The sequence below is a fragment of the Coptis chinensis genome, chromosome 3 (genome assembly GCF_015680905.1).
Source record: "Coptis chinensis isolate HL-2020 chromosome 3, ASM1568090v1, whole genome shotgun sequence".
NCBI lineage: Eukaryota > Viridiplantae > Streptophyta > Magnoliopsida > Ranunculales > Ranunculaceae > Coptis > Coptis chinensis.
The window spans coordinates 1-107,811 of NC_141458.1; the positions used below are offsets into that span (position 1 = coordinate 1).

The 107,811-nt window shown below is 34.7% G+C and overlaps 5 protein-coding genes, 1 long non-coding RNA gene and 3 pseudogenes across 13 annotated transcripts; 4 read left to right on the forward strand and 5 right to left on the reverse strand.

Annotated features, from left to right (window-relative positions):
• Nucleotides 1-27,403: 27,403 nt before the first annotated feature.
• On the reverse strand, nucleotides 27,404-30,088 carry LOC147506937 (uncharacterized; annotated as a pseudogene). Its single transcript, XR_015217492.1, has 7 exons — nucleotides 29,925-30,088; nucleotides 29,568-29,715; nucleotides 29,259-29,409; nucleotides 28,857-28,976; nucleotides 28,565-28,648; nucleotides 28,010-28,481; nucleotides 27,404-27,838 (listed from the first exon to the last, which is right to left on the reverse strand). The product of XR_015217492.1 is annotated as an uncharacterized LOC147506937 (transcript).
• Nucleotides 30,089-40,629: 10,541 nt separating this feature from the next.
• Nucleotides 40,630-42,007, forward strand: LOC147506938 (trihelix transcription factor ASIL2 pseudogene; annotated as a pseudogene). Its single transcript, XR_015217493.1, has one exon. The product of XR_015217493.1 is annotated as a trihelix transcription factor ASIL2 pseudogene (transcript).
• A 63-nt stretch (nucleotides 42,008-42,070) lies between these two features.
• LOC147506939 (uncharacterized) lies at nucleotides 42,071-46,043 on the reverse strand. 2 transcript variants are annotated; one of them, XM_086599674.1, is made up of 8 exons: nucleotides 45,464-46,043; nucleotides 45,139-45,286; nucleotides 44,751-44,901; nucleotides 43,989-44,114; nucleotides 43,734-43,814; nucleotides 43,418-43,610; nucleotides 43,016-43,283; nucleotides 42,071-42,487 (listed from the first exon to the last, which is right to left on the reverse strand). In XM_086599674.1, the coding sequence occupies exons 1-8, from the start codon at nucleotides 45,695-45,697 to the stop codon at nucleotides 42,249-42,251; spliced, it is 1,440 nt and encodes a 479-aa protein (XP_086455800.1). In that variant the 5' UTR covers nucleotides 45,698-46,043; the 3' UTR covers nucleotides 42,071-42,248. The 2 variants fall into 2 exon arrangements, with proteins under 2 accessions (XP_086455800.1, XP_086455801.1); XM_086599675.1 differs by having other exon boundaries at nucleotides 42,071-42,478; nucleotides 45,464-45,983.
• Nucleotides 46,044-58,530: 12,487 nt separating this feature from the next.
• FMO1 (flavin-dependent monooxygenase 1) lies at nucleotides 58,531-63,011 on the forward strand. The gene is made up of 5 exons (XM_086599677.1): nucleotides 58,531-59,018; nucleotides 60,990-61,230; nucleotides 61,328-61,506; nucleotides 61,701-62,044; nucleotides 62,504-63,011. Exons 1-5 carry the CDS (start codon nucleotides 58,563-58,565, stop codon nucleotides 62,847-62,849), a joined length of 1,566 nt encoding a protein of 521 aa, XP_086455803.1. The 5' UTR covers nucleotides 58,531-58,562; the 3' UTR covers nucleotides 62,850-63,011.
• On the reverse strand, nucleotides 62,288-62,617 carry LOC147506941 (uncharacterized). Its single transcript, XR_015217495.1, has 2 exons — nucleotides 62,482-62,617; nucleotides 62,288-62,342 (listed from the first exon to the last, which is right to left on the reverse strand). It is a non-coding gene; the product is annotated as an uncharacterized LOC147506941 (long non-coding RNA).
• Nucleotides 63,012-63,281: 270 nt separating the features above from the next.
• LOC147506942 (tubulin-tyrosine ligase) lies at nucleotides 63,282-70,038 on the reverse strand. Its single transcript, XM_086599676.1, is given in 16 exon segments — nucleotides 63,282-63,528; nucleotides 64,514-64,671; nucleotides 64,784-64,853; nucleotides 65,097-65,171; nucleotides 65,281-65,604; nucleotides 66,232-66,323; nucleotides 66,326-66,388; nucleotides 66,733-66,904; nucleotides 66,999-67,140; nucleotides 67,237-67,344; nucleotides 67,790-68,046; nucleotides 68,149-68,274; nucleotides 68,580-68,796; nucleotides 69,173-69,297; nucleotides 69,371-69,592; nucleotides 69,682-70,038. Coding segments are annotated over 16 exon segments (2,586 nt in total). The 5' UTR covers nucleotides 69,967-70,038; the 3' UTR covers nucleotides 63,282-63,378.
• A 1,419-nt stretch (nucleotides 70,039-71,457) lies between these two features.
• Nucleotides 71,458-77,447, forward strand: FIP1 (FRIGIDA interacting protein 1). Of its 4 annotated transcripts, none has more exons than XM_086599679.1 (14): nucleotides 71,458-71,680; nucleotides 71,774-71,861; nucleotides 71,963-72,071; nucleotides 72,219-72,268; nucleotides 72,451-72,517; nucleotides 72,747-72,819; nucleotides 73,187-73,242; nucleotides 73,862-73,958; nucleotides 74,056-74,140; nucleotides 75,068-75,130; nucleotides 75,710-75,769; nucleotides 76,605-76,697; nucleotides 76,875-76,937; nucleotides 77,029-77,447. In XM_086599679.1, exons 1-14 carry the CDS (start codon nucleotides 71,640-71,642, stop codon nucleotides 77,149-77,151), a joined length of 1,068 nt encoding a protein of 355 aa, XP_086455805.1. In that variant the 5' UTR covers nucleotides 71,458-71,639; the 3' UTR covers nucleotides 77,152-77,447. The 4 variants fall into 4 exon arrangements, with proteins under 4 accessions (XP_086455805.1, XP_086455804.1, XP_086455807.1 ...); XM_086599678.1 differs by having other exon boundaries at nucleotides 71,527-71,680; nucleotides 71,774-71,865; nucleotides 71,967-72,071; XM_086599681.1 differs by having other exon boundaries at nucleotides 71,528-71,680; nucleotides 71,967-72,071.
• Nucleotides 77,448-82,352: 4,905 nt separating this feature from the next.
• XI-I (myosin) lies at nucleotides 82,353-107,380 on the reverse strand. 2 transcript variants are annotated; one of them, XM_086599683.1, is made up of 39 exons: nucleotides 107,358-107,380; nucleotides 106,974-107,102; nucleotides 106,755-106,898; nucleotides 106,379-106,524; nucleotides 106,131-106,287; nucleotides 105,912-105,970; nucleotides 104,114-104,270; nucleotides 102,725-102,874; nucleotides 102,486-102,622; nucleotides 102,024-102,170; nucleotides 101,826-101,927; nucleotides 100,930-100,987; nucleotides 100,747-100,848; nucleotides 100,279-100,316; nucleotides 100,054-100,180; nucleotides 99,780-99,953; nucleotides 99,217-99,348; nucleotides 98,407-98,516; nucleotides 94,427-94,487; nucleotides 94,046-94,223; nucleotides 93,365-93,570; nucleotides 90,885-91,004; nucleotides 90,527-90,625; nucleotides 89,489-89,710; nucleotides 88,761-88,900; nucleotides 88,382-88,493; nucleotides 88,145-88,192; nucleotides 87,973-88,062; nucleotides 86,411-86,581; nucleotides 86,127-86,279; nucleotides 85,807-85,974; nucleotides 85,576-85,713; nucleotides 84,227-84,297; nucleotides 84,039-84,138; nucleotides 83,895-83,951; nucleotides 83,754-83,810; nucleotides 83,482-83,562; nucleotides 83,303-83,385; nucleotides 82,353-83,005 (listed from the first exon to the last, which is right to left on the reverse strand). In XM_086599683.1, the coding sequence occupies exons 2-39, from the start codon at nucleotides 107,091-107,093 to the stop codon at nucleotides 82,885-82,887; spliced, it is 4,536 nt and encodes a 1,511-aa protein (XP_086455809.1). In that variant the 5' UTR covers nucleotides 107,094-107,102; nucleotides 107,358-107,380; the 3' UTR covers nucleotides 82,353-82,884. The 2 variants fall into 2 exon arrangements, with proteins under 2 accessions (XP_086455809.1, XP_086455808.1); XM_086599682.1 differs by lacking the exon at nucleotides 107,358-107,380 and adding an exon at nucleotides 107,238-107,337.
• On the forward strand, nucleotides 95,293-95,992 carry LOC147506945 (large ribosomal subunit protein eL6y pseudogene; annotated as a pseudogene).
• Nucleotides 107,381-107,811: the final 431 nt, after the last annotated feature.

Sequence of the window (107,811 nt, forward strand, 5' to 3'; positions counted from 1 at the left end):
TTTTTTAGTTTTTGTAGTATATACTCTTCGAATAAAAGAAAATGTTATTGTTGTTATTGTTATTGTTATTGTTATTTTTTTATTTTTTTATTTATAGTATATACTCATCAAATAAAAGAAAATGTTTTTTTTTGTTGTATATTCTCTTCGAATAAAAGAAAATGTTGGTTTTGTTGTTGTTTTTAAGTTGAAATTTTATTCATATTGATTACAAATTTTACAAATAATTAAGACAAGCGTGCAACAAGCTATGATGCAAGTCCTTTCTGAACTGCAAATCCTATCCTCCTGAATACAAACTCGTTAGAACCAACTGTCATTAGGTTGTAGTCCATAACTATATGCAATCACTTAAGAAGCTTAATAGATTGTTGTGCCAAGAAACCAAAAGTGTCGAAACTGAACGGAATGAAACAATGCTGGTTAGCTCTAGAAGCCTCTTCATGTTTCCCAGACTTCCCTACTGTTGCTCTATTAGTTGGTTCTCACACCTCAAAGACTCCATTCCCAAGCCCTACCAACGGAGAGGCTCAAGTTACTTCAACACACTCATGCCTCCCCTCAAACCAACTGTAGACCAATACATCTGCAGGCCGAAGTGTTGATCTTCCCTCATTCGGATCAATGAAAAAATTCACGGGAGCCTACTTCTTCACTTGTACTCCTGCCCTATAAAATGCATCACCTAAAATATCCCTAACATGATCAAGCCGGATTTAAAACCAGGAAAATGTATAAATTATGATGTCAATGATACTCCGTGCATGAATGTTCATGAAAAGATGTAAAAACTATTGCGTACATATTATATTAAGTTTCTAAGAACAAATCCTAATTCGAATACTAGTGTGAGAATTCTAGAAAATTTTCATCATAGAAAAGGAAACAAGACTTTGTCACTAAGTACACTTATTCATAAAGAAGCTCTATACAACTTAAAAACTATGTAAATTTTGCTTCAGGTTCTTACCACCGCCAAACAGAAGGATGCTTTCTCCTCAAAATGTCAAGAGATGAAGAAAGAAAATACCTGTGAAGCTTGAGAAAAAATTTAGCTAACATTGCAGCAAAAAGTGTGTCGAGCACAATATGTAACATGTCAAAAGAAAGATGAAAATATCACACCAATCAATGAAAACAAGCAAATATCACACAATAGGAAAGAGATAGCACATAAAATGAGACATGTGCTTTTGTCCGGACTCCAACACCTTACGTGGTATGTACATTGAAAAGTTAATTTTTTCTAGATGGGTTTTTTAACTTCAGATTTCCTAGATGAAGATCGTGGCTTTTTAATGAGGTGGAACATATGGAAGAATGTTTCACAAGGTAGTTAGACCAACACGTATATTCTGAATTAATGACGCAAACTTCAATAGTGGAAGCTGTTTGGAGCTTTTAGAGTAAGTAGACGCACAATTGTGATTGGAAAGGAGAATAAGTTCAGTTAGCTTTGCTTTTGTGAGTTTTTGATTTGTTTTATTTTTATAGGTTTTATTTTTTTTTGTAGTGGATAATCTACGAAAAAAATAAAATGATGATGTTTTTTTTTTTACAGTTTTTTTGTAGTATATACTCTTCGAATAAAAAAAAATGTTGTTTTTGTTATTGTTATTTTTTTATTTTTTAATTTATAGTATATACTCTTCAAATAAAAGTAAATGTTTTTTTTTGTTATATATTTTCTTTGAATAAAAGAAAATGTTGGTTTTATTGTTGTTTTTAAGTGGAAATTTTATTTATAATGATAACAAATTTTACAAATAATTAGGACAAGCGTGCAAAAAGCTGTGACGCAAGTCCTTTCTGAACTGCAAATCCTATCCTCCTGAATGCAAACTCGTTAGAACAAACTGTCATTAGGTTGTAGTCGATAACTTTCTGCAATCACTTAAGAAGCTTAACAGATTGTTGTGCCAAGAAACCAAAAATGTCGAAACTGAACGGAATAAAACAATGCTGGTTAACTCTACAAGCCTCCTCGTGTTATCTCACAATAAGAAAGAGAAAGCACATAAAATAAGACATGTGCTTTTGTCTGAACACTCTTACGTGGTATGTGCTTGACAACTTAATTTATTCCAGATGGGTTTTTTAACTTCAGATTTCCTAGATGATGATCGTGGCTTTGTAATGAGGTAGAACATATGTAAGAATGTTTCACAAGGTAGTTAGACCAACATGTATAATTTGAATTGATGGTGCAAACTTCAATAATGGAAGTTGTTTGGAGGTTTTAGAGTAGTGCACGCGACTGTATTTGAGCAGAATGAGTTCAGTTAGCTTTGCTTTTGTGAGTTTTTGATTTGTCTTATTTTTATAGGGTTTTATTACTATTATTTTTTTTTTGTTTTTGTAGTGGATAATCTACAAAAAAAAATAAAATGATGTTGTTGTTGTTTTTTTTTTTTTTTTTTTTTTGTAGTATATACTCTTCAAATAAAAGAAAATGTTGTTGTTGTTGTTGTTATTTTTTTATTTTTTTATTTATAGTATATACTCTTCAAATAAAAGAAAATGTTTTTTTTTGTAGTATATTCTCTTCGAATAAAAGAAAATGTTTGTTTTGTTGTTGTTTTTAAGTTGAAATTTTATTTATAATGATAACAAGTTTTAAAAATAATTAGGACAAGCATGCAACAAGCTGTGACGCAAGCCCTTTCTGAACTGCAAATCCTATCCTCCTGAATACAAACTCGTTAGAACCAGTTGTCATTAGGTTGTAGTCCATAACTTTCTGCAATCACTTAAAGAGCTTAACAGATTGTTGTCTTAAGAAACCAAAAGTGCTGAAACTGAATGGAATGAAACAATGCTGGTTAACTCTACAAGCCTCCTCGTGTTTCCCAATCTTCCCTGCTGCTGCTCTATTAGCTGGTTCTCCCACCTCAAAGACTCCATTCCCAAGACTTACCAACGGAGAGGCTCAAGTTACAACAACAGACGCATGCCTCCCCACAAACCAACTATAGAAAAATACATCTGCAGGCCGAAGTGTTGATCTTCCCTCATTCGTATCAATGAAAAAATTCACGGGAGCCGCCTTCTTCACTTGTACTCCAACCTTCCAAAATGCATTACATAAAATATCCCTGACATGATCAAGTCGTTATTTGAAACCTGGAAAATGTATAAATTATGCTGTCAATGATACTCCGTGCATGAATGTTCTTAAAAAGATGTAAAAACTATTGCATACATATTATATTAAGTTTCTAAGAATAAATCCTACTTCGAATACTAGTGTGAGATTTCTAGACTATTTTCATCATAGGAAAGGAAGCAAGACTTTGTCACTAAGTACACTTATTCATAAAGAAGCTCTATACAACCTAAAAACTACGTAAATTTTGCTTCAGGTTCTTACCACCCCCAAACAAAAGGATGCTTTCTCCTCAAAATGTCAAGAGATGAAGAAAGAAAATACATGTGAAGCTTGAGAAAAAATTTAGCTAACACTGCGGCAAAAAGTGTTTCGAGCACAATATGTAACATGTCAAAAGAAAGATGAAAATATCACAACAATCAATGAAAACAAGCAAATATCACACAATAGGAAAGAGATAGCACATAAAATGAGACATGTGCTTTTGTCTGAACACTCTTACGTGGTATATACGTGAAAAGTTAATTTTTTCTAGATGGGTTTTTTAACTTCAGATTTCCTAGATTAAAATCGTGGGTTTGTAATAAGGTAGAACATATGGAAGAATGTTTCACAAGGTAGTTAGACCAACACATATATTCTGAATTAATGGCGCAAAATTCAATAGTGAAAGCTGTTTACTTTTTAGAGTAGTGCACGGACCGTATTTAAGCGGTAATAAGTTGCTTAGCTTTGCTTTTGTGAGTTTTTGATTTGTTTTATTTTTTTGGGGTTTTTTTTTTGTTTTTGTAGTGGATAATCTACGAAAAAAATTAAATGATGATGATTTTTTTTTTTAAGTTTTTTTGTAGTATATACTCTTCGAATAAAAGAAAATGTTGTTGTTGTCATTGTTATTTTTTTATTTTTTTTATTTATAGTATATACTCATCAAATAAAAGAAAATGTTTTTTTTTTGTTGTATATTCTCTTCGAATAAAAGAAAATGTTGGTTTTGTTGTTGTTTTTAGGTGGAAATTTTATTTATATTGATTACAAATTTTACAAATAATTACGACAAGCGTGCAACAAGCTGTGACGTAAGTCCTTTCTGAACTGCAAATCCTATCCTCCTTAATACAAACTCGTTAGAACCAACTATCATTAGGTTGTAGTCCATAACTATCTGCAATCACTTAATGAGCTTAATAGATTATTGTGCCAAGAAACCAAAAGTGTCGAAACTGAACGGAATGAAACAATGCTGGTTAGCTCTAGAAGCCTCTTCGTGTTTCCCAGTCTTCCCTGCTGTTGTTCTATTAGCTGGTTCTCCCACCTCAAAGACTCCATTCCCAAGCCCTACCAATGGAGAGGCTCAAGTTACTTCAACACACTCATGCCTCCCCTCAAACCAACTGTAGACCAATACATCTGCAGGCCGAAGTGTTGATCTTCCCTCATTCGGATCAATGAAAAAATTCACGGGAGCCTACTTCTTCACTTGTACTCTAGCCCTCTAAAATGCATCACCTAAAATATCCTTGACATGATCAAGTCGGGATTTGAAACCTGGAAAATGTATAAATTATGATGTCAATGATACTCCGTGCATGAATGTTCATGAAAAGATGTAAAAACTATTGCGTACATATTATATTAAGTTTCTAAGAACAAATCATAATTCGAATACTAGTGTGAGAATTCTAGAAAATTTTCATCATAGAAAAGGAAATAAGACTTTGTCACTAAGTACACTTATTTATAAAGAAGCTCTATACAACTTAAAAACTACGTAAATTTTGCTTCAGGTTCTTACCACCCCCAAACAGAAGGATGCTTTCTCCTCAAAATGTCAAGAGATGAAGAAAGAAAATACCTGTGAAGCTTGAGAAAAAATTTAGCTAACACTGCAGCAAAAAGTGTGTTGAGCACAATATGTAACATGTCAAAAGAAAGATGAAAATATCACACCAATCAATGAAAACAAGCAAAGATCACACAATAGGAAAGAGATAGCATATAAAATGAGACATGTGCTTTTGTCTGAACACTCTTACGTGGTATGTACGTGAAAAGTTAATTTTTTCTAGATGGATTTTTTAACTTCAGATTTCCTAGATAAAGATCGTGGCTTTGTAATGAGGTAGAACATATGGAAGAATGTTTCACAAGGTAGTTAGACCAACATTATATTCCGAATTAATGGCTATAAACTTCAATAGTGGAAGTTTTGGAGCTTTTAGAGTAGTGCACGTGTTATTTCGGAAAATAATAAGTTAAGCTTAGCTTTGCTTTTGGGAGTTTTTGATTTGTCTTATTTTTATAGGGTTTTATTATTATTATTTTTTTTTTGTTTTTGTAGTGGATAATCTACGAAAACAATAAAATGATGATGTTGTTGTTGTTATTGTTTTTTTTTTTGAAGTGGAAATTTTATTAATAATGATAACGAGTTTTACAAATAATTAGGACAAGCATGCAACGAGCTGCGCCGCAAGTCCTTTCTGAATGGAAAAACCTATCCTCCTAAAAACAAACTCGTTAGAACCAACTGTCATTACGTTGCAGTCCATAACTTTCTACAATCTCTTAAGGAGCTCAACAGACTGTTGTGCCAAGAAACCAAAGGTGTCAAAACTGAAAGGAATGAAACAATGCCGGTTAGCTCTACAAGCCTCCTCGTGTTTCTCAATTTTCCTACCCATTTGCTTCTATTAGCTGGTTCTCCCACCTCAAAGACTCCATTCCTAAGCCCTACTAATGGAGAGGCTCCAGGTTACATCAACACACGAATTCCTCCCCTCGGACAACCGTAGATCAATACATCCGCAGGAGGGAAGTGTCGATCTCCCCTCATTCGGATCGGTGAGAAAATTCACATGAGCCTCCTCTTTCACATTGACTTCAAACCCTCCAAAATGCATCACATAAAATATCTCGGACATGATCATATCGGTATTTGAAGCACGGAAATATCTACAATGTCTTTGCATGGTCCCCAAAAGTATCTAGTCTACTCTTTTTGCACACGTGGCATAGACCACCATCGAGTACAAAGGAATCATGAGAGGGCACCGAGAATAGAACGATACTCTACCGGGCGACATATACGCTCATCCAAGTCCCCTATCGAATAGCAAGTAAGAAATCCTTTTGCATGTTCTCGACAGAAGCATCCAATGATCGCTTTCCGACGAAGCGAGATAACACAAACTCCTCTCAAGACCAAAGAACAATCTTACCATAACGCCTCGCCAAAACTTTTTGTGGTTTTGAGGGGACGGTAGCACTACGCATATAGAACCGAGGTCAAAATCGGGTAGATAGAGACTCAATGCACCGCTAGCAACATCAAGAATCTCATCCAAAGGTAATCGGGCCACAACTCCTAAGAATGTGGTTCAAGCTCGGAGCCCCGAGATCGGGGAGGCCACAAAGGCAAATGTAGATACATCGGTGGCAACAATAAATACCTAAACTACCTAGATGTAATGGGAGTGTCAAACGCCATCAGAAATCACCGGGCCGGGACCATCGTAAAACCACAATACCACGGAGAACACCGCGCGGAGATGCCCGATCAAAAGTCCGAGCCTGCCTCTCGAAAAAGGATGGTGGACAAGTCCTAATTTGAAGACCAACTTAGAGCTCCAACACAAGCTAAAGAAGAGCGCTAACTCGACGCTGTGGATCTTCTAATACAGCCAAACAAAGTCCATCATAGTCATAGCCTTGTCAATACGCTTTGCGAACAAGACCCATGACAAAAATACATCAGTGCTAATCGCACCTCAAGCAACGACCTCCTTCGGAGGATGGGACAAATCGAAGGAAAGAAACGGGGAGTAGAGCGACGTGGATCTAGTGATGGCCAAAATATCTCGGTTTTTTAGCCACATTAAGAACCAACCCATAAGAAGGTCCTTCTTCCCCGAATCATACCTAAAGCATGCCGCCACTGTTTTGTATCCCCCGAGCCGAGTCCCATCATCTAAGTACCACCAGAAGCAATAACCCATAACCGGACTGGATCCGGTAGAATAAGAAGATGCAACACCGGTGCAAATAGAAGGGACCTAGAGGGTGCCTTCTTTGGACCCCAAGGTGCACCATATGTTGCCATCCCCACGATAACCTCGCGGTGACAATACAAATTACTTTCGACCAAGGGCAATAGCTAGGCATCGGATACGAACCTCTTTCAACATGATGGTCCGATCAACCATGTTAAAAGCATTCTGAAAATCTACCAACAGCATAGACAGAGAGCTATTGTCGCTGTTAGCATATATCATACGGTTGACAGCGTGCAAAATCGCCTCTGCTCCACCAAAAACACCCACCCCATACTGGAAATCCTGTAAGTACCCAACCACATCTCTGGAAACTCCTCTCATTGCAATCTTAGAGACCAGACGATGTCAAACCATGCCCCAAACTTCAATAGTGGAAATTGTTTGGAGCTTTTAGAGTAGTGCACGCGACTGTATTTGAGCAGAATAAGTTCAGTTAGCTTTGCTTTTGTGAGTTCTTGATTTGTCTTATTTTTATAGGGTTTTTTTTTTATTATTTTATTTTTGTTTTTATAGTGGATAATCTACGAAAAAAATAAAATGATGATGATGTTTTTTTTTGTGGTTTTTTTTTTTTTTTTTTGTAGTGGATAAATCTACGAAAAAAATAAAATGATGATGATGTTTTTTTTTTTTTTTTAGTTTTTTTGTAGTATATACTCTTCGAATAAAATAAAATATTGTTGTTGTTATTGTTATTTTTTTATTTTTTTATTTATAGTATATACTCATCAAATAAAAGAAAATGTTTTTTTTTTTTGTATATTCTCTTCGAATAAAAGAAAATGTTGGTTTTGTTGTTGTTTTTAAGTGGAAATTTTATTTATATTGATTACAAATTTTACAAATAATTAGGACAAGCGTGCAACAAGCTGTGACGCAAGTCCTTTCTGAACTGCAAATCCTATCCTCCTGAATACAAACTCGTTAGAACTAACTGTCATTAGGTTGTAGTCCATAACTATCTGCAATCACTTAAGGAGCTTAATAGATTGTTGTGCCAAGAAACCAAAAGTGTCGAAACTGAACGGAATGAAACAATGCTGGTTAGCTCTAGAAGCCTCTTCGTGTTTCCCAGTCTTCCCTATTGTTACTCTATTAGCTGGTTCTCCCACCTCAAACACTCCATTCCCAAGCCCTACCAACGGAGAGGCTCAAGTTACTTCCACACACTCATGCCTCCCCTCAAGCCAACTATAGACCAATACATCTGCAAGCTGAAGTGTTGATCTTCCCTCGTACAGATCAATGAAAAAATTCACGGGAGCCTCCTTCTTCACTTGTACTCCAGCCTTCCAAAATGCATCACATAAAATATCCCTGATATGATTAAGTCGGCATTTGAAACCTAAAAAATGTATAAATTGTGTTGTCAATGATACTCCGTGCGTGAATGTTCTTTAAGAGATGTAAAAACTATTGCGTACATATTATATTAAGTTTCTAAGAACAAATCCTAATTCGAATACTAGTGTGAGAATTCTAGAAAATTTTCATCATAGAAAAGGAAACAAGACTTTATCACTAAGTACACTTATTCATAAAGAAGCTTTATACAACCTAAAAACTACGTAAATTTTGCTTTAGGTTCTTACCACCCCCCAAACAGAAGGATGCTTTCTCCACAAAATGTCAAGAGATGAAGAAAGAAAATACATGTGAAGCTTGAGAAAAAATTTAGCAAACACTGCGGCAAAAAGTGTGTCGAGTACAATATGTAACATGTCAACAGAAAGTTGAAAATATCACACCAATCAATGAAAACAAGCAAATATCACACAACAGGAAAGAGATAGCACATAAAATGAGACATGTGCTTTTGTCTGAACACTCTTACGTGGTATGTACGTGAAAAATTAATTTTTTCTAGATGGGTTTTTTAACTTTAGATTTCCTAGATGAACATCGTGGTTTTGTAATGACGTAGAACATATGGAAGAATATTTCACAAGAGAGTTAGACCAACATGTATATTTTGAATTGATGGCGCAAACTTCAATAATGGAAGTTGTTTGGAGCTTTTAGAGTAGTGCACACGATTGTATTTGAGCAGAATAAGTTCAGTTAGCTTTGCTTTTGTGAGTTTTTGATTTGTTTTATTTTTATTATTTTTTTGTTTTTGTAGTGGATAATCTACGAAAAAAAGAAAATGATGATGTTGTTGTTTTTTTTTTTTTTTGTTGTATATACTCTTCGAATAAAAGAAAATATTGTTGTTGTTGTTGTTGTTGTTGTTATTTTTTTTATTTTTTTAATTTATAGTATATACTCTTCAAATAAAAGAAAATGTTTTTTTTTGTAGTATATTATCTTCGAATAAAAGAAAATGTTGGTTTTGTTGTTGTTTTTAAGTTGAAATTTTATTTAAAATGATAACAAGTTTTACAAATAATTAGGACAAGCGTGCAACAAGCTGTGACGCAAGTACTTTCTGAACTGCAAATCCTATCTCCTAAATACAAACACATTAGAACCAGCTATCTTTAGGTTGTAGTCCATAAATATCTGAAATCACTTAAGGAGCTTAACATATTGTTGTGCCAAGAAACCAACAGTGTCGAAACTGAACGGAATGAAACAATGCTGGTTAACTCTACAAGCCTCCTCGTGTTATCACACAATAGGAAAGAGAAAGCACATAAAATGAGACATGTGCTTTTGTCTGAACACTCTTACGTGGTATGTGAGTGAAAACTTAAGTTTTTCAAGATGTGTTTTTTAACTTCAGATTTCCTAGATGAAGATCGTGGCTTTGTAATGAGGTTGAACATATGCAAGAATGTTTCACAAGGTAGTTAGACCAACACGTATATTTTGAATTGATGGCGCAAACTTAAATAGTGGAAGTTGTTTGGAGCTTTTAAAGTAGTGCACGCGACTGTATTTGAGCAGAATAAGTTCAATTAGCTTTGCTTTTGTGAATGTTTTATTTGTTTTATTTTTTTAGTGTTTTTTTTAGTATATACTCTTCGAATAAAAGAAGATGTTTTTTTTTTAATTTATTTATAGTATATACACTTCAAATAAAAGAAAATGTTTTTTTTTTTAGTTTTTTTGTAGTATATACTATTCGAATAAAACAAAATATTGTTGTTGTTGTTATTATTTTTTATTTGTTTATATATAGTATATATTCATCAAATAAAAGAAAATGTTTTTTATTTTTTTTATTTGTCGTATATTCTCTTCGAATAAAAGAAAATGTTGGTTTTGTTGTTGTTTTTAAGTGGAAATTTTATTTATAATGATAACAAGTTTTACAAATAATTAGGACAAGCGTGCAACAAACTGTGACGCAAGTCCTTTCTGAACTGCAAATCTTATCATCCTGAATACAAACTCGTTAGAACCAGCTGTCATTAGATAGTAGTCCATAACTTTCTGCAATCACTTAAGGAGCTTAATAGATTGTCGTGCCAAGAAACCAAAAGTGTCGAAACTGAACGGAATGAAACAATGTTGGTTAGCTCTAGAAGCATCATCGTGGTTCCTAATCTTCCCTGCTATTGCTCTATTAGCTGGATCTCCCACCTCAAAGACTCCATTCCCAAGCCCTACCATTGGAGAGGCTCAAGTTACTTCAACACACTCATGCCTCCACTCAAACCAACTATAGACCAATACAACTGCAGGCCGAAGTGTTGATCTTCCCTCATTCGGATCAATGAAAAAATTCACAAGAGCCTCCTTCTTCACTTGTACTCCTGCCCTCCGAAATGCATCACATAAAATATCCCTGATATGATCAAGTTGGTATTTGAAACCTGGAAAATGTATAAATTATGCTGTCAATGATACTCCGTGCATGAATGTTCTTGAAGAGATGTAAAAACTATTGCGTACATATTATATTAAGTTTCTAAGAACAAATCCTAATTCGAATACTAGTGTGAGAATTCTAGAAAATTTTCATCATAGAAAAGGAAACAAGACTTTATCACTAAGTACACTTATTCATAAAGAAGCTTTATACAACCTAAAAACTACGTAAATTTTGCTTCAGGTTCTTACCACCCCCAAACAGAAGGATACTTTCTCCTCAAAATGTCAAGAGATGAAGAAATAAAATACATGTGAAGCTTGAGAAAAAATTTAGCTAACACTGCGGCAAAAAGTGTGTCGAGCACAATATGTAACATGTCAAAAGAAAGATGAAAATATCACACCAATCAATGAAAACAAGCAAATATCACACAATAGAAAAGAGATAGCACATAAAATGAGACATGTGCTTTTGTCTGAACACTCTTACGTGGTATGTACGTGAAAAGTTAATTTTTTCTAGATGGTTTTTTTAACTTCAGATTTCCTAGATGAAGATCGTGGCTTTGTAAAGAGGTAGAACATATGGAAGAATGTTTCACAAGGTAGTTAGACCAACACGTATATTCTGAATTAATGGCGCAAACTTCAATAGTGGAAGCTGTTTGGAGCTTTTAGAGTAGTGCGCTTGAATCAGTATTTGGAGTGAGGGAATAAGTTTGGATTAGCTTTTGCTTTTGTGAGTTTTTTATTTTTTTTATTTTTTTGGGATTTCTTTTTTTTATTTTTTATTTTTTTGTTTTTGTAGTGGATAATCTACGAAAAAAATAAAATGATGATAATGTTTTTTTTTTTTTAGTTTTTTTGTAGTATATACTCTTTGAATAAAAGAAAATGTTCTTTTGTTATTGTTATTTTTTTATATTTTTATTTTTAGTATATACTCATCAAATAAAAGAAAATGTTTTTTTTTGTTATATATTCTCTTCGAATAAAAGAAAATGTTGGTTTTGTTGTTGCTTTTAAGTGTAAATATAATTTATAATTATTACAAATTTTACAAATAATTAGGACAAGCGTGCAACAAGCTGTGACGCAAGTCCTTTCTGAACTGCAAATTCTATCCTCCTGAATACAAACTCGTTAGAACCAACTGTCATTAGGTTGTAGTCCATAACTATCTGCAATCACTTAAGGAGCTTAACAGATTGTTGTGCCAAGAAACCAACAATGTCAAAACTGAACGAAATGAAACAATGCAGATTAACTCTATAAGCCTCCTCGTGTTACCACACAATAGGAAAGAGAAAGCACATAAAATGAGACATGTGCTTTTGTCTGAACACTCTTACGTGGTATGTCCATGAAAACTTAAGTTTTTCAAGATAGGTTTTTTAACTTAAGATTTCCTAGATGAAGATCGTGGCTTTGTAATGAGGCAGAACATAGGGAAGAATGTTTCATAAGGTAGTTAGACCAACATGTATATTTTGAATTGATGGCACAAACTTCAATAGTGGAAGCTGTTTGGAGCTTTTAGAGTAGTGTGCACGCAACACTGTATTTGAGCAGAATAAGTTCAGTTAGCTTTGCTTTTGTGAGTTTTTGATTTGTTTTTTTTTTTGGGGTTTTTTTTGTTTTGTTTTTTTTTTTAGTGGAAATTTTATTAATAATGATAACGAGTTTTACAAATAATTAGGACAAGCATGCAACAAGCTGCGCCGCAAGTCCTTTCTGAATGGCAAAACCTATCCTCCTAAAAACAAACTCGTTAGAACCAACTATCATTACGTTGCAGTCCATAACTTTCTGCAATCTCTTAAGGAGGTCAACAGACTGTTGTGCCATAAAACCAAAGGTGTCAAAACTGAAAGGAATGAAACAATGTTGGTTAGCTCTACAAGCCTCCTCGTGTTTCTCAATTTTCCCTACCGCTGCTCTATTAGTTGCTTCTCCCACCTCAAAGACTTCATTCCCAAGCCCTACTAATGGGGAGGCTCCAGTTACATCAACACACGCATGCCTCCCCTCAGACCAACTGTAAATCAATACATCCGAAGGCCGAAGTGTCGATCTCCCCTCATTCGGATCCGTGAGAAAATTCACTGGAGCCTCCTTCTTCACATTGTGTACCCCAGCCCCTCCAAAATGCATCACATAAAATATCTCGACATGATCATAGCCGGTATTTGAAGCCCGGGAAATATCTACAAATTTGCATGGTCCCCAAAAAGTATCTAGTCCGCTCTTTTTTTACTGGGGCATAAACCACCATTAGAGTACAAAGGAATCATGAGGCGGTACGGAGGAGAATAGAACGATACTCTACCGGGCGACATACCGGCCCAAGTCCCTCCATCGGAATAGCAAGTAAGAAATCCTTTGCATGTTCTCGACATCAGAAGCATCCAATGACTGCTTTTCGACGAAAGCGGATAACACAAACTCCCTCTCAAGACCAAGCAACAATCTTACCATAGAACGCCTTCCGCCAAAACTTTTTGTGGTTTTGAGGGGACGGTAGCACTCACGACCATAGAACCGAGGTCAAAATCGGGTAGATAAAGACTCAATGCAATCGCTAGCAACATCAAGAATCTCATCCAAAGGTATCGGGCCACAACTCCTAAGAATGTGGTTCAAGCTCGGAAGTCGACAACGGGGAGGCCACAAAAGCAAATGTAGATACATCGGTGGCACTATAAATACCTAAACCGCCTAGGCGTAATGGGGTGTTGATAAACGCCCAGCGTAAATCACCGGGCCGGGACCATCGAAACCACAATACCACGGAGAACAACTGCGGAGATGCCGATCAAAAGTCCGAAGCTGCCTCTCACGAAAAAGGATGGTGGACAAGTACGAATCGCGAAGACCAACTTAGAAAGCCCAACACAAGCTCAGAAGAGCTTAACTCTCGTGCCCGTGGATCTTCTAATACAGCCAAACAGGTTCATCGAGTCATAGCCTTGTCAATACGCCTTGCGAACAAGACCCATGACAAAAGATGCATCGATCTAACGCTGCACCTCAAAGCAACCGACCCCTGGCGAGGATGGGACAAATCACGAAGGAAAGAGACCAGGAGTAGAGCGACGTGGATCTAGTGATGGCCAAAATATCTCAGTTTTAGCCACATTAAGAACCAACCCATAAGAAGGTCCTTCTTTCTGAATCATACCCAAAGCTGTCGCCACCTGTTCTTTATCCCCGACCAGAGTCCCATCATCTAAGTACCACGCCTGTAGCAATAACTGACAAGTGGACTAGATCCGTAGAATAAGAGGATGCAACACAACTGACAACTGTTTTGTTTTTTTTTTTTTTTTTTTTTTTTGTAGTATATACTCTTCGAATAAAAGAAAATGTTGTTGTTGTTATTGTTATATTTTTATTTTTTTTATTTATAGTATATACTCATCAAATAAAAGAAATTTTTTTTTTGTTGTATATTCTCTTCGAATAAAAGAAAATGTTGGTTTTGTTGTTGTTTTTAAGTGGAAATTTTATTTGTAATGATTACAAATTTTACAAATAATTAGGACAAACGTGCAACAAGCTGTGACGTAAGTCCTTTCTGAACTGCAAATCCTATCCTCCTTAATACAAACTCGTTAGAACCAACTGTCATTAGGTTGTAGTTCATAACTATCTGCAATCACTTAAGGAGCTTAACAGATTGTTGTGCCAAGAAACCAACAGTGTCGAAACTGAACGGAATGAAACAATGCTGGTTAACTCTACAAGCCTCCTCGTGTTATCACACAATAGGAAAGAGAAAGCACATAAAATAAGACATGTGCTTTTGTCTGAACACTCTTACGTGGTATATGAGTGAAAACTTAATTTTTTCAAGATGGGTTTTTTAACTTCAGATTTCCTAGATGAAGATCGTGACTTTGTAATGAGGTAGAACATATGAAAGAATGTTTCACAAGGTTAGACCAACATGCATATTTTGAATTGATGGCGCAAACTTCAATAGTGGAAGTTGTTTGGAGCTTTTAGAGTAGTGTACGCGACTGTATTTGAGCAGAATAAGTTCAGTTAGCTTTGCTTTTGTGAGTTTTTGATTTGTCTTATTTTTATAGGGTTTTTTTTTTTTTTTTTTTTTTTTTGTAGTGGATAATCTACGAAAAAAAGAAAATGATGATGTTGTTGTTGTTGTTTTTTTTTTTTTTTTAGTCTTTTTGTAGTATATACTCTTCGAATAAAAGAAAATGTTGTTGTTGTTATTATTATTTTTTTATTTTTTTTATTTATAGTATATACTTTTCAAATAAAAGAAAATGTTTTTTTTTAGTATATTCTCTTCGAATAAAAGAAAATATTGGTTTTGTTGTTGTTTTTAAGTTGAAATTTTATTTATAATGATAACAAGTTTTACAAATAATTAGGACAAACGTGCAACAAGCTGTGACGCAAGTACTTTCTGAACTACAAATCCTATCCTCCTAAATACAAACATGTTAGAACCAGCTATCTTTAGGTTGTACTCCATAACTATCTACAATCACTTAAGGAGCTTAACAGATTGTTGTGCCAAGAAACCAACAGTGTCGAAACTGAACAGAATCACTACAACAAATATGACAGATGACATCGCTAATTTTACATCACTTTCAACGATGTGATGTCATAAGAAAATTATGATATCACTTTTCTTAGCATGTGATGTAATAATTATCACAATTTTTTTTAACATCACTTATTTCAGAAGCTGATGTAGTAGAGTTGTACAACATCATTTTAATTAGTGATGTCGAGATAGTGATGTAGTAACACTTTTTTATGTGACTCGTTGTGTCACTTATAAAGTGATGTAATATCTATGTATTCAACATCACTTTAAAGGTATTGTCACTCACCGTGTCACTTATAAAGTGATGTAATATCTATATATTCAACATCACTTTAAAAGTGAATTTGCTAAGTTTTCGAAATCACTTATAATGTGACTTCCATAAGTATTATTATTAATATACCTCTTAATTAAGTTAATTAGTTAGAAAAAGACCATCTAAAAAATTAGGTCAAATCAGATAAAATCGTGTGGTGTTACAAACCCTGAAAACCAATCAAATTTCGAAATTTGAAGAAAGAGGGAAACCAAAAAAAAATCGCGTTTGTATTATTTCGTGAAATAGAAAACATAATCTCCTTCTCTTTTTTCTCTCAGTGGCGCTTCTCCTCCTCTTCCCAACTAGGGTTTCATTCTATTCTCTCTCACTACCACTGCCACTACCACTGCCAAATACTGCACTCAATTAATTTCAGTGGATAACTCAAACCCTCTCTTCTTGAATCCAAATTGTGTCCCTCCTCCATGCTCGAAACCCCTTCCGCTTTCTCTCATCTTCTCGAAACCCCTTATTCTTTCTCTTCTCTTATCACTGGGAGGTCACTCTCAATCACTGAAGAATTTAATAAGCTTGGATTTCTAGGAGAAAGCGCTCAAAGGAAAGGAAGTAATAAAAAATCTTTGGCTAAATTGAAGTCACTCCAATTTATGTAAGTTTTTGTTGGAGAGGGGTTTTGATTTGTTGTGTGATTAGATTTTTATGTGCTTGTAAACTCACTGTTATTTTGTATTTTGACGGCAGGTTTATGTAAAGACAAATTAGTTAACATAAGCAATTATGATTCCATCACTCAAAATTCTCAACTCTGGATCCATGAGGACTCTAGTTTGCTTCGCCCCATTTTCAGGTACCACAGTGGGACCTAGTTTTGCACAATTTTTTAGTTTTCGAATGATGGGCATTTAGGAAAAATTAAAAATGTGTGTAGTAATGATTATTAATTTTGTGATTTATGCATAGTCTTAGAGATAGATTCGAAAGTGCGGCATGCGCTTAAGGAAACTGGTGGGACATCTTCAACAAAGGAGCATATTGGAGTTGTATGTCGTCTTTGATGTTATGAATGTGTATTTATATTTAATTATTGATGAAATTGGTATGAAGTTGTCTAGATTTAACAAGCATTATTCTCTTTCATCCCCGATTTTAGTGGGAGGAGCCATTGAGGTGTTAGGAAAATAGGAAGACCCTTTAGTATCATATAAACAAAGAAGTATACTTGGTAAAAAAAATGTAGTTATCCACTCACTCTTTAGAGATGCAATAATAGTTGCCACCTAAATGCATATAATAGATGCCCACAGTAATAAACGCCTATCTACGTGCATTCGAGGAATGGAGGCAAAATATCTACCGCTAAGTTTTGGATAAGAACCATGGTGGTCCTTTTCCCCATGAAAATTTCCCAAAATAACGCCTTCACCAATCAAAGTTGAGTGTTTCATAAGGTAGTTAGACCAACACGTATATTTTGAATTGATGGCGCAAACTTCAATAGTGGAAGTTGTTTGGAGCTTTTAGAGTAGTACACGCGACTGTATTTGAGCAAAATAAGTTCAGTTAGCTTTCCTTTTGTGAATTTTTTATTTGTTTTATTTTTATAGGGTTTTTTTTCAGTATATACTCTTCGAATAAAAGAAGATGTTTTTTTTTTAAATTTATTTATAGTATATACTCTTCAAATAAAAGAAAATGTTTTTTTTTAAGTTTTTTTGTAGTATATACTCTTCGAATAAAACAAAATGTTGTTGTTGTTATTATTATTTTTTATTTGTTTATATATAGTATATACTCATCAAATAAAAGAAAATATGTTTTTTATTTTTTTTGTTTGTCGTATATTCTCTTTGAATAATAGAAAATGTTGGTTTTGTTGTTGTTTTTAAGTGGAAATTTTATTTATAATGATAACAAGTTTTATAAATAATTAGGACAAGCGTGCAACAAACTGTGACGCAAGTCCTTTCTGAACTGCAAATCCTATCCTCCTGAATAAAAACTCGTTAGAACCAGCTGTCATTAGAAAGTAGTAGATAACTTTCTACAATCACTTAAAGAGCTTAATAGATTGTTATGCCAAGAAACCAAAAGTGTCAAAACTGAACGGAATGAAACAATGTTGGTTAGCTCTAGAAGCCTCCTCGTGTTTCCCAATCTTCCCTACTATTGCTCTATTAGCTGGTTCTCCCACCTCAAAGACTCCATTCCCAAGCCCTACCATTGGAGAGGCTCAAGTTACTTCAACACCTCCACTCAAACCAACTATAGACCAATACATCTGCAGGCCGAAGTGTTGATCTTCCCTCATTCGGATCAATGAAAAAATTCACGGGAGCCTCCTTCTTCACTTGTACTCCAGCCCTCCGAAATGCATCACATAAAATATCCCTGACATGATCAAGTCGGTATTTGAAACCTGAAAAATGTATAAATTATGCTGTCAATGATACTCCGTGCATGAATGTTCTTGAAAAGATGTAAAAACTATTGCGTACATATTATATTAAGTTTCTAAGAACAAATCCTAATTCGAATACTAGTGTGAGAATTCTAGAAAATTTTCATCATAGAAAAGGAAACAAGACTTTGTCACTAAGTACACTTATTTATAAAGAAGCTCTATACAACCTAAAAACTACGTAAATTTTGCTTCAGGTTCTTACCACCCTCAAACAAAAGGATGCTTTCTCCTCAAAAAGAAAAAAAAAAACCTAACATTTTCTTTTTATTCGAAGAGTAATACTACAAAATAATAAAAAAAAAAAACCCCAACATTTTCTTTTATTCGAAGAGTATATACTACAAAAAAAGAAAATGTTGGTTTTTTTTTTTTTTCTTTGTTTTTGTTTTTTTGTTTTGTTTTTTGTTTTTTGTTTTTTGTAGTATATACTCTTCGAATAAAAGAAAATATTGGGGTTTTTTTTTTTAATTTTTTGTAGTATTACTCTTCGAATAAAAGAAAATGTTAGGTTTTTTGTTTTTTTTGTAGTATATACTCTTCGAATAAAAGAAAATGTTGGTTTTTTTTTTTTTTTGGAGTATATTACTCTTCGAATAAAAGAAAATGTTGGTTTTTTAATTTTATATATATATATATATATATATATATATAAAAACCAACATTTTTTTTTATTCGAAAAATATAAAAAAAAAAACCCAACATTTTCTTTTTTTTGTAGTATATACTCTTCGAATAAAAGAAAATGTTGGGTTTTTTTTTTTTTTTTTTGTAGTATATTACTCTTCGAATAAAAGAAAATGTTGGTTTATTTTAATATATATATATATATAAATTTTTTTTTTGGTTTTTTTGGGTGGTTTTTTTTTATGTAGTATATACTCTTTGAATAAAAGAAAATATTGGTTTTTTTTTTTTTTTTTTTTGTAGTATATACTCTTCGAATAAAAGATTTTTTTTTTTCTAGAACATATAAAAGAAATATGATTTCTTCATTGAAAGATAATCCTATGTGAATAACTTAGCCAAATAAATAAGACAAAGTAATTAAATAAAACTTACAGTAAAACTTGTTTTCAAACTTCCAATTCAACGAGAATCGAAAGAAAGTCACCATCTCTTCTTCGATCTCCGTTTAACTCAATTACTTTGGATATGATGTACATTTCTCACACACCACATATTACAATATCCTCATTCAAACATTTCATCTGCCCTCTCAAAATCACAACAAAACTATACATGTGACACCTTTGAGAGAATTCCCTTGAGTTATAGTTACTTAGCTTCAAGAGTCATTTTTGTTGTCTTCAGTGGTGGTGTTATAAGAAAAGCTGATGTATAACAATTTCAGAGATGCTGGCATTGCCGTCTTGATTAATTATGATACTTCAAGAAGTAAGGTGATCTAAGAGAGGTTAGGCAATGATACCGGCAATTAGAAACAAACTGACACCTAATGCAAAGTTTAGCCTGATGTCTAATCCCAAGGATCCCGCCTAGGCCTAAGACCCACCTGCGGCATTTGCAACGTAACATGGTAAAATTATCCACAACTTAAATCAAACTTTTTGAAAAAATAAATATTGAGTACAAATGTTCGGATCCAACGTCTAGAAATGCTTCATTGAAAAAAAATGTTATGACTATGTAAATGAATTATCTGTCTTGGAAAAAATAGATTGACAAAGCATAGACCAATTACAGAAGCAAAGCACTCAGTAATACCCATAAATGCTTTAATGTAAATAATCAGCAATTAGCAACACCTCACAAATATTTTAATATAAATGCTTTTCTTTATTCCAATACAATTATTTCAAGATCTATCATCCCATATACAAAAGGATTGAAACTATACATGTATTCTAACTATAATCCTAAGGTATTCAAATGACAAATGAAATAAAATTTTCAAGAGGGGTTCCAAAGTCGTACCTAAAAATTTACCAACAATAGTGGAAAAAATCCAGACATTAAGGCATTTAAGGGCTATGCTCACTGATGAAAAGCTTTAGCCGACCAACCAACTGTACCTAAATCATGTTTCAAGAAGGTTCAAATTCCTCTATTAACCGCTAAGATCTAAATTAATGCCTCATTTTGAAACCACGTTTCCTACTGTTTCAGCGTTACCCCAAAGGACACTGCTAGCTAGCATATCTTTTATTAGTCCACTCCTTGTGCCTGACACATATTATTAACATGTGCAAATGCTTTTGTATTGGATGTGCATTTGGTAGAATGCTTGAATTCATTTATGAAATGACTTCCAAGTCATGAAGGGAAAAGAAAAATTGAAAAATCCGGCCTCAACAAAGAAATCTTAAGAATTTTCTTTTAAAAAAAGCTATGGGCTAAATTTCTTCAATCTTTAACAAAGATCGAAATTATTAATAATGAGAACATTAGGGGAATTAAGTTAGGAAACTTCTTCATTTTTTCAGTTGTAAACAAACTATTCCTCCATGTTAGCAGTATATACTCTTCGGCTTGCAATGATGCAAAACCAATACGCATATGTTCAAAAGAAATCTATAGTTCTATTCAAATCCGAGTCTTTCAGTAAGTAAACAATATATGTTTCTTACTGAAATCTAAGTTTGGTTTATTACTAAAAGTTAATGAATAATTGACTAAAATACAAAATGTTCCCAGTGAAACCGCTTAACCCACTTATATTTATGTCATCGAACTGAAAATAAACCAGTGAAATACATAAAATATGCCTCATTGGCAGAAGCATTATGCTGCCACATCGATAGCTGAGCAAATAACTATAGTGTGCAATCAAGAAAACATCATCTATGCAGTTAGTCAACCTAAAATGAATGGGTTTTTAAGTGTTGGTCCTACTAATAGTACGAAATTTTGGATTTTGTATAGAAATCTTAAATATTAATCTTTAGTCCTACTTCCGGTAGTTGCCCAGCAGCCAACTCAAGTACCAGAAGTATGACTAAAGACTATTATTTAAGTTTTTTTGTACCAAAGCCTAATAAACCAACAAATAGTATGACCAAGAATTAAAAAACCCTAAAATGAACAATGAGGAACTATTGTTACATGCACGTACCCAGACGAACATATTCAAACACATGAATAATTAGGCCTAAAAGCATAGTCGCTAAATCACTTTTATCACACCCAATTATACATCAACACAAAAAAACAAAGTCACAACCATAACATTTGTAAAGTAGCTAAGGTATGCGGGACTCTCAACATCACCACTAATTTAATAAACTTCTCAAACTCATTACAGTCATATAATTAGAAGCTCACATCGAATAATAGTCAACAATATACTTATTTAGGAGAAAAAAAACATAAAACAAATTTATCAAACTTATATTCAAACATAGAACTCCATTTGTTATTAAGAAAAATACACAACTAAAGTGAAAGGGATGTGTAAAGCCAATCATATACATACCCAAAGAACATAGTACATTGAAGTTATAAGAAACTGAAACCAAATATTTATGTCACACCATAATATTTTTTAACGAAATAGATGCTACATTACCAATGAAAAGATTCATTTGAGGCTAAGATTTTGAGGTTTGTGAAATATACTATAAAGCCTAACCCTGAAAATTAGATATTCTCATTAATGTGAAATAAAAAATGATCAAATACTCATTAGATTGTTCATAGCGGGAAACAACTATGCAATACTTACTGAGGCAATTTTTTCGGTCATAACATTAGGAAAGGTAAGTTCTTTCCTATTAAGAATAATATTGATTAGTGTAGCATTACAATCGGTAGAATGACTTTTTCCATAACCAAAATAATGGTAGAAACATAACAACACACTGCGGAGACTTTTCTCTGTCTCAGTGCTTGCTCATTACTAACAAAAAAAAATCTTCCTAGTGGTCAAGCAAATTGGATCAATCAAATTTCAACGAAAGTGGCATCAATTACCATATAGTCATTTTCCACAGATACTTCACAACACCGAACTCGTATACTGGATCAAAGTTTCACGACGACGATCATTATTGACTGGACATGGCAAAAATGGACTAACAACATAAACATGAAGAAAAATAGTAAGAAACAAAGCAAAACTTTATTTCGTCAAGCGTGGCCGGCCAACGAAGAAGGACACGTAATCAGTAATCTGTAATGTAAAAGTTACCTGAGACTTTGCTGGTTAGAGATGGAGAAGAGATGTCTAACTGAAGTTGATCACTGACGGTTCAAACACTTAGCTTTTACCAAAAATCTTAAACAAATACTGAGAAAATACGTTAATAAAGCAGGCAAACAGAATTTCTTATCTAGATGATAAAGATATTAAATATAATATGAACATTCCGCTAAAGAAATATAGATAGCAAGATATATAGGGGCATGTTATTTCGTACCTTTTGAATGTTTTTCTAAAAGGTTCCAGCAAGCAATTTAAAGGAAATTTATACCAAATGGAAAGGAGGGAAGAAGTTATAAGAGAATTTGGAATGAACGATTTAAGGCGAGTGGACAGTTTAAGAAGCTAATGAAGTGGTAGATGCAGCGGAAGTGACAAAGTATCTAACCGTTTTTTTTTTGGCAGAACTTAAACCCCAATAACCAAATGGTAACGGAAATTTATAGTGTAAATTTATATTAAATCCCCAAGGGTCAAAAAAATATTTTCATTTAAAACTTTTTTAATTTAAAAAAATAACACCCGCAACTATGAAAATAGGATTTGAAGTTCTTATTAAGAAAGAGAACTGCTTCAGTGGTTCTTATCTCTTGGGTAGTCAAAAGTTGGCTCGAGAAATAAAACGTTTGCATGCGGTACGTTGAATGACTAATTAAGTTGCGGAAAAATATTTAGTAACATTTAAATCACTATCAACATACTTTAATTTTCATTGAGAATATTCTCAAAGGGGTTTCAAAACAATCTTTGTCGTACACATGTTTTTAGCCGATCCCAAAACAATCCTAATGCAGATCCCTGCGCGATCCCAACCACAAGTTATCTTCCCATTTTGTCCTTAGATATATATTATAGCTATACCCTCTTAGCTCTATTTTTCAAGGCTTCATAAAGTCTCCAATTTTTTGTAAACTCTAATACTAATTACAAAAAAAAAAACAATTCCAAATCCTTAGATATATATTATAGTTATACCCCTCACCAATCTATTTTTTGGAACACTCACAGAGACTCCAATTTTTTCCAAACTCTATTACTATTTACTAATTACAAAAAAAAATATGATATAAATAAAGAACCAATCCCATCTAGAGTTTCACAAAGTCTCCAACTTTTCCTAAACAATATAGCTAATTACAAGAAAAAAAAAAAATATACAAAAACTAAATTGCTAAAAACAATAGTTTCAACCAAAAATAATTTTCCTAAAACACTTACGCGACAAAGAATAGTTTCCACACTAATCTCAGGTGAAGTTCAACATAACAGAGTTTCTTTCTAGAAAATGACAATTAAACTATAAAAAAACAAAGGAAAAAATAAATTGAGTTGCTTGAACATTTACTTTATGCATTTGTTAACCACACATGTGACTATGGAAAAAAAAGTAAACTAATCATAAAATAAGTAACAGTACAGGTGTACACCCAAAACAAATAAAATTGTATTGTATGCACTACATATATGGGCCTAACAAATAAAGTTGGATCAATTTGATGTGTTATCCACTGTGGGATTTAGACATTTAGTCATAGTTAAAGATTTCAAAAACTACAATTCCGACCACAATAATTATGACATATTCCAATTAAATTTATGAATTTTATAATTTCCAATTTTAGCGGAATAACGAGATTCAATTAAAACGGACGTTGACTTAAATAAATTATATAACTATTTATTTAGTTAAAGTGGACGTTGGGCTTAAATAAATTATATACCAAACCAAAACAAATTACATGTGGAAAATTAAATTATACAAAAAATAACATCACAAAATATATAATAGAAAAAATGAAAAAAAAATAACGGCAAACCAATAATGACAAATATTATAAAATATATATAATACTGTATGAAACTAACATCAAAGAACAATTAACGGGAAACATAAAACTAGATGCAAATGCATCAAACTAATCTCAAATAATATTTAACGAAAAATCAAAAATTGGATACACATGCAAACATTAAACTAATCTTAAAAAGTAATTAATGAACAATCGGAATATGGATACAACTGCATTAAACTAACCTCAAAGAATAATTAATAGAAAATCAAAACTTGGATGCAAATACATCAAACTAACATAAAAAAATAATTGTCGGGAAATTGAAAACTAGATGCAAATGCATTGAACTAACCCTCATAGATTAAATTAAAAGAAAATCGGAAACTGGATGCAACTGTATTGAATTAGCCTAAAAAAATTAACTATAAATTGGAAACATGATGCAAATGCGTGAAACTAATCTTAAAAAATAATTAATAGAAAATCGAAAACTGGATGCAACTACACTGAACTAATTCCAAAAAATAAATTGGATGCAAAGCATTGAACTAACCTCAAGAAATAATTAACGGAAAATTGGAAACTGGATGAAATTCATTGAACTAACCTTAAACAATAATTAATGGGAAATCAGAAACTAGATGCAAATACAACCTCATCGAATAATAAATGAGAAATCGAAAACTGGATGCAAATGTATTAAACTAATCTCAAAAAATGATTAACGAAAAATTGAAAACTGGATGCAAATGCATTGAACTGATCTTGAAGAACAATTAACAGGAAATTAGAAATTGGATGCAAATGCATTGAACTAACTACAAAGAATAATAAACAAGAAATCGAAAACTGGATGTAACTGTATTGAACTAACCTCAAAAAATAAATAACAGAAAATCAGAAACTTGATGCAAATGCATTGAACTAATCTCAAAATATAGTTGTGTTATATGTTGTGGGAATGTCTCGATAAGTATAGTTTTATATTTAAAACGGTGTTTATCTTATCTTTTTTATTATGATTGGGAACACCTTGCTATTTAAGTAGCTTCAATATGAACTTCTTCTTATTAGACAATCTCACATAACTTCAATCAAACTTCTATTATTAAATAACAAAATGAAGTTGAAGGGTTTTATCAATGGTGAGTTATTTTTTTTAATAGAAAGTACATGAGGTTTTCATGTTATAAGAAATTTGGATGAGTGATCAATACAATATTTGTATATAATAGTTCTGCATATATAGTTGCATATATTTTTCAAAATAATTAATATGATAGGACCCGTTCATAGATAATCTTTGAAGATCCCACATAGTGAGTCAGGTATAATTTAAAGAATAATTAATATAAAATCGGGAACTGGATAATCTTTGATGATCTCATATAGTAAATCAAGCATAATTTATTTTTATGTCATGTTTGCAATTAAGGACACTACATATGGATTAGTAGAAAGTTGGTATTACAAACCATATTGGATAATTAAAAGGAAATCAAAAACTGGATTCAAATACATTTAACTGAGCTCAAAGAGTAATTAACAGGAAATCAAAAAAATTATGCATATACGATAAACTAAACTCAAAAATTAATTAACTAGAAATCGGAAACTGCTACAACTGTATTAAACTAACGTCAGAGAATAACTAACGGAAATTAGAAATTAGATGCAAATCCTAAAAAAATATTTAACGTGAAATCGAAAACGGTATGCAAAAATGCATCAAACAAACCTCAAATAATAATTAACGGAGAATCGGAAACTGGATGCAAATGCATTGAACTAACCTCAAAAAATAATTAACAGAAAATCAAAAACCGAATGCAACTTTATTGAACTAAACTCATAGAATAATTAGCGGGAAATCAGAAACTAGGTGCAAATGCATTGAAATAACCTCAAAGAATAGTTAACAAGAAATCAGAAACCGGATGAAATTGCATTGAACTAACCTCAAAGCATAAATAATCAGAAATCATAAACTAGATGTAGATGTATCGAACTAACCTCAAAGAGTTATTAATGAGAAATCGAAAACTGGATGCAAATGCAATAAACTAATCTAAAGACTAATTAACAAAACATTGAAAAATGGATTGCAACCGTGATTGAACTAACCTCAATGAATAATTAATGAGAAATCATAAATTTGATACAACTACATTGAACAAACCTTAAAAATAATAATGCGAAAATCAAAAACTTGCGCAAATGAATTGAACTAACCTCAAAAGAACAATTAATCGGAAAATCGAAATTAGATGCAACTACATTGAACTAACCTCAAACAATAATTAATAAAAATCGAAACCTGGATGCAACTACATTGAAATAAAAATTGGATGCAATATCCTTGATGAATATTTAACGAGAAAATCTAAAAACCTGGATTTAAATGCATTAAAATAACCTCAAAGAATAGTTAACTAGAAATCGGAAACCGGATGTAATCGCGATCGAACTACCCTCAAAACATAAATAACCGGAAATTGGAAGCTAGATGCGAACTAACCTTGAAAAATAATTAACTAGAAATCAGAAACTGGATGCAGATATATTGAACTAACGTCAAAGAGTAATAAACAGAAAATTGGAACCTGGATGCAAATGCAATGAGTTAATCTCAAAGAGTAATTAACGAAACATTGAAAACTATATGCAACTGCATTGAATTAACTTTAATGAATAATTAAAGAAAAATCAGAAACTTGATACAACTACATTGAATTAACCTCAAAGAATAATTAATAGGAAATCGGAAACTAGATGCAACTACATTGAACTAATCTCAAATAATAATTAACGTAAAATCGAAAACTTGATGCAAATGCATTGAACTAACCAAAAAAACATAGTTTATTATTATATATATAAGGAAAATATAATGTCTCGACAAATATAGTTTTGCATTTTAAAGTAAGTGTTTATTATAATTCTTTTATTATAATTGGAAATGTCTTTCAATTTATTCAAGTAAGCCCAATATCATTTTGAGAAGCTACATTGGGCATTCTCACATAATTTTAATCAAACTTCTATTATTAAACCTAACAACAAAAATAAGTCGATAAGTTTTATCAAAATTTAGTGCTTTCTTTTTATAGAAAGTGGCGCAAGAAATTTGAATGAGTGATTAATATAATTTTTTTATCTCATAGCTCTGCATAGTTGTTAATATTTTTTAAAATAATTTAATATAACGACACCCGTTCGTAGGACGGGTTCGAAAGCTAGTTTTGTTATAATAGATGCTTTACAATTTGGAATATCAACATTTAGAAATTAAAGCCCAAAACAAAAATAGTAAGTACCGCAGTTTTAAGTATTGAGAAGCATTATATAAGGAGTACTTAAATACTTCAGTCATCAGTTATCCGGTAAATTTTCGAACTTATAGGAGCATTAGACCATACATGGATTAGTCCCTTTCTGTTACCAGTGTATATCTCATTGTGATCCTCATCATAGAAGACAGCAGTCACCTCTTCAAGAGCTTGACATATAGTACTCTGGATCAACGACCTCCTCATTCTGCCGCGAGGGATGCTACGAAGGTTGGGGTCACTCGAAGAGATCTTTGCAACGCATCTTCCTGTTAAGATGTTACTTATGTTGATTGATCCAACTGCAAAAGCTGAAAAAAAGGATTCTTTAGATCAAGAAAGCTAAGATGGGAAATTCTAATTTCCAAAAGAAGATACTAGTATAATACAAGAGGACTATTACAAGAACAGTGGATACGGTTCATTAGTATATGCCCATTGTTAAACGAGTCTAGTAAATAGGGAATTCAATGGAAACCTACATTCTTTATCCATCTCAGCTCCTTCATCTCTACAGTATGAAATAATTATGTTTTGATCTGTAGTTGTGCAGATGGTGCTCCTGTTGAGGTCAGTGTAATACAACAAGTGGTCTTGGAAGGAAGTCATTTGTTTTCCTTGCAAGTTCCATGCAGAGATAGTTCTATTTCGGAATGTCAAGAACATCTGTTGCTCGTAGAGGAAGATGGAATCAGATGGACTCATCAATTCTGTACAGCTAACTTTAATTACCTCTGAATTTATTACCTGCTCAAACACAAAGTAGGTATTTGAAGGTTCTCACTTTGTTGCTTCACCAGAAGCTTCTCATTGAACTGCTCGATAAAATTGACCTCCTTGTTAGGTTGTAGCAAGTGACGAAAAGACTTTATCACTGTTCCATTTTCGATGGATAACAGTTTTACTGGAAGATAGTCGACATCTCTATTGAATATCAGCAGCAAGATTCCTGGACTGTCATACACGACCCACGACATAATACTTGAAATTTAAAGTTGGAAGAAAAATAGATAAATGGAAAGTAACTAAGCAAATACAGACCTAATCTTGAATCCTGAATATTCTTTTCAGATATTGAATACAAGAATGAGTAGTCCTTGAGCTCAAACACCTTGTAGATGCTGCAAGAATTCGCATAGACACTCATTTAGCATTAGCTCACTGTAACTAGAGGCAAGAAGACCAATGCACTAATTAACCATCGTACGTCTAAACTAGTGCCCCTAATCATCCATTGAGGCATGTTTATTTACGATTTAATAGTGACAGAAGCACCTAAGTTGCACCCTCTGCAGCAATAAGCAATATCAACAAACCATATTTGTTTACCTATCCGAGTAAGTTATGACTTTGCCATTTACATCATCAAATTCAACAAAGCCAGGCCACTTTAGTGATTCTGATTCAAACAGAGGAACTCCGGCATACAGATGATTCCGCTTAATACACCTACAGAAATTATGTGACGCCATCACAAATGATGGACGATAAACGTTTAATGTTAGCAAATTACAAAGATCTCAAACTTATGTATGACCAGTCGGATATCTAAATACTGAAAATCATGGACCACAAACATTGAATGTAGGCAATGGCATGACAAACTGAATACTGGTAACTTCATTACGCCGAAACATTAAGGCTGGGATTTCCCTTTTCCCAAAATTAACAAACAAAAAAGGATATCATTGAGTTTATTTAAGCTAGAGCGAATGGTGAGCTGGTTCATACTCGATGGATGTCGTCTTGCACGTCAACGAGGTGTAGTGATCGGACGCATGAATTGATACCGTAATGAGCGACTCATTGTTCGCGTTATAGAAAAGACTTCTAATGATCTGGTCACTGCTGATATTCAGAAAGCCAATGTGTTCACTGGACACTGTCAAATTAGCACGCAAAATACAAACAAGAGTCAGGACACAAACAAATTACAGGAGGTTAGAAATCTAAAATTCATTGCAAACATAACATTAAGCAGCTTGAAGTATCCAATGCGCTTTTGCTTAAAACTATAAAGTGAGCAAAAACAATACTTACAGAGACTAAAAGCAGCACAGGCACCGGACTGCGTAAGAGCAAATATAACATCTTTTGCTACAATAATATCCATAATCTTCGATCTCTTCTTCAGAAACCGTAGTTCCACAGGCAAATGAGCTTTTGGATGAAATATATCTAACTCTTCCTGGTCATGGACAAACAGATCATTTGGTCTTATCAATTCACTGATCAATATTTAGGAAGAAAGAAACAAGGCAAGAAACACCAAAACAAAATAACTGAAAACTAATGTATCAACTGGAACACCATCAGTGTCCTTCCATCTACCCACAGTTACAGATTTATAGTTATATAACTCAAGAAAAAGAAGTGATACATGCACAGAAGCCAAACCTGAAGCTGAAATTTTTTAAATTTCTCGTGAGCATCCGAAGAAGCAACAGGACTCATATCCATCAATTATTCTGTCGTTGCTAAAGCTTTCAAACTTACCTGCATGAACTTTAACCAATGTTTAGTTGCACAACTCACAAAGTCACGAGTGCAACTTCTCGGTGCATAACTTAATAAATAGTATGGCGTCCCATTGACTCCCAATGAAAGATTAACTTACAGATTTTACTTAACCGTGTGATAGTTAATGCTTGACTTTGGGAATTTAGAGTGATCCTTACAGAAACTCTTGATACATTTTAATACTTTTACCAATTATTCTGAATTCTGCCAACTCTAGTCCATCACTGCGTTTGGTCTCAAATTCGAGCCTCGCCTTGTGCCTACCCTCGGGACCATATGGCCCAGTTCCATAACCTCAGCTAAAGAAGCGTTAAAGAAGTAACAAAACTTCTAAGTTTTTTACAGTTTATTAAGGAATCACTCTCAAAAATCTCTACAGCTTTAAGGTAATTTTCTCTTTTCTTTTTCATTCTGTTAGGATTTACGAACAGCATGTTGCCGGTCATATTACGCCTAGGAACCAAACTCTTAAGTCTGTGTTAGGACCACTTCAAAGCGTTCACCTATTAGTATTACAGATTACCGTCCACTTTATCCACGATCATCAATCTCTTCTGATTCCTTCTTTGTAGCTTCGTTGTAAGTATGAAAGTCACCTCTGAGCCCACAACTTTAAATGCTTAACTAACTTTGGTTGGAGGCGATCGAGTTCGAATTTGTTCACGTGTGGGGATGTTCAGACTCATCCATCAGAGTTTGGACCCATTTCTTTGTTTTCCACACGTGAGTAGTACCTAACAATCATACACAGTTGTACACACGATAAAGACAATGCGACGTAAGATTACAGAAAGGCTGAGTAGATGCTGCACCCTAACGCCGTTAAATATCACACCCACACTGTTCCTTCTTTTAAAAGTCCGATACTTTAGTGTCAAGCACGTGGTAGTTCACTGGTAACTCTAAATTGCCCCGGCAGATAACCGGTAAACTATAGCAAAGTAGCAAACTTCAAAAGCTTGATATCGTTCAAAATGTCATTCTTTCAAATCTCGGCATGCAGTCTACGGTGTACAAACTTTACAAAGGGTTCAATACAAGAACAAGAATCTCCACCTGCTCTGTATCTCCCATCATAGTAACATCATCTAGATACCAAGCTTCTAGTAATAAGTTAATAACTGACAACTAGACTGGATCCGTAGAATGAGGGGATGCAACACCAGTGTAAAGAGAAGGGGACCCAAAGAGTCGCCTTGTTGGACCCCAGCTGCAGACTATATGCAGCCATCTCCCAAATATAATCTCGTAGTTTGACAATAGAAGTACTCTACCCAAGGAGCAATAGCTGGGCCACAGATACGAACCTCTCTCAACATGGTAGTCCGATCAACCATGTTAAAATCATTCTGAAAATTTACAAATAGCATTGAAAGAGAGATACTGTTACTATTAGCATACACTATACGGTTGACATCATGCAAAATCGCTTCTGCTCCACCATAAACACCAACCCCATACTAAATATCATGTAAGTACCCTACCACATCTTTGGAAACTCCTTTCATTATTGCAATCTTGGAGACTAGATACCGCCAAACCTTGCCCACGCCTACGGGATCTAATACTATTATCAGATCTTTAAGAAGTGGAGTAAAGTGGAGCTTCAATGAATTCCACTAACGGTAAATGCGTGGACATCGCCTCTCAGAACCAAAGATTCACCACAGGGATTAATGCATCTAGTAAATTAGATGATATAATTGTTGTAACACCACTCATGACATCCAACAAATGCTGAGCTCGAAGACCATCACAACCATAAAAAGTACCTTTCAGAAACCTAATACATGACAATAGGGCATCTCTCTCTACCATTAAAGGGGGCTCAACAAAAGGAACAGTTAGTTTTACCGGTGGTTGTCGCATCGGGTGTTTTTCCTCTAATGCACATATGGTCTCTACAGTATTGGAGGCAACTCCTGATAATGACAACACTTTTCCGTTGCCGCAAAATGTCCATCAACAACTTTCTGCAAGCATCAAACAATAGTTTTTTTTTTTTTTTTTTTTGGTAACTCAATATACATCAGTTTATTTATTTATTTATTATTTTTTTTGGTAACTTAATATATATCAATTTTTTTTTCATTTTTTGGTAACTTAATATACACCGTTAGTTGTTGTTGTTGTTTTTTTTTTTTTTTTTTTTTTTTTTTTAAGTGAAAATTTTACCGATAATGATAACTAGTTTTACAAATTATTAGGACAAGGATGCAACAAGTTGCACTGCAAGTCCTTTCTGAATGACAAATCATATCTTCCTAAATACAAACACGTTAGAACCAGCTGTCATTACGTTACTTTCCATAACTTTCTGAAGTCGCCTGAGGAGCTCAACAAACTGTTGTTCCAAAAAACCGAAAGTGTCAAAATTAAACAGAATGAAACAATGCTGGTTAGCTCTGCAAGCTTCATCATGCTTCTCCATTTCCCTGGCAGTGCTCTCTTAGCTGCTTCTCCCACCTCAAAGCTACCATTTCCCAACCTTACCAATGAAGAGACTCCAGTTACATCAATACATGCATGTTTTCCCTCATACCAACTATAGATCAAGAATTGGCTTAAGAAATGGAGTAAGCGGAGCACTCGCAAAGAATTTCGCTAACGGCTGTACGTGGACATCATCCCTGTAACCAAAGATTTACCATAGGGATCAATGCATCTAGTAAATTAGACAATATAGCTGCTGCAACACCACTCATGATATCCAACAAATGCTGAGCTCGAAGACCATCCCAACCATAAGAAGTACCTTTCAAAAATGACCTAATACATGACAATAGGGCGACTCTCTATACCACTAAAGGGGATTCAACAAAAGGAACAGTTGGTCTTACCGGTGGTTGTCGCATTAGGTGCTTCTCCTCAAATGCACATATGGTCTCTACAATATTGGAGGCAACTCCTGATGATGAGAACACTTTTCCAATCCAACAAAATGTCCATCAGCAACTTTCTACAAGCATCAAACAATAGTTTTTTTTGTAACTATATACATCAGTTTTTTTTTTTTTTTTTTTTAATATATATCAATTTTTCATTTTTTTGGTAACTTAATATACATCGTTAGTTGTTTTTTTTTATTGGTAACTTAATATATATCAATTTTTCATTTTTTGGTAACATAATATACATCGTTAGTTGTTGTTGTTGTTTTTTTTTTTTTTTTTTTTTTTTTTATTGTAACCTAATATACATAAATTTTTTTTTAAGTAGAAATTTTAACAGGAGCATCTTTCTTCACTTGTACTCCAGGCCTCCAAAATGCATCACACAAAATGTACTCCACCCGCGACATACTATGTTCAAGTCCCTCCCTCGGGAAAGCAAGTAGAAAATCTTTTGCATGTTCAGACTGCAAGCATCCATTGACTGCTTTCTGACGAGCAGATAACACAAACTCCCTCTCATGACCAGCAAAAATCTTACCATAGAATGCTTCTTCCAAAACTTTTTGTGGTTTTGAGGGGATGGTCACATTCACAACCATAGAACTATGGTCAAAATCGGGTATACAGAGACTCAATGCATTGCCAGCAACCTCAAGAATCTCATCCAAAGGCACTTGGCCACAACTCTTAAGAATGTGGTTCTGATGTTTAGAGGTCTGACAACGGGAGGCCACAAAAGCAAAAGTAGAGACATCAGTGACACAATACATACCAAACCCACCAAGATGTAACGGGAGTGTCGATACACGCCACTGCAAATCATCGAAGTCAGGACCATCAGAAACAATAATACCTTGGAGAACACTGTGGAGATGCTGATCAAAAGTCTTATATGCATTTCTGAAAAAGGGTACTGGACAAGTACGAATCACAAACACCAACCTAGAGAGTCCAGCAAAAGCATATAAAAGCGATAACTCACAATGTGGATATTCTAATGGAACTAAACAGTCCATCAAAGTCATAACCTTTTCAACACACTTGAGAGCAAGGTCCATGACAAAGGATGAATCAGTGTTGAGGACGGGACAAATCTGAGGAAAGAGACCCGGACTGGTGTGACGTTGATCCAGTGATGGCCAAAATATCTCACTTTTAGACACATTAAGAACCAGCCCGTAAGAAGGACCTTCTTCCTGAATTATACCCAAAGCTGTCGCCACCTATTCTATATCTCCGATCAGAGTCCCATCATCTAGGTGCCCAGCTTCTAGAAATAACTGACAACTGGAGTAGATTCGTAGAATTAGGGGATGCTACACTAGTGCATAGAGAAGGGGACCCAAAGGGTCGCCTTGTTGGACCACAACAGCAGACCATATGCAGCTATCTCCCAAATATAACCTCGCAGGTTGACAATACAAGTACTCGACTTAAGGGGCAATAGCTGGGCAACAGACACAAACCTATCTTAACATGGTAGTCCGATCAACCATGTTAAAAGCATTCTGAAAATCTACAAGCGGTATCGAAAGAGAGGAACCGTCACTTTTAACATACATTATACGGTTGTCAGCATGCAAAATTTCTTCTGCTCCACCATAAACACCAACATTATACGAAAAATACTGTAAGTACCCTACCACATATTTGGAACCTCCTTTCATTGCAATCTTGGAGACCATACGCCGCCAAACCTTGCCCAAAGCTACATAGGATGAATACTATTATCCGGCTTAAGAAGTGGAGTAAGCGAAACACTCGCAATGAATTCCGCTAACGACTGTACGTGGATCGTCCTTCTAACCAAAGATTCACAATAGGGATCAATGAATCTAGTAAATTAGACGATATAGGTGCTACAACACCACTCATGACATCCAACAAATGCTGAGCTCGAAGACCATCACGACCATAATAAGTACCTTTCAGAAACGACCTTATACATGACAATAGGGTGTCTCTCTCTACCACTAAACGGGGATCAACAAAAGGAACAGTTGGTCTTACATATGGTTGTTGCATTGGGTGTCTCTCCTCTAGTGCACATATGGTCTCCACAGTATTGGAGGCAACTCCTGATGATGACAACACTTTTACCGCTACAGCAAAATGTCAATCAGCAACTTTCTGCAAGCATCGAATTTTTTTTTTTTTTTGTAACTTAATATACATTTTTTTTTTTTTTTTTTTTTTTTTTTTTTGGTAACTTAATATATACCATTTTTTCTTTTCTTTGGGTAACTTAATATACATCATTAGTTTTTTTTTGGTAGCCTAATATACATCATTTTTTTTTAAGTGGAAATTTTATCGATAATGATAACGCGTTTTACAAATAATTAGGACAAGCGTGCAACAAGTCCTTTCTGAATGGCAAATCATATCCTCCTTAATACAAACTCGTTAGAATCAACTGTCATTACGTTACTTTCCATAGCTTTCTGAAGTCGCTTGAGGAGCTTAACAGACTGTTGTTCCAAGAAATCGAAAGTGTCAAAATTAAATAGAATGAAACAATGTTGGTTAGCTCTGCAAACTTCCTCATGCTTCTCCATTTCCCTATCGCTAATCTCTTAGCTGCTTCTCCCACCACGAAGCAACCATTCCCCAACCTTACCAACGGAGAGACTCCAGTTACATCAACACATGCATGTTTTCCCTCAAACCAACTGTAGATCAAGACAGCCGCAAGCTTAAGTGTCGATCTGCCCTTATTCGAATAAGTGAGAAAATTAACAAGAGCTTTTTTTTTTTCACTTATACTCCAGCCCTCCAAAATTCATCACACAAAATATACTCCATCGGCGACATACGATGTCCAAGTCCCTCCATCGGGATAGCAAGTAGAAAATCCTTTGAATGTTTTGACTGGAAGCAACCAATGACTGCTTTCTGACAAGCAGATAATACAAACTCCTTCTCAAAACTAGCAACAATCTTACCCTAGAACGCTTTCGCCAAAACTTTTTGTGGTATTGAGGGGACGGTGACATTCACAGTCAAAGAACTGTGGTCAAAATCGGGTATACAGAGACTCATTGCATTGCTAGTAACATCAATAATCTCATCCAAAGGCACTGGGCCACAACTCCTAAAAATGTTGTTCTGATGCTTAGAGGTTTGACAACGGGAGGCTACAAAAGCAAAAGTAAAGACATCAGTGGCACAATAAATACCTAACCATCTAAGACGTAATGGAAGTGTCGATAAATGACTGTAAATCACCGAAATTAGGACCATTAGAAACCAAAATACCTTGGAGAACACTGCAGAGATGCTGATCAAACGTCTTAGTTGCCTCTCTGAAAAAAGGTAGGGGACAAGTACGAATCGCAAAGACCAACTTAGAGATCCCAGCACAAGCATATAAAAGCGATAACTCATACTGGCGATCTTCTAATGCAGCTAAACGGTCCATCAAAGTCGTAACTTTTTCAACACGCTTGCGAGCAAGGCCCATGACAAAGGATGAATTAGTGCTGAAGATGGGAGAAATCTGAAGGAAAGAGACCCGGATTGGAGTGACGTGGATCCGGTGATGGCCAAAATATCTCAGTTTTAGACATATTAAGAACCAACCCATAAGAAGGACCTTCTTCCTTAATCATACCCAAAGCTGTCGCCACCTGTTATGTATCTCATATCAGAGTCCCATCATTTCTAGGTACCAAGCTTCTAGCAATAACTGACAACTGGACTAGATCCATAGAATCAGGGGATGCAACACCAGTGCAAAGAGAATGGGACCCAAAAGGGTTGCCTTGTTGGACCCCAACAGCAGACCATATGCAGCCATCTCCCAAATATAACCTCACAGGTTGACAATACAAGTACTTTCGACCTAAGGGGCAATAGCTGGGCAAAGATACAAACCTCTCTCAACATGGTAGTCCGATCAACCATGTTAAAAGCATTCTGAAAATATACAAGCAACATCGAAAGAGAGGTATTGTCACTGTTAGCATACAGTATACGGTTGTCAACATGCAAAATCGCTTCTACTCCACCAAAAACACCAACCCTATACTAAAAATCCTGTAAGTACCCTACCACATCTTTGAAAACTCCTTTCATTGCAATCTTGGAGACCAGACGCTGCCGAACCTTGCCCAAAGCTACAGGACGAATACTATTATCCGGCTTAAGAAGTGGAGTAAGCGGAACACTCGCAATGAATTCCGCTAACGACTGTACGTGGATCGTCCTTGTAACCAAAGATTCACAAAAGGGATCAATGAATCTAGTAAATTAGACGATATAGGTGCTACAACACCACTCATGACATCTAACAAATGCTGAGCTCGAAGACAATCACGACCATAATAAGTACCTTTCATAAACGACCTTATACATGACAATAGGGCGTCTCTCTCTACCACTAAACGGGGATCAACAAAATGAACAGTTGGTCTTACCGATGATTGTCGCATTGGGTGTCTCTCCTCTAGTGCACATATGGTCTCCACAGTATTGGAGGTAACTCCTGATGATGATAACACTTTTACCGCTACAACAAAATGTCAATCAGCAACTTTCTGCAAGCATCGAACAACAGTTTTTTTTTTTTTTTTTTTGGTAACTTAATATACATAAGTTTTTTTTTTTTTTTTTTTTTTTTTTTTTTTTTTTGGTAACTTAATATATACCAGTTTTTCTTTTTTTTGGGTAACTTAATATACATCATTAGTTTTTTTTTGGTAGCCTAATATACATCATTTTTTTTAAATGAAAATTTTATCAATAATGATAACGAGTTTTACAAATAATTAGGACAAGCGTGCAACAAGTTGTGCTCCAAGTCCTTTTGAATGGCAAATCATATCCTCCTTAATACAAACTCGTTAGAATCAGCTGTCATTACGTTACTTACCATAGCTTTCTGAAATCGCTTTAGGAGCTTAACAGACTGTTGTTCCAAGAAATCGAAAGTGTCAAAATTAAATAGAATGAAACAATGCTGGTTAGCTCTGCAAACTTCCTCATGCTTCTCCATTTCCCTATCGCTAATCTCTTAGTTGCTTCTCCCACCACGAAGCAACCATTCCCCAACCTTACCAACGGAGAGACTCCAGTTACATCAACACATGCATGTTTTCCCTCAGACCAATTGTAGATCAAGACAGCCGCAGGCTTAAGTGTCGATCTGCCCTCATTCGAATAAGTGAGAAAATTAACAGGAGCTTTTTTTTTTCACTTGTACTCCAGCCCTCCAAAATTCATCACACAAAATGTACTCCATCGGCGACATACGATGTCCAAGTCCCTCCATCGGGATAGCAAGTAGAAAATCCATTTGCATGTTTTGACTGGAAGCAACTAATGACTGCTTTCTGACGAGCAGATAATACAAACTCCTTCTCAAGACTAGCAACAATCTTACCCTAGAACGCTTCCGCCAAAACTTTTTGTTGTATTGAGGGGACGGTGACATTCACAGTCAAAGAACTGTGGTCAAAATCGGGTATACAGAGACTCATTGCATTGCTAGTAACATCAATAATCTCATCCAAAGGCACTGGACCACAACTCCTAAAAATGTGATTATGATGCTTAGAGGTTTGACAACGGGAGGCTACAAAAGCAAAAGTAGAGACATCAGTGGCACAATAAATACCTAACCCACCAAGACGTAATGGGAGTGTCGATAAATGCCACTGTAAATCACCGAAGTTAGGACCATCAAAACCAAAATACCTTGGAGAACACTGCAGAGATGCTGATCAAACGTCTTAGCTGCCTCTCTGAAAAAGGGTAGGGGACAAGTACGAATCGCAAAGACCAACTTAGAGATCCCAGCACAAGCATATAAAAGCGATAACTCACACTGGCGATCTTCTAATGCAGCTAAACGGTCCATCAAAGTCGTAACTTTTTCAACACGCTTGCGAGCAAGGCCCATGACAAAGGATGAATTAGTGCTGAAGATGGGAGAAATCTGAAGGAAAGAGACCCAGATTGGAGTGACGTGGATCTAGTGATGGCCAAAATATCTCAGTTTAGACATATTAAGAACAAACCCGTAAGAAGGACCTTCTTCCTTAATCATACCCAAAGCTGTCGCCACCTGTTCTGTATCTCATATCAGAGTCCCATCATCTCTAGGTACCAAGCTTCTAGCAATAACTGACAACTGGACTAGATCCATAGAATCAGGGGATGCAACACCAGTGCAAAGAGAAGGGGACCCAAAAGGTTGCCTTGTTGGACCCCAACAGCAGACCATATGCAACCATCTCCCAAATATAACCTCCCAGGTTGACAATACAAGTACTCGACCTAAGGGGCAATAGCTGGGCAATAGATACAAACCTCTCTCAACATGGTAGTCCGATCAACCATGTTAAAAGCATTCTGAAAATCTACAAGCAGCATCGAAAGAGAGGTATTGTCATTGTTAGCATACATTATACGGTTGTCACCATGCAAAATTGCTTCTACTCCACCATAAACACCAACCCTATACTAAAAATCCTATAAGTACCCTACCACATCTTTGGAAACTCCTTTCATAGCAATCTTGGAGACCAGACGCTGCCAAACCTTGCCCAAAGCTACAGGACGAATACTATTATTCCGGCTTAAGAAGTGGAGTAAGCGGAGCACTCTCAATGAATTCCGCTTAGCTCAAGCGAAGACGTGGACATCGCCCCTCAGAACCAAAGATTCACCACAAGGATCAATGCATCTAGTAAATTAGACGATATAACTGCTGCAACCCCACTCATGACATCCAGCAAATTCTGAGCTAGAAGACCATCACGACCATAAGAAGTACCCAAAGAACTTGATACGTAGGTAACTCTTATCCCAAGAAAGAGTGTCGCCATTCCCTACCAACCACAACATCAATTCGTAGACCCCAAAATAAACAAACCTCTACAACTACCAAGACTCTTAGGTGAGTAACTTCCTTGGTGTTATCCCCAAGTTTAAGTCATTTCGGATAGAAAGTAACTAGGAAGAGGTGATACTTCCTAGTGAATTCTCTCAACAGAATGTTGTACACTTGTACTACGGCCTACGACCATTCCAAAACGTTCACCTCCCCCAAGGAATCACCCTGGCCACGGCTATGGATAATACCTCACGTGCATTGTGCTTGCCCAAAAGGCACACCCACGCCTAAAGTCATGGCCGAGAGCGACCTTAAGGAAAGTCGGTGCAAGATCAAGGCAACATAAATGGAATTACGTGTTGCAGATTTACCTGATTCTGATTGTCATAGCCCATTCTAAGTATCAGCCATAGTTAGCAATTCGTAATGTTGTAAAAATTCGATATGGAAAATATTCGAATAAAATTTGAACTTCATTAAGTTTTTTCAATTCGGATTAAAAAAAACAACAGAATATAATACAAAAATAAAAAATAAAAAAATACGAAAAAATTTAACAGCAAACTTGAGAAAATACGATATGGCAAAAATACTTGTAGGCAGTATTTACCTATTATAGTGATTTTCATAGTTCATATCACTACAATAGTTAAATACTACTACTCTAGAAAGAAACTGAACTCATCAACTCAATGGCTTATTAAGTAATTTCAGGCACCTTTGAGGTTTTTAAACTTTTGAAGTCAATTGGATAGTGGACATTCACCGGCCAAGCCGGCACTATCGCCTCCGATAACAGGTTGTGCCGGTACAGCCAATCGCATATCAACACGTCACTAAAACAGTTTCTTTGATTCTGACGGACGCCGTTTACTCACCAATTTTCCGTCAAACTCCAAAAACGAGGAAAAGGATAAAAGGTCGGTCGTCAAAATCTCCGTCAACTTTATTCGCCGGTCACCCTCCAATAATTCCACCCACCTCTCTGTCTCCCTTCCCTTAATCAGATCTCAGGCTTCATTCATCCACACCATGGATGAAGTAGAAGAAGAAAAGGAGATCCAACAAACCCATGAAAATGGCCGTTCAGTATTAACACTTCAACCTGTAACGGTAGCTTCAATACCGTCTCCTCAAAACACGTTAACCTTAGCCTTACCAATACAACACCCGAGAGCAACAGCTGTTGCTGGTGGTGGGGGTGGTCGTGAGGATTGTTGGAGCGAAGGGGCGACATCGATACTAATCGACGCATGGGGGAAAGGTATTTGGAATTAAGCAGGGGGAATTTGAAGCAAAAGCATTGGAGAGAAGTAGCTGATATTGTGAGTAGTCGTCAGGACTATAGTAAGCCTGCCAAAACAGATGTTCAATGTAAAAACAGGATTGATACCTGTAAGAAGAAGTACAAGATTGAGAAGGCCAAGATTGCTTCCGGTCAAGGTACTAGTAAGTGGATCTTTTTCCATCGGCTTGATCGACTTATTGGTCCAAATGCCAAAATCAATGCTGGTTTGCCTACCACATTGATAACTGATGGTTCCAAGTTCCCCGTAGCCATTCCAGTTGGTGTTCGAACCTTCCACAACAAATATCAGCAGCAAGAAAAGCAGCCGTGGCTACGGCAACACCAACAGAAACAGCAATTTCAGATATCGGGATCACTGGACTCAAGTTCATCATCTGAGGCGCCACCTTCACCAGATTCTACAGATAGCTTACCACCTGAGACTGTTAGCAATAAAAGACTGAGGTTTGAAGAAAATGTTAATTCAGAGCTACCCAAGACTGATTCTGGAACCAGTAAGCGCAATGCAGGCAAAGGCAACTCTTGGGCCAATTCTCTGAGAGAACTAAGTCAGGCAATTAGCGAGTTTGGAGAGGCTTACGAACGGGCAGAGACAACGAAGCTGCAGCAAGTGGTAGAAATGGAGAAGCAGCGGATGGGATTTGCCAATAATCTCGAATTGCAGAGAATGCAGTTCTTCACGAAGACTCAATTGGAGATTACTCAGCTGAAGCAAGAGAAAAGAGTTGGCAGTAGCCACAATCATCACCATAGCAATAACAACAGAAATAAGAGTGATTAGCTCTCTCTATTCATGGGTGAAAACTCCAAGTGAAGCTTGTACTAGATATAGCATATTAGATTTCACTCTTATTGTAGACCCTTCTAATGTGTGATTGGGCGGTCAGAGCTATATTTGAAAGCACAAATGTTTTACAAATTCTACCCTTCTATTTTGCAAACACAGGAGCCTTTTCGCTCTCTACCAGTTGAACAAAGAAAATTCTGAAAAAACCACAAAAACTTCATCTTCGAAAAAATTGTCAACATTGCTTAGCCATGGAAAGCAAAATGTTATGCATTACAGCTTAATTTTACAGACACAACATAGGGAGAAATAAAATTAAAATATGATACAAGTTGGCTCCATCCATGAGCTCTTAATGCACTCAACTTCAAAGCTAGTTGGACCATACATGGATAAGTCCTTGCTTGTTACCAGTGTAGATCTCATTGCGGTCCTCGTCATAAAATAGAGCAGTCACATCTTCAAGAGCTTCACGAACAGTGCTCTGGATGGATGACCTTCCACCCATTCTACCCCGAGGACTGATCCGAAGGTTAGGGTCACTTGAACATATCTTTGCAATGCACTTTCCTGTTAAGATGTTACTCATGTTGATCGATCCGACTGCACAAACTAAAAAAGGGGTTTATTAGATGAAGAAAACTCAAATGATAAATTCTACTTGGCAAAAAAAAAAAATGATGTTTGCAGATTACAAGCGGGGGCACTACAATAAATAACTAAGTATGTTACTATAATCAGCTTAGATGGATCAAATAAAATCAAACGGGTTCTCTCACAGCATCTCTGGCTCTCTGCTGGAAGAACACCACGTATGAACAAAAGCATCCACTCATCCAGCCAACATAGAATATAACTGAAAGCTCCAAGTTCTAATGCACCATAACCTGCTACCTCCTCAATCAATTCAGGTTCAGGGAGTATCCAAAAGATATATTTTTCTAATTTAAACTAGCATTGTATGACGTCTTTTGTATTATTCATGGAGCTGCATCCAATATGCTCTTATAAAACCTAACAAAATATAAAATTATGGCAGAACAAAACCTAACATGGCTAGATGTGAAGTCTCCCCGTCGTGAAACACTACCATTACCATATAATATACATTGAAGAAACAGTGGACAGAAATACTCTTACATTCTCCATCATCTTCGACCCCTTCTTCAGCTTTGCAGTATGAGATGATAAGGTCTTGATCACTAGTGATGTAGATGTTGTTTGTATTGCAGTCGGGATGCCACAACAAGTGGTCTTCAAAGGATGTAACCAGCTCTCCTCGAAAATTCCAAACAGCAACAGTTCTATTCCGGAATGTCAAGAACAGGTGGTTCTCATAGAGGAAGATAAAAGCAGATGGGGTCATAAACTCTGTACGGCTAACTTCAGTCAGCTCCGAGTTTCTTACCTGCTCAAAAAACAGCAAGAAAATACGATGAGGAAAAACCATAAAAAGACCTGGCATATGCCTGCCCCTTGGAGAAGCTGTCCAAGGAAAAGCATTATATGCAATTGGGTACAGCAAAACCAACAAGTCCTCACATCAAGTATTTGTAGGTTCTCATTTTCTTGCTTGACCAGAAGCTTCTCATTGAATTGCTCGATAAAATCAACTTTCTTGTTACGGTGTAGCAAGTGGTGAAATGATTTCAATACTGTTCCATCTTCGATCGACAATATTTTTAAAGGAACATAACCAACAGCTCTATGGAATATTAACAGCATGATTCCTGGACTGTTACGCACAAAAAATAAAGATACAAAGCAATGAATAAAATAATAAAAGTTACACAAATACTTGAGAACAAAATAAAGAACTTGAAGAAAAACTTGAAAAAAAAAACTAAAAATTACAGACCTGATCTTGATCTCTTGCACATTTTCGTCAGATATTGAGTACAAGAATGAGTAGTTCTTGAGGTCAAACACCTTGTAAATGCTGCACAAATTTGACAGACAATCACTTTCAAATACGGGATGCATGTCAATTCTGGATAGTCTTACTGCATACTACTAGTGCATTGTTGTGTGCTTCCAATCCTTAAACCAGTTGGAAGTGATAAAAGCAACCATAGAACTTTTTAAACAGTAATACCAAACTGAATTTGCTTACCCATCCTGAGCAGAGTAAGTCAAAACTTTTCCATTTACATCATCAAACTCAACAAAACCAGGCCACTTAAGTGATTCCGATTCAAAAAGAGGAAATCCAGCATCCAGTCGATTTCGCCTAATATACCTACAAAATAATCCATCCAATAATGTATTAATGTCATATGATTATATGTTTAAAATTTGAAACTGCCAGAGTGGAATCCAGTCCAGGTTTTCCATATTGCAGACCGATGAGCTCTATAAATTATCAAGTATCAATGAAGCCTAGGCTAACCAAGATTGACTAGTAGGTGGTAGCAAGCAAAATCATATACTGTATGATACTTTTCTGATCAGAGTTTTGTGTGGTTAATTCCGATACAAATAAGAATGTTAAGAATATTTTTACTATAAACAAAGGGACACAAATTCTTTGATACATATGCAGATGCAGACACTAGGCCACATTTTCATTGACATAAGAACTCCTGCAAAGGATAGCAGACAGATTCTTTTGCATGCTTGAAGGAAACATGAAATAAAAATGGTAAATAACATAAGGAAAGCTCAATTGCAAGCAAGTTTATAAACTTTCTGTCATAATTTTCTTTCCTTTACCCTCAAATAAAGGGCCTCAAACATTGTGTGCCCTTATATTTGAACTAACTGTGATTCCATCAAATATCACCCTTTCCATGCTAAAATAAAATATATCCTGAACTAAACAAAGCCACCCCAAATAGTGAGTTATAACTGTAGAGTAAACCATCGAATTTCTTACTCGATTGGAGTAGTCCTGCACTTCAATGAGCTAAAATGATCTGAGGCATAAACTGATACTGTGATGAGAGACTCATTGTTCTTGTTATAGAAAAGACTTCTAATCACCTCATCAGGGCTGATATTCAGGAAGCAAATACGTTTATTGGTTGCTGTCAGCATCAATACACAACAAAACAAGAAGATTTAGGACATAAATATGACTTATCAAGGAGAAGTATTTTAGAAATATCAAAGTAATCATGTCCGTTTTTTATTTAAAACACCTAGCAGTGTAGCACAATGTGGGTTGAACAACTCATTTCTTAATTCACAAACTTTTCAACTTTATTCGCATTCTAAGATAAATGATGTCCCAACTGTAAGCCAATTAGATGATGATTACTTACAGCGACTAAAAGCAGCACAGAGGCCCGACTGTGCAAGAGCAAAAATAACATCCTTTGCAGCAACAATCTCTATAATCTTGGATCTCTTTTTAAGAAACTGTAGTCTCAGAAACAAATGAGCATTCGAATCATATGTATCAAACTCCTCCTGCATTGTCACACAACGAGATTAATTATGATATGTCTTTTATTAACCTTAATTATCTGGGCAATAATTGATTGTTGATGTATATAAGAAAAGTTACAGGTTGAGTTTACTACATCAAACATATTGTTGAATGCATTTCACAGTTGAACCCTAAAAATTCAAAATTTAGGCAAATACCTGGAGTTGAAAATTGCGAAATTTCTCCTGAGCTTTAGAAGAAGCGCCACTACAAATATTCCTCAAGCCACCAATCTCTCTCCGTTGGAGTTTCTTAACAGAATTAAAAATCTCAGTGTCTCGAAACTTACGAACAGAAGAACAATTACTAGTATTACCCGAACTCGAATCTCTCCCTCTTTTCTTAGCTGTAACTCTCACTCGTAACCTCACGTGTGATTTCTTATTATCCATCTTACTTACTTTTTTTTTTTTTCAACTTTTTACTATTATTAGGGTTTCTTCTCCTAATAAATCCATGCTTTTCATTTTCTCTCTCTTGTCAAAATTTTAGGTTTTGAGGATGGGTCTGGTTTTGTGATGTTCAGATCCCGGGCATAGTTTGGCTTTTGCTGGTGTTGGGGCCTGGGAATTTTTTTATGAAAATTGAAAATTAAAAAATAAAAAGGAAAGAGGATAACGGTGGGAAACAAAACCAAATTGAAATTTAAGTGAAATTTAGGAAATGTTAATCATTCATGTCTCCCTGCCAAATTCTTCAGGGTTAAACTGGAAATTTATTTTTTTATTTTTTATTATTAGAGTTATAATGTGAGATATTTCGCCACTGATATTCTGGTACGTTGTCGAATTTTCAAAATTTTTGGAAAATTTCATTTTTCAGCCGTTTGATTTTGAATTATGCAGTTTCTGTTGACAAAATCATAAAATACAGGGTACGTCGTACGTGTAGTTGTGTTGATATTTTAGTTTGCTGAGTTTCGGAAGCAAATTGCTTTTGAGATGTGATATTCATCAAATTTCGAACAAAACAATGTTGGACGAATATGTAATTTCCTGCAAAAGACATATCTTATTCCAGTAGAACAGTAACATCAAAAGGACTTGTCTAGGGTGTGTTTGTTTATTAGAAATTGGACTTGAGGAGTAGAATTAATTAGAATTTTTAGTGACCACTCACTTTTAGTTTATTTGGAGACATAAAGGAACTCCAATTCCTTTTTATTAAGTCTTTGACAGACCCCTCCATGTTAATCCAAAAAAATTCTAGACTATGGGAATCGGTTTTTTATTTCTAATCTGAAAATGGGAAAATAAATTAAAAATTGGAGTCTGTTAATATTTGCCAAATACACATTTTATATTTTATAAGTTGGAATCAAATTCTATTATAATAAATTCCATTCCAATGATTTCCTACTCCATTCTATTCCTAATTAGTTTCTAGTCTCAATTGTCAAACACACTCTAAATGTCAATTCGATTTCCAATCACATAAATGAGGCTTAAAAATGTACCAATTGGCAACTGAGTTAACCGAGCCCATAGCCCCATGCCCCATAGCTTGCTCAGACACTGAGTTTCTGAGTATGAATGAAACTGTACTCCAGCAATCCTCACCTTCACCTGCTGGCAATACGGATTCTCCGTCTCCTAATAACTTTTCCACAATCAACTAGTGGCAGGTGGTGAAACGGCTTGAGCTATACGCCCATACCAAGTTGGCCTTCAAACCAAGTTGGCCTTCAAACATAATATATGGGTTGAGATTCAACAGGTCGGGTTGGGCCTATTCTAAGACAGATCGACCACATGGACCTCACCAATCTCAAGAAAGCAGGTATCAACGTCTAACTGTGGTTGATAGATGTGTATCACACTATCACGTCGACAAACGATTGGATCGTCGTGTCGACCAAAGGATTGAATGTCGTCATGTCTACAGGGGATGTATACCACGATCTCATGCATAGTTTACTTCTTTCGGAAATCTTGTACTAAAGCATTTTTAGAAAGAAAATATCTAAAGATTTGTGTATGACTTCCATTTGACAAAAATCTATCTTGACAGAATGACAGACCACTTTCTAAGCTGTAATAATAGAGATGTTTCATCACAAAAAACTAATACAGAGGATGTAGTCTCTTTCATGGGTTATATCCACACATTTTTTTCAAATCCCCTTTAATAATTGAGCATCTACAACTGAATAGATTATCGGAAAAACAAAAAAATCTATAACCGAATAGATTATGAAAAAAAAAAAACATCTATACTAAATACTAAATATACATATATAAATATAGAGGATGTAATCTTTTCCATAAATTTGTAACAACCTATATTTCATTGTCAAATTTTGATATTGATGGGTTTCTTGCTTTAGCATGTTTGTATATCTAGTGTGGATTTTTCTCCTCAGATTGTTTTCAACATAAAGAGAATGGCAGTTACTATCACGAGTCCAACATATTATCAGATGTTTTTAGACCACGTAAAGACGGGTTGGCTGCGTTTCCATTGTTCACACCATAAAATTTATCCTTGTGTCACCTAAAATGCCCCCAATTTCCCTGTAAACACTCGATCATTTTCGACAATTTTTTGGTAAACAAAATGACTACTGTTGAATACCTATTTGAAAGTTGAAACCATTGAAGTTGTACTAGAAAAAAACAATGCCCTGCCTAAATGAGAAAAGTTCAACCATTAGTTAATCATATCTCGTTATATGAACTCCACTTATACGAATTCTAAAAAAAATTTCACCATGAAAAAAAAATATGAATTAGAGACTGATTTTTGGTGAAGTTGTTCTCCCCACAATATAAATCATCTTTAAAAAAAATCAACACATTTGAAGATATCTAGACGTATCAAAATTTGCTTACAATGTTATAAAATTATCTAATAGTCCAGATTTTTTAAATTTCAAAACAACTTTTGATAGAATTAAATATTTTCGTTTAGGCTGATTTTTTATAGGGAGATTCTCCATTATGAGAAGTCTATTTTCACCAAAAGTCAGCCCTCAATTCATTTTATAAATCCACTTTTTGTAGTAGAGTTCATATAACGGGCTCGTTATATATTTATATCACCTCTCTCTATATTAAAGCAGAGTACATATGAGGTGGACTGTTTCTTTCCTATGCAGCAATTTCCTACGTACTTGGTTCTGCCATGTGGATTACTAAACAATACAATTATAATTTCAGTGCAAGTGCAATACGTATTAAACATTTTCCTATTAGAATTACTACTCTCTCTCTAGACAATCGATTATATGATCAATTGAAGAAGGCACTTACCCGATAATATTGATTACGTTTGGGTATCTTAGAAAAATGTTTGGCACGCATAACAACACTTATATAGAAGACTATCATGCATACATTGGCTTAATAACACTAGCTAGAAGACTATTAAACATACATACATTAGAGATAATATACCAAAATCGGCACCTATCATCCACAACTGTGAATCATTAATTAACGGAAGACAGTACATCAGACCAAGTCCCTCCCTGAGATACATTTGTGAAAACAACACATACAAAAAACACAAGCTATGTGGAAATTAGCCACAAGCTAGCTAGACCCACATTCACCATACATCAACAATGCATATGAAATTATTGTGCGACAATGCTATGGCTAAAAATTTGGAATCGTGTATGTAATACATTACTTGGTTTAATATGGCAGAAGCTCTAAACACGCATCCAAGAAAAATTAATGGAAATATGGAATGGAAAAATCTGCAGGTAGACAAACCGTTAGGAATTATCTCACACACAATAGAACACCTGCATACATAAAATGGTGACATGCCAGCCTACTAGGTCAAGGACTACACCACATTGTTGGAATATTTATATATACATATTTTCAATTGAACTAGAAGGGAGCTCAAGTAGAAACCTCACTGGAGTACGAATGAATGCCAGTTTTTTATAATGTCATACACTCACGAGTTATGCCTTTAAAGACACTATTGACGGCTTAAGCATATAGGAACATGGTTCATGATAAGCAGGTTCACTATATATTTTTGTTATATTTGTATGATCATGTTCATTGCATTATTATAATACTACTTGATGATATTTTTTTCAGTTGCATTTCTAACATTAGGAAGACTTGGGAGCTTATCCAAAAAGGTTGTGGAATATTTGTTATTTATGATCTTTTTGTTTGTTGCCTTACATTCAAACAAACACAGAAGCTGATGGGTAGATAATAACACATGGGGATGAAGTTAACCAAAGGAGAAAAACTGAGGGTGTTTATTTGAGGCAGAAAGGTCAATATAGCTAGGTTTCTATAATTTGGTTTCGATACTTGATGGCTCTTCAAGCTCAAATAATTGTTTTAGAGGAATAACAAGATAGGTAATTTGTAATGTCCGGTTTGCTTACACTTTCGGTTATAGTGGAGAACGATATATAGCCATAGTAAATTTGGATTGGAAAGTTATGTTAATTTTATTTTTAGCAAAATTTTGTTTATGATCACAAGAAATTTTCAAAATTACCTAAGAATGTCTTTCTATTATACGATCTAAAAAATTTATTAAGTCTAATCAAAGAAAAACATACAAACTCAAGGAATAAATTAATAGAACCCAAGCATATGCCGGGTCCAAAACCTTATCAAGATTTTTTGTCTTTAGCATGTGGCACTCTAATAATGAGAGATGGTCCTATGTGGTACTCTAATATGAAAGATAGTCTTTTCTAATAGCCTACAATCCCACGTACATGGAATTTCTTTGGAGAGTTTGAGTGTATTTCTAATTCTTATATTTTGAGAGTTTAAGTGTATTTCTAATTCTTATATATTTGATCAAATAAAAAAAAATGCTAAAAAATAGGTGATTTGTAGAAGTTAATTTCCTATTACGAATCAAACACTTTTAGTGTTCCAATTCATATATATTTGATCAAATAAAAAAATTTGCTAAAAAATAGGTGATTTGTATAAGCTAATTCCCTATTACAAATCATACACTTTTAGTGTCTATGATAAAACACCGACTTATTTCGAATATATTCTTAACGCGACCTCAAAAATACTATATATTCTTTAGTTAATAACTTATTATAGGGTGTAAAATCAGCTTCCGACGGTTCCCCACATTCTCTAATGATTATGTGAGATATATATACTGAATTAGAACACTCAAAATGTTATTCGCATAACCCTTTCATATACCTGGAATTTGCATTTGTTGTTGGTTATTAACTTATTAAAAAGAAGACCAATATACTTCCTAAGTAAGTGCCTGAATACCTATCACGCACTCTCACATTTTTAACATATGCACCTTTATTCCTTTTCATTTTTCTTTATTGGATCTCATTCTGATATGATTCCAAACACATCCAGGCTACAATATGATAATACATATTGAAAGTCTAGACCTGTAAAAAGAACATCGTCTTATTATGAAGGGGTGCTTTTATTTGCACATTTGATTTGTGTTTCTTTATATGACATTGTTTCTTTAGACAATCTAATGATATATCTAATAATCATCCAAACACAACCTCTCACATACATACACTCAAACACTCGATTCAGAAAAATGTCAAAGTTAACACGAGATCAAATTCCAAAGTGCAAACTCTCCCAAGTTCTTTTTCATTAATGTAGAGAATTGTGGTTCTATCAGTTTAAGAACACTATGAAAGGATAGGGTGATCACTGATAGTCATATTCTGAAGACAGGTAGATATAATGCATGGTTATGCATGTGAAGTTGTTTTTCTATTCAATGTATATAGAGCAATAGGGTACGTTTACATGTGAACTCATAGAGCTTTTTCCATCACAATAAGAGCTGACTATAACAATTTAAAATTTGTATTCGGATATCATCGGGAAACACTACTGAACTCAAAAGCAAAATTGTATTTGGCACTTGGGACGGTCTCCTTTAGGGCCCAAATAGTAAGCAAAATCTTAAGTATATATACTTAACTAATTTTATTTATAAACAATACATTGGCTTTCTTTGAACTGAATATATACAACCTTCTTACATTTTATTTCAGCTCCTATAATAGAAATTGGAACTAACTCTTATAACAAATACAAGATACGGTGAGTGAAATCACTTCATTCAGGAATGAGGATTAAATTAACTGATCGAGGCTGCTGTCTTTGGTTTCCTAAGTTTTGTTCTTTTTTTCCTAAGTACAGGAAGATGGGATAGTGCTAAAAATAAATTTTCAAAATTTGTGTTCATTCTGAGTGTAGGGAGATGTGATAGTGCTAAAAGATATGGGTCAGGATGCTTATAAAATGTCCATATCATGGAGTAGGATCCTGTCAAATATGTTTCACCTCTCTAACTTCATAAATGGGTGTGGATGCTTATAGAATGTCCATATCATCATGGAGTAGGATCTTGCCAAGTTGTATAATAATATGATGTCTTTTATGAGTTACTCTTGGTATTGCATAAGAAAGTTATTATTAAATTTGCATTGTGATGAGCATTTCAAAGAGATGGAACTACAATTGAACTTGCAATAGCTCAACAACTTTTATTTGATACGCAACAAACTTTGGTTGCAAAGAGAGTCACCTAAATATTTTTTTGTTGTAGGAATTTTAATAATTTTGGAGTAAAATATATTGAAGCTTAAACATTGAATGTTCTACTGATAATTGATGGATGATAATTCTTTGGTCCAAAAGAGTGAAGAGTATTTGTGTGAAATATTATCATACTTATTTTTGTAACACTTTATTGATACCATCAAACTTAACTCTTTCAACATTAGTGCAATATTGGAAGAACTTTGTGGTATTATTTCTTCATCTGAACTTTGTTTTGCAATGTGTTTGCAGAAACATTGAGAATAGATAAATCTACTATAAAAAATAAGAAAAAGTGTGGAATAAGATAGAATATTTTAGCATTTTATTATAAGTTCAAGGTGTGTGTTAGAAACTTCAAGTTTGGAAATTGAATGTTATTTGAAAGACATATACTTTTTCTATCAATTTGATTATTAGATTGTTCAAATCTGAAAATTAATGGTCATTACTCATTTTACCCACCCAATCTTACATTAACAATTTGACATGTTCACATTGATGAAAGACATAGAACGACATGATTTTCTTTGTTATTCATGTTGGAATTGAATAAGTATATTTTGCATGTATACAAACAATCACCTAGTAAAAAGAGAAAATACTTGAGGAAGTATTCTAAGTAGGTGAACGCATTTCTTGAAAGATAATTTTTTGTTGTATTCATCAATTCATTGTAGAACATGTTCATGTAATAAATCTTTTCAAGTAGGAGTAGTATATTCTTTGAGGATATGAAAACAATCAATCTATTTTAGTGATTTGTACACATTAGTACGTAAGCTGAGCGGTGATGATTTATCGTTAAATCACTATAAATCTAAGAAAACTATTATACAAGCTAGATTGAGTTTAAGATAATTTCATTTGAAAATTACGAATTAATATCCTAAACCACAAAGTGAAGAGGCTATCTCAATTTGATCCCTTAGTTTTCAAATACTTATGCATCATAATCGCTGCTCATTAACGTATTTCGGTTTATTTTCAATAAAAATATATTCTAATTCAAAAATTTGCCGCTAAATCACCATAAATCTAATAAAACTATTATACAAGCTAGATCGAGTTTAAGATAATTCTATTTGAAAATTACGGATTAATATCCTTAACCACAAAGTGAAGAGGTTATCTCAATTAGATCCCGTAGTTTCCAAGTACTTATGCACCATAATCACTACTTATTAACGTATTTCGGTTTATTTTCAATAAAAATATATTCTGATTCGAAAATTTGGGTGAGACATTTTGTAAAGCCTTTTCAACACACAAAATATTTATAGATCCCGGGTGCATGCCCGGTCCAAAATCTAGTCTTAATATTAAAGCTCCCACAAGGGGTATTTTTCAAATTCTATTAAAATTCCACGTTATCTCTTATTAAAACGGTAATTTCTCTCCTATTTGAAAAATGGGAATCTTTTTTTACAATGGGAATTCATCTCCTATTATAACGGGAAGTTTTCTCCTATTAAAACAAATTCTAGCACTTCTAATTAAAGCGGGAATCTTTCTTCTATTAAAATGGGAATTCCTCCCTATTAAAAATTAAGGGAAAATCTAGCATATCTAATTAAAATGAGAATCATTCTCCTATTAAAACAGAATCTCTCTCTCCCAATTGAAAATACGAGTTTTTAAAAATTAATTTAAAACAATTTGTTAGAAAATTAAAATGGGTTAGCGACTAAAACGGTAGTTCCAAATTTTAAAAAAATTCTAAATGTTTTCAAAATAGTTGGTATGCACGGGCCTACAAACTATATATATATATATATATATATATATATATATATATATATATATATATATATACACACACACACTTAACAAAACAGGGCGATCTTAATAGCCAATGGCTGAGATTCAATTTAAGGGGGTATAAATCAAGATCGAGACGAGTGGCACGATGACAGCCCATGAGTTGGATTAGAAATTAATTAGATTCTTAATTGTTAAATTAAACAAAAAAAATCCTTTGTTTTCTCTAGAAATGATTAATTGCAAACTTTAAACACAATTAAATTTTTACGTGTACAGATTTAACCACTATGACAACCCATGAGTTGGATTAGAAATTAATTGAATTTTTAATTGTGAAATTAAAAAAAAAAAAAACTTTTTATTTTCTCTAGAAATGACTAATTGCAAACTTTAAACACAATTAAATTTTTACGTGTGCCGATTTAAATTTCTTTTATACGTCCAAACGCTAGACTGTAGACTGGTAAAATCTTATTGAAGGACCAGGGCATGTGCTTACGTTAACCCCCTTTTTATTTGTAATTTAGTACTATCCTTTTGCAATTAAGAGTAACTCTTCATCAGTTCTTATTTTCCCAGGACTCATGAAGACATGAACATCACACAACCATTTTTCTTCTCTCTCTCTTTCATAAAACAGATGATGAGTTTTTAAACCCAAAGATCTCATTTCTACTATTTTTGACCATCAAAGGTTTTCCACAAACTCATGCAAGTATTTTTCTTAGCAAATTAAATGTTAGTGTTCTTTTTATTTTGACTATTTTTGTATCTCTTCAAACTACTGATTTCTAGAATTTTCTTGACTTCTATATTAGAATGGTTACAAGGTTGTTGGGGAACTTATGGGAGCAATGGACGTCACGACAAAGACAGCGAACCCAACATTCATCACAGATGATTCAATTTCGTCTAAATCATTCAACTATTCAAGGATGATTCTATCAAATATACACACACTCAACTATATTTATTTTGAATGCAGTTTCCTAATTGCATCAAAGTCGTCAACTTTGATGATTGGGTCGACAAATTATTATAGTCAATATAAGAGGCGAAACAAAAATTTGTTCTTCAATATGTTTAAAATATTAGTAGTGTTGATATATATATATCAATTTTATAAAATCACTTTTAAGCGAATGTTGGTAAAAAATAAATTGTAAGATCATGTAGGTGCTGTTTTGATCAATTGATTCTTAAAAGTAGCATATATGGCTAATTCTCTTAAGTGTGATGCATTTCTTTGAAGGTTCTTTAATCTTGAATAAGAAAAATATATTACTATTGATTCATTGTAAAATGTGTGCTTTCTGCTTTCAAGAAAATATTTATTGGTTTTATTCCTCAATTTTATTAATTTCTCAGTTGAAAAGTTCATCGGACTAAATAGATAATTGATATTATATGATTAATACTCATCAGTTAAATATTTTCATGGGGATTATTTAGATTTAGATTTTTACAGTTCATCTCTAAATATATTTTTTGTTATTTTGGTTCCACCAAGTTTCTTACTGTGGAATAGAACTTGATGGAATGTTATACTCAAGACGTTTAGATTTCCACAGTACCTAATGGTTTAGGATGTTTTGGTTCCACAACATCTTTAGGAAATAGATTATAGATAGTTACTTACAATTGTCTATCGGTTCTACACCTCAAATCGTTTTTTTGTCAAGTTGGATAACTTTTAGGCTTCACTTTTAAGCGGAAAAAGATGAATATTATTTACATTCGGTATGTCAAAGTTTTTTCCATATTCTAAGAGCTCCATAGATGCTCCAAAGGAGCCTTTTAAGTTGATCAAGTGCTCTATTTTAATGAGGATACGAATGCATTAGTTCTGTTTTAATGGGGAGACGAATGTGTTTCTTCAATCCTAGAGTGAAAAATACTCACTTGAATACACACACACACAAAATTACCGACTTAGTAGTACAGAAATCAATGATTTGGAATCAGTTTATTCTCATGACTTATATATGTGCATTTGAGTCACCGGAAAGTGACCCTTCTGCTTTTCAAACTTAAGCATCTACGTTAAGTATATATTTTTGAGTTTCTAAAAGAGTAAATTAAATGTCTAGGTATAGTCTATAGTTACATCTTTATCCTGATCGATGTTCTCTCAATCCATATGCATAATAACAACATTATTAGACTTTGTTATGTATAGATGACTTTTCAATAGGATACTCAATACTTTTCAATAGACTTTGTTGCATTTGTTGATATTGTATTGGTCATTATTTTGACTTTTGAGTTTGTGTTTTAAAAAAAGTGTTATACACCTTTTATGTTTGATATAAACTTTGCAGAGTCTTATTTCAGGTTGTAAGATGGTATAAGTTAAGTTTTTTCGTGCTTCAAGTTCACTAAAAGTAGTACTAATGTCAACCCGCATAGTTTTTGAAATGGAATATGCACTTGGTGGATAGTTTTTGTGGCATATATATGCAATATCGACTGCTTCAGTGAATATGACGTTGGTGATCTAGACCCCTCAACCTCCCGAGTTTATGTGCATTCAATTGGTTTTTCTTTGTTCTGATTTAGTTGTAGGCTTTTTTATTTATACATATACAACCAAACATGTCAAACACTGATCATTAATGATACGATGTTCCAGAAGAGTGTTGTGAAAGATTGTATGAACTGGGTGGTCAAAGTCCTCACTGAAATTCCTATTGTACTATTGAAAATAACACTTTAAAAGCAAAGGATAAATGTAAGTTGGATTGTGTTTTCAAGTCACTACATACAATTTGCTCTCGGACTTTTTCTCATGGTGCCTCCTTTTTTGGGGTGAAAATGTTTCATTTTTTCTATTCACTCTTGCAACGAAGAGGGTGTACCAGCCAAGACCTCTACTCCAATTCTAGGTAATTTGATGAGATTTTTACATTGGTGTTGGTTGAGTGACTGTGGTATTGTTAGTTTTGAATTTTTAGGGTTGCAGGTCATAGCTCGAGTATATTATATCTGACAAGGACTTTGGACAATTTCTAACTTAAACAGTAAGTTCATGTATTAAACGTTGTAGTTCATTTTTGTTGAATATTTGTTTGGTGAAGTAGTCTTGTAATAATATTAGTTACCAAAGAAAGTAAAGGCATGATGAAACTTTAGGAATATTATTATTGATGGTCAATTTAGATATTTTTCATTTGTAAATTTCCAACATAGTTATTCGCAAAATGTATTGTTTATTATTTATTATTTTTTTTTATGTATTTTTTTTGTGGGATTTCTTCAACACTCCTATTTTTCGACACTATAAGGAAATTTCTTATTCTTCAACACTCCTATTTTTATCGAGCTGCCTACTTATCAATTTTTATTTTTCGGCTTTATAGGTGAATTTTCTATTCTTCAACACTCCTATTTTCATCGAGCTGCCCACTTATCAATTTTTTTTCCATCACAATAAATAATAAATGCATATGGAATTTTAAATCACATTATCTATAATGTTTCTTTATGAAATCCATGCCAAAAACATAGGCATTAACTAATATATGTATATATTCATTTATTTTTGATATTATATGTATATATTCCAAAGAGTATGAAATGGCTCGTTTCTAAACTCTACCAAGTAAGGTAGTGTCAGCATGGTACTAAAAGCCACAAAATATCCAGAAACTTCGTATACTTCCGAGGATTGACATCAATTTATCTCTGAGCGTCTTCAAATTTTCAAGATCTTTGTACAGTGGAATAAAACAAGTGGGGGAAACTGGTTTGGGGTTATAAAACCTATATATATCAACCAATAAATATAAAATTTAAGACTGAAGTCAAAAACCCGCTATCATAGTTGAGATATACCTCAATATAAAAGTATCAATTGGTTGATATATATCAGACATATCGTTAGGCCCCATTGTCCCCAAACTAAGATACATAGAGTCGATTTTTTTGATATTTTGGACCTTGTCAGGACGTGAGTAGGAACATGCTAACAACATAGGATTATTTAGGGGTGGAATTTGGGCGGGACGAGTTGAGGCATAACTCAAATTCAACCCGAGTTTCAAATATTTCAACCCAGGGACCAAGTTCTAGTCGGTCTTTAAATTTTCAGTCCAAACCCTAACCCAACTCATCCTAGAACTTGGGCAGATTGGGTCGGATTATGTCGGGTTGATCAAACTTTTCCGGTTTTTTTTGGAATTATAAGATAAAAACACTAAAATTGAAATATTCTAATAAAATCAAAGAGATTTGATTGTTTGAAAGGAAAACTAACCTTGTTGATTATATTATTCTCTCTAAAATAGAGATTCTCAATCTTATTTTTTACAAAAATAGAATAATTGAAAGATATTTGTATATATATGCACACGGGCTCGGGTTTTTATTTTTTTATTTTTTGATATTCTAACCCGAACCAAATCTAAAACCGAGTCAGGTTTTATTTTACAAAACCAAGTCCGAACCACGGATCTGACATATTAGTCCAGGACCAACAAAAATGGGATTTTAATCCATCGGTTTTGAACTAACCCGACCCAAGTTCCACCCCTAGGATTATTACAGCTGAAAAGTAATTAAGTGAATCGAACAATGTATTAAACTTTAGCATTGTCAATATACTGATCATGCATGTCCGCTGAAGATGTGATATAAATATATAATCAAGGATCCCATGGATAATTATCGAAAAAAAGGATCCCATGGATTTTTTTGCCAAAACTAAAGAAACTACGCACTCAATGTAAATTAATTAAATATATAGTAGTAAGTAAAACAAGTCGACTTACCAAGAAAAAGATTAAGCTCATGCATTTCCGTGTACATGCACCAAGAAATTTTAACAACTCTTGAAGCCAAAATTTCTTTGGCTGCTACTCACGTGCTTTGCCCCACATAATTTGTGTATAAATACTTTAGAGCCACAAAGAAAGCTTGGAAGTTAGAATACCAAATAAACTCTATGGCAGGCCAGCAAAATTGTCATGTGCTGTCTAAGATAGGCATTGTTGGTGCAGGCATAAGTGGCCTAGCAGCTGCTAAACAACTTTCGCGTCACCACCCAGTTGTTTTCGAGGCAACTGATTCCATTGGCGGTGTTTGGAAGCATTGTTCTTCCAAATCCACGACACTGCAGACCCCTCGATGTGATTTCGAGTTCTCAGACTATCCATGGCCTCAAAGAGGCTATAGTAGTTTTCCATCTCATACTGAAGTCTTGGACTACTTGCATGGCTATGCTACAAACTTTGATCTATTCGAGTATGTTAAGTTCAATTCTAAGGTGGTGCAGATCAAGTTCATTGGTGAATGGGAAATAGACGATGTTGGTCAGAGACAGTTAGATTATAGCACTCCGTTAACTGGCCAACCTGTTTGGGAGGTTGCTGTCAAGACTAACCAATCTGAGTTTATTCAGGTCGTTGGCTTTCTAACGACTCTCTACTCTTCAAATTGGTTTACTACTTCTCTCTGTCTATGCAATATAAGTATTTCTCGATCAGTTAACAACTTGTTCCAGTCAATAACTCAAAATGGTGGTTTTTTCGCCAGGAAAGAAAGTGCAAAACGATGATTCACTGAAAAGGACCTCTAATTATTTCTTATTTTAACTAGTATTACCCCCACTAGACAAGCCAATTAGGAATAATACCCCATGGGGAAATTAGGATCTCCCCCAAGTATACACAAAAAAAAAGTCAATTTTTGACAAAAAAAAAAATCAACTCCAAATTGACCATTTTTTTTTTTTTTTTTTTTTGTACTTGGAGGGGGGGGAGAGAATCCTAATTGGCTCGTCTAGTGGGAGAGTAACACTAACTACCCTTTAGTTCATAGCATGGATCCACTTGAAAACGAAAACTCCCAAACTTGGGCTGAATCTATTTATTTAGTTGAATAGTACTTGAGCAATATAAATATGCATGAACTCTTTTTTTTAATGAAAAAATACACATGAACTGGATTGCCTCTAAATCTCTAATCACGTGATTATTAATGGCAATTCTGTGCTTTATGCCAACTTTAATTTACTTGAAGATGTGTCCTTGAGTGTGTCCGTGTCTGTATCTTTTTTTATACGTATAAACCGTTCTTACTAAATAGAAAGTTCAACCTACTTTAGATTTGACTAAGGAGAGAAGCACTGATGAAGTGATATAGTGGAGGACTAGCTAGGGTTGCAAGCACACTTCATCATTGTACTAAGCCTAGATTTTTCATTTTCTTTATGTTTCTGTTATACTTTTCTGTAACTCCTCGGCTCCTCCCTCCTTTTCCTATACTTAATGAAATTTACAGCTCACTTAGCCAAAAAAAAAAAAAAAAAAAAAACAAACAAGAAATTGTATTGATTAGTGTATTTTATTTTTTGTCATGAATGAATGCCAGTAGTATAGCTATCTTTATCTTCTTTTTTGAGTTTTTCTTTGATTATCATTCTTATTACCTAACTTGAGGATATTCAGTTCGTGAGACACCTTTCAAATGATACATATATAATTTCTTGGATATATATAACGCATCCTTTTACTGGATAAATGCCGACGACACGCTTTAGGTGGAAGCCACACAAGGTATAGGTGGAGACTATTCTCATCGGGTTAAAGACCATTTGACTTTACGTTTGTCCTTAAAAACATCATCTTCCTCTCTTCTCATCATCCTCTTCTTCTCCCCCTCCTTCAATCTGAATCTCTCCTCTTCTCTTCCATAAACTAGATCTGTATTCTTCCTCTATTCTCTTCTGAATTTTTTAGTATCCAAGGGAAAAAAGCAATATCTTGGCTCTCACGGTCTGCTAGTATATACTTAGTTGACACCTTTAACCAAATCACGACGGGACTTAGGTTTGGAGACCAAGAGGTAATTTGTCTCGGGGGTCATTCCCTTTTCTATTTCTCTTGGTGCGAAATAGAGGAGGAGCCGTTGAGGCAAAACTCAGAGAGAGAGAGAGACTTGATCTCTTATTCTTGTTCTCTTCTACATCGCCTTTTCCCCCAAGACTTTCTTCTTCAAGTCTACTCTCCAGTCTCAAGCCTACTCTCCAGTCTCCACTTGTTCATGATGATTCAAGCATGAATAATCTATATTGGTGACCCAGTTAAGCTCTTAAATAATTGGTGGAAGGGATAACTCTACTTTCTGTAAAAACTCTACTGTGTTTACGTGGTTCTCCAAATTTGAAAAGTACGTACTCCAATTATTAAGGTTAATACCATGGTTATTCATGTATTGATGACATATTTTCTCTCAGCTCCACCCATCAGAGTGCCATGCTTGCAAGCATTGGTCACTAGACTATAATAGTTAGATTTAAATATAACACATTACTACCACTTCTCAGTGCTGCATGTTTATATTCGGCTAATTGCATGTTACTGCATTACAGTGGTATGCATTTGAGTTTCTTGTGGTATGCATTGGAAAGTACGGGGACATGCCAAAATTGCCAAATTTTCCTCCCCATAAAGGCCCTCAAATTTTTAGCGGCAAGGTCTTGCATTCGCTCGACTACTGCAAACTCGATAATGAAGCTGCAAATCAGCTACTCAAAGGAAAGAAAGTGGTAGTTGTCGGTTACAAGAAGTCGGCAATTGATTTGGCTGTTGAATGCGCAGAGGCCAACAAAGGTGAGCTCTCCACCAAATTTGTAAAGGGTAAACGTTGAAAAGCATAAGCTAACCGAAAAACTTCTCCGATTTTGGTGTTTTTGTTGAGTGGTTGAAGGGTCAGATGGACAACCTTGCACCATGGTGATAAGGACATTACATTGGACAGTTCCATCTTATCGCATTTGGGGTTTACCGTTTTTCCTGTTCTACTCGACAAGATCCTCACAGTTTCTTCATGAGAGGCCGAACCAGAACTTATGGAAAATCCTCCTTTGCTTCCTTTTATCTCCTCTGGTAAATTATCTTTTCTCCTCGTGAGATTACATTTGCATGGATAATTTGTAAAGGGAAAAGCTCCGAAAATAATGAAAACTCAAAACGTACAATGAACATCTCCAATTTCTTATTCGTAGCTAATAGCCCCTTTGGCCCTATGTATAAACCATTACTGATTGTAATGAAGTGTCTAAATTTGTGTGATGTACCAGAGAGGGCTCGTCTCAAAGTTTATTGAGTCATACTTGCTATGGAAACTTCCTTTGAGAAAGTACGGACTGAAACCAGATCACTCTTTCCAAGAAGACTACGCATCATGTCAGATGGCTATTTTGCCAGAAACATTCTTCTCACACGCAAATCAAGGGAGAATCCTGTTTAAGAAAACCTCAAATTGGTGGTTTTGGGATGGTGGTATAGAATTTGATAACAAAACAAAATTGGACGCTGATGTTGTGGTTCTTGCAACTGGGTTTGAAGGAAAGAAAAAGCTAAAGGCTATATTGCCAGAGCCTTTTTCTAGTTTGATTGATGCCTCTGTCATTCCACTATACAGGTATGCAATACATAAAACCAATACAAGTAACTCGACTCCATTCCCCCGCCCTTCTCCCATTCGAAGTCTTCCCTAAAAGGGAAATACGGCGTCGTTACTCGTTACTGTGGGAAGTGACATGTACAATGACATTTGAAGGTTGAGTACTAATCCAGTGATAGATAATTAACTCCGCGAGCACCTTAGATATTATACTAGTTGGAATTGCACATCGAGTCCCCACTCCACGTACATCTCAAGATCAATGGCATGATATATGTACGTTTTTTTTTTAAAATGGTTTACGAAACCCCACCCCCTAAAAAAACGAAAAAAAAAGAAAGACAATATATAATAAGCGCACACACGCAGTTGATAGATAAACAGTTAATAAATTTAACACATCAAGGAAAAATCGTTCAGTATGTCAAAAAAGATTTGAAGATGAGAAGTCATACATGCTGCTTTTGTCTATCTCAGGGGCACAATCCATCCATTGGTTCCAAACATGGCATTTGTAGGATATCTTGAGAGTGTTTCAAACCTTCATTCAGCTGAGCTTCGATGCAAATGGTTGGCACGATTACTTGATAATCAATTCAATCTCCCAACAATTCGGAACATGCTTGAGCAAACCAGCAAGGAGGAGAAGGTCATGCAGAAAACGACCAGATTTTATAAGAGGCATTGCATCTCAACTTTTAGTATCAACCATAGTGACGAGATATGCAAAGAAATGGGTTGGGGATTTTGGAGGAAGAAAAATTGGTTATTAGAAGCCTTCAGTCCTTACAGTAACCAGGACTACATAGAGAAGAAATTATGATATGTACAGTCTCTATATCAGCAACGACAGAAATCTGAAGGTCAATGAAGGAACTACCCGCACTGAATTCCTGCTTTTTTATTTTCTGGCTGATTTTTATTGCGTAGAAGTCATGATATTTGTCAGCACAAAGGTGGAAGAATAAAAAGAATTGTACATCAATATTCTTCTGCGTTTAGAGAGTTGCAGAAAAGTGAGAGAAAACAAAACAGACCGGCAAATAAACCAAGGATGGTTCTATCAAATGAAACAACTATGCTGTGAGATGTATACTGGACAAAAGTGGTTATGATTTTATTGCTAAAACATCTTGAAGATGTAGGGCTGTGAGCAATGATATTAAGGTTTTCAAATGACACTAAATGGCAAAGTAAAATTATGAGTAAGAAAGAAGGAATGCATGTGTAGAGTAGAGAGTTAGAGACTGTAACATGTTGGAAAGAGAGGAAGTATTGTTTATTCTAGAATCCAAAACCCCATAGTTTACAAATCCGTTTCAAAATTTTGCTCTACCCTTTTCAAAACTCAATTACAATGGGGTTACATGCGTGGTTTCATTTAGAAAAAGACAACCAAACACAAAATTGAAAAAATCCCGACCTTTTAGAGTTTCACCACCTCCTAGCATAGCCTTTGTGTCATACTTGCATGCTCTCGTGCAGTCAGGACAGTAAGTAACCTGCATTTGGTGGCAATTAGAGTATGAACATAGTTTGAAAGCAAATCTAAAAGAAAACAGTTTAATGATCTTGAACTCTGAGCTTCTCTGTATCAACAGTTCGACACCAAAACTGGAGCCAAATGATCATGATACAACCAGTGCATGCTAACGTGACAAGCATATTACAATCTAGTTTAACTTCTTTTGCAGAAAATTGCCAAAACGAAGATGAATGAAAACGAAAAAACAAAGAAACCAGGGCGATCAAGTCTCGATGACACTCACATACACCGGTGTCTATCAACTAGGGGTGTGTTTCAGTTGGATCAGATCAGAATATGGGTTTTCAGTTTCAGATTTTTCGGATTATGATATGTTGTGCCAAATCTGATCCGATCCAAATTTTTTTTGGAATTTTTGGAAATTAAAATGAAAATCAGAATTCGGGAAAAAATTGGGAAATTCAGAAATCGGATAATTCGGATGAAAAATCAGAAAATTTGGATAAAAATAGGAAATTATTGAAAATTCAAATATCTTAATATTAAATTTATTTTATAACTTGTACAATAAATACTAATTCTGGGGTTTTTAGTTTATTTATACTATATATTGAATAATACAAGTTAATCCACTGGAAATGAGCAAAAAAAAAATGGGGTTATATTAAAACAATTCTAATTACATTAGAATTTTAGATATATTGTATATAATTCCAAATAATAATTCGGCAAAATAGATTGGATATGCATCGGAAGATTCGGATCGGAAAATTGGAATTTCAGAAATCATCCAAAAACCAATCCGAATTTAAATAGGATTTTCGGCAATCGGATTTTCAGAAATTGGACGAGTAATATTTGATGCCGAATCCGAAAAAATTTAGGATTAGAATTCGGAAAAATTGGAATTTCGAAAAAAAGTGGCACCCCTACTATCAACAATACTATAATTTTGGATCTGTTTAAGTGCGTATAAGATTTTGGATCTTTGACTAATATACCTCCAATAATTTTGGCTTGAAAGAAGAATCGAGCATTACATCCACGCCATACATTGCCCTGCTTGCTGCACTATGCATTTCAGGGTGAACAGTTGCAGCTGCTTTAAAAACGTCTAGTAGCATAGTTCGAATTCTCTGCTGGATATCCAACCATTGAACTGCAAAACAGATAGTGTAAGATACCAGACACAAAAAGAAGGATTGGAATTGGCACATTACGGATGGAATATTTGAAAGTATCATAAGTAAAATACAGGCAGGTCGAAGAACCTTTATGTTCCTTCTCGAACTCCATTACAAACTCTGGTGTGTTCATGTGATTCAATCTCCCGACGTAGTTCTGGAATTTATAAGATCAGTAACTCGATAAGTAGGATTAAACATATGCAAAACACAACCTAAAGGAAATATTAAGTAGCAACCCAAGTTAACCAAGCAATTGTCAATTTGGTTTCTATTAAACCTCTCCACTCAAACAGAGAGTTTTCATATTCGCATCCTTTTGGTGTCGAAATAAAATCAGGAGACCAAACAAATATTTGGTCTTCATTACTAATGTGGTTACTTGGAAGTTGGAACTGACCATAACAGTGAAATGAGTTTCATATTCAAAAAGTGTGCTCTTGTCCAAAGAATACTGGTTATTTGCTAGTCTGACCTGCAGGAAAACAGTGGCAATAGTAATAACATCAGTATGCAGATAAATAAATGTTGTTGTTACTTCGAGAGGCAACAATACAGATTCATCCATAACGTTAGGCACGTACCCAAAAAACATCAGAAAGGAATATTTCCAAAGGATTCATGCTCCGAACCAAGACTATATATCGCAGATCAAATTTCTTTCCTTTGAATAAAGCAGGATGCTCAATATACTTCTGGCATATTTTTGGACCAGTCTCCATCAGTCGGATGATGGCAGATAAATCACCAGTAACAGTTGTGTCAATTGTTCGTGCCATGTTCCATGGCTTTAAAATCCATAGATTGTCAAGCCCATCTCTTTTACGTACATAATAGTCCCCAATGAGTTGAGATAGATGTGTTTCCAGATTATAAGTAGGTTGAAACCATTCAGGAAATCCCTCTGCCTGTGCAAGGAAAGATTGTTAATCCTGCTCAAGCCATTGCAAATCACTAATCATGTAAAGACTAAAGACAAGTCAAACAGAAATAAATTCAACCCGTCCAAAGGACGGACAGAATAAAGGAAAGTCCAACATTATTTATTTCGGGTAGTGTGATACAATCATACAAGAGCCCTTGGTGCATATGCCTACTTTCCATGAATGTGTAAATAATGTCAGTACATTATACTAATGATCAAAATGAATGTGGGAAATGTATTTCAAGAAAAAAAAAACAGAAGATTTTGTTAAAAATCATTTCCTGTATTCATGGAGAATTTTCATAATAATAATAATAATAATACTAATAATAAAATATCAAAAAATGTCGTATTTACTCATTCTTGAGTAGCAAGAATATATTCCTTAAGGCAAGGAATCGTATCTTTGCCATAACCACAACACAACCCACTGTGGAAATCATGTGAGGTGGAAATGGATGATAGATAATATATTAATATGTTCTTTCCATCTCATGAAAATTCTCCACAAAAATAATGAAATTTTCCTCAGCTATCAAACCACAGCCTCATTTTATTGAACATCAATTAAATAGATCCAAGAAGAATGCAGTTTATAGTGTTTTGCAACCTTGTGAACAGTCTCTGACAAATGATGTTTCATGACAAGACAAGCTTCAAATGGAAATTGGTTTATGTACTGGTCTTCTGTTACTCCAATTGTTTTTTCACTTCTTCATCCACTTGCATGCAAGTCCAAATGATATCTGCTTCTTTCGGATCATTTGCTGAAGAACAGAAAAGATAACACGATGTAATTAGAATTAGATATAATTCTAATTTTCTAATACCAATTAACACAACATGATATGATTAGAATAACAAACATTATAGAGGCTCAAAAGTTTGAAACATTTTTTTAGTCCTGCAGTATCCGTGGGGATGCTAGATGCAAACCATGTCTTGTATTTTATCAAGAGGAAAAATTCCATGTTTGCAAAAACAATGAATGGACAAGAATGGTTTAATGACACATAAAATGAACTGATTGATTTAACAAAAGAAAATTTTGTCAGAAAGAAATTACCAATTATTAAAACAAAAGAACAGAATCAGCATAAAAGGAACATACCGAGTACAAATTCAGGGCGTGTCAGGAACTCTTCTACTTGAGGTATATCTGTATAAACACGTAGAACAGATCCACCTTTTTTAATGAGACTTGAGGTTTTAGCGTCTTCCAGGCAGGGAAAGGCAGTGGCAGAATTCGCCATTTCATGTTGTTTGCAGTAATTTTCATATTCCTAAATGAGAAAAGTGAATGAGCAGTTAGAAACAAAATACATAAAAAACATAAGGAAGAGCAAGTCGAGTCAGCAACAGAAAGCACAGCATTACCTGGATAAAATAATTCTGTGGGGTATGAAACCAAGCTGTAAACCTAGCAGACCGTTGCTTATCCTCTCCAATACCAAATAGGAAATCACGAGTACATTCATTGCCTTTATGAACAGCATCAGTCGGCCACAAAACAGAAAAACTGCAAACATTATTACAGCAAAACAAATGTGTAAATGTGTAATGTATAAACAAACGCCTATTGCTGCAAGTGTTAATATGAATGCAAAAGGAGTACCTCATTGCTGACGCCAAATTTCCCTCTGGCATGTACAGAAAAGGAGACACCTTAAAGTTAGGTGCATCACTATGCCGCAAAGCTGAGCCAAGTTCATCCATGACATACCTATAAACCGAGATTGTTCCTCACTTTAGAGTTCATGGTGACTATTTAGAACTTCACAACAAAATTACAAGTAAAAAGAAGTAGTCACTGCTTACCCTGGCCCAAAAAACCCAAAATGCCTTAACTACACATTGGCATTCCTAGAGAATTGGCTCTAGCCTAGTAAAACTAATGGGGTAATATGAAATTATACTTGGCTTTAGGACAGTCCAATGAGTTTGTGCTTGGGCTAGGATTAGTCTGGGCAGAAAAAGTAGAAGCCTAGAAGACCTAGGCTCAACCCATGGGATTTGGCATGTTGGGTGGGCTGGGATGCAAGAACATATAATTGTGGCTAGATCAGGCCAGACTTGGGCAGTCAGGTAATATATACACCCCTACTAAATATGTATTATATGCATGACATATGATTACATGTCCCAAAAAAAAATTATAAGATGCATACCAGACGGAAGTTTCATCGATCTTTTCCTCATCTGCGAGTCTATATGTCATCATATACAACCACATTGCACTAATAACGCGCTCAACCAGTGGTTCATCAGGATTGAATTCTGGAAGACGAGGTTGGAGCATGGTATCAATCACATGCATTCTAGTTTCTAAGACTTTTGATGCATTGACACCATTTAGCAAAGAAAGATTAGGAAGAGCTTCAAGAATTTCTACTGCGCTTCTTCCAAGGGGACCAGGAATATCAACCTGAACAACAGTATAGATGCAAGCTGAGTTGAACGTTTTATTCTCCTTTTAAAATGTTGTGTGTGTTTCAAATCAGAAGAGTAGCACAAAGAATAAGGGTACCTCCAAAGCTTGTAAATAACTAAATGTTTTTAGAAGTTTCAACAACTCCTCGATATAGTTCTGATCCAAGGAATTTCCCCGAAGATTCAGATGTGAAAGTGACGGCATTTTGAGAGGAGAAAAATCCTGGTGTAGTAGAAAGAGGTCATAAAACGAGAATGAACAAATAAATTGCAAAATCAGCAGTAGACCAGTATCAAGAGTTGACCCAATGAGAAGATCAAGTGTTACTGGAATGTGAACTGGGTGCCATGCACCGTCCTTCATAATACAACATCAAAACAATATAGATCAAATTAATGAACAATTAGGCTAGAGTTTCTTATCCAATAATGTCCTGAATCCTGACAAGCATAGGCCTAGCACAAACATTTGAGTCGGTAACTGAATCACAACAAAAAGGATGAGGAAAATAATTGCTTTCATCTCACCTTACTCAACAAGCTATGGATGCACCTATTCGACAGGTCTAGAGAGGTTACACTTTCCAATGGATGAAGAGTGGAATGCAAACTGCATGGACTATCTTTATGATGTATTCCTCCACAGAAACCCAGGGCCCACTCACCAAAATTATTGGTAAAACGCGAGTTGTATATTTCCAAGCTTGGTACTCCTTGAACAATTTTATCTTCCACTTGACCATCACTACAAACAGAATATCAGTGACCATCTGAAGGGAACCAACAAAACAAGACAGAAACATAAATTTGATACTTAAAAGAAATGAAGTTAAAGTTATAAACAGAAGCAGCTGCAAGAAAAACATTACAAGTATAACCCGTCGTACAAGTATTTCAGGATCGTAGTTCTAAAAATAAATAATGCTAACAAAATGTTGAGAACCAACCGCCCCCAACAATCTCCTTTTGCAAGAAACAACCAGATACCCTCATCTCAGATATGGTATTCAATTATCAATCTTTGTTTAGCATAAATTGACGGACCCAAGGCTGCAATGACAGTTGTGGCGAGTCCGCAATATTATAGAGAAACACCAATTCAAAGTAAACCAGAAACTTACTAGAGACTAGAGACAGGGTTGTCGTTCAACCAGAGAGCCCTTAGGTTTTTTAGTCTGGTAACTTCCTGAACTATTATTTCCACATTCTTGAGCTTGTTTCCACACAGACTAAGTGCTATCAAATTCTGATGCAACATTTAAAACAAAAGTTACTATAAATATTTTGCTTTCATGTGAGTTGAAAGTAAGACTACTAACCGGAAACTTATTGGATAAATCAAGAGAATGTAACACATCATCATCTAAATCAAGCTCTTCGAGCTCCAACCAAAATACACCATCGGCACCTTTATCTCCTGCTCTGTAAATCTCAGTCTCCAGTAGTTCAAAAACATTTCTTTTGGTAACATTCTCATCAAAATCATGATCTACACACATCAACGAAGCCATCCTCTGAGCTAATCCAGGAATTTCCAAAAGCTACACAGAAAACAAATATGAAACAAGTTAAAATGAAAGAAAGAAAAAAAAAAAGAACGCATTTTTTAATAGAGTTTTAATATAAAAACCTGTTTACGAGCATGAGTGAGACGAAAAGTCCAAGCATGGTCAATGAGAAAGAGTTGAGACTCTTTAGGCAAATAATCAGACGTGAAAACAAGTCGTCTCTGTTGGGCATCTTCACATATTTGGACTTGGAAAAAGTTCCCACCGTCGAAAGTTTCAGTAGAGAGTTTTTGGAAAAGTTGGCGGTGAAGAGATGACGGTATGCCTGATGCTGTGAGAGGAAAATAGTGGACTTTCAGAAACTCTTGGAATGTTTTTATTCTTGATGGAGAAGAAGAAGAAGACATGAATGATTCAATCACTTTTTTATTATTACGCTTTCAAATTTAAATGAACTGGAAACTCGTTTCAGTAGTTTCAACTATCAAATATATATTTCAGGCCAAGTATGCCGACTTAAAAAGCCCAACAACCCAAATAATTCGGACATAAAAAGCCCAAACCAAATGGTTAAAGTGTCATTACAAAATGTTTAGGGGTCTGACGTTGTAATAGTCCAAATGGTGTAAATAGGCTAGACGTAAATAAGATGAAAATGTCATCCAATTTCACAAAAAAAATATATATATAAATAAAAATCATAATTCTGCAAATAATATATTTCTAATTAACAACATAGAGAAAAAAAAAATTGAATCAATCAATGAAAAATAAACAAAAATGAAAAACTATAACTTGAACCCAAAACCATATATGAAAATTTGAAATTTTTTTATGGTGATTTACCAACTATCAAATATATTTCAGGCCAAGTATGCCTAATTTAAAAATAACAACCCAAATACCGGACATTATATATTTATATAGCGGATCGGTTCGGTTTGGATTTGAGACTAAACCGAGGATCGAACCGATCTTATTGGTTTTCATTTATATATGAGTCCCATTACTGAGGGACTCCATATTGTGTTGGGCAGACAAAAAAAAAACAATTATTATAAGTGTGTCAGTGGTCTCAAAAAGTCTAAAAAAAAAAAAAATTATTAGAAGTGTACTATTGGTCTAAAAAAGTTGAATTAAAAACCAACTCGAAATTGACTGGTTCAGTTCGGTTTGGATGGTTTTATGCACACACTTACAAATAAGGGTGTAATACGGGCGGGTAAAATTTGGTCTAGAGAATACAAATTAGTGCGGTGGGTAGAAGTGTCATGTTTTAATAACATCACCTCGCCCTGTTGGTGGGTCATATGGGTGGGATTTTCATCCAATTTCACAAAAAATATATATATAAATAAAAATCATAATTTAACTTTTTGGGATCAAGTAATATATTTCTAATAACAAATACCTTGTGAATTTCTAAAATCAAATGCAAAAAAAAAAAACAGTTCGGTTTGATGGTTTTAAAAACTATAATTTGAATCCAAAATCATATATGAAAATTTGAAATTTTTTATCACCCCCTCTTGGTGGATTTACCATCGGTAAAATTGATTTTATATTTCATAAAAAATATATATATAAATAAAAATCAAAATGATAAAGATTTTATTAAGAAAAAAAAAACAAAAATGAAAAATAAAATATAAACTAAAAATATATGAAAATTTAATTTTTTATCTTAATTTAAAGAATGATTATAATGATTCGATAAAATCTTCAATAAAAATTTGAAAATTAAATTTGAATTTTTAATAAATTTGAACTTTTAATATTTACCCTGAACTTGAACATTTAAAATTGATAATAAACTAATAAATTTGTAGTTTATATATCTTAAATTCTTATAAAAATTAAAAATATATATATAAATATTAGAGTTAGAGTCTTGAAACTGAACCGGTCAAAATATTAAAGTCTTGAACGATGCAATGGTATAAACAGATATTTCATTCATAAAAAAACCCGACATTCAAACACCGATACGAAGGGAGGAAAAAAATATATATAAACAGCGAACAACACACAATAAATAAAAATAAAAATAAAAAAATTAGAAGACAAGGAAGGAAGGAAGATGTCACCGGATACTTCCACATCTTCTCCCGAACAAAACCTGTATATTCCTCATTTCCTTTCCTTTTAGTTTCCTATTTTTAAAATATTATTATTATTACATCTTACTTAACATTATGCTTCTTCTTTTTATAGATTTGTCGATATACTACACGAGGCCCCTTTATATGGTCATCGCAGGCCTGCACGCATACTTGCCAGTCTTCTCTACTGCATTCTTTTGGCAAGTCTAATCTTTCATCTCCTAAATTCTCACTATATAAACTCTCACTATACAGAAGAAGAGAAAGGTGATGAGAAAGATTGTTTTTTTTTTTCTTCTAGGCAGGTTATGCTGTTGTGGCTGTGGGAGCTCCCTGGTTTTTTGTTGCGATACAGGGACTAGTTGCGTCATTGATTTGTAGCTGTAATGTTGCTCTTTTGATCATTACAGGTATCTACTGCAACTTTTTCGTATTGGCTTGTTTGGTACACAATGATGTGATAAGTGCTATAGTGAAATGAATTTGCTGTACATTTTCCTTATGACATTTTATATGGTTAGACACATTGTTAAATTTACATTTTACTATTATTTTAGGCATCTTTCAACAATACCTGGTTTATGAAGTTCAAAAAGTGCGTTTGCAGGTAAATGCCCTTCCTCAATTTTCGCCTTTGTAATTTATCAAGAGCATTGCATGTGAATTAGCTTTTTTTTTTTTTTTTGCAAATATAACATATTGATAGTGGAAGTGATAAAGGTTATGGCTTTACTTTGCTTTGTTGATTTCAGTAAATGAAGAATAATTTGTGCACATTTTATTTTGTAGGGGTACTATATTTTCAGCCAGAAGTTGAAACACATTATTCGCCTTCCTTTTGCCACTATTGCATATGGTGAGTATCACTAACGTAGCAAATCATTTGGAGAGTCCAAATCTCATTGTATGAAAGGGTCTCTAGGTTCAAGTTCAAATGTCCAACACGGAGCAGATACTCCCATAATCAGTGCCAATGTTCATCAAAATTTATTTGTTTATTATACTTATTTAAATGCTGGTTTTGCAGTTTTGGGTGTAAAACCTTAAGTATGTTTGTCCTCCTGCTGCATATTTTCGTTTGTCAGGTACTGGGATCATGCTACTTGTCATGGTTTGGAAGCCACACTTCAGTATTCTTTCACTTTCTGCATTACTAAGGTTCACTACCGCCTTATACTTAACAAATATATGAACCTTAACTATTTTAATTCAGTTATACTATGAGTTACTCCATTTCATGTAAACATTAGAGCAGTGTATGCAACTATAGTGATTTCAAAACCACCCTTGGTAATATCAAATATATCAGTATATAACATACTAGATATGGTAATTTCTGGATGAAAATGGGTCTAAACATTTAGCATAAGCAGTGCATGGTTTTCTTTCTAAAGATAAGATATGGGAATGAAAGGCATTACTCTGATAAGTGATATCTGCTTCCATGAGGTCCGTGATCAATATGTGATTCCTTTTTTGTGAATATCTATGCTTGAAATATCCTTCTTTATCTGTTGATGTGCAGAGTAGTCATGGTTGCTGAAGTGTTATGCGCTGGATCTTTTATGAGTATCTATATTGGTGAGTTTATAACAGACTCTGGATAGTCATCTCGTCATTACACTTTAGACAAGTGAATGAACCTTTACTTGTGATTTGATAGTTTTCCTTGGTCTTTGCTGCCTGTGAATAAACGAAAGAAAATTTTCTAACCATGGAAAACTAAGTAAATCCTTGCAGGCAGGGTCTACAATATGCAAAAATAGTGTGACATTTATGTATTTTTAGGAACTCAGTACCAGCATTTGTGTTTCCAATATATATTAGCAGATACAGTCTTTGTCTTTTCTTTTCAGTTAAGCCTAGACGTCCAATGTACCGGTGAATTGTTGATATGGATGTTTTGGACTATGTTATAACTACAGAAGAGTACCTTTAGTGGTTTAATATTCTATATGATAATCATGTAATACCAGTTTAGAAAATTGTATTTTCTTTCGGATTTTAGTCGATAAATTTTATATTTTGGAGTGTACTAACTTTTGGTTTGTGTCTTTTACCTGTGACTGTTCACAAAACATTTAAAATCTGATGTAGTAATCAACCTTTAAAATCCGACTTTAATTGCCTATATTGGGATCTCTGTAGTGCAAATGTTTTGTTTTCAAATGTGCTTTCATTTTTATAATGTGAGTTGCAGGGTGTATCCATCAGTACAACTCTTTGAACTCTCAGCCTGATGTTTTGAAGTCATTATATTCTGCACTTCAACCATCAAGTGATTTGGAAGAGTTGAGGTAGGTAATAAACTTTATTTGATATTGGTTTACTGGGCACGTTGTTTTGTTGTCGTGTTTTATTAACCTCGAGTTCCATATGTTTTTTTTTAAACAGGTATCACGATGGTGGTCGTCTTTCTGATCAACAAATGGCATTGTTGCAATATCAGCGCGAAAACATTCATTATTTGAGTGAGGAGGTATACATCCTCTCATATTACGCTTTTTGTTAATTCAAGGGCATAAAGAACTTCACTAGCCAGAACATGTTATATACAACATCTTTTCTCATACTTCCACTTGAGCTTGCTTTAATCCTTCCAAAGTAGGGCAGCACCTGGACTGTAAATGCACTCTGCCAATAAAAAACAAGTACACTCCAACAGTCGAAGTAGCGGGTAGGTTCATGTAGAGATATATCGGCATATGCATTAGCAAAATTAGTAGTTATGTTGGAGTGTACATGTGTTTTATTATCAAAATTATATCCACATACTTATATCACTTAGTCACTACTAAGTATTAACCACATCGCATATATTAGCAAAGTTATGAGATCTAACCGTTGATTTTGGCCATATCAAGTTGCATTTTCTAGTAGTTAAAATACCATAGTTGTCTTGGTTACACTTCACTCCTTTTACTTCCACATACTTATATCACATAAGCACCACTTACTACATCAGGCATATATACAGGCTTTCTCTTACACGGACATGTTCGTGGGCAGCTTATATAGTGTCTTGAACAGCTTTATAATTTACGCTTATTAACTTGTTTAATGGACGACAATATATAAGCTGCTCAAGACACTATATAACATGTCCATTTAAGAGAAAGCCTGGGCATATATAATAGCAAAATAAATTGAGTGCTAACAGTTGATATTGGTCATATCGTGCTGCAATTTCTGATCAAAGAAAATGATATCTTCAGTATGCATTCCACTAGTTAAAGCTCACTGCATTTCTACAGAAATGTGTTGAGCGAGGTACAAAATTACCTATCAATTTGATTAGTCAATCTGAAGCTCCTTGGAAACAAATAAAATTGGGACTTGTTGATTGAAATTAAGTTGATAGCTGAATCTCCTCAATAATATTTCAAAATGTACTTCATGAGTGCAGATTCTTCGCTTGCAAGAATGCTTGAGCAAATATGAACGTTCAGATGATGGAAGCACACCACAGGTAAGCATCTTCATGACACCTTTTATTTATAGAACTTTAGATGAGGCAGAATTTCCAAGACAATTGATCAGGATACGTAGTGTTGGAGTTTAATCTCGTTACCCAATCATTTGTTTGATACATGAGCCACCTTAAATCCTGTGAACAACTCAATGCCATAAGATCACAACCATGGAGAGTGGGAGAGCTCACATCTCCACTGTAAAACCAATATGTTTAAATCGAAAAGAATTCATTTGACTTGTTTGAAGTATATATTAGGCTCTAAACACCTCCAGAGTTAAGAATAAAAGAGGAGAAATCCAGTACTGCAACTGCATAGCACCTACTTGTAACCTGTTTTCTCTTTTTTTTCAATGTTCACAAATTTTTTGCCTTTCTCTGAGTTTGAGAAAATTTCATTAGAAAATCCTTTGGAAATCCAAATACTAGGACAGTGAGCTCCAATAGAAATTGTTCGCTTAGATGCCTTGTAGTCTTTACCTCCTTATTTTGGTTTTGCGATTTTGGATCAGGTTTAATGATTATTATTTGAATTCTTTTTGCTCATATAACAATTCTGTTTTGCTCTTTCTTCAGGTGGATCTTGCACATCTGTTAGCAGCTCGCGACCAAGAATTACGAGCGCTGTCTGCTGAGGTAATACTTATTGGCATATTGGTTTTTGTGTTCAACAATCTATAAGAACTTCAAGTACCTGATGTTTGCTGATATCCCTTGCTCTTTTGCTACGAGAACCTGATGATTGAAATCAGTGATCTCTCACTGATGGTTTTTCTCTCTTATTGCCGTCTTCTTTCCTTCTTGTCTTATACTTAAACATAGAGGGTGCCTATACTTAATTGCTTTAGTTGTTGATGGGGTATCATGACATTTGGAATCTATTAATGTTTCCTTTAATCATTCGATATGAACAGGAAAAACAACTGTTTTGCGTAGCAAGCTAGGGATGCCTACTGGGTTTCTACAGTCGACTACTTTGATGTACCGATCTTGCTATAGTGAAGTGTAGTAATATACATCTTATGCAAAGACTTGCAAAATAATAGAGGAAACAGATAATATGCCAGACCTGTTTTTAATTCATCACAACTAATCCCCCAATTGCCTGATAAAATGTTCTCTTCATATGAACTTAAAACCCATTTCAAATTCTCTGTTACGGAACAGCCAGATCCATAAAACAGCTGTTCTTGTTATTTCCGCTAAGCTTATTACTGTTTTTATTTTTCTTTTTCTTTAGTTTTGGTCAACCTAAGCTTATCACTGTCGGTTGAGTACATAGCGCAATGAAGGGTATATAACTATATACTGTGTAAAGTAGCAGAGAATCTGATTATAATATGCTTGTAGCTTAATAGATATAAGCAACCACATGTCCACACCCAAATGTGTCGGCACACATACTTGCCTATACATGATGATGATGATGATGATCAAATTAGTTCAGCTAAGAGTTTTGTGGTCATAACAGATGAATCAAGTGCAGTCTGAGCTCCGGCTTGCTCGTAACTTGATTGCTGAGCGCGACTCCGACTTCCAGCGGATTCGCACAACCAATAATCAGGTAAGTGGAATAACTGATTATTGTTTCATTTTTTATTTTATTTTTTGTACTTGGATGTTTTTTTATTGCCTAGACTTTCTATACAGGTTTGTCTGTCAAACACTCAGTTCATTGTGCTTTCTTTCCCGTTCTTTTTATATTCACGACATTCTATTTTTGTATCAATTGGGGGGACAGTATATTGAAGAGAATGAGAGACTCAGAGCGATATTGGGGGAATGGAGTGCTCGTGCAGCTAAGGTACATTGAAACTCATCATGTCCTCATTTTTGTCTAAACTCTAAAGTAACATAGTATTTATTTTCGACCTTATAAATGGATGTTTGAAAAGCTTGAACGAGCATTGGAAGCGGAGAGATTGTCGAGTTTGGAAATGCAGAAGAAGATATCAAAGCTGAGAGATCATACAACTGAATTAGTTGAACCAAATGACCAGCATGAGCTTAATCTTTGAGGCGCGGACCACATGTAAAATTGTTCCTGTGCATATTGTCATTCATATCTGCTGTCACTCTGTTCATAACATCGATCACCAAAGCCGTGCACCCACAGAATCATAGGATCAACAGCAGGTAGACAGTTAAATGTACAAATTAGTTGATTTGTAAAGTGTAAAGTGCTCGAGTCTTTACTCCTGCACGCACTCATGTACGTCTTTTTTGCCGAAAATAGACTTGATTTCTAACCTCTTCTGTACAAAATATTTTGATTGGTTTTGTTGGTAATGACAGTAAAAAGGATAAAGCTCAAGCATTTGTAGTTTTGTCACTTTTTGTGAGTACATTGCTATCAACATGGACGTAATTGAATCTTAAGAAATGACAATTTTACGAAACATTACAAATAATACTGATATATAATCAATCAAATCCAAGTACTGTCGATATGATTTGTGAACTACAAACCATGAAATGCATGTCCCACATAGAAACTTATTATTCGATACGGTTATCCTGTATCCAGAATTCCACACTATCCACCAGTCCACCACCAACACCAGTGGGTGTAATTTTACAAACGCTAATAGAATTACACATAGTATATAGGTCATCGGGGAGATGAGGTTCCGCTACAACGATCAGTGGAACCTTTTTTTGTACAACGATCCCAAAAACCTCCTCCATATTTTGAGGTGAGCGTTCCATTTGGTTAATTTAGTGAAGTTAGTTTGAAAAATAAAACCAGTTTCAATGAATTTAAGATATAAGGCCCCAAGTGATGCCCCTGACATTATTTTTGGGAGTTTGAGCTAAGAACTCGTGTTCATCAAACAGTTTTAATATATTCCAACATATCCATGCATTTCCGTTAACTGATCTTCGCGTGCAAGGTGTGGCACTAGCAATGGTGCCGCTGGGTGCATCCTCATAGTCTCGTGTACTATTGATTTTATGCAAGGTAGGTTTGGAATGTCCTCCTCCGTTACCATCTGTTTCTGCCAATCACCCTATCCAGCTCTTCATCCATGGTATTAAATACAATGTTGTAACCCCGTTAGTTCAACCATTGCCCATTCACCATGTTGTTGAAGGTTTCTGTCCCAAATTCTAACAGGTCCTAATATACCAAAACCAACAAAAATTGTTGAGAGTAAATGTTGACAAAAGATTCTTGCGTAAACTGGTTCACATAAATTTCAAGAGGTTAAAATATGTTGGCATCTTCAATGCGAAACAAAACAATTGAATTTAGCCGTTTTGGGTGAATAATTTAGTCATCAATTTTTGAACTGTGACGCATGTATGGACTTTATGGCGACGTCTTACGATTTCCTAATAGTAGTTAGTTTGAAAAATAAAACGATGTCTAAGATATACCCATGGATTTTGAGAAACTGTCGGGCCCCGGCGACAGCGACCACGATTTTGAGAAACTTTGATGATTGGTCCATATTTTCTGGATAGTTTAGATCATCAGCCAGTTTTAATAGCAATTCCAACATATCCTTGGGCATGAATTCCGTTAACTGATCATCATCATGTCTTCTCGCAATGTGTTCATCAATTACTTGCTCGAAAAAACTATCCATCTCCTTCCTCAATGCCTTCATCCTTTTCAAGTACCCTTGCAAGTCTAAGAAATCGATCCATGGTATTAAATCACCAATGTTGACTAAAAGATGGTAATAGTTATCCAACTCACATGACCACGTAAAAATCTTCTTGAATCCTTTCGATTCAAATTCACCCAAGTATTTTCAAACCAAAACCAACCTGGTCATTGATTGTTGAGAGTAAAATGTTGACAGAAAATCTAGATGGTAACTGGTAAAGAAACAAGTTATTCATAGATTTTTTAAAGAGTAATGCATGCAACTCTTCAATGCGTATGTACTCAAAAGAATCAAGCCTCTTGGCGCTGAATAATCCCACCGAGCAGATATTTTTCGTACGTAACGCCAGTATGGACCGTATGGCGACCATACGATATCGCCATTGTCAAAGCTTATGTACCTCCCAACCGATGTCTCGGGTCTAGACACGAAATTTAGATCATGGATTTTGAGAAACTGTCGGGCCATTTCCGGCGATGAAGCGACCACAACTGGATATGAGCCAAACTGGAGTTGCATGATTGGTCCATATTTTCTGGATAGTTCATGGAGGGATTGATGAGGCAGCAGGTAGCTGATAAGGTGAAGGTTTCCAATAACTGGCCATTTCATTTTTGGTTAAGGTGGTAATTTTTAAAAAAAACGACTAAAGAACAAAACCTCTTGAACAGCAATTGGTGCTGGCATAACTACTGGTGAACAAATTCGGACTCGTAAAAATAGAGAAAAACAAGAACACGTTTTCATGGTTTTTATTGAGTTTTTTTTTGGACATGTATCATCGTGTAATGGATAAGTAACATAATTGTTTGGGAGCTTTTAAATCGTGCGCCATGAACGTGATTTTCTAATTAGTCATCGGTTGTGGTACACTATAAAGTTTGTAGATTTTCAAATCAACAGCAACAAAGCTATTGATCTACAGAGAAGCTAATAAAGTTATAGAAAATCTAGATGGTACATAGTAAAGAAACACGTTATTCATACTTATTTTAAGTGAGCATTCCACAAGTACGTTCAAGTGCCATCTTCAAATCTTAAGTGAGAAAAGAGTAAACAAAAGCCCTTGAGCAGAAAATTTACCACCAAAGAGAAAAATCTACAATATTTGATTATTGCTATTTCCACTGTTTGTTTTTTAAAGGGTTGCAATGGAACCTGAGCATCCAAGTTAAAGTTTCTATTCTATATATCCTACATCAATAAAGGATCAATATATCAAGTTATAGCGTCCCATTGTCCAAACCAACATCAACAAGACATATGCAGAAGGATTGGTTATCTTTAATAGAAATCCATGTTTACTTTTTCTTTTTTTGATTTCAATGGGTTTTAAGTATGAACAAGAAGAAAAGGTATGAATAGGGAGTTCGCTCAAAGGTTCTTAGGATCATATATTAAAGAAAAGTATGAAAATTGATTGAGCATATTTCATTTTCTCCAAAAAATTAATTAAAAGTATGTTCATGTAAGTGTTCTTATTTTAAATAAGTATTTCATAGCTCATGTCAATGTTGTTCATATTCATATAAACAATAATTGTTCATAACATTGATTGTTCATACTCCAATAAACAATCAATTATGTTGATTATGAATAATTAATCAGTGTTCATACCCAAATAGGTGTCATACCCAAATAGGTATGAACAATCAATGTTCAATTCATATGAACAATAATTGTCCATAGCTCATGTTGAGGTATAAACAATGATTGTTCATACTCTAATAAGTGTTTTTACTGATCATACGTTATATTGAGGTATGCACATTGATTGTTCATACTCCAAATAGATATGAACAATGATTGTTCATAGCTCATGTTGATGTATGAACAGTGATTGTTCATACTGCAATAAGTGTTCTTATTGATCATATATTATATTGAGGTATGAACATTGATTGTTCATACCCCAAATAATTATGTTCATACTAGGAGTGACTTCGGATCGGATCAAATCGGATAAAGGGCTTCCGGAAAAATTTCCAATTTTTTTCAGATGACAATATCCTTTCCAAATCGATCCAATTATTTTTCAAATGACAATTTTTTTTCCGATCGAATTCGAAAAGTTCGGAAAATTGGAAAATTTTGGAATCCACAAAATATGGAAGTAAATCGGAAATTTGAATTATATAATTGGATTATCTTAGAATAACCATTTTTTATCCAGTTAATACATTCATTTAGCAATCATTTTGAAATGTATTAATTCTAAAAAACAATTTAGACCTTTTAACTCATTCATTCAGCAAATTTTTTCTTCATGCATGTTAATGCATTAATTTAGTAAATAGGAATATGAGATAAATTGAGACATATACTAGAATAAAAATATTGATTTCTTGAAGTTGTGAGAGAGACAATGTTCTATTTCTCTAATATTTTTATTTGGTTTGTAAGCTATATGTAGTTTTAATTTAGTAACTATATGAAGTAGACCAGATATGTTAAAAATTCGGAAATTAATCGGAAATCAGATCGGATTTTGAAAACATATCCAATTCTAATCCAATTATTTTTCGGAAAAATTGGATATCGGAACACAAATATCATTGCCAAATTCGGAAAAATATCGGATCGGAATTCGAAAAAATTGGGTTTTCGGAAAAAAGAAACACCCCTAGTTCATACCCCAAATAAGTATTAACATAATTGTTCACATGAACATTGATTGTTCATACCCCAAACAGGTATAAACAATGATTGTCCATAACTCATGTTGATGTATGAACAATCATATTCCAATAGATATTCTTATTGATCATACATTACGTTGAGGTATGAACAATCAGTGTTCATACATCAACATGAGCTTGTGTATCTCTCGAGTCGAGCTCCAATTTTGTTTGAGGCTTTATTTCGTGTTCAAGCTCAACTCATCGATTATTCGAGTAGCTCAATGAGTCTAGATTCCTATTCTTCTAGACTACAAATTTGAATTCGATCATAAGCTCTAGAGTTTGATTTGACTTGTATGATGTATAGGCCTAACTTCAACCACAAATTAGAGATAATTGAGCAAAAATAGACTCTAAATTTTACCTCAAGACCAAAATAACTTGTTAAACTCGTCTAAATAAAATACTAAAATACAACTACAATTCCCTAATACCATAATAACCACTATCAAACAACTATTTCAAGGTATGCACATTATAAATATAATTAATATGTGTTGAATAATTATAATCCAACACACTAACATAAATAATTATCCCAAATAAACGTTAACATAACTATGTAAAGTGCGAACGTTTCATATTATTGAATGAGCGAGCTGTCGACGAGCCAAGTTCGAGTTACTCACTCACCCACGCCTCATAATAAATAGAATAGATGGAGATGGGCATGGCATCCCAGACGGGGAGACTAAAAACCGAATCCAAGGTTGCTTCTCAGATTCAAACATTCAACTATAAAACTACCTTCGGATGTTTCTTTGGCATTTCATTAGTTATCTGTAACGGCCATGAGCCCATGACGTTGTTGCTCCTACAGTCCTACTTTAGTATAAAGATAAGTCAGATTTGGCCGGATTGTGAATATAGGCAGACTAGGCACAAAAAAGAATGCACTTCTAAGTTCTAACACCTCTGATATTACTTTAAAATATAATCTATTCGTGAAAACGATTGTGAAAAATAAAATGAAAAAAATCTTAGTAGTACTGTCCACGGGGATTGTTATGAACTGCCAAAAAATAACACCCAGAATGGAACATTATAGACACAAATACTTAATTGGGTGTTTACAGACAACAACAGGGCTATTAGAAAAGCAGCCTCTAAATCTGATATTTCTTTCTAATGAATATATAACAATTGAGTTACAAAATGGACCTATCCTGCAGTCCTTAATATGTACTGTGGGGAGCTGATGGTTTTTACTCCCCTGTATCTCTGAACCTCTGCAATGAAGGCCTTTTTAGGAGATTCAACTTCCACTTGCCAAGTCCAAGTCCAAGTCCACCGTACCAAGATGAACACTAATTTACTGGCAGTTTCTCTTGAATTTGCATCAGCTGAACTGGACCTCCTCCATAATGCTTAAGAGACTCAAATTTGGTGCACTTAGTGTACATTGTCCACCTCTATGCATATTACACAAGTTTGCTGCATATTATGCAAATTTTCAACTCCCAGCAACTAGGAACTGAGCAGATGGACATTCGCGCAAAAATGGTGGGAGATCAACATCTGATGGATCTGTTGCAGGAATGGCTTTTGATATATCTTCGGTAGAGAAGGGAATGCTGCAATAAAGAGATGGAAGAGAATAGGATATATACTATGGTAGAAAATCTACAGAAGTAGTAAATGAGCTCAAGTAATCAATTTCACACAGAAGTAAAACTACGCTTCAAATTAATACAATATTTTGAAACAGCAATGACCAAGAGATCTTTCATTATGCATGCACTGTAAGCTCAAATATCTAAAAGGTAATAAGAAACTCCAGATCAAAAAATATTCAGGGACTCATTTCGTTTTACTTGCTAAGTTATGTTTCTCTTTCTTGTTAATTTGTTATTGATTGGTAAGCAATATACCTTAGATCATCATCTAATAAGAATGAATTTGAGTTGAAATCCTTGGAATCTTTGTTCAGGAAATCCCGCATTTGTGCAACCACCTGGCAAATTGTAAATCATCTTCAGAACTCGGAGGAAAAACAAAAAATGTAAAAGAGAGCAAGGTACGAAATAAGTGTACTGAAAATTCAACTTGCCTCAGTTGACACACTTTGCGTACCATACTTATCATCCCAATACATGGTACATATACGATAAATTTGTCTGACAGTCAATGCCTGCGAATGTTTCAAGAAACAAGACTTCAATACAACATCAATCACCCAAGATCATAACCACCTTTGTAAATTTATTTATCTATTTCTTTTTCTTTTTCCTTTTCTTTTGAGAAAGCATGGCTTGTTTATAATTAAGGTCTACTGTAACAACTTTCAAACTTTACCAAGCTAGCAGACATTTAACACATTACCGGGCATAGATCTTGCTTGATTTCTTCTAGAGACTTTTTCCTCTTCTGATGTATCACCTGAAAGTTTTCACAAGGACCATAGTTGATGAGAAAAGGGGAAAGCCGCTTAGAAAGGTTTTTAACAGAGGTATTCTCCTGTACCAGAAATCCAACAGCTTGTCTGATATAATTAAGCTCGTGCCAAGAGGTTCCTGCAAACTGCAGCTACTACAATATTAGATGGAAGCGACAATAAAATGAAATTGAAAGAGTAACCAGATCCAAAGAAACAGGAAAAAGAAATACCTCCTCCGTAGTATTAACTATCCACCTTTCCAGTTCTGCAAGTCCAGATTTAACATACTCCCCATTTGAAAAATTGCAACACTCACGCCGCAGTAGAAGGCTGGCGGTGATCGAAATCCACTAATTATAATTATAATCAAGTTGATGTACACAAATGTTTTTAGCTTCTTGAACAGGTGACAACTTACCTATTAAATAGGGATATATTGATGAAAGAGAAAACCTGGGTGATGAGCTTGCGTATGAAAAAGGAAGGAACCTAAATGCACATCTTTTGTATCAGAAAAATAATGAAAAGAACAATGGTGTCCATAGATCACTAAAATAAAATCAGCCCAAACAAAATAAATAAGAAGAATACCATTCACTCGGACAAAGAATATGGACTATAAGAAATATTCATATTATATGAAGACTAACTATAGAGGTAAACATAAGTTCAAACAGAAAACTGTGTCTGATAAGATGCTTTACAAACTCAATGGAAAGCAGGGGCATAAGACTACGTCATGCACTCATGCCACCTATCAACCACTGTGGCTGGTTCAATCAATATTAAGCTAATCAAAATATGGAATGTACTCTTTTTATTGGATATATGGCATGTGACGTAACCATGATAACTAAAACCCCTAGAAACCTGGCTGTACCTTACAAACTTAAAGAGTTCAGATTGTCAGGTACCAAGTTGATTCGGACATACTACAGCAAATGTAAAGCTTTTGAATAGATCATTATCTTTCACAGTAAGGGAGAACCCTGAAGAAGCAAGGTGCGGTAGAGGCATTATCATTTATCAGAAACGACCTACCCGGCGGGTATTACAAACCATCTAGTGACCTGTATCTTGTCATGGAAAATTATTGGCTTTCCAAAGCATTATTCTATGAAAGAATAATTAGAATAAAATCACTTCTCCTTGGCAATTTCATCTCTCCATTGTCAACACCAACATATAATCGGATTTAAGAAGCCTTAATGGGCACATGAAGTTTACCAGGTCTATCGAGGTATCTCATTGCAAGGACACTGTAAAAGTCTTTGTCACATTTATCCTCATAATGCATATAGACATCATATTCTATATGCAGCATAGAATAGTCCACCACATAATAGGAGTACTAGGATGGGAAGTCCTCGTGTTGCACCCCAAGTGTGATATGATCTTTATCACTTTATGCTAAATATAATCCAAGTCATAAATATAATCCAAGTCATAACATAAGACTAGGAGTTCTTGTCTAGAATATTTTTAGATATGTCAAAGTGCATGTATCTTATCTTTTGGGTCATTAAACAACAACACCTGCCGTCTATCCCAACACACACAGCAGAAACCATGCAACTCAGCTACCCACCAAACAAAAAGATTGCAAAGAATAACTAAACGAACACACAGATAAGTAAGAAAATGTTCAAAATGAAGCATAGATGGTAGCCACTAGCCAGCTAATCAAGATGGGATAAAAAAGTACATGGTTAAATAAAATTGGACACAAAACTTAAGTTGGTAAAAGAAACAAAGTGTAGAACTTACATAGTTTCCACGTAAACGACTCATAAGTGAATCGAGGAACTTGATAATACTTTCCCAATGACTGCTCAGCGACTGTTGTGGAACATCCCCTGGTGATCTCGATGGTTTTCCAGCATAAGCTCGCACAGTTTTGGGTGCCTTCCAGATAATCAGATAAAGAAATTGATTTTCAGTGTATGTTCTCATTACTCAACCCAGGAATCCTTATCAAACAAAAAATATCAGACTAACCTGAATGCAAAGGCCCAGGAGTGGTGAAAGCTCTTTCTTCAAATTATCTCTAATCAAGCCAAAAATCTTCTCGACGCAAGCAGTCAATTGCTGCTTGAACAATATAGCTGGATACCTTGCTTCGACAAGAGATACACTCTCCTCAAATCCAATCAATTTCAGAGTACGCTATCAAAATGATGTCACCAAGTATAAGTACAGTTGCATCAGAACAATCAGCCGACCACTATAAGAAATTACACGCTATTTGTGGGATTAATTAATCTCAAGCAAGTGACTGCCAACAATAGATATAATGGTCCAAAATCTACAGAACTTACCTGCGTCATCCTCCCAGAGAATCCTGAATACCCTCCAGAGCGTTGAGAAGGCGTTGACAAGAAACCATTTGATCGTAGGTTCCTCTGCAAGAGGCACAGAAGTGTCGAGGCATTTGACAGCCAATATGGCAATACATAATCCTGATCCCCCGCCTAGATCGCAAGCATTTACAAAATAAAAACAAGTAAAATCAAGGTAAGTGGATAAAAAAATTAGCATTGATGGTTAACATAGATCTGGTTCCACAGCTCAAAAAATAAAAAATAAAAAATAAATGGAACACCTTGAGAGCATCATTAATCGACGCAATTATATGGTCAAAAATTGCAGTCCTCTCAGACTCGAAAGCACGCCAGTGAAGAAGACACTTGTAGATGATACAAGCTGCAACAGGTTTACCCTGTTTAAAACCCGTATCTTCCTTGATGCACCTCAAGAGAAACTCATGGTTATCCTGTGTACAAACAATCCCAACACAAACCAAAAAGTTCTGAAAGTCAATTTTTTTAGGCATAACTCTATACAATACAAATTACAATGTAAATCATTCACAAATAAATTTTCATAAATGATACACCGTGAAGAATCAATGCCTTTCAAGATGGTGCATGCAGTTTTAAATAAAAGAAACAAAAGATTGTTCTCATTAGAAACAGGTCAAGTAATAGTACCAGACAGGCATAGGCACATTACATGGACTGACCCCAGCTGAATCAATAGTAGATTCAATTGAGCTATTTTTAAAAGTGAAGACCCATGAATCCACTTTGCATATAAGAAAAAACTCATGCATCTAAAAGATTTTAGTCACTCATGGTTTTAACCAACTCCCATATATGACCGGCAAAAGTTTAGAAATCCGAAATTTTCAACAATAAAACTTTTAAAATTAGCAATAAAGTGCGGTAAAAATTGTAAGTTTTAAGGTAAAAAATGTGGCTATAATTTGGCATTTAAAATCTAAAACGTTTTTTATTTTTATTTTTCAATTTTATTCATGAAAAAATAATACCAAATTTTTGGTTCTACTTCACTATTACTAACACATGGTTAAACCGTATCATTCAAAAATTTGCCAAATTATTCATTTTACAAACCATGAGCCACAATTTAACCCTAAACCATATCCCAAATAAGCCAAACTGAATAAAATCCCCAAAAAAATCAAAAAATTTGTTATTTAACCCTTTACCAAATAGCCAAAAAGGAAAAGGCCTGCTATATATGCTTTTATCTTCCATCTTCGACTTGTGTTTGATTTAAATAATTATAAAGTCCATTGGAGAATAAAGTAGGTGTTATGGAATCAAACTAACTAAACAGAGCCCTGACTGGTCATGTCCTAGCCACTATTATCTCTATAATGAAAGAGGTGGAAGTGGGAAGAGAGGATAGTGGATGTTGTGTTATTCGCCAAGAAATGAGGTAGAAGTCTACAGTTGAAAGTGCCCTTAACAATGCAAATCATGTCACTATCATTCCTTCTACAAATCACAATAGTAATTACTAATAATGGTAGGCTGAAGAAAATATTTTTTTGGTAGGCTGAAGAAACTATATCGTACTTTTACAACACTTAAGATCAGACATTTCCAGCTAGAAAAAGTTTCTTGTACACATGTGAGCAAAAGATAAACAAATGACTTAATAACACAGAGAAGTGCAGAATTGAAAAAAAACAAAAACAAAAAACCACCAATTAAGAATTTAAGATGAACATCAGACGGGAAAACTAGCAACCAATTCCGACTGCATAATCACTGGCAAATTCGAGAAACCCAAGAATTATTTGCTTTATGAGTGATTTATAAGGCACAAGCAGAGCCTTACAATAAGAATACAAACCTGATGTTTCTCAGTTGTCATCCTTGGTCGACGTGAGTCCGAAATGCTGTGTGCAAAAGGTACAATATACTTTGTAGGGGTAGGTGACTCCTACATGAAACATAGAGAAAATGATCAATAAAATTGAAGTACAGAACTGTTGTGGAACTTGAAGAGTGTCAGAATATCTTACAAAGACAGCCTTCTCATCTGTACTGAGGAGTAGCAAACTAGAGTGCTTCTGATACATAAAAAGATACTAACAGTAAAAATAGAGAAGTTGAAAGAACAAATATCAATCACTAAACAACGAAAGGAAACTTTTATGTGATTTTGCCTTCATACTAAGAAATCAGAAATTGCATCCTGGGTAACAACCTGAACTTGTATACAACTAACATACATATAACATTATATAACAGAGTCTTACCTCCGACATTGGCTTGGCAAGCCCGGGAAGGTGACTTCTTGGAGATGTATTGATTACTTTTTGTCTGAGAACAAGATTCTCGTCTTCCAAAACAGAGAGTTTTTCCTCCAGACTGGTAAAATATATAAACCAGGAACCAATGAGGGAGGAAACAAGAATATGATGCCCCAATAGACATATGACGTAACATAAAAGACACAGAAACGAAGTCGATGCTTTGTAAGTTTTGGGGACAAACAAACTAGACATAAACTCCACAAAAGTACAATCTGAGGCATAGAATAAACATATAACTAAGATAAAAGTAACTCTCTCCTAAAAGTACAAACTCCAAACATGAAGCAAGAGACTTTCAAAAGATAAAAGTATGAAACATCACCTTTGTAGATTCTGCTGGAGCTGGGTACAATTGTCTTCGACTTCATGTAACTTCCTCATGGCATCACTACTATCTTTTTGAGCTTTAACAAGCTCATGCTCCAGTGCTGACTTCTGCTTTTCAAAGGATTCTAAAGCACTCTGCAAAGGAACCAAATAAATTCCATTAGAAAACCTTCTCAGACTGAAAACAAATGATGATCAATAGGCAATAGTACAAGAAACATTACTAGCAGGACCTTTTTTAAGGCTTTATCCAATAAGGATGGATTTCCTTCACTTGCACTTAGGCAAGCTTAACCAATCATATGCTGGAAGAGATACAATGGTAATTGCAACAAAATTCCAAAAATCTTAAGCAACCTCATCTGAAAATATTTTTTTCTCTTTAAATGAAAAATACAGCACATTACAAAAACATCCAAACCATTTTTTTTTTTTTTTTTTTTTTTTAAGTGGAAATTTTATTGATAATTGATAACGAGTTTTACAAATGATTAGGACAAGTGTGCAACAAATTGCACTACAAGTCCTCTCTGAATGGCAAATCCTATCATCCTAAATACAAACTCGTTAGAACCAGCTGTCATTACGTTACTGTTCATAACTTTCTGCAACCTCTTAAAAAGGTCGGTTGCAAAACATGGGGAATTAACCAGAAAAAATTTAGTCAGGATGCAGCATTCTAACAATACAATTTATGCAACATAAAACCCACAGAGCACGCACCTTCAATAATGCATTATCTTTGCTTAGGTCAGCTATTCCGACCAGTCTGCTTTCCAATGCTGATTTCTCCTTCATTGATACTTCTAGCTGAGTCTCAAGCAATGAGTTTTTTTTGCACTCACTCACTGTAGCCAACTTAGCGACATCTAACTCCTTATTCAATGATGTCAACATGTTATGAAGCTTTGAAATTTCTACCAACTTAGCCTCTTCATTTGATACCTGCATTTAAAAAGAAAAAAGATCTTTTAAAGTTTACAAATGTAAGTTTAGTAGTGTAGAAGATGGGCATCCAACTTAAAAACAATTGGAGATAAGTGGAGAGGCCCCAAGATTTATATGTTTGAACGCAAGGTTTAGACACCCAATATGGAATTATAAATCTCAAGAAGTAGTTTAAAATTATCGTCCACTCTCCCTTTCATTTTCTCTTTCTTTATACTCTCAACTAAGGCATTGGTCTTGTCTTGATTATTACCCCTCTATTACCAAATTCTATGACTTTCCCTCGTCGCTCCTAAATTTGACAATATCACCGGTTTCTTGCCTATTTTTATCTCTTTCCTTCTAAACTTATCCAGCTCATTCTCCATAATAACCACACCCCATACTTTTTCGCTTTCCTCCCTACCATGTTTGCCTTGTCTTGCACTGCTCTTCTGAACATTGTTAATTTTTTCTCCCACACCCCTCATTATTACTTGAAGAATTTGATTCCATCATTTTCTCTCGTCTTTCTTCCCTCTCAATTTTCAAGTGGCACTAATTCGTAAGCTTTAGAAGACTATTATCCGATGTGGACCAGGTGGCATTTAAGTAATGGTCATAAACTACAAGGTACAACTTTTTACATTTTTAAGTTGTTCTCAAAGTTCTTCAAATACCAATCGATCGCTAACGTTATACATACAACTATTCAATGTGAGGAATATACAGTAGTTAGGTTAAATAAAAGTGTCAGAAGATTAGCATATAAGAGAATAACATTGTAAATTAAATAAAAATAAAAATAAAACACCATCAAAACAAAGAGATTACCCGCAATCGCTTTTCCAGATTCAACCTCCAAGTGAGATCTTCCAACTGTTGTGCAAGCTTATTCTTCGCTAAGCGTAGTGCGCCGGTTTCATTTGCCTCCTATAAAATTTACCAAACTTATGCTTTAGCCTAGAATAAATAGTAAACCATCTTTTTTGGATCATATGATCAGGAAAAGAATATGTTGGTGCTTAGGTTTCATGTCCCTGCTACTATAGTGTTTTCAAGTTTGAGCATCCACTGTGTACATCTCAAAGTGCCATAGATGGTCTTGCAAGTTGCATAGAAATAATTTAAAAAATAAAATAAAAAATAAAACAACAACAATAACAACAGCAACAACAATAATAATTCGTACCCGTTTGAGCCTCCAAAGCTGTCTTTTGGCTATTTTCTTTCTCCAAAGACATTGTATGGCTACAATAGAGCTTTGATAATGTCTGAAAGTGGACTGCACTTTGAACATCCTCCATCGTGCCTGCGCGAGTGAGAAAAAATATCAAATGGCGTTGGCTGGCACTTTCAAATAAAACTATTAATGCAAATAAGAAATCAGCAATGCTTTTAATTTAACAAGAAATTTAAATTTTAGTGCAAAACAGAAATGATTCCTCCACAAAGCTCATCCAAAAATTTCTTAGTGGCAGATTAGATTAAGAAAACCAAAATTGAAGTCTTGCTTAAACAACAAACAATAGCAAAAAAATATACAAGATGACATATCAATCTCAAATTGAGAGCAGACACAACAAATTAACTAAACATGTCTTAATGTGATACCCTTGGGCGTGGCCCAAGGAGGGGTATGTTGGAAAGGCACCTAGCCCAGTGATGGGTGACGATTGCGTCATAGTGTGTCCCACTTTGCTTAGGAGGTTGTCCTAGATCTATATAGATTAAATTATTCATCAAATCCTAATGTTGAAGTCTTTTCAAGCACAGTTGGCTGCAGGATTGGTGACAACTATGCAGTTAAGCATGTTATAGCAGGAGCAATCTTAGGACGAGTGACCTCTTATTCTCTTAAGAAACTGCTTATGTCAGATAAACACCCACACTGTCGAAGTCCGCAATGGCTAAGTGGGGACATCATCAGGGACAAGAAAGAGCGGACTAATACATATCAGAGCCGAGAACGGCTCAACCCAAAAGTGGAGGGATTGTGATACGCATGGCCATGTCCAAGGGAAAGGTACCTTGCACGGTGATAGTGACAGTTGCGCCCTGGTGTGGTTCCACTTTGTTTCAGTGGCTATCCTAGATCTGGATATGTATAATTATTCGTCAAATCAAGGCCTTCTCCAACACACATTAGTGAGAACAGGATTGGTGAGAATTATGCACTTACGCATGCTCTAACAGGAGCAATCTTAGGATGGGTGACCTATTAGGAATAGGGCAGGAAATAGGGTCGAGTATGCTCGAAACCCGAATATATCGGGTTTGGTTTTAAGTTCATATCCAATTAGGCTAATCGGGTCAGGTTTGGGTAAAGAAAATATAACACAGTCAGGTTCAGATACAGATTCGAATATGTGGAAGAAATCCGCCAACCCGCTAATAGATATGTATATTCAATAAGATAATAAGGGGTTGAATGGTATTTTACTCAATTATTAAATACTAGTTTGATTGTTTGACTATAATTTAAAAATAGAACATTCATTAAATGCATTGTTACATGGACATGTCATATTTTGAAAAAAATTCCGTGTCGGATACATATCCACGTGTCTGGTCGGACACATATCAGACATATTGCATGTGATTAACCTCATATTTTGATATTTCGCCGTGTCAAACACTTCGTATCCGTGTCTGATACGGACACACCTATCCGTGTCAATGTAACTTAGATTAAATGTCATTCATTCTCTGAAACATGGTTGAAGAGACCAAGACTCAACAAGGCAGACCAACATTTGTTTCTTTAATCACACAAAATCAAAACCCTTTAACAAAAACATATACACCTTATCTTCCTTAGTTGATACTTATCTTCCAAGCCTTCAACGTCTTCATCCTCCCCAAGCACCAAGACTCCTTTAGATTATCTTCCTTACTTGATTTTTTAAGTGTTTTTTTTTAAAACACTTTCTATTAGATTTCTTCAAGATCATAATATATTTGATTTGGAACTCTTTAATCCCCCTGCCTATGTACGGAAAAGCTTCAGATTCGAATTTCTTAAATACTGATCAGATACGGATTCAGGTCATGCACCATCCTGCCCGAACCCAATCCGTTTCCTGCCCAAACCATGGAAGTAAAATTTCTTTTTTTTTTTTTTTTTTTTTTTCATCACTGGTATTAAATGAAATTAGATGCAGTGTAGCATACCATTTTCAGTAACCTTGAAAAGTTCTAACATCAATAGAAGAATACTGGACACCATATACTATGACTAAGATTAATCTGAAAGAAGATAAAGATAATGATTCAAACGGTCTCCTGAAAAACTAATGAAGTGTGACAACCTGCTCCACTCTATGCTGATATTTTCCTTGCGTAATTGACACACTGTATGAAGCGTGGGGTTTTCCTGAAAAGGCCTCGGTACTAAGTAGAGGTTGGAGAATAACTTGTGAAACCAGATCTTGGATAATTCCTAACAAATGTAGGAGTGGACTTAGACTCCTGGAGCAACCTTTACCCCTTAGGGGAGGCACCTTTGTACCATAAAACCCTGGGGCTTTAACCGACGCATTGCGAAATAAGGCTCTAGTCAGACTGAAGTTGAACAGTAGATATACAAAAAGCAATAAAGAAGACAAAATCACCAAGAAGAGAGATGAAAGAGAAACCCAGAGAATCTGCAAAACTGTTCAAGAAGATTACCTGGATCAGCATCGCAGCTTTATGTTCCTTCCTTAGTAGGAATTTTTGACGAGCTGAGAATCCTCTGATGTTAGATTGCACAAGGACAGCAGCTGAATAAAGCTGAAGATATGAACGTCGATGTAGCCATCTACGAACATATTTCTGAATCAAAAGAGCAGCTGATGCTTCTTTTCTTTCAGCAAAGATATTTCTAGCAAGGCAACCTGAAAAGATGGAAGAATTGTCTCAAACACAATAGCAACAACAAAAAGGGTAATCCAACTTGCACAATGTACCAAAATTAGTTCGTATAGATACATCCAACAACAAAAAGCCTAGAATTATCCAAGGAATTCTTAAAAAATGATGGAATAAACTGTTGACCAATTTGAGAAAAACAATTAAGTAAACGAGTTCCTCAGCCAAGGAAGAATATGCTCTAGAGACCCGTACCATGAGAAGAAAGCATCTCCTCAATTAATTAAAATCTTCAAAAATACTAACGGATGGAAAATGTTCTAATAGGTAAAAGTGAACCATGAGGAAGTTATTCGAACATATAGACATGTATCTCAAACTTCTTGCAATAATGTGTACTCCTTAGTAAAAGCTCCGAATTATCTCATTCCATACAATATAACATAATGGCAATCATCAAAAAGTTCATAAATGTGAACAGTTTCAAAGTAAATAAGTAACCTCTGCAATAGGTTTGTAGAACAACTGAGGCGCTCCGAATTGAGGTGAAATTCCGATATGCAATGTATGTTCGCAGTTGATTTTGAATAAGTCTTGCTGCGCTATCCAAGACATCAGCTCGCCGCGAATCTAAAATAGCAATCTGACCAGCCCTGAGAAAAAGTTTGGTTCTGCCCAACTGTGAATAGAAAAGAAAAAAAAAATGGTGCGTCAGGGAAATAGACCCCCCCATAACGCAAATGAAATCCTCTTCAAACAAAACCACTTGGGAAAGCAAGAGCAAACTCATAATGAAAACGCTTTCACTGTATACGTAAGAACAAGAAAATGGTAAAGGCCCATCTAAAAACGACTTCACAAGGCAACATCATGGAACTATACCTGGAAATTTTCAAGATGCAGCTTTTTCAGCAATCTCTCAGTCAAGGCTTTTACATCGTAACTGCATAATCAACAAAAAGTCGGATAGTGAATGAAATCACATATTTTCGAATGAAAAAGGATATAAGGTACCCACCATGTTATCAATATCATACAACAATGACATATCGTATCGAAAGCAAATCGATACATATCACACTAGTGTATTGAAAGTTTTATATATCACATGATACAAGGAGCGTATCATACAATACATTCCGTATCGAGTGATACGCTTCAAACACATGAAATATTAAAAAAAAAATTATCCGAAAACGAGTTTTTAAGATTTATTTAGGTTTTTCTTCTCCTTTCTAAGCCTTAGAAAGCCATCTAAGGTTTTAGGATATGATAACCACCAACTGTAATGCAAAAGCAACAGCTAGCTTTACTCATCTAACAACTAGCTTATCCATTTATGTCTAATACTAATTTGGGCCTCGTAGTTGAAAATGATGACATTTTGTACTAGGGGTGTGCATAAATCCGATGTATCCGACAGAACCGACCGACCCGAACCGTACCACACCGGTCAGTTATCCGTTTAAGACCAGTTTGGATCAGTTTGAAATATTGCAAAACCGGCAATGTCAGTTCGGTGCTCGGTTTTAGATTGTGATAACCGAAATTAACCGACCCAACCGTTACATATTAATATTTTAGAATATACACATTCAATTTAATGTAAAACTAGTCACGTGGTGGCTGGCTCAAAGTAGGGGCATTTTTCAAAAAAACAAGTAATCACGTGGTGGTTCCCTTCACAACAAAACATCTCGATTAGTGTGATACCAACTCAAATAAGTAAGTCAAACTGGCCCCTTTTCTCTGCAAAATGTTTCAATTTGATTTATCTATTTTTTATTTGTCTGTCTCAGTTGCATCCCCAACTAAGCCACACACACACAGAAAAGAGATGGGACCTCAAAGGCTCAAACAATGGTGCCAAAAGCAAGGGTTAGTAGTAGAAACCCAGATCAGGGCGTGGGATTGGGAATTATTCAAGCCAAAAATGGTGGTGTATCCCCACGTCATGATAGTGGAAGCTAAACTAATTGAAAACCACCAAGGCTTTATCCAGCTGATGAGGTTAAGAAACCTTTTGTTAACAATTGCAAACATCAACCACTCAAGGCAACCTTTTGATTATATTGGCTGGAAGGTTTCAAGGGTAAAAAAGTTGTGTTTTTTAACTAGCTTTCTTTTGGGTTTGCTCCTTCTTACTGGACCTTTCAAGAGAAAGAACATGCTCTCACTGCAAAGGGAAGATGATCATAAAGTTGTGGATGCTTTGTTGATAAAGTTGATTGAAGGAGTTCCAGAGTTGAAGACAGAAGACATATTTGGCTCATTGGCTGCAAGATTTTCGCTCAAGTTTAGTCAGGCATCAAACCCCATGAGCTCGTGTTCTAGATGAAAGACTTTGCAAAGTCTCAGGTCGGTTAAAACATCGGTTAAACTGTAACATACTCAGGTTGGATCAGGTATCGATTAGGTTGGAAATTGGTCGGGTCAGTTTCGGATCGGTTAAGAGTATTGATTCAGTTCAGATCGGCTATTGCAGTTCATAAACTGACATGGTCAGTTCTGTGGTCGGTTTTTACCCAAACCCGACCAAAACTGACCCATGCATACCCCTATTTTGTACCATACACTAGTAGTATTGTATGTGATAAGACTATTTTTGTACAAAACTTACATACACATGCACAAACACATATAAAACTATAACCATGAGTCTTCACTCTTCAATCCTTAATACCCTTTCCTACAAAATATAAATTTATTGCATATATATATATATATATATATATATATATATATATATATATATATATATATATATATATATATATATATATAAAACACTATTTTTGACGGAAGTTCCACGGCTAATTTTTTAGAGATATAATCCATAGGGTGACATCCTAAATTGTTGAAATGCACTTTTGACATTCTTATTGTACATCCTATCAAAAGTGCATTTCAACAATGAATTAGTATATGATTTTTTGTAGATATAATCTACTCTTCATAGATTATATCTCTACAAAAAATTAGCTCAATTCGATATTTCTAGTCTTGTCAAACTTAAAATTATTTCTAGACCGTTATTTGAATATATATATATATATATTCTATGAAATAGTTTATATCTACAAAAAAAATCATACATAATACATCATTGTTTGTTTACCCCTAGCCAAACCATATATATATATATTCAAATAACTCATATACATATTGTTTATAATTAATTTGTATGAACTCATTTTCATACCATCAACCTTGTATGTCCCCCTTAATGAATAGTGATTGGCTCAAGTGTGTGAGAATGATTGAGAAATTAAATTGGTTTGTTCTCCTTGGTTTTAGATGGGGAAAGATGTCATTTGAATTGATCGGCTGAATCCATTTGGGTTGCTGGGGGATCAAGCCACGCCGTAGTTCTCCCTCCTCTTCCCTCTCTTCACTATCTCTTATGGCTGCCCTCCATTAGAGCAGCCTCCTTCTCTTCTCTCCTTTTTCCCCTTTCCTAACCCTATTTCTTTATGGGCTTTATACCCTATCTCTTGTCTTTTTCCATCCCTTGACCTCTATTCCTCATCTCATGGGTCAAAAGCTACCCACTTGTCTCCCCTAACCCTTTTTGCATAAAGTTCCTGTGCTCTCATTTCTTTCAAGTGTTATACTTTAAAGATCTTATACATGTGATGTCAGTGGTCACAAATATGGCTACTACATAATTTTAAAAATACCGTATCTTACGATACACGATACAATATGCAAAAACTGGATACGATTTGACAATTATGGTACCCACAACCAAAAAAAAAAAAAATAAACATACTTCTAAATGCTAGCATAAATGGGAAGGTGCATATTGTCGGTCAATGCCTCATGAATGATTTCTCGCTCTATCCTACTTTATTCAAAACTTTGAAGCTTAATAATACAAATTATGTTGCACGTATTCCAATTACTTTAGATTCACACCGACACTAATGAAGTGTAGCTTTTACATGGGGTAGGACACCGGCAGGAGAAAGATCAATTCATCACTGCCCGAGTATCAAAAGTTATTCTTCCTATAATAAGGGTGTTAGATGCGTGTTTGGAAAATTACATGTCCATAAATATATCTTGATGGCACAAGAATTATTGGCAGCTCTCAACACTCACTCTCATACCCTAATCACAAGATGAATTTCTGATACTAGCGGTTGCCTGTACCTATGCAAATTCCCATAAAAATAACCATAAAACCAAATCTTCACCCGAAATTGCATGTTTTGTCCCACCTCATGAGAACACACACGCCTACATGTTGTAAACATATCAGCATGTCTCTGACACAGTTTACAAACTCGCACCACATTTTTTCCTTGAAACACTTTGTGGCTCTAGCACATAGTAGGGGTTCCTTGGGCACAACTTGCCCTTTCTTTTAGCATCTAATACTATTTACAATGAATATAAATAATAATAATAATAATAATAACTTTCTTTTTTACAAAGTCCCAAATATATCATTCTCTACTGAAAGGTCATGTAGAGACCTCAAAAGAAATATCAATTATATCAGAAAAACAAATTTTCAATCAGAATTATGAATCCTAATATTTCAAAAAACTATATAGTCAAAAGCTACAAAAGGTTTCTCTCTCCCACCACAGATGCACCCTCTTCTTTCTACCATATATGGATGTTGTTTTCTACGCCCCTTTGCTTTCCCTTGCTTTTCCCATTACACTCGTACATAATGACCTATAGAGAGTAAGTGATTCCAACCCCAAGATTTACGAGCGCATCTTATCAGGTCTATGATCTTAGTCAACATTATCTTCCTCTCAAACTTGATGTTTTTAACTCCACACACACTTTTGAGAATATTGAAAATCATTCAAATGAGCTATATATGGAATCAGTTATCAAATCACCTTCCATCCATAAGTTCGGGAGCTAAAATTCCAAAGCGATCCACAAACTCGGAGTAAGTCCTCCGAGTAGGATAACCTGCAAGACTTATTCGAACAGCCTCTAGCACACCCTGCAAGTAGAGCAAATTAGTTCACGTGATATGAATACCTCACTCAAATGATTACAAAGAATAGGGAAAAATCTATAATAAAACAAAAGGTAAAAGAAATGCTCTTCAGGACCCAAATTCAAAGATAAAATGTTTCGGGAAAAAAAAAATGGACCAAGCTAACCATATTCATTCCTGAGGCGAGCTACACCAAGTGTGGAGCAAAAAAAATAAATTACACAAGATAGCACCTAAAATAATATTAAATATTATGAGAAAATACAACATCTACTCATCTATTGAATACATATAGTGGAAAGGGACATAATAAAGAAAAATATATATATAAGTTCACAAAACTTATTAAACAGGATCTCAAGAATAATGAGAAGAATCGAGTAAGCTATTGTTGTTAACAAGTGTCGTTTTCAGAATGAATAACTAAATCAATACGGATAGATATACATGATTGTCATGATAAAAAGAAATCTACAAAAATATATTTTGTCCAATGTCATTTGAAATGATTGATGCTATATAAGACTCAAATAATAACTTGGTTACTAAATTTGTAGAAATTACTGAAATCAAATATTACAAACCATTCTTTGAAATGATGCAGAATGCTTAATATTTTAAAAAGGTAGGCAAGCAAGCTGCCAACCAATAGCAATTCCTATATATGAATACGAAGAGACATAACAAAACTGAAAGTACTGACCCCACATCGTAACTGATGCAAGACACTTTGATTCTCAAACTTCTGAGGACGATTCAAGGAGTTTGGCTTGACACAGCGAATGTAATGTGGCTCCGTAGAGTTGAGGCTCTCCATAAGTGACTGAAGTTGTTGCTGTTAAGCATAACAAAAGGACATAACCAGGTCACCAGAGATATTACATAAGGATTGTATGTTTAGTATAAACATACAATAATGTTATAGGTTATAAAGTTAAAAGATAATAGCTGGAGTGATACATCTTAACACAAAAAAGAGAACACGACTGCGGTAAACACATAAGCCAAACCAGGTCACAGAAAATGAGGACTCTTATAACACATAACTGAAATGATTTTGTGTCCCCCACCCCGCCCCTCATCATGGAAACTCTATCATGGTGTATAAGTGTATAACAGCATAACTCATCAATTGTGTCCAAAATTCTCAAAATAATTAGTTGTAAACCTCGTCTTTTTTTTTTTTTTTTTTACTTCATATTAGGACACAAATAATCAAGATAAAAGGTACTCCAAACAAAACATGCCACACAAAAATGGTCGTACCTTAAATCTAGAGGAAACGGATGAAAACTTGTAAGATGATCTCGATGACTCCTCTTGCAGTGAAGGGAACAGACCAGCAACAAAAGAACATTTTGATGAACCTAGTAAATTAGAGTGTTCTACCACAACATAGTCTCGATTTTTATCTAAAAAGGAATCTGTTTGATATGTAACCTATAAAACAAAAGGACAAAGAAAATGAGGAAGATGGGTAATTTTCAACAAAATAGAAAACAAAAGTTTGACTGCAGATTTATTGAGATACAATACTTGCCTTCCCAGCATAGTGGGAAATGGTAAAATTCGTTTCTGAGAACTTCGTCTTTTCCAACCTCTTATGAGATTGGAGGCACTGAAAGAGCTTGGTAGAAAATGTTGCATGTGTTGACTTTGGAAACAGGCTGCCAAAACAATAAAAATTAAAATAAGGATAAGAGTATAGTGCAAGTAGATGAACCTAGAGCATACTCAAAGATGTAATGCAGAGAGTTTCTTGTACCAAGCTTCATCCAAAAGAGCAATTATTCCAATAGGTTTCTGCATATGCATATAGATCAGCATGAGCACATAAAAGAAACTAAGGGGAAAATATACAAAGAGGACAGAAAAAAAATAACAATAGAAATGGTGAACAACCTTACAATTCATAATCTGACTCAAGAACATAACTCACAAGTAAAAACAGTGACACTATTTATAGCAGAAAATACTAACTTCCATAAAGATATTCCAGCATGCAAGTATGCAACCTTAAAAGATTGACACACAAATTCTAGGAGCTACTGAATGTGTCCAGATGTAAACATTGTGTGCATCCTTTAAAACTTTTAGCAAGCCAAAGCCTTTTGGATCTAAATTGACTCTAAATTTTTAGCACATCCATGAATTGTCGGTACACAATTCGTAGTTCAAATGTCATATATCAGAGTAAAAACAGAGAGATAAGTGGGGTGGGGGTGGGAGGGACCTTCTCAATTAAATCCAACACATCTTGATTATCAATGAAATCGATGTAGCTCCAATTGATTTTTTCCTTCCTATATTCCTCCTGCTCCATCTTAAATATATGCTGAGATAAATGGAGATAATGAAGTAAGATAATGTAGCCAACAGAAAGCATCAGTTAGTTCCATTGAATTTGTTCACTCACTTCGTTGAAATGCTGCTGAAGTTTTTCATTTGCAAAGTTGATGCAGAACTGCTCAAAACTGAGAAAGGTGAATGGAAGGGTCAGAATGAAAAGAATATATGATCAAGAAAACAAGTGAATGACTAAATCTACCAAGAACTGCTAGCATTAAGGAGGGACCACAGGCTTCAAAGATGATGCATTATAAACAAGTGAAAGTGGCATCAAAATCAGTGCGTGCTGTACAAGCTATCAAGAGAATGGAGGAACCTCCCTGATTCCTTATGACTGTTAGAATCAATTTTTCAATTGTGTTCATGCTTTTAAATATGTTGAATTCAAGCTTGTTTACAGGGAGACTAATAAGGCTGCTCATATCTAGCCCCCCTGCTGGATGCAATAGTTCTAGCTATGTGCTGGTGTTGTTCTTCTATTCTCCTTTTGATGAAAGACTTAGCAACATTGTACTGAAGGATGGACTAGGTACTGTGTATCAGAGAATTATTAATGAAAGCTAGGGATGCTGTAATCCCCACTTAAACGTCAAACAAACAAACAAACAAACAGGTAATGGTTTTTTCTCATTTCCACAATTAGTGTTTAAAAAGGCATTTTGAAGCAGCCTCAAGTCAAGGTGCAAGAACATCACACTGAGGTGTATGCCTTAATAATAATAATAACAACAACAACGATGATGATGATGATGATGATGATGATGATGATGATGATTACAAAACAACAATCATGATATTAACAAAAATCTTGATAACAACAATAACCCCACCAAGAATAATCACGAATAGAAAAGAATATTAACATGGCGCATACAATTCATGATACTCCATCAAAGTAACCGTTTAGAAACAGCGGAAACCTGAGATTTCAGCTCAGCTTCCTCATGAGCAAATGGAAATGACCTGTTGTTCTGGAAGCACTCAAATCCATAAATGTCCAATACTCCGATTTGCGCCTTTGACTCCATGTCTTGCCCAACTGACCTATTAATCTTTTCAACCAGCCTGAAATGTATATTTAAACAACAAAACAATTGCTTTATAAAATAAAATTGGATATTTCAAAAATTTGGAACTTGAATGTGTTGACAGAAAACACACCAGTCAAACAGTCGAGCATATACAGTCTTTGCTAATGCATCTCGGCTGGCTATAGCAGCGTTACAGTCAAGAGCTTTAACAATCATTCCTTCACGAGTTTGAATTGAACGTGTGCAAAGTGTTGCAAGCAAAAGGTTTGCATCGCACCTAAGAATAATTAAAACAAAAATGGAGTCATTAAAATAACCAAAAACAACAACATATGTGGACAAGCTAAGACAGCTAAAACAATTCTAGGTAACATGTTCTCAGTTACAAAGTATAAATTGACCCAAATCTTGAGTGTACGTAAATGTAGCTGACCCATCTACTAGATAGCAAGTTAAATTCTACAAAACCAACCACAAGAAGATTATTGTTGAGGAAATACAGTCATAAAGACATCAAATCAAGATCATGCATTCATAGCTAAAGCGATAAAAAGATTTAGAATTTTCGTAGGAAGGGTATCCAGTAATTTACATGAATAACGTAGAAGCCATCTGAAGATGAAAGCTAGAATTTTGATCCTTAATAGTGGAAGAATCGTGCTCTTTGCCGGGAGAAAATTCGATGTTGCCCAAATGTAAAATAGCTGCTAAGGTGCGAAATATGGATTGCTGCAAATATGAATATTAAGTATGAAAGTGAAATTGTTTTCTTCGAAACAATTATACATACAGAATTTAAGGAGAGTTAAAGATCAATCACAAGTAACAAACCTGATCATCGGCACTTATACCGACTACATCCATTGATCTCCTTGTCTTCAAATATTCCAGTGCACTGCTCACTCCATCTAATTCATAAGTTCTACTTTGGTTTAAATAATGGAAATTGCTTGGATGGCCCAGTTTATATTTCTCTGCGTCCTGCAAGTATGAAAAAAGGCATTCTGTCAAAGCTTAACCTACAAGATTTCAATATTTTTATGCATGTGTCAATGGCTTGATCATAAAGTATCGAATTCATTATTGAAAATTGTAGATTAGAATTGAACTTTCCTTGGTCATAAGGATAACCGCATGAGAACCTGAATTTGCAGAGATTCTATGACGCAGCAATGTGCATCCTAGGGACCTGTCTGATGGATAGTATTTCAGAGAAAGTATTTCATTGCTTCATTAGGGAGTCAATGGGAATTCCAATCAAGACTGCCTAACAAACTTGAGCAACCGAGGGAGCTAGCTAGACACTATTAATGTAGAGTTCAAGTTGTACCATTGGCACATATATATAGTATGTTGGATATATTGTCAGATATAGTATGTTATGTGTGTAAGTCCAAAAGACAAGTTATGCACCAAACTGTGACGTAATGCGTACAAGTGTTGTCACCAACCCGTTGTGGTTCAAGATCAGTCATTGTATCTTCATACGCTGTGTGTGATGTCTCCAAACAAATACTAAATGATGTGTACAACGGTTAGACAAGGGAAGCTTATCAAGACACGGGAACAGGATACATATTGACAATGAGGAAGTAGAGAAGGGCAGAAGGTTCACACTTCAAAAGCCGGCACAATCTCAGCTGTAATTTACAAAGCTCTTCTTGGCAAAGATCTCGACAAGTCCAAAAACTAAGAGCTTGGATATCTTGAGAATTCAATTTCGGAAATCTTGAAACATCTCATACAGAATCCTTTAATAGAACATAATATTTCACCAGATCTGGCACAGTTTTGAACTAGTATCTCAACCCCAGTGCAGTATGCTAAAGGATTTGCGAACGGATATTTGGCATAAAGATAAAAGGTGCCAAGGTGACTTTATCTGCAAGGCTCTTCAAAAGGACCTTGATGATAAGATGTGAAGTGGGGGTTGCGGAGTCCAGACAAGCTATTCCTCATGCCTAAAGAGGTTTTCTTCCCTCTTTCCACAAAAAGCACACATAAATGAACCTTGTTCAAGTCAGAATGTATTGTTTATCAATTACAGAGGTCGCTTTAAACTCCTTCAAATTACACATTGCCACTCCCGTGAAGAATATTAAACAGAATAACAATAACCTAAGAGCTCATATTTCATGTAATTAACTAATTACTATAAATGTCACCATCTATAGTTATGAAGGAAACAAATACCAAAAAAAATAAGTAAGAAGCACACACCTTTCCAGATGCGCATAACTGATAAAAGCAATGATAATTTCTTTCAGGATCTGTTATCTGCACCACACGAGATCGTTCTAAGAGATAGGTTCTAATAGCAGCCCCAGATATCCTACCATTTGCATCAAATTGGATCTCAACAAACTTCCCAAATCGACTGCAGGTGAGGAAAGACGTCAATATCAATAATCACAAAATATAACATTAGAAAAGGAAATTTGACTATCAAAGTTTGTTTTATTGGTATAATGGTATCAATGGGAGTCCATCATACCTGTACAGCCAAGTAAGTAAGATAATGAAATAATAGACTAGACGACAATTATTGACATAGATAATATCAATGTGCTAAGCCACACCAAAATAGAATACCTACTTTATGCTACCAAGAAGAAGAAGTAAAACGAAAGCAGTATTATACTACCAAAATAAATAAACCAAAACAATTTAAACAAAAGATTGTATATTATTTTCTTGGTTCACAAAGAACAGCAAGAAAATTTGGTAAGATCCTCTTCAATTTCATCAATGAGTTTCATATGCCACCTTGTGTACAAAACTATAATCCATTTTAGAATAGGGTTCTTTCTTTTTTCACAAGTTTAATAGAGAGTTTTTTTCAAGGGACGATTTTTTTCAAGGGACTTTTACTAATGGTGAAGGAAGGGAAAACAACTTACGTTAGTGAACCGATAACAATTACAGTCATAATGTAGCAAATATAATTGATTGATCCAAAGTACTTTCCATAGAGTGCATAGTGTTTTTCAGTTTTCCTTTTTAATTAAATCCACGTACATCCTAATTACCAAATATGCCATTTAATGGGAGTCACTTGTACCTCTACAGAAATATTAAATATTCAAATGCACATCTCAAGCGTTGAGATTATAATCCCATATATTTTATTTTATTTTTTGTGATCGGGATTATATATTTGACTGCAAGGCTTTAGACACCCGATATGGGATTATAATCTCAACACCAAGAATCTGAAATTCAACCTCAACCACCCACAGAATCTTTTTCTGCCTTTCACTAAGATAAATCTACACCATTCATTTCTTACTCTGTGAGTCAACTTATATGTAGACAGGCAGATATACCTGTATAAGATATCAGGTATATGGGAATTAACCTGCCTGCCACTGTCAAAGACCGAGAGATATTCGTGTCTTTCTTACATAAATATCAGCATATCCACATTCTCCTTTATACTTATGATGTCAACAAAATTTCCTATGCATTTCTACCATGGTTGTTTTACGTCTGTACCGACTTAAAGCTAACACTAACTTGACATGTTGCAGCTAGAACCAAAAACCTCAACTTAACTATCTATGGTTGATTCTAACTTATCGGAGAAAGGCCCTTTCTAGTCATCAGGCAATAGGGTTTGAGTTTTACTATTCTTGACCGTGATGTGGGACATTTGGCTGTAAAAATGTCAGCATGATTTTTTTATGGAGTTTTAGCTAAGCCAAGGGAGATTATCTTTTATATTTCCTTCACTAGCGATCAAAGTGTTCAGGAGTACAGAGATTGTCAGTTTAAGTATATTGCATCTAGACATTTATCGCACTTGAATCATGGGTAATCAAGATTTTAACATGTGGACTAGGTTTATGTTTGTATTGTTTTTTCCTCTACTCTTGTACCTGTAGATTGCCTCAACCTACTTTCGTATTGAAGAATTTCATATTTCACCCCAAGAAAAAGTAAAACCATAAATCAACATGGCCAGAAAACTTAAGGTAACAAGCAAACAAACTAAGGCAGCTTAGAGAATAAAACTAACCTGGAGTTGTCATTCCTAACAGTCCTCGCATTCCCAAATGCCTCCAAGAGTGGGTTGGACTGCCATCACAAGAAAAGCATTTGATATCTCTATGTTCTAACCACACCAAAATAGAATACCTACTTTATGCTAAATCATTCTTTGAAAAAAGTCTCCTAAGCTCTTCTAAAAAAAACCATAGTGAATGCAAAAAATATATATATACAATTAGACTCTTACTTCAAGGACTTGTTGCTCAACTGTCCTATCATCAGAAGCAGCCCTTCCACCAACGTAAGTCAGGTACTGCATGAGTAATTTAGTTGTCTCTGTCTTTCCAGCACCACTTTCTCCACTGACCAAAATAGACTGACTACGACCCTCGTTCACCATTGCCCTACAAATCAGGACAGCCAAACACACGTTACAATCCATAGAACCAAATAATGAGGTAACAATTCTAATGCAACCATTTAATATATAATTACCTATACGATGCATCTGCCACAGCAAAAACATGAGGACTTAGCACACCGAATGTAGCCCCTTTATATTGCTCCATCATGTGCGCGTTATATAAATGTGGTAGTTTCGTAAATGGATTAACGGCAATCAATATGCTCCCCGTGTATGTCTAAATGAAGACATAAATACCAAAAAAAAAAAATCAATACAATATTTATCACAAACACTGTCCACTTAAACACGTATCATTCATTAGTCATTACATATTTCCATTTAAAAAACACATAAGTTGGTGCAATCCAATTTACAAAAAGATGCTCACTCAGTATTTAATAAAATGTCGTATAATTAATTAATAAAACCTCGTAACGATAAACTAACTAGTGCAATTAAACTTACATAGATATCATTCAATGCATATCTTCTAGCAAGATTAAAAAGAACTTCAGGTTCATTCAAATAAGGTAATTTCGTCATATCATCAACTCCAGCATGATCAGCATCTGCATCTCTAGTATACAATTTCTCCACCAAAACAAACATCTATACAACAATAATCAAAATCACTAAACATTCTAAAATAAAAACTAATTAAACAAATAATTAAGTTTATCAAACCTTCTTTCCATAATTAGTAACGATTTGAATCTGTTTCCCAGAAACATCAACAACTTGAGCAGGTAACCAAGCAGAATCTTTATCTTCAAACCAGACATTGTAACCTTTACGAAAGCTCATTTTTTTTTCCTGAAAACAAAACCACCTACAAATTTAACATCAAATTGAAACCCTAGAAATGTTATTGTTTTTTTAATTGTTTAAATTTAACATCAAATTGAAACCCTAGAAATGTTATTGCTTTTTTAATTGTTTTTTTGGTACCCGCATCATTCAGGTTGAGTCAACTTCCCGCCCTCAACACATGTGTAGTGAGTCAAAATTGACGCATACTCTTTTTTATTATGTATATATATATATATATTATAGGTTGGTAAGACTTACGTAATCAAACTTGGTTTACTTGTGATAAGTATTCGACACCTGTTTGATTTAAGTAAGACAAAAAAAAAAATGAAATTAGTGGAAATAGCGTGGGTATTTTTTGGTCTTGTGGTGTTTGGTCTATGTAATTATTATGTGTATAGTAATAAGGGGAATAAATATTCAAATCAATGTTTTTCCCAATACAATTGGAGTTGCCAATGATTGATTGCATTTTTGAAAAGTTGGCAAATGTGACCTGTTTACTTGTTATGGAAAATGTAAATGGGTAAATTTGATTCGGATAGTAAATTTCACCACGGGCTGACAATGACGCCGTGGGGGTTCTACGCCAGCTCTAAAATGGGGCCTTGTTGTTTTAAATGCAATTTTATTTTTTTGCATGGGCAAGTGGTGATTGACTTTAAATTTCTAATGGAGAGCTACTAAATTGCCACATAAGTGTCACATAGGC

What these genes read in the sequence shown, in the direction of transcription:
- LOC147506939 (XM_086599674.1), bottom strand. Translation starts at nt 45,697, where the DNA reads ATGGATAATAAGAAATCACACGTGAGGTTACGAGTGAGAGTTACAGCT. An exon ending in GTGCAAGAGATCAAGATCAG is followed by an intron (nt 43,611 to 43,733) that starts GTCTGTAATTTT and finishes TGTGCGTAACAG; the next exon opens with TCCAGGAATCATGCTGTTAA. An exon ending in AGAACCTACAAATACTTGAT is followed by an intron (nt 43,284 to 43,417) that starts GTGAGGACTTGT and finishes TTTTTTGAGCAG; the next exon opens with GTAAGAAACTCGGAGCTGAC.
- FMO1 (XM_086599677.1), top strand. Translation starts at nt 58,563, where the DNA reads ATGGCAGGCCAGCAAAATTGTCATGTGCTGTCTAAGATAGGCATTGTT. An exon ending in ACCAATCTGAGTTTATTCAG is followed by an intron (nt 59,019 to 60,989) that starts GTCGTTGGCTTT and finishes ACTGCATTACAG; the next exon opens with TGGTATGCATTTGAGTTTCT. An exon ending in TCTGTCATTCCACTATACAG is followed by an intron (nt 62,045 to 62,503) that starts GTATGCAATACA and finishes TGTCTATCTCAG; the next exon opens with GGGCACAATCCATCCATTGG.
- FIP1 (XM_086599679.1), top strand. Translation starts at nt 71,640, where the DNA reads ATGTCACCGGATACTTCCACATCTTCTCCCGAACAAAACCT. An exon ending in TGCTCTTTTGATCATTACAG is followed by an intron (nt 72,072 to 72,218) that starts GTATCTACTGCA and finishes CTATTATTTTAG; the next exon opens with GCATCTTTCAACAATACCTG. An exon ending in TTTTATGAGTATCTATATTG is followed by an intron (nt 73,243 to 73,861) that starts GTGAGTTTATAA and finishes TGTGAGTTGCAG; the next exon opens with GGTGTATCCATCAGTACAAC.
- XI-I (XM_086599682.1), bottom strand. An exon ending in CAGATGAGAAGGCTGTCTTT is followed by an intron (nt 88,063 to 88,144) that starts GTAAGATATTCT and finishes TGTTTCATGTAG; the next exon opens with GAGTCACCTACCCCTACAAA. An exon ending in TCCTGGGCCTTTGCATTCAG is followed by an intron (nt 85,714 to 85,806) that starts GTTAGTCTGATA and finishes ATTATCTGGAAG; the next exon opens with GCACCCAAAACTGTGCGAGC.